At 35.2% G+C, this 105,141-nt stretch overlaps 4 protein-coding genes across 10 annotated transcripts; 2 read left to right on the top strand and 2 right to left on the bottom strand.

Moving 5' to 3' along the window:
• Window positions 1-35,956: 35,956 nt before the first annotated feature.
• LOC144452574 (V-type proton ATPase subunit E 1-like) lies at window positions 35,957-43,220 on the bottom strand. Its single transcript, XM_078143684.1, has 7 exons — window positions 43,086-43,220; window positions 42,584-42,649; window positions 41,298-41,407; window positions 40,069-40,294; window positions 39,592-39,683; window positions 38,938-39,025; window positions 35,957-37,728 (listed from the first exon to the last, which is right to left on the bottom strand). The coding sequence occupies exons 1-7, from the start codon at window positions 43,116-43,118 to the stop codon at window positions 37,666-37,668; spliced, it is 678 nt and encodes a 225-aa protein (XP_077999810.1). The 5' UTR covers window positions 43,119-43,220; the 3' UTR covers window positions 35,957-37,665.
• Window positions 43,221-43,539: 319 nt separating this feature from the next.
• On the top strand, window positions 43,540-48,954 carry LOC144452944 (nucleoporin Nup37-like). The gene is made up of 7 exons (XM_078144175.1): window positions 43,540-43,773; window positions 44,527-44,651; window positions 45,074-45,146; window positions 45,996-46,181; window positions 46,813-46,994; window positions 47,819-47,948; window positions 48,669-48,954. Exons 1-7 carry the CDS (start codon window positions 43,621-43,623, stop codon window positions 48,783-48,785), a joined length of 966 nt encoding a protein of 321 aa, XP_078000301.1. The 5' UTR covers window positions 43,540-43,620; the 3' UTR covers window positions 48,786-48,954.
• A 1,112-nt stretch (window positions 48,955-50,066) lies between these two features.
• LOC144453012 (large ribosomal subunit protein uL23m-like) lies at window positions 50,067-68,363 on the bottom strand. Of its 2 annotated transcripts, none has more exons than XM_078144274.1 (4): window positions 68,229-68,363; window positions 65,151-65,273; window positions 63,601-63,757; window positions 50,067-50,297 (listed from the first exon to the last, which is right to left on the bottom strand). In XM_078144274.1, exons 1-4 carry the CDS (start codon window positions 68,351-68,353, stop codon window positions 50,148-50,150), a joined length of 555 nt encoding a protein of 184 aa, XP_078000400.1. In that variant the 5' UTR covers window positions 68,354-68,363; the 3' UTR covers window positions 50,067-50,147. The 2 variants fall into 2 exon arrangements, with proteins under 2 accessions (XP_078000400.1, XP_078000401.1); XM_078144275.1 differs by lacking the exon at window positions 68,229-68,363 and adding an exon at window positions 67,410-67,492.
• On the top strand, window positions 67,702-100,523 carry LOC144453011 (uncharacterized). 6 transcript variants are annotated; one of them, XM_078144273.1, is made up of 10 exons: window positions 67,702-67,890; window positions 68,649-68,719; window positions 87,014-87,795; window positions 88,917-89,444; window positions 90,223-90,366; window positions 90,799-90,867; window positions 92,068-92,256; window positions 92,803-92,921; window positions 93,861-94,109; window positions 94,610-100,523. In XM_078144273.1, the coding sequence occupies exons 3-10, from the start codon at window positions 87,054-87,056 to the stop codon at window positions 94,670-94,672; spliced, it is 2,103 nt and encodes a 700-aa protein (XP_078000399.1). In that variant the 5' UTR covers window positions 67,702-67,890; window positions 68,649-68,719; window positions 87,014-87,053; the 3' UTR covers window positions 94,673-100,523. The 6 variants fall into 6 exon arrangements, with proteins under 6 accessions (XP_078000399.1, XP_078000393.1, XP_078000395.1 ...); XM_078144267.1 differs by lacking the exon at window positions 67,702-67,890 and adding an exon at window positions 68,368-68,481; XM_078144269.1 differs by lacking the exon at window positions 67,702-67,890 and adding an exon at window positions 68,368-68,481 and having other exon boundaries at window positions 90,286-90,366.
• The last annotated feature ends 4,618 nt before the right edge of the window (window positions 100,524-105,141 follow it).

The following is a 105,141-nucleotide window of genomic DNA, read 5'->3' on the forward strand; positions in this document are numbered from 1 at the left end:
AAGGTGAAAAGCAATTTTTTTTCAAAAAGAAAGTGTTGTCTAAGTTGTCACCACGTTCCAACATACATTGTATTTCATGCAACAGATGCATCGACTGTCCAGACCCTTGCTTATTCTTGACAGAGAGAGTGCTATTCTGCAAAACATTAAGGGTGGGTGAAAATAAAAATTTCTTTAATTTCATTTTGATGTCGGAGCTGAAAATTTTGGTCGGTCGGGGATTTTTTATGAGAAACAGAAAAAAATAGGGTTACCGTAACCTAAAATTAGTCTGTAAGATATGACAATGTGTTCCATGCTATCAGCTACCACTCACATCTGTACTTCTCTTTGGGTCTGTGCCTGCTAGACTTAGGGGCCCACCTTGAGCTTGTGATCAGAAGTTCAACCATGGGTTTAGAAGCCTGATAGGACTGGACACCATACATGCAAGACGTATCTTACAGTCCAACCTGAAATCCGTATTTTAATGATATAATTTTCACTTTCGCTAGGTGACAACATGAGTGTATTTTGGCCAGCACTAAAGTGTCTTAGAGTACTACTTGAAAAACTAGACTTTCGTATGTGGCAGTACTTATCTAAGGATCCTAATGAAGTACTACAGATGATAACCACTCATCCAGTATATATACTGGAACTGCAGCATATGTCTGGCTGTCAAAAAACTACATCGTAAGTTTGAAATGATTTGTTTTGAATTCTTTGTACTATCATGTGTTAATTCTCCCGGAACAAAATAATAAGGGGACCCAGTACCCTCTTAATTTCCTCATGAGAAAATTAGAATTATCCAAAAACTCCTCACTTTTTTCACTAGTAATACAATATCAAAACTGCCATCAGACTTATAACTTCAGACATCAGACCATGGACAAACTGAACCTGTTACAAACAGGGAAAGTAAACAAATGAATTGGATTAGTAACACTTGTCACAGCAGGTTGGAACAGCAGACACTTTTATTACGCACCATGATTTCATAAGAACAGTTTTATGACCTCTTTATGCATACATGAAATGACTTGGGAACAGGAAATTTGTTTGTGAACGTGAACTGTTGTGTAAAGTGGCCATAAAACTGTTCTTATCAAATGATGGAATGTAATACAAGTCCCTGTACTTCCAACATGCTGTACCAAGCGTTATTAATCCACTTCAGTTGTTTACATTCCCTGTTTGTAACAGGTTTTATTTGTCCATGGTCTGATGTCACCAGTTGTAATCAGTCTCAAACTGACACCTACAGGTCTTACTACTCTCTTAGGGCACCAAAAAAAATTGTTTCTGGTCAGCACGTGCATCGCTTATCTCCTGAAAATGGTATTTTCTTGTACAAAGTTCTTTTACCAAGAAACTGTGGGCGCTAACTTCACCAAATGTATTTCTCTACTTTGCCTCAAGAGGGCATTTCTTGAGTAAAGGTCTATTGCAAGAAATCAAATCTTAGTGAGAGTGAATAATACCATGAATCATAAGTGGAAAAAAATGATTAGAGAAAACTCATTGAGATGAGCAACTAGTCGAAGATTCAACCCTTGTTTTGGTCTCATTCACTGCATTTATAAACTGAAACATCAAAGACATACACGAAAAGTCCAATTTACCCACCTTTACCCAACCTTTACCCTACCTGTGACCCACCTAACCACCATCTCTGTCCAGGGGTAGTACAAGACGCAGTACCACTTTTGACTGTCTACAGTCCCAGGGGAGAGATCACCATGGGTAAATTAAGTCAAAGGTGGAACTTTGTCTCATACTCACCATATTTACACATCCTCTGTTCAAGATTTACCCTGTGGAAAGACATAACCAAATATGACTTTTCGCAGTGTACGTTTATTCATATTCACTTCCACTTATTTCCAGAATTGTACCTGACCAAGTACCAAGTACATCAGTACAAAGGGGTGTAAGAACTTCTCCTAGGTTGAACAAGAATTCATCAACTATTGGAAAGAGTTATCAGTCGCCTTCACCACGATTAGGAATTGGGAACTTTGTGAACACACCAAAATCCCTTAAGAAGTCCAATAACCAGGAATATGGTCTTGAGGGAGATGCTTTGTCATCTTGGAATGGCTGTTATGATTTGTCTGAAGATGGTTTTCCAGGTCAGAAGGAGTCCAGAGCATTATCTTTGTTCATTCCATTTGTTAACTCCCTTCTTGAGTTTGAATATCTTGCATCTAAAGTTGTCTCTAATTTGATTAAGTTTCTAGTGGAACAAATAGAATATGTATTTGATGAATCAAAAGTACAAGATGAATCTGTTTCAACATCAAATAGTACAACCGAATCTAAGATCATTGAAGAAGCTGGAGAGCATGAATCCACAGATGGAGACACAGCTGGACAGGATGTCCCCAAACAAAGAAGTCATCAGTGCACTCTTAGTGAACAGTGCATGACTCTATTGCTGAATCTTTTGGAGTTGCTGTTTCAGAAAAAGCAATACTCGTTTGTCACTTCCACAACTAGTTTGTGGGGAAAGTGTATTCTGGACTATATCAGCCTTACAATGAAAGGCAGAAATCGGTCTAACAAAGGACTTCCGTCAGGTTTCAAAATTGTTTCCAAAACCCAAACTCAAAAAAGAGGTGAAGAGCTGCTACTCAGTCTGTTAAAAGCTGGTGTTAGAAAGAAATGTGACGTGCACTGTCAAAATTTGTTGTCAACCATCAATAAGAATAGACGCAGTCAAAGACGTACTGTGGAATCAAGCGCCAAAGTGTGGGGTTTGTCTTTTGACAAACGTTGCCAGCTAATCAACAGTATTACTCATACCCTTACTGTATTTACTGCCGACCCATCAGAGGAAGATATACTTAATTGTCAGAGAAAGAGACAGGCAGAGATCTTTCCACCACCACCATCATCATCGTATGTTGATGAGGCAGCTGATGGTGAGGAAGATGACAATGACAATGATGATGTCATATTTGTCTCGAAAACTTGTGCGGAAACAAATGATGTTTTCCCGTCCAGAAATAATGAGCAAATGGTACCAGGAAAGAGTGATGGAAAAAGTGATGAGGAAGATTGGCCAGGACATTCCAATGACGCAGCAATATTTAGTCCTCACCCAGTTATGAGATCGCATGTTGTGTTCCTTGACAATTTCAGGAAGAAGCAAAATTATGATAATGATGCAGGTGAACCAATGGACATTGATGAAGATGGGGCTCATGACAGTGAGGATGATACTTCAAAAAAATTCCTGCAGCAGTATGATTTCCTCACATGTTCTGATGAAAATGATAATGATCACACTGAAGTAATGGACTTTACATCTAGCAGAGGTGAAGGTTTGGAATTCCGATTTTCTGATGTATCAGAAGAACAGGAGTTTGATGGCGAACAAAGAGAGGGTTTGCTTGAGGAAGAATGTAAAAGTAGTAGATATGGACACAGAGAAAACTTGGGAATAAGTAAGATTTTTGAAAGTGATGCTAATGATAATATGTTGATGGATGGGGGAGATTTTGTACATCCCATTGACATTGGTGCAATTAAGGTAAAGAAGGAGGATTCTGGTCAAAACAGTATTACAGAAGAGGATCTTCAATTTCAGATTAAGGTCGTCCAGGTAAAAGTGAAACCAGAGCCTGTGTTTGAGTTTGAGGATGTTAACACTATCTTGAAGGAGGTGTGTAGCATTGCTGAGGCAAAGGAAGACGTGTCATCAAAATCAACAGATATTGCCCAAAATACAAATGCTTCAATTTCAAGTCAGGGACAACTGGTAGGAACCCAGAAGACTATAAAAGTTGAACCAGCCTTTGGTGTGCTTGACAACCAAATGTTCGACACAGATGATGAAGTTATTCTAATATCTGATGATAACATGAAAACAAATGAAGCTAAAGTTCCTTCTAAGGTTGACAGATATTCTGCTGTGGACTCCCTGAAAGTGAATGTTCCAATAACAGCTGCTTCATCACTTGGCACAGCTAAAGTGACCAGTGCAAAGGTCAACAGAATTGGTCCAGCATGTACAGCTACACTGTCCGGACAGGAGCCATCTACCTCCAAACAATTGAGTGACCAAGATCTGCTTCGCAAGCATGGTCTTGTAGACAAGAAACTTGTTGTAGTGATTCCTAGACTAAGTGAAGCAGACAGTAAGTATTCCATATTCTTAATTTCAGTCTGAAAAAGGAATATTTGTATTTAAAGAAAAAGTTATAAAATGTAATTGATATACCGGTAGTTCCTTTTTATAAGAGGTCTGTAATTATTATTTACATTCATGAACTATGGAAAAATAATGAACACCACATGACCAGTAATATGAAATATCATTTACTTGCTCATTTTTAAGTCCTAACAGACAAGGTTCAGAGGTCTTTAGCAATGGGTTCCATCTGTATGTGTATGTTTGCATGCATTTGTATGTGTTCAACAGTTTCTCTAATAGTAATATATTTCATTCACACCTTGCAGAAAAGTGTTTTATGATAGCAGATTTGTGCATACATCCCATATTTTTCCGATGCAACCAAATTTTACTGAATGAAAAAATCCACTATTTATTCAAGTATCTACATGTACCTTTATATTATTAGATGTAATCCATCTGCTGGTATCAGTATTTGACCTTGAACTTAAACTTCAAGGTCATACGTCAAATTAGCACTAACACACCCTCTTTCTGGTATTAAGGTCTGGCTAATTTCTTTCAAAATAAATACATTGTACCAGGTTCAGTAATGTGAAAAAAGTTATTTTGTGGGAACTAGGTAAACACCGTAAATCTGCAAAACCTTTCACTGAATTCTACAAATATCTAGTTTTACAATATATTATAAAATCCAATACATCTTAACAAGGCACAAGCTTTAACTTTAAGTTTATGTTTGTTCGTCGAATGGTTAGAGTGGATGGCTTAGTTTGAGCCATTGAGCCATGTCACGGCCATTTGTTTCTGAATGGCTAAAGTCATTGGGTATGCTTCTGCCCCAGTCAACCCAGCTGTATAATTGGAGACCTGGTAGCCTAGGTTTCAATGTGAATGCTTTAATTCTATGCACTTGTACTTACAGAAACTACAATGGATTGTATGCCCCCACCAGGGAGTTGAGGAAATATAATGGGTCATTGTGCTGCTATAAATCTGAGCCAGGGGTAATAATTGTAAACCACTCTGGGCATAGTGAAGGAAAGTGCCATATCAAAAACTAATATTATCATTATAGATGATTTCAGACTCACAGCTGGCATGTTATATGTTTTGTTTATCATTTTTTTAGTAATGGAAAGCAGTTGGTCAAGGAAGTTGGCAAAATTTATGAAAACTAATGAAGGAAAGAAAGACAGTATACACCTTGGTGGCTTGCAAGTGACATCTCAATCTATGACTAGCCTTCTGAAATCATGCAACCACTACTCAAGTGAGGATGATGATGATGATGATGATGATGATGATGATGATGATGATGATGATGACGACAACGATGATGATGATGATGATGATGATGATGATGACACCTGTTTAAGTGATGAGGATGTTCCTTTGGCTAACCTTCTGAACCCAAGTGACAGCTGTTCAAGTGATGACGATAATTCTGTTTTTGCTCAACTGAATCTGGGAACACCCCAGAGAGATGATAGCGATGAGACATATGTGTCCAGCGGGGATGATGATGATGATGATGATGATGAGGAGGAGGAAGAGGAGGAGGAGGAGGATAAGAAAGTTGGAATCTCCAGCAAAAGTGATCTCAATATTGTACCCAAAAGGAAGAAGAAATATATTTTAGAGGATTGTACATGTACGTCAGAAGAGAGTGAGCGTGAATGTACTTCCTGTGGGAGGGTCAATGATGCAAAGTCTGTCTGTCACTGCAAGAAAAATAGACAGAGAAAAACAGATCCATTTTATCTTAGTAGTACAGATAGTTTATCCGAATTATCTGATTCTAGAGATCAACACAGAAAATCAGCATTTCAGAAAAGGAATCTACTTGTTGAGGTTGCCAAACCTAAGACTGAAGATAAGATAAGACAGTCACTGATACCTAATGAATTCTCTTGGGACAACAATGATGGGACCAACATATCTAGTGAATCTGAAAGTTGTGATAGTAATTGCTCTGTAAATTTTGAATCTGGGGAGGGTTTGAGAGAACGTGTCTTACAGAGAAATGCTCTAAAAACTGTTACAAGTAAACGTTTGTCGTATGGAAAAGCTACCACAACTGCCATTTGCTCCAGAAAAGATAGGAAAACAACAAAATCTGGTGTGTATGATCTTCAGAGTACTAGCAGTTCAGAGGACATCAGTGACTCAGCGAAACAGACTTTCCATATAAGGGAAAGGCTTACCTTGGCAAGAAAAACCAATCATAGAGGATATGTAACTGGACTATCAACAGCTAAAGGAGGACAGACTTGTAAAAGGAACAGTGATAGCAGTGATGCAGAAAGTATTTCAAAACTTGCAGGTGATCTAGAACCAGAGTCTGTTGAAAGGATTGAGTGTCCATCTCAGAAGGGGAAACCAGAGAATGTTATCTATGTGATAAGTTCTGATGATGATGATGATGATGATGATGATGACAATGTACAAGATACGAAGGGATCAATCATTAATGCTAAAGCTGAAGAAAGTTCGAGTAAAAAAAGAAAAGCTAAAGAAAGCAGCTCAAGTCATAATAGTGATTCAACAATAGCAAGGACTAAAACCATTGCAACACATATGCAAATATCAGGGGTTGGAGAGGAGGAAATTCTGGTAAGACGTAAGAAAAACAAAGAAAGCTGGAATGATTTTGATGTGGAAGACAATCGTGACGTGAAGCATCATAGGGACAGTAATGACCACCCCACTAGAGGGAGCTCTAATCTTATTGAAGACTACGCAGATAATGATTCAAAAACCCTGAAGAGCATTAAACAGAAAATTAGAACAGAAACCCATCCTAATAGGGTCAGTTCGGAGACATATAACAGCAAATCCTTGGAAGGAAAGAAACACTTAGGAACGACCAATGTGGTGAAAGAAGAAAGAACCATCAGACATCGTGCTGGTGTTGCCAATTTTGATGATATACAAGTTAAACCTATGTCAGTGGATAGACGTTATTCTAAGCTTAGCTCAGAAAAGAGCATCGATGAGTACGACAAATGTGATGTCAGTTCTGGAGTTGATGATGATGAGGAGGAGGAGGACTTCAAGGACACCTGTGATCACATCATTGATGATATTCTAAAGGAGGGCGAAACAAGAAAATCACAATATGAGAAAATCAGACCTGAGAACTCAGAAGAAAGTGACCTTGATGATTTTGTGACATTACATCCAAATAAGAGAACAGCAAAGAAAAGACGTACTGTGAAATTCTCAGAAGGCAGCCCAAGGAAAAGCACATTATTAATAGAACCTTCTTCCTTTTATAAGAAGAAACCAGCAAAACAGATTTACTCACATTCAAAGTCTACTTCCATACAAAGTTTGAAGAAGAAAAATTTAAAAGTATCTCCTCTTACCAAAGATAAAATTGCGAAGAACATGCCTCAATTAAAAGAGAAATTGAAGGCCAGGAAGATAGCTGTGGACGGGCAGAAGCAGCAGAATCAACAAGATGAGAAATCATCAATGATTTTCAGTAAGAGGAAACCATCCTGCCTTGATGTCAGTGAAGTGGATCTTGAAGCAGGGCCTTCTCTACAACAGCCAGTATCACCGGAGAACAATGTGCATGAGGAATATGATAAACCAGTATCACCAACCAAAATGTCAAAGACTTTCAGGTTTGCCTCAAGAACTGCCAACTTAGCGAAAACCATGTCTGAAGATCTTCCTCAAGCTACAAAGGGAAAACAACAACCCAGTAGCGATAGGCCCACCACACAGAATGCAAAAGAATTAAGTGAAGCGAGAAGAACAACAGATATTGATAGTGGTAAAAATTCAGATGACAACTTGGAGGATGTGATAGATGCTAATTTTCAGCAGAATCCCATTTCATTTGAAGATGCACTTTTAAGTGTACAGAATGTACACTTAAAGAAACCTTATCCTTTCAAAGAAATCGCAAATATCACATCAGAAGATAAAGAGAAAATGCCACCAGCTGTCAAACCGAGTAAGACTACAACACAGTTAACAACTAAGATGCCACCCCCACGTCCATTACCACCACCAAATATGGATGAAGTCAGGAAAGTGACTCTGGATGATTTCTATCAGAATGTATTACAATGGGATCCCGAATGGCTAAATGATGAAGGTAACTACCTAAGAATTTTATAAAAATTATAGATTTTAGTAGTTGCAACTCAATATGTTAAAATCAGACACATTTGGCGATAAATACTGTTGACCATGACTTGCTGAATATCATATTCATAATAAATATTTGTATCATTCCTTCTATTATTAGGATTTGCACTACCCCTACCAGGCAAACCAGCATTCATTCCTAACTCATTCAGGAGTCCTCGACATTTCTATGAAATATTTGAACCACTTCATCGCATGGAAACCTGGGCGATGGTAAGACATGAAAGTATGATTGTCAGCAGTTTTTTAAAATTATAAAACAGGGTTTAAAAAACTACTGATATTTTCAGTATTGTTAGTTCCGCTGTCGGCGACAGCTGAGCAGGATGTACGGGTTAGGTTGATTCTTTGATATCCCTCCTCAACTTGTTGTATCTTCTTCTCTGAAACTAGCTGTCAGTTTGCTTTGATATATGGTGTGCATGTACCTTGGGTTAGGCTATTTAGATTTGTTCATGCCAAGTTTACATGAGCCATTTTCTATTTTTAGTTAATTTTTTTTGATATTTTAGTCAGAAATTATATTTTCCACTTCTGCTCTGAAATGGGTCGTATGATTGTTTTGTGATTTGGTGTGGGTATGACTTTGGGGAATGTATTCAAATTTGTTTGTGCCAAGTTGATATGAGTCATTTTCTATTTTTAGCAAATATTTTTGGTATTTTTGATGTTTGTAGATTTGTAAAGAATGGAATGGAGCCAACACTCAAAGACTGCAAGTGGATGGAAAACTGTTTTTAGAGCATCATCCACTTCCAAGATCTATGGTGCTATTAGAGTGTGAAGGTAATATAATTCTATCATACCCATATCTCTATAATAGTCTCACCCATCCAGCAAACAACAATGAGAATGGATGCAACCATAAAGCAGTTGGGTGTAAACAGACCAATCAATCATGACATAGTATAACTATCATACCCATAATTGTAAAATAGTACCACCCATCCAAAAGAGAACAATAAGAATGGACACAACCATTAGGATGTTGGGTGTGACCAAGTCATGAGTCAAGATGTATTTTACATTTTGCAAGGAGTGTCGACATTTACGTTTCATATTTTTTCTTTTTTGTATTTAATTCTGTTTTAACTCTAGAATTGACAGTCATCAAACATTAATGTACTGGCTTGCAGAAAAATACAGTATTTTTGTTGAAAATGAGAATATCAGTCGTAATTGTGACTACCCTCATAAGGTAGTCTCGGAAATAACTTGTATTTTATCTGTGACTGCTGCGCTCATGAGATTGCTTTGAAAATTACTTTGTTTTGTGCTATTGATTGCCCACTCAGATTGCTACAAATGTTGCGATGTTTTCATTAAACTGCTTTGAAAATGTTTCATCTTTTATGCAGTTGAACAGAGCATAAGGAGATTTACTCAATGGCAAGGCATAAATGAAGGTGATCTTCTGTTAGTTAGTGTACCCCTCGTTGTCAGGACAACCATCCCCTTTGAGCCTCTTCAAGATGGTGAACCACCTGATGTGCAATGGTATCGCATGTTTGGTATTGCTGATAAAATCATCAAAGGCAATGGCAACCAAGAGAGTAACATCAGAGAAAGTAACCAAAGCAGTATGAAGTATAAAGTCTACATAAGAATATTCTGGAGGAATTATGAATTTGCAACTCAACAAGTGAGACTTCAGGTATAGCCATGTTTTCCAGTTGCAAGTGTTGTTGTTGTAGTTGTAGTAGTAGTTGTTGTTGTAGTTGGGTGATGGTGATGTTTTTGTTATATATGAGGCAAAGTCCAGATCTGAACGTTGTTCCTCTTTATCATTTTTTTAAAACATAATTCCATGTTTCTCACCGTAACACCTTTAAAAAATGATGAGTATGTCAATGTATTAAAAAATATTTGTAAAAAGTTTTTTAAAAATTTGAATTGTGTTTTCTTAAATTTCTCAAATTTCACCAATGAATTATCATAATTTGTACTCAGATACACACTCGGGTTGTCATGTGACAATCATGTGATGTGAGGTTTTTCCAATCCTGCCATAGAGGATGGCAATTTTTGTTTTAATTTCACTAGAATGAAGAAATGTAGGGGTGGTCAAGTCATGAGAAACATTTCACACTTTTAAATGTTCCTTTTAGGAGGAGAGGGGAGGGGGTTTCGACCTAGTCTAGTTCCTATATGGTATCATTACGATTTACACCTCCACTCACAGCATAGTCAAAGTCGTTACTCTAGAAGTCATGAGATGTAATTTAAAATTCATCCACAGCCACCCACACAGTCATGAACATCATGTCTTTGTTTAATATAATCAATCACAAAATTCTAACCAATAACACAGTCCCTCATAGAGTTAGTGTTTATTGGGGCAGTTATGTAATGTCCAAATATGGTGTATTTGTCAGCTCAGGATGCTACTTAGACACAGTTTACATCACTATAACAGTTGGGGTTCACTGATTGGATGAACAACTTTTTGTGCTGAATGAGGGACTTTTACCAGATGTGGTTTAGTTAGAGACCATGTTGGCATCCAGACTTGTTTGGCCTAAACAAACGAAGTTCATTTATTGAGCTTGTGTGACATTGTGCGATCGTAGGCTGCCTTAATGAATTCTTCTAATACTGACCAACTATAACACAGTAGGCTGCCCTAATGAATTCTTCTAATACTGACCAACTATCATCTAAATGTATGTGTGTACTAGGTTGTCACATCATTAGTGTCGTCAATGAGACAATTTGGCTGCTTTAAGAACCTAGCCGCAGGGAAGAGCCGTCTCTCACGGGATATCCTTCGACCAACTGGAAAAGACGTTTTCACATTCAAGCCTCAGAACCCAAAGACAGTCATTGAAGAATTGAAAGGGCAGAAAAAGGTTAGATACAAACGTACTGTCATAGGTACTAATAAAAAAAATTGTGTAGTTCCAATTACATTCAATTTTAGAATATGTGGGGTAGGTAGATTTTCTATTTTATTTTATTATATATTTTTTTCTGTGTGAGTGTCTAGTTCAGGTTTTCCATCGTTTTCCAAATGGTTTCTGCGTTGTTTATTTCTTCCTGTCAGATGTACAGCCATTACAGATTGGAAGAATAGTTTTATATTGTCTTTTTAAGTTGATGTCAGTTTGCACATCCACCATTTCTTGTGAGACTTTACAATTCTTTTCTATTTTATTACTTTTTTCTCGATTACATAAAAAAAAGTTTAGGGTCGACAGTGAATAGCTAGGTGGGGTCAGGTAACCGGAACCAAATAATTATTTTTTTAAGGCCAAGTCTAATATAAGTGTGTTTTCTACGTATTGATAGGTAAGTTGATGGAAATTTGCTTCAACCCATATATTAGGAACCCACAGTCTTGCATTACTGGAGCCACAGGATTGAAAATTATTTGTCACACTTTTTAATTTCAATTATACATTTCCCTTTAAAAATATTGTTGTGATCAGTATTGTTAAATTATTTATTATTGTTTTATTCCTGTGTAAAGTCTGCATACAACAGATCTCAGCTGACGGCCATACATGGTGCCACAGAAGCTTCCCTCCAAGCTTATCCCTTGCCAAGAATATGCATGATCCAGGGCCCACCAGGAACAGGGAAATCTCATACCATTGTGGGTATAGTGGAGAAGATTCTAACAGTAAGTATTTCAGTTGAATTATTTCTAACAAACTTCTCTTTACTATATATCCACACAATAATCTCTGTGCTGTGATTACATTGTGTACATTAACAACATTTGTGGTCCATTAATTAGCCCCATCAAACCCCGATAGCAGGGCATAACATTGGTTGTTCCCTAGTGGTTCATTAATTAGCCCCATCAAACCCAGATAGCAGGGCATAACATTGGTTGTTCCCTAGTGGTTCATTAATTAGCCCCATCAAACCCAGATAGTAGGGCATAACATTGGTTGTTCCCTAGTGGTCCATTAATTAGCCCCATCAAACCCAGATAGCAGGGCATAACATTGGTTGTTCCCAATTAAGTGTACTAATTATGTCATGTGTTGTTCATATTTGCAAATAAAAATGAAGTTATGATCATTTTCCAGCAGCAGTGCCTCCTCTAACAAAAGATAACAAATTTTCACAGCGATCAAACTGATAATAGGATGATTTTTTTTTGTGAGTCACGACATAGCAAGACAAATGAAAACACCAATGTTGATGAGTTAATACTGTGTAAACGTAAAAGACTTGTTAAATTGGGTAAAAAGACACTGACCAGCAGCGTTCTGAAAACATGCTATGTGGGTCTGCAGCGGATGGCATTCTCTCCAAGAAGTTAAGGAAATATAACGGAATGCTGTGCTGTATAGGTCTTTGCAAGGGATAATTACTGTAATACTTTGACCAAAGGGAAAGCACAATATGAAAGCTTTACAATATTATTTATTTTATTCATAGAAAGCAAAAAATGAATCAGTTGCAGCTGTGAGTATACAAGAAAAACCTAGGATACTGCTGTGTGCGCCTTCTAATGCAGCTATTGATCAACTGGTCAGGAAATTGATAGGTCATTTGAACAGAATTAGTAAAGGTCCTAATAGATTGAAATGTAAGTATTAACTGGTCTCTGTAAGCTCATTTGAATGAATGGGATTAGTAAGGGTACTGAGAGATTGAAATGTAAGTATTAACTGGTCTATGTAAGTTCATTTCAATGGAATTAGTAAGGGTACTGAGATATTGAAATGTAAGACATTAGTATTAACTGGTCTATGTAAGCTCATTTCAATGTGATTAATAAGGGTACTGAGAGATTTAAATGTCAGAGTTTAGTATTAACTGGTCTATGTAAGCTCATTTCAATGGAATTAGTAATTGACCAAAGTATATATTCCACATTTTTTATTCAACTAAGCTTGAGCATGGTATAATACATTATGACATTTACTCGTATGTTTCTGTATTTCTTAAGGTAACAGTGGGAACTTCAATATTGTGAGAGTGGGTCGCCAGGGTAACATCCACCCTGAGGTCCTTAGGTTTTCCTTAGATGAAATTGTGAAATCCAAAATTGCCAAAGGTAAAGTATTTGAAATCATATATCCTGTAGAGTCGACTTTTTAAAACTCATGATTTGGGAAATAAGTATTGAAGGCAAAGTTTTGTATGAACAATAAATATAATACCTGAAAAAAAATATTTATAACTACCCAGTGTCCATCAGAAATGTTCCCAGACATCAACCAAACTATATTCTCAAAGAGGGCTCACCATTGTGTGGGCATTGCTCAAGAGGTGTAAAAGTTCCTAATTTGTTTATTTCCCACAATGCCTCACTTCAGTGTACGGCAGGCCTCTTCTAAGTCAGATTTGCTTTAAACTGTTAAGAGAGGTTGCATAATAAAGAATTTTTGGAAATGACTTTTCTGTCCCCTAGGCATAAAGCCTCACCTTTGATCCCCATGAAGCTGTGTAGTTATCACCGAGTAGTTGATTCTACAAAAGTAGTTTAGGGCAGAGAAATTGACTAATAATAATTTTCTTTATTCATCCAAAATATTACAATTTGGAAATTTGGATGGATGGTTGCCAACTGTGCAGCACCCTCATGCCCTAGTGTTGAAAAGCAGAAAATGGAGTACCCAGACTCAGAGAAAACCTCAAACTGTGCATCTAACTTCTTACATACAGACCTGGTATCAAACCCAGCTGGCACTGGGCAGGTTTGAACCCAGAATACAGATGTAACTTAAGAAATGTACGAGCTACATGTAACTGCATGCTTGGCCACAGACAACACAAACTAGTCTCCATAGAACTTAGTGTAATGTTTGGGATTGTGAAAAAGTTTTTGATTTTATTGCTTGAGTAAAGTGATCTAGGTTCATTCTGCCATTTCTTCATGAATCAATATATATTTCTTATTATCTTGTCTTGCACAGCTAAAGTTAATCTTCCTCAGGCTGTATATGGGATAAGGAGACAACTGGAAGAGTTAGATGTTCAAATAAGTAATTGTGAACGGGAATGTAGTTCATTAAAACTCTCTGGAAACACATCAGAGGTAAGTTACAGGGAACATTACGTGAGTTGCAAAAAGAGAAAGACTGATAAGTACTGTGGGAGATAAATATGATCATTACAAAGTCATTTTAACTGTCCTTCCGTGACTTGAATCTAAAAACAATTTAACCCATTTGAGAACTTATTGTCAAGATGGTGAAAAAGATGCATTATTAGACACTTATCTGATGCAAATACTATGTAAATAAAGGTGCGATCACTCATTGTACGTGAAAACTCACGAATACACAGTATAATTTTTACAGAAATTCACTGTTTCAGGCAAATGTAATAGTATTTAGTATTAGTAATAATAGACCCCCAACCTGCTCGAGTTCCAGTGTGGGTACTCAGGGATATTTGCACTCGTGCATACAGTGTTTTCTGCTGCACTTTTACTCGCTACTACACACATGAAAGTATGGCCGCAGAGAACATCGCAAGCATTCATGCCCCAAGCATGCCACATTTGCACTTGTGTGTTACGTGGCTCTATCATATTACAATGTATTTCTATATATCCATGTAGCTGAAAGTCAAAGAAGATGTGAGAGACATACTACAAAATCAACGAAATGACTTGGAGAAAGAAAACAGAAATCAACAGAAGAAAACAAAAAACAGCTACAAAGAAGAAGCTAGGATCAGACTACAAGTTTTGTTGGAAGCAGATGTTGTTTGTTGTACCTTGAACGGAAGTGGAAGTAATACCTTAGATTTATCATTAAAGATGAACAATGGACAGAATAGGAAATGTCATTTCATGTGTGTCATCATTGATGAGGTAAATAACATGTAGTTACATAACTTCAATGATTCAAGGTCATTATATTCTCCATTGATATAGCTAAAATGATGTTGCCTTGGTGTTTCACCCATGTGACATGACATTTAATACAGCTAAAATGATGTAGGCTTATGGTGATGCACTCATGTAATGTTCACCACTTTTGTTTCACCATGTCAATTGGAACCTGAGAGGCATGGTTTGGGGTATTAATTTGTACCAGTTAAAAGTTGATCTTTTCTAAAAATGTCAAGTCATTTACCTCAAAATGTAATGTGAATCAACTAATTTTCGTAATGCGAAAAAGGAACATCTACTGGGTATTCACAATGTGAAATTTTGCACATTAAATCCACCCAGAATCAGTGCTTGAAAGGGTGCATCTTATAAGGTATCTTCTATTTGTGTTTATCTTCCAGGCAGGACAGTGCACTGAGTTAGACAGTTTAATTCCTCTACAGTATGGTTCATCTAAGCTTATCTTAGTTGGTGATCCTCAACAACTGCCGGCTACTGTACTCTCTCAGGTAATTATGTTTAAATTGTTTGATTTTTATGTCCAAAATCAAATCTGATTTTCTTAGGTATTTGTACAAATACCACCCAGCGTAGTACTCTGACTAGAGAAGCAAATTAATGGCAGTATGATAAATATATAGCACATGCACATTATGACACATGCTGATTTCAACCAAACCTGGCACAAAGGTCAGATACCATAGTTCAATGTGACTCATGGTAGTTTAACTGAATGGCTGTCATATTTATTTGTCATAATTTTCAGATTATGAATTATATGTAAAGTTCGAAATGTTGGGGGGATATGTCTTCGATGAAGACTTGTATTAATGGATTATAGATGCTAAGTTTAAAATTAATATTTGTTTATAATAATAAAAACAATGGAAGAGTTCTTGCTATGTTCCTTCTAGATGTCAAACCAATAGTTACAATAATTTGCATCTTTTAGTCCAAGAAGTGGAGGAAACTTCCAGCAAGTATACGTAGAACAAAAACATTTTAAAAGTATTTTTCTGAAAGTCTTTTTGTCAATGCAAGTATTGATTATCTCCGACGGTCTAACAAAACAAAATTTGTGGTTCGGTTATCTGATCCCACCTAGTTTTTCACTGCCAACCCTAAACTTTTTTTTACATATTTGAGGAAAAAATAATAAAATAGAAAAAATGTGAAGCCTCGCCAGAAATAATGGATGCTGAAACATCAACTTAAAAAGACAATATAAAACTGTTCTTCCAATCTGTAATTGCTGTACATCTGATGGGAAGAAACCAATAACACAGAGACCATATGGAAAACAATGGAAAATATAACTACCTGAACTAGACACTCACACATGAAAAGAAGATATAATGAAATAAAATAAAAAATCTACCTATCCTGCCTGTTCTAGAATTTAGTGTAATCGGAACCACATAATTTTTTGTATTAATCCTAATCACAAATTGTACTTTGTGTTTACAGAAGGCTCAGAAGTTAGGTTTTGGTCAGTCCTTATTTGAGAGATTGTTTAATTTCTACAAGGCGAGACCAGATAACCCAGTCATGATGTTAGATACTCAGTACAGAATGCACCAAGAAATCTGTACCTTTCCTGGTTTGTACTTCTATAAGAACAAACTAAGAACAAGTAGGTAAGCAATAATTCTCAAGATCTGTAAAAAAAAATAGTTTATGCTTGGATATTGTCACATATCCATATTGTGTAACAACAATACAAGCAGCTGATATAGCTTATATCTGGATATCATTCAAGTCATATTTACAACACCATTGCAATTACAACCCATAACACCAAAGTAAAGAGTTTTCTTGATGGACCACAATCGTTTATAGCATCCATACAACCCATAACACCAAAGCAAAGCGTTTTCTGTATGTACCACAATCATTTATAGCATCCTTACAACCCATAACACCAAAGTAAAGAGTTTTCTGTATGTACCACAATCATTTATAGCATCCTTACAACCCATAACACCAAAGTAAAGAGTTTTCTGTATGTACCACAATCGTTTATAGCATCCAGACGTGAACATGTAATATAGCTTATATCTGTAGTTTCTCATTGTGTCCATTTAGAAACAACAACAACAAAAATACAAGTAAAATAGCTTATACCTGGATATTCTCACATATCCAAATAGAAACAACAACGCCATAAAAAAAACTCGGCATATATATCGTAAATATTGTCAATATGTATTTATAATATTTTACAGTTGTGTAACACGGAGGACAGGTTCATCAAACTTTCCACTACACCCATATAAAGTCATAGACATTATTAATGGTAGAGAGGCGCATTCAAGACCAGGGTAAGTATGTCACTAGTCTAGTTCCTATACAGTATTGTTACCTTTTACACCTCCACTCACAGTCTAGTTCCTATACAGTATTGTTACCATTCACACCTCCACTCACAGTCTAGTTCCTATACAGTATCGTTACCATTTACACCACTACGCACAGTCTAGTTCCTATACAGTACCGTTACCATTTACACCTCCACTCACAGTCTAGTTCCTATACGGTATCATTACCATTTACACCTCCACTCACAGTATAGTCAAAGCCATCACTCTAGAAGTCCTGAGATGTATGAGATATCATTTAAAATTCATCCACAGCCACCCACACAGTCATTAACATCATGTCTTTGTTAAAATCAATCACAAAATTCTAACCAATAACACAGTCCCTCATAAAGTTAGTGTTTACTGGGACAGTTATGTAATGTCCAAATATAGTATATTTGTCAGCTCAGGATGCTACTTATACACTGTTTATGTCACTATAACAGTTGGGGTTCACTGATTGGATGAACAACTTTTTGTGCTGATTGAAGGACTTTGACCACACATGGTTTAGTTAGAAACCATGTTGGCATCCAGACTAGTATGTCACACAGGTCTCATTTATTTATGTTTAAAGTAACCATATGGATGAGGATTGGGGTATTTATTTTTGGATTTTTAATTTATAAAACAATTTTATCATAGCAATCCTCATCCATATGGCCACTTGAAAGGTGTTGTTATCATATGCCTTCTGCTAATACTTTGTAATTGCAACTTTCAAACAAATGTAATAAAAAAAGCTTACACTATTGACAGACAGTGCATGGTAATACTAATAGGCAATCCATTGAATGAACCTTTAAGCGCCACTCAGCTGTAACTGACAGCAGAGCTGAAAATCTGACACTGCTCACTTCAGACATTACCAATATGTACCATGATTACAATGTCATGTACTCGATGTTTCTTTCAAAGTATGAATTTTTTTTTGTAATATTTATTCCTCTATCCTTTCTTGATTATGATGATGATGATGACAATGGCAATGACATTGATGATGATGATGATGATGATGATGTTGACAATGGCGACAACGACGGCGATGATGATGACAACGACGACGACGACGACGACGACGACGACGACGACGACGACGACGATGATGATGATGATGATGACGATAACAGTGATGATTTAAAAACAAAGAGCAAAAACTAATAAGTTAGCTAGCTATGTTTACCTCTTTTTAAGGCTGCCATTCTTGCAAGGGACTTTTGAGTCTTAGCTCTTCCCCTTGCAGGTAAATGGACATACTTTGATCTTAAACCAGTGTCGAATAGTTGTTGGTATTTACTAATTTGTTGATTTATTTTCATCTTCAAAGTGTTATACAGAATACAGAGGAAGCTAACTTTGTGATTGAACTGTGCAAGCGTATACAACATCTGAATACCACCATAACAGTGGGGATAATAACTCCATACAAAGCACAAAAGGCCTACCTCAGAGCTAGGCTTAAACATATCAAGTAAGAACCTTGTCATCTTGTTTTTCTTCTTCTTTTTTATAGGTTTTTTTTTTTTTTAATTAAATAATTTTTTTTTTTATTGGATTTCTTCTTCCTGTTAAAGGATTAACTTCATGAATAAAAATGAAAATGTGATGTATGAAAATCATTCACAAACTATACTTTAGTGTCGCGGTGACATTTTCAAAGCATCAGGTATTTTGCGTACAAAGTTTCAGGGCGACATTCCAAGTTTTGCATACGCATGGTTAGAAAGAATACTAATGATCCTATTTAATTTTAGAAGCTTATGTATGATATGCTAGTGAATTTTCAGTTAGCATGGGATGTTTCACGACGTTTTGGTTGAAATGGTATATGGCATTCTGTTCTTTCTGAATTTATTAACTACATAAATGTAAAATTGATTCTTTAGGAATCTTGCTACTGTGGAAGTGAATACAGTAGATGGCTTCCAAGGTAGAGAGAAGGATGTGATTATCCTATCGTGTGTGAGAGCATCAAGAGATGGTAGCAGTGGTATCGGGTAGGTAATAATAATAATAATAATAACTTTATTGTAACCTTATCTATATTACCAGATATCAGTAAAATACAATAAAGTATTAAGAAGAATACTTGCATTGAAGAAGGTATTAGAGAGGTTTAGATGCACATATTTATGTGTGTTCTATATATATGTGACGTCATAGTTACGTGATGTGAGGTAACCCATGCATTCAGTATCAGACGATATATGTATTAAGTTTTCTCATTTTTCTTCTATCAAATGTCTTATTTTTAATATCAAAGTTCGTAAGCATAACTGTAAATTTAGAGTTTCGTTTGGGTTGTTGCAGAAAAATGGCAAAAATCCTAACCTGTTTTGGTCCTTTAACTTCTAACTTTTTAATATATTATGTGATAATCTTTTAGTTTTATTTATATATTCACGTATTATCAGATTTGTTCAAAGCACTGTACAATGTTTACTCCTAGCATGGACCTAGAATTGTACAATTCTTGACACTTTCATTGATTCCTTTGGTAGATACCGTCCATGCCATGCTAACTGTCCATCTGTCATAACGCTCAATGTATTTTTACTTAAACAGGTTTGTTGCTAATCAGCAGAGATTGAATGTTGCTTTGACAAGAGCTCGTCATTCGTTGTTCATAGTTGGGCATTTGGACTCTTTACAGGTAATGTCAAATATTTATTTGTTTACACCTTCACAATAGGGAACTTGCAATCCAGACTGAGCATGCTCAGACGCAATGAACTATGGCATTATCTGTGGTTATCGTACTACCTAATCTGGAGCTACCAATAAAATAAACCTCCCACAATGGTCAGGGTGACTATGAATTGATCATTTGTGGTTACAAACAATGGAACATTAATGTTTACAATGCTAATTGATTATTTATTTTCACATTTCCCATGATGCAACATTCAACATGTCGGGTTTGCAAGTTCCCTATTCTGTTTCATTCAAAGTGTTTCATACTTTTGAAGCAATATAGGGAGATGGAATGACATGATGGGTAATGTAGAACACATGATTAGTTGTAAGGGTCTTATGGCAACATGGATGACAGAAGAGGCATTGTACAGAGGGCAGTATTATGAGTGACCTACAATGTATAGGGCATTGTACAGCGGGTAATATTATGAGTGACCTAAGGGGCATTGTACAGAGGGCATTATTATGAGTGACCTAAGGGGTATTGTACAGAGGCAATATGAGTGACCTAAGGGTATCATATGAAGACAATATTATGAGTACCTAAGGGGCATTGTACAGAGGGCATTATTATGAGTGACCTAAGGGGTATTGTACTGCGTGACCTAAGGGTATCATACAGAGGGCAATATTATGAGTGACCTGACCTTTAACAAAGGCAGCTTGTGATGGGCCTATCAAGTCTGGCAAAACCTTATCTATACGTTTGGCAAGACACTTAGAAGCTATCTTCATATCAACATTCATAAGGGATATCGGTCTCCAGTTTTTCAGAAGTAGCCGATCTCTGTCAGGTTTTTCTATCAATGTAATAATCCCTTGTTTTTGTGATGTGGAGAACTCGCCTTGCTCATATCCAAAATTTAAAGACTCAACAACTACATTGCCAATAATAGGCCAGAATGCCTTGTAAAACTCTACTGTGAGACCATCATTTCCTGGACTCTTGTTCTCCTTCATAGAGCATAAAACATTGAAAGCTTCACCCACTCCAATTTTCCCTTCACACAAACTTTGCAAATCATGTGGTAAAACTGGATTATTCAGATTTTCCAGGAATTCTCCAACATTTCCTACATCAATAATGTTTTGCGAGTACAAATTTGAATAAAATTTCCTTATTTCTGCTGAAATTTCCCCTGGATCACTTAAAATTTCAGTGTCCCTTCTCTTCAATTTCTTTATACTTGATTTCCTTTTGTTTGATTTTTCAAGCCCAAGAAAATACTTATTGCTTTTTTCCCCTTTTTCATACCATAATGCTCGAGAACGAACAATTGATCCCTCTGTGAGATAGTCATGATAATCTTCTAGATCCTGCTTAAATTTTTCAAGGGTCAGAAAGGCTGTATCGGAAGGGTTGGTAGAACAAACCTGTTCTGCTGTTTTGACTTGATTTTCAAGGTCAATTACCTTTTGTTTTCTCACTTTAGCTTTATTTTTACTAAAGCGAATTGTAAATTCTCTAATCTTATACTTAATGTAATCCCATCTGAAACATTTGTTTTGACTCTCGGTCAAGCTATTCAGCCAGAGAACTATATTTTCACGGAGTGTTTCACAATAATTTCCATCATTTACCAGGCTTGAGTTAAATTTCCAATATGCTGGTCCATGTTTTTGTTCTGAATACTTTAAATGTAGAATTACAGCAGAATGGTCTGAACTAACACCAGGAATAATTTCTATATTTTCTACAAAATTCTGAATCTCATGTGAAATTATGAAATAATCTAGGCGACTCTGTTGAATGTTTGGTTGACGTCTACGCCAAGTAAACTGCTTCAGATTTGGATTCCTTTGACGCCAGATATCTATAAGCCCAAATTCATCTAAAATTTCCCAAAAAAACTCTATTGACATCCTCCATGGTTTCGGGTTCCCCCCATCCCTGTCCAAAACAATATCCATTGTAAAATTTAAATCTCCACCCCAAATAATTACACTATCCGGATCTGGAAAATGGTCGACCAGTAATTGTTTGATTTCCCTCAGAAAGACCATATGTTCCACCTCTCTATTTGGTGCATAGGTGTTTAGAATGATACAAGGAGAGTCCTCCATTTCTATTACAATCAATATAAACCTACCAAAATCATCCTTAATTACATCAGTGATTTTCAGAGATGCATTATTGATAACAACCATCACACCTCTACTAAAAGTAGTTCCATGTGCAAAAAAACATTGACCTTTAAACTGTGATGACCAATATTTGTCATCATTTTCTATACTGTGTGTTTCTTGGAGCATCACTACATCTATCTGTTTTGACTTCAACCAATTTGAAACTTTCTTCCTTTTCTTAAAATCTCTGAGCCCTCTGACATTAAATGTTAAAAAGGAAAATTCCATGTTCCATTCAGAATAACAACACTGCTTATACTGCTCTGTGAAACCCAAATACAAATAACACAAAGACAAAACACAAAAAAACAAAAACGGGCACTCCAAAAAATGCACAACAAATACACAGACAGAGACACCCCTTTCGCTATCGTTAGAAAAAGCATACTACATGCATACAAATAGCAGTCTATAATGTTCATCTCTACTAGGGGTGTGGGGGGAGAGCTGCCTGACCTGCCTAGCCTCACCCAGAAACAATTTTTTCAGCAAATAAAACATTTAACCATTGAGTTCAAACACATTACCTTTTAAATTTTATAAGCTATCCTGTACTCAGTGGTACGTCTCCGACTGTACCAGCAAGTAAACAAAAAGTCAAAGAGTTTGTAAATAATTCGTGAAAGTTCAATATAGTTTGTTCAGCAGAAGTATGAGTCAAAACATACGTTGCGGCTGGAAATACTGACGTCCGTTGATGAAAAGTTTCCCATTTCTGAAACGGGGTTTATCGCCTGCTTTGAACGCGTCGTCCATCACTTTTTTGAAGGACTGCTTCACTTTATAATCTTCAGGACAGAGGTCCTCAACCACAAAAATATCGCTGTCAGCTAAAACCGCTTTGGCTCTACGCAGAATGTCATTACGTTGAGGTCGGAGTAAGAATTTCACGAGCACATGACGGGGAGCTCGAGCTTGACCTTTCCTACCCACCCGGTGTGCGTTTTCAATCTGCACCTGCTGCATTCCAAATTTCTCGTCAAGAATGTCCGTGATTTTCTGGCAACAGTTCTCTTGTTCCACCTCTGCAATACCACCGAATCTCAAATTGTATTGTCTACTGTATCTCTGCAGACTAATGTTTTCGGTTTTCACCCCCTCTACTTCTTTGATTAGAACGGCGACGGTAGTTTCAAGATGTTTCACTTTTTCTTTCAATGTCGTCTCTGCTGTATGGAGATCCCGGATGTCTGTCGTGTTGAGTTCCACGCACTTTACGATATTTTCCTGTTCTTTTTCGACTGCCTCCACTCTTCCTATTATTACCTGTTGACCGGCGGAAACATCATCCAGTTTCTTTTCCAGATTATCAATCTTTGTCACCAAAGCACTCATATGAGTGCCAATAAATTGCTTCAGGTCACTATCTTCAATCTTTTCCTTGTCCGCTTCGGCTGCACACGTGTAATCACTTTCCATTGGTGTTGCGCAATCACTCTCGGCACCAGGGCGGACATCTTGAATGTACCTCGCCATCGGACTAATATCTTTCCCTTTCTCACCTTTCTTTTTCGCTCCCTTCTGTGGCGCCATAGTTAAAATAAATCTCTGAGTTGTCCAACCACTAATACCAGCACTTGTGTCCTTCAAAATCATTAATTTCTGCTGTTTCTGGGTGAATACTTGGAGGAGACTGTAGAGCTGTACTAACCACCCTGCATACTCGTTGCAGTAGAAACAGCGCCCCCCAGCGTACCACATCATACAGAGGGGCAATTTTATGAGTGACCTAAGGGGTATTGTACAGAATTCAATATTATGAGTGACATAAGGAGCCTTGTGTGACGTACATGAACATATGATGGAAAGTTTATAGAACAACCTTCTCTTTGTAAAAAAAAATTAAGTTTGTTGTTTTAATTGTGTGTGTTCACAATATATATTAGATTTGATATTTTTTGTGAATTAGTGACTACCTTTTGATATATTTATTCTTATTCAGACTGACCCTACCTGGTGTAAACTGATAGAAAATGGGTATGAACGTGGTCACATCATGACAGCATTGGGTTCCAATTATCCAGAGATTGCATGGAGGTGCCAGGTTGATAACAGCATACCTCCTGTCCATACTGCTACATCAACAAATCGACCAGTTACCAAAGCAGCAGATAAAATCCATAAGCAAAAGGAACAACCATCTGGACAGGATCGGGAGAGATTCAATACTGCTGCTGTTCCAATGGGTGACCAAAGGAAAGTTGTGTTTTATAATCGGGAGAGGAGAGATGAATCATCAGGGAAATCTTCAACCCGAGAGGAATCACACGGAAGAATAAACAGTGGTGAAAACACATCCACATCAACCCGTCCGGAAAAGACAGTCAATGAGCATTGCTCAAAAGAAAGAGTTAATGTCAAGAACTCTGACAGCAAGAGTCGGAGAGATTCAGAACAGAGTGCAAGGCAAAGAGGGAGGAAGACAGTTAGGGATGATCCAAGAAGTCTCAATGATGTCGTTGGTCGTATCAGCAACAAATATTATGGTGGATCAAAGGCTTTAATACTGCCATCAGAGCGAGAAAAATGTGAACTTCGAAAGTCTTCATCTACTGAGCCTAGACACTCATCCATTGTTGGAGATGCATTGTCACACAGATCACACACATCAGGAAGTGCTGAGGCATCATCACACAGATCACACACATCAGAAAGTGCTGAGGCATCATCACACAGATCACACACATCAGGAAGTACTGATGCATCATCACACAGATCACACACATCTGGTGTTTCCGGTGCATTTCCACAGAGATCACACACATCAGGAAAGGCTGATGCATTATCATGCACATCAGGAAGTGCTGATGCATCATCACACAGATCACACACATCTGGTGTTTTGAGTGCATTTCCACATAGATCACACTCATCCAATGTTTCTGATGCGTATTCACACAGATCACGCTCACTGCATGGTGACGATAAACATTACAACAAAAAGCAAATACCAAAGTCTCAGAAATCACATCACAATACAGAAAAAGACAGTACTACAGAAACAAGGAGACCTGAGAAATCGAAACACAGATACAAGGAAACTGAATACAGTGACAGACATGCCAAGAGAAGAAGAACTGTTAATGAAAGCGATGAGTCAAGGTCGCATCCTACAAAGCCAAGACATACAGATGATAATATTGCTCGTCAGTTGAGGGAAATGAGAAGAATTACTAGCGAGAGGATGCATTCTGTTGATTCAACTAATCCTCCGCTAAGACAAAGTACCATGGAAGTGAGTAGAAGGAGGTATCATAGTGTACCAGAATACAATTCCAAGACTTTCAAGTCAATTCTTGTTCCGCCGAGTGGCTCAATGTATCACAAGCCAACTAAGAGAGTACGGTTTTGTGAAGATGTGAAAGACAATTCCTCGGAAAGCAGGAGAAAAACACTTACATACCAGAAATCAGTATTTAAGCATAAGCCATAGCTTTCAAAATTACTAACTTTTTAACGCAAATCACAAAAAGAAGTTACCATATGTTGAAGAAGATTTCCTGAATGGAATTAAAAATCAAGAATTAATAATTTCAAAGTTGAAAAAAGCAGATATGCATGATAAAGTTCCTTAATGTTGAACAAGCATTGATCAAAATGATGGTGGAAACATGTAATGATTTGTTGCACATTTATGGCATAAGAGATTTAGCCATTGATGAGTACTTTGTTGTTTAAAAATCTGTCATGTCTTCGGTTTATCAAGAGAAATCTCAGGTTATAAAAAATCATGATATAACAAAATTTAATTTAGGGAATTCATTGTTTAAAGGACCTTTTTATAAAAAAAACTATGAGTCAATTGTATGCCGTTAATGGATCTTTGTTCATTGTATATGTTTGTGTCACACACCTACAGTGTCAACTTGTAGATAATCTTGACCAAAAAAAATGTGGCTGTGCCTTGCTTATAAACCTTGATATACCAAACACCAGTAAATTAAATATTTTTATAGTGAAAGTCTTCACTTTATCATGAGATATATAAAGTTATAAGCAGACATGACAGAAAACTGAATTCAGGTAATTACATTGATATAAAGGACCTTGAGCTTTAGTTCATTTTGTATTTCTACGTCATGTGTGCTTCACACTTACACTGTCAACTTTTAAAGAATCTTGACCCCCTACCACCCACCCCACCCCACCCACCCAATAAAATGTGGCATTGCCTCATCTATAAACCTTGATATACCTAGAAAAATCAAATTTGAACAGTTTGATTTTTTTTTTGAACAACTCAACTGCACATATTTTCAACTGTACATATTGTGTACACATTTTAAATTTATAAAATATACTGCCTACAGTATATAATACCGTATAGCATTGATTTGGTGGTCACTACCAATTCAACTAGGCAACTTTTTCCTTTGTAGGGCTAACACAGCCTTCAAATGTTTACGTTTTTATCCTAATCGCCTCCTCTCAGGATAAAAATGTAAACATGTACCACAAAGGTCAATTCATGCAAAATAACGATGGTAAAATAGCAATGAACGATTAGCTGACATCTACATCGGATGTTAATCAGATTGGGTAGATGTTAAAATGAGTGGACAACAGTTTAAATTTGTAATCATGTATATTTATATGAGGTTTAAGTGATTAGTGACAACTCTAAGCCAGGGAGTACCTTAGGCAAAAAAAAAAAAAAAATTGTTTCTGGTCAGGACAGTTTGTCTAAAATGGTGCAATGACGCAATTTTTTTTATTTATGTTTTTTTAATTCTCAACAAACCTGTCACTCAGTCTACTATCTATGACAGTTACTGTTCATTTATTTAGTACCTTAGAGCAAGTGTGTATGTGGGACAGATGTCATTCGCTTGTTCATGATTTGCTCTGCAGTTGTCTTCACTGAAGTAGGGAGGATTATTTTTGTTTTTCCCATAGATCTGCAGACTGCATGGGCTGGACAAACACATACACAAAGACCAACATAGTGGTATTTACGTGATGCGCGTGATGACCAGAAACAATTCTCTCTGTTTTTTTGGCCTTATTAATGTATTTTACTTTAGCGCCATTGATACTGACCATTCTTTCAACTAAAATGTTAGAAAAACAATTATTTTAGATTTTTGGTGGTCTATAACGTTAAACAAAAGTTGTCCTAGGATAGGGACTAAGCAGATGGAGACATTTCACTATAAATGCTCTTCGGTCATTGTTACCGGCGACAGGTAGATGATCATAAGGCAACCTATTCTGGTGACCTTTGACCTCAGTATCTTATGAATATGTATGACAAAATGGTAAATAGACATTGTAGTATTAGTAAACATGACAGATCAAACAAATAATGGATGTATTTTAAAGTACAAGAAGGATAATACAATGATTGCAAAATATAAACACGTTTGAAAAAAAAGTGCAGCTGTATTTTTAGAGTCATTAAAATATACGACTGTTAGGGTATATACATAAAAATGAACAAAGATGTTCGTTATTTCATTATGGGTTTACACTACGGCGGTCCATTTCACCAAAAGGATCATCAGGTATATGGATGAGTGGTGGACTTGCTGACTGTTAGAGTATATGTATATATCTCTTCTCTTAATAGCATACTCAACCTTTGCCAAGGTTGATAATGTTATCGCCTTGAGCATTTTTTGTTCCTGCTACAATTTCAGACTTTTTCCTACTATGCATACTATGCAAGTGATTACACCTTGGAGGTAGGAAGGTAATTTTATCAAGAATATGAAAGATGTATTCCTGACTTCTATAAAAGGAGATATTTCCTGTAATTATAGGCAGCTAGAGTTGACCTGCCTCCTTGAATGTTTTTTTCAATACTAACTTTAATTTTGTAGTTTAATATCAGTGTAGAACTCATTGTATACTTTTATACTTCAGTTGTATATAGTTGTATACCAGTTCATATTATCATTGTGTACTTCAATATCAGTTTGTTCTTTTACAGTCAGTATTAGTTTGTACATCAATCAAAGATTTCATTTAGTATTTTTACAGTCAGTGTTAGTTCAACATCAGTCATTTTGTACTTTTACCATCAGTGTAAGTTCATACATCTATCAAAAACTAAGTAAATAGAGGTTGTGTGTTTTTAAAGATGATTTCAGAAGTATGCATTACATATCCTTAAATCATAACTCTCACCAATTCAAAGATGCACTGTACACATTTGTACACTATACCATAATTTGTGTTGCTAAGACACCATTTAAGGTGATGTATCATTAGAGGAATTTTCAACCAATACCATGGTTTAAAATGTACTTATTAGACAGCTTACTGTATAGCCCTTACAAGCTCAAAGACATACTGTGTGAGTACCTTTCCATATAGTGCCAAGAATTGTATTCAAAGAGTTTTACCATGAACACACCCTGGACTTTTGTTACAAATTTCTATTTAGTTTATATCGTGGACTCTTCTCTATTTCAATAATACATGTATCACACGACTTAGAGCCTCGGCAAAAGATGATTTTGCATTTAAACATAAACATATGAAATGGGTGATCTCGTATATATTTCATTTACAAATTATTAGTTTTGAAAATACAAAAATCAAGATGGATTTAAAGAGTACCCAAATATGAGTCACCCATTAAGGATTTGAATTCTTCTAGTCTAGAAACCAGTCATGTGGGGAGGGGGCTTGTGCTTAATTTTCCCCTATTACGTCTGGCATTTTGCTATAACGATCGTATATTCAAAGCTAATGATTTCCCGCAGCGACGTTGTATATGGTAATCATGTTTACATTGTACAGCTCAACCCGTCCAAAAGTTGGTTATAATCAAACAGTGATGTTATTGACGTTATCTCACTGAGAAGAATTAAACCCAATAAGAATTTGTGCCTATTTTCGGGGCATAGCCTCATTAAAGCAATAGGTCGTTAGCAAAATGCCAAGCATGGTAGGGAGCCAAATCTCCACATGACTGGATTCTGAGGTTAAAATTAAATTTACCACTTTTCTGTCTTCATACCAACTGATGTGTTATATCATCATATAACTTTATGTATAAGGGGGTAATTATCATGTAACAAAGAATTCGTTTGATTTATATGAAAGATTTTGTTTATGCAATTGACATATACAAAAGTTCATTTCATTGCTATTGTTAACTGCCAAGTTTCATTTGAAAGTACAGCACAGTACAAAGAAAAATTTGTCTCTCTTTATATATTCGACTTGCTGTATATAAGCGTTTTTGTCAAAGAATAAATATAATTTGGTGTTAGATTTAAACATGTTGTCCTGTTATAGATAATAATTGAATGATGGTTGAAGAAGGGATTTTGAAGATACATCTAAAATAGATAAATGGAATGTTGGAAATTAGCATATTAATCATTATTCCATGCAAAAACCCAAGTTGAACAAAAAATATGGAATATATACCCTAGTCGCTCTACGTCACAGCAACACACGTCTACATCACTTGTTCTGCTGTGTTCAAAATATGAGTCAAAACGTTCAAAATTGCCATTACTTTCCCGGATTTTTCTTTGATATTACTGGCTGGTATAATTATGTTATTTTCCAATATTTGTCTTCATTCAGCGCCGGAAAACGCCCATGACCTAAGGATTGTCACTACTCGTCAAGCGACTCGTAGTGACAAAGGCCCCTTAGGTCACTCATGTTTTCCTTGGCTGAACGAAGAAAAATATTGGGGAATAAGATCTCAGTAACACAAGTTCAACTTTTAGCAAGTTCATGCACTGAAGAGTTAAATTCAGTACAAAGAGTATTTGTCTCTATGGAAGTCGACAACATGATGGTAACATTGTGTGCTTATATGCGAATCTAGGGACGAAAAAACAAGTCATTTTACTCAGAGCTTCTTGAACAGGCATGTACCAGTTCTGAATGCACTGTGGGGTACACTTACTTAGCCTTGAAGATTGGCATTAGAAAAAAATCTGTCATTATCAGATAACCTTTCGGTATAATAAGAAAATGTCAGCATTTTCCGGTCGATACTACTTTTTTGCAAAATTCATACAATTTACCACAAAATTGTTTGAACATTTAGCCGGACGTATATAGTGTGACCACAGGCATCCCAATTTTCCATCTACCATTCCTAAATAATGCATGTAAGGTACAATTTCCATATAAGTATCACAACAGTACTTGATTGAACGTGATTCCTTAGGCAAACTAATCTTCATGATGAGGTATATAATTATGTCAATTGCTGCTGGCATAATGTTGATTAAGAGTCAGAAAGTGTTTCTCTGTACTCCCTGTCTCTATTGTGTGTGTGTGTGTGTGTGTGTGTCTATTGTGTGTATATATGTGTGTATATATGTCTCTATTGTGTGTATATATATATATATATATATATATATATATATATATACATTGTATATATATATATATATATATATATATATATATATATATATATATATATATATATATATATATATATATATATATATATATATATATATATATATATATTGTGACAGTTTCTAGAAACACCTGCAATTAAACAAGATAGATCCGAGTTTCCATTGCAGTAATCAAACATAAAGGACAGTGTGATACGAATATGTACACAATATATTCATACTAGGTTAGGCGAAATACCAAAGAAAATGTCAAGAAAACAAACCTATATATACTAACCCCTAGAAACATTACATTTTTGTTTTAGCTTAAAGCCCCACGGTCCTCTTTACTATCTTCTTTCACCGCACGGTAGATGTATTCCTTTCTTTTTTAATATCTTTTAAATGTTTCTGAAAAGCCAATTAGCTAATCGCTGTTTCCTATATATGGAAATAAGTTTTATGTCATGCAAAAATACTATACCAGAGGTTAGTTCTCGAGCTCGTTTCGAAGTTTGACTTCATATTGCTTTTAGGAAAATCCTTACTATAATGACTTCGCTGTGAAAATTGTGCTTCGGGAAAATGTGAAAACGTCATCTAAAGTGAAAAAACAATTCAACTAAGCATTATATCACGCGTACTATATTACCCTATTTTCCATATTCTTTGTGTTTAGGTTGACCACAGTTATTCCGTGTATGTCTCTGCATCTTTTACATGTATGATGAAGATTAGAATACCAGAACTATAGATTATGTATCCATCCAGCGATCTGATGTACTAAATGTTCCACATTTTGCACATGTGTCTAATTTCCATCCGATCTTAAAATCTAGCTGCAATGTTTACGAAATTGAGATATCGGAGATATAAAACGCTGTATATCATATTTGTTAAGAATTCTTGAAATGGAAAATACCAGGTATCCTAAATTATGCTACAAGATGTTACTGGAATTAGATAATAACGCCAAAATGACTTGGGTGACTAGAGTTAAATTTTTACTCTTGCGTTATGGTTTTTGGAGAAGTCTGGCTAAATCAAGATGTTTAGTGCACCAGAAGCTTTTATTTCCATTTTCACAGAAAGGGTCAAAGATTGTTTCTTCCAAGAATGGCATGACGGTATAAATTCAGCTTTCCAAGGTAAGGAGAATTTGTAATTTTAAGACACTTTTAGAATCTGAGCTTTATTTTGATTGACGATTGTATTAATATTCATAAATTTAAGGTTGCCTTAATAGCAAGGTTTAGATGTTCATCTGTCTCATCTGTCGCTAGATATTTTTTATCATTTTAATGGCAAGTAAAAATCCTCATTACCTAAGACAACTTGCAATGTATATTTATAAGGCATTTAGATTGACAGAACACTTTTTTATTTCATAAGTTATATTTATTCTTGACACGTTTTCAGTTGTATACTTTCATTCCATGTACGTATGCGATCATTATACTTTTTGTCTTGCTTTATTTGTTTGTTTAATGCATTTTGGGACGATGGCCTCTAAATGCGAAATAAATATTCAATTATAAAGATATCTTTAGTGAAAGTCCTCACTGAAGATTTTTCCAAGTAACACGAAATTGGTGATGCTTCGAGTGAATGACTACCTTAAGCTTACAGTATAGGGTTTTTAAAAGGCACAAACATTAATTTTCAACACTGTTGGATAGGATCTCTCAGGGACTGGTGTTATCAATTTACCTTTCTGAAATCCCACCCAACCACTATCATTACTATACTAACCTTCGAGAAAGATTACTGAAGATTCTATGACGCATTTCAGTTTGTCACGTGATGCTTTAAGATGAATATATAAATAGTGTCAAATTTGGTTAACATTGAATTCAGCTATGACTAGACGAGATACTGGGCAGACTGACAGTCAGCAAATAGATGTCACTATTGTCTATACATCTTGAATGTGCTAGTGTACGTAGTTGAGGTTCCATCGTCTCTAGGATCACCGAACCATATATATCTTTTGGACTCACATTATCCTACAGTGTTAATGTGTTTCGACCAATAATGAGCTGTACATTATCTTTCTGCTGCCAACAAGAAACTCTGACAGAAACTCTCATTCACGTAACAGCCTCTGCCATCACGATTTAAGGAACTTGGTCTAGAGGTGAGAGCTATTGGTTAATTCACCATGAATATCACATATAACTACAGTGACTTTTATTCATCTATCCTAAACACTACATACGGAAATGATGAAATCTTGTATGCCATGAACGGGTCTGGTGCAATGGGACAAAATATCACCTCAGCTGACGACATGGTGTTGTTTTTCAAATTGAGTGAAACTGAGAAGATATGTGCTATCATAGCCATCATTTTGATTGTACCTGTCATCATCATCGGCATCTTTGGTAACTTAACTGTCTGCTGGGTTGTTGCTACAGTGAAGAGGTTACAAACTCCTGCCAACATTCAACTTGTGGTGTTAGCTGTAGCTGATTTTGCGACCTGTGCTATTTCAGCTCCGACACAGCTATTCAGAGCAATTTATATATTGGTGCATGCAAATGCTTTAAGTGTTGACGATAGTATATATGGTGTTCGATTAACACCCATGTGTCATATATTTAGATTTGTACAATATTTCTCCGTTATGATATCGGTTTGCATGCTTACAAGTTTGAGTATAACACGTGCGATGGGTATGAGTGGGAAGTTTAGCCGAACATTTATAAAAAGATGTGTTATAGCATCAATGATTGTCAGCATACTACTGGGCAGCGGGGTTGCATTCGTGGAAATATTCGCCAACATAACTTGCGAGACATTTATAGCCAGTATGTCTCTTCGTAAAATATTACTTAAAAATACTGAACGGTTTTTTATTGCTTCTATGTTGATAGCTCAGATCACAGCGGCTGTTGTATATGCAGGAATCAATATTATACGAAAGCGTCACCGGGACGCAACGAAAGCATTTTTGGAACACTCCAGTAAGTCTTTGAATAAGCGTGATATGGCGACAATTCGCATATGTTTTATTTTGATAACGACCATTTTTGTTTCATATCTGCCAATAATAGCAATATTTATGATGATTCAGTTAGAAGTATATAGTAAGAAGTTACCACGTCTCTGTACTTTAATTCACATTACGATTCTATTTGCAAACAGTGCTGTTAATCCTATTGTATATGCACTCTTCTCCGAAAATTTCCGCTCTAACCTGTGTTTTGCAAAACGTCGCAAGCTGCAGAAGGAAACGGCTCGAATGCCGAATGCAAAGATTCAAACTCGACAAGGAGTGCAAAACGTTACTTCGGAGAACCCATCGTCCAAGAAAACTGCCACAACAAATTTCAGTGATATGTGTCATGCCACCGTAGAAGTACATGACATCACTTTACAGAACATTTCATACGAGAAAACTACCACAAACAATGAATGTGAACTTACTCAACTAGAAATGAATACCATTGCTGTGGAAAAGACTCTGTCAAGCGAAATTAAAACAACAGATTTCGGTAATATTGTCATAACTGTTGATGAATGCAGTGGAACTGATAATACAGCATTTGAATTAAATGAACCAACATCTATTGATTAGCAATAGCCTTAGACGTCAAATAGTTTCGATATTATAGTAAGAATATTAATTATTCATGGCATTACTCCCGCTTTATTAAGATATAACCATAGACCCTCCAAGGAGGCCTATGATATACCACATCGTTTTAATATAGCCTTCAGTGATTGGCCTAGACCGTATCACGTGGTACAGACTATTGACCCGTAGTGACCTCAATTTGCATATAGGAGGACTAGCTTTGTTCTATTTTCCGTAGGGCAATATTCATGTGGCACATTGGGGATTTGCTTTGACTATGGAAAAAATATGTGCCTGAGAAAGAGATGTGTAACAGTTATAAAAACTCGTTTTTTTGCCTGTATGGCCTTATTTGGGCAATAGTGAACGTCATAAACACACAGTGAAACTATAGCCACTAAGTTGCAATCAGTTGATACTATTTATGGTATAAGGTACTTGTTTATTTTACCAGGACAGGAAGTTAATGGTTACAAAGGAAGTGACATTTAATTGATATCACATACTTGTTGATAGTAGCATGCATGTGTCTGGCACAACCTTACAGAGGTAGAAAAATAATGTGTTTTCCTTTGACGAGATGTGCGATGTGATTTTTTTTTCTTGACGAGATGCAATTTTTTTTCTTTGACGAGATGTAATTTATATTTCTTTGACGAGATGTAATTTATTTTTCTTTGACGAGATGAATTTTTTTTTGACTCGATGTAGATCAGTTTCTGATCCACGCTAGGTATAAGCTTAGGTGTTCATTTGCTGAATCATTATCCAGTTGCCTATCCAACCCTGTTTCTATCTTTGCAATATACAAGATCATTTGGCTGTTGCTATGGGCGTGGTTATGTTGCTAGATATATTTGCATACATTTATTAAATGTTCGCTTGTCTATTAATCCCTGTTGTTATCTTTGCAATATATGTGATCACTAGGTTGTTGCCATATAGGCGTGGTCTTGTTGCTAGGTATATTTGCATACACTTTTTGAATGTTTGTTCACTTGTTTAAGAATCCCTGTTGTTACCTTCATGAAATACACCACCATTTGGATTCTGCTATGGGCATTTGCATATGTTGAATGTTTACTCACTTGCCTACCAGATGATGTCCTATTTAACCAAAATATACTGCCATTTGGTTATTGCAAAGGGAGTGGTCATGGCTGCTAGGGCCAATTGTGTCAAAATGTTTTGAAGAAAATCTGCAGAAAACATCTCTCCAACTTTCAATGTCATTGACCAAGCACTTTTTGAGATGTAAGTTTTTGACAAAAATTCACATTCTTAATTTGCATATCACTGATAAAATCATTATATGCTTAATATTTCTTCATCTATACACTCCCAGGTGCATCTCCATTAAATTTCAGCCCAATCTGCTCAGTAGTTTTGGAATTAAATACTTTTGACCAGAAGACACATTTTTAGCCTTAACTTGCATATCACTGATGGAATCATCATGTCTTGAACAATTCTTAATCTAAAAACCTCTAAGAACATTATAATCAAATTTCAGACCAATCTGTTCAGTAGTTTTTGCGTTAAATTTGCGTTAAATTACCAGTGGTAAGATCATTTTGATTTGAACAATTTCCCAACTAGACACCCAAGGTAATACACCCACCAAATATCATGGCAATCGGTATAGCAGTTTTTTACTATAACTTTTTACACACACACACACAGACAGACAGACACTTTGTCATGCCTATAGCACTACTGAATTTTATCAGTTCAGTTGTGCTAATTATACAACTTGGAGACGAGATGACATCTTCAATTATTGCCTTTTTATTTCATCATTTACAAGAACAGTATATATTCTACAGAGCAATACAGGTTAATTTAGAGATGATCACAAGGGCTTATCTTTATTTCACTATTTACACGAATGATAGTTTATTGGTTTTGAATTATTGTATGGCATAAGCAGAGTTTATATGCTTTCTGTAGTTAACCTTTGCTGTGTGTTAACGTTCCCGTAGTATTCTACTTACTGAAGTATACTCATAACCATGATTAAGTATTGCCAGAAATGAAGCCCAGTGTCCAGAAAAGAGGCATAGTGAAGTGTTTGATCACATAATTTAGTAGATCTATGTAAGGTGAAATTTTGAGGAAACACCGTTCTGATAAGCCAGAGTATATTTTCTAACTGATACAAAGAAACTTCACGGTGTCACTGTACCTCAGATGGTGCCGTACAGACTTGTTGTTTTTGTATAACACTGGGAACCTCCTACAATGCTGTACTAACAGTGCCAGGAGACAAGTTTTAATGCCATTGCTGGTACATCTACAAGATACGTTGTGTTGCACTGCCCCATTTGTCTACTCTGAAATGGGTTGACCAATATGCGAGGGTGCCTCGGCACAGCATACTTTGCAGACTATGGCACATATTGACACAAACATTTTACTACAATCATTAAGTTTGAGGTTGTTCATCAAAGTAAACAATATAATAATCTCAGCTTATGCCAATTTTAATGTTGTTACACATCAAATCATGTATAGTTTTTACACATGTACATACATTTCCAGTACGCTCATTCAAATGATATCGTACACCAAACATATACAATGCTAAATATATCTCACAATAAACACAAAAATAAGCACCAACTCTGCAATTCTTGTACAGCTAAGAACGATAGTATATATTCTTGTCATATATCACACTGAACAAAAAATTGAAGAAAAAATCTTAGAAAGTCGTCCCTAAATTGCACTTTTGTTTCAATATTTTCTATCTACAAGTCTAAGAAAGCTGCAAAGATTGACATAAAGCATTACTATTACAGAAAAAGTTTGATAGAAGTCCTGTTTTTTCTCCCAACTGCTCTGCACAAATCATCTTTATACATTAGTTCTACGCCCCATTTTATACTCAACTTAAATTCTGCAAGTAAATTATAGGACTGGCCTTTCTGACATGACATGAAACTTCGGCTTTGACCACTGAGGGCGCTGTGATCATCCATGTACAAACTATAGGTTTCACTGCTACTCATGGAAATTACCAAGATCTTAGCATTTATTTTTTAGCAACTTTTTAATTTCTTTAACTTGTCTTTCAAATAAAATACTCATCAAAATGCTATTGGTTTTGTAACTTTTTTTTTTTCAACAGAAATACAAAATTACTACCCCTAGATGCCATGTGTGCACACACAGAGAATAACTTACACATTTTACACAGAAAAGTTCACAGAATTCTTGACACAAGATTTAAAACTTGACATAATATTCAAGCTATCCACCCCTTTTTCTTTACAAAATTGAAATATTCCTTATTGAATATCACAGGACTAAACCAAATCTTGCACAGAAATAGGGGTTTTGACTTCATACTTTATTTTGATAAATAGCATGTTTTCTTTCTTTTCCAAACAATAGTGTGTTAACTTAATAGTAATATACACATGATCACACTTTTGGTGACAGATATAGATGCCACATTTGTCAATTTTTTTCATTTCAAGTGTTTAATCCAGGAACTTCCTGTTGGGGTTCTCACCGAACAGAGCTTCTCGGATCTCTGGCAACATCTGAAGATGAAGGAAAAGTAAAAAATTTAAAATATGAACATTGTCATTCTTTAATGTCATATGGCAAAGTAGAAAGTTGCTGAAGTGCTATGTGAATAATCCCTGTCATGCTATGCACATCATTTATAGAAGAAAGTGCATGAAAAATCATGGACTTGTGGAAGCAAACAAAGGTATACCAATATGACTATATTCGAAAACACAAGAGAAAGAGATTGTGTGTGTGTGTGTGTGTGAGAGAGAGAGAGAGAGAGAGAGAGAGAGAGAGAGAGAGAGTGTGTGTGTGTGTGTGTGTGTGAGTGTATTGGCAATGATGTGTGAAGACAGAGTAGGAAGTGAGTGTTGATACAAATATGTCGAGAGACATGAGTTGAGAGTGTGAGATATAGAGCAAGCAAGTACGCACAAATGCGAGTCACAGATGAAGAGATAGTGTTTGTAAGACACTGCTAGTGAGGACAAGAGTTCTAAAAGCATGTAACAGACACATTAATATTGAAATCTATATTATTGTAAAACAAGTGCAGAAATGCGTGAAAGTTGATACTTCTAATGTTTATCAACCATAGCTACAACATTGACATATTGACAATGTCCTAATAAATAGGTTGATAAGTTACTTCTATCCCACCACTACTTCTGAAGTACACAATATCAGTACAACAGCTTTCGAAATGGGATTAGACTTTAGGTGTGTGTTTTTATGTTAGTGTAGTATGAAACATGGAAATAAAATTTTTACACTATTGGTGTCAAGGAAACACAAATCTATTCTCTTTCAAAATTAGTAAATATAATCAGGGGTCACCATGCAAATTTTAAATTGAGGTCACAATTATATCAAATTTTCACCATTTTAGAATCCAATATGGCCGCCATTTTCGAATCCAATATGGCCGTCGACTACTGTGTTCACACTATGGGAAAATAAAAAATTCTTGATTCCCTTGAAAACGAGGCAAGGAAACCCGTCTTATTTTCACACGTAACAGGGAATAAACTTTCATACGGCAACATTTTGGGAAATTTTACAAATTTTGATTTCAGGGAAACTGTTCCCCAAGGCACATTCTACTTTAAGTCACGAATGAAATTAAAAGTTACAGAAAGATGGGTAAAAGATCGTGTATGACAGAGCAGTTTGTGATGATGTCTGGTGACAAAAGGAGCAGAAATTTCTGTAAATTCAGTTTATTATGAATTGTTTACCTGTTGACTTATGAGATCTAGTCTGCTTTCTAATGTATTAACTACTTTGATTTTGCCTGCATGTGCTGAAACCTCTACACCACCAGACCTGCAAACAAAAGAACATGGTCAAAGGTCAAAGGTCAAATTCAATAATAGTGCGTAAAAGGTAAACAGAGCCAACACTAACGTATGGTTGTATAGTCGAATATTTCTGTGTACTCCTTTTACATTGAAGGCCATTGCATTATGGGAGTCAGCAGAAGTAATATATTCATAGTTGAACAATGAATATTCATGACTCCTAAGTGCTTATTTTGTGAAAATTCAAAAAAATCAAAACATCTGTTAGGATAGCGGAAATATTGTAGTAGTGTTCGTTCTTCAAGTCTACAGGTGGGCTACAGTTAGGATAGCTGAAATAGTGTAGTAGTGTTAGTCCTTCAAGTCTACAGGTAGGCTACAGTTAGGATAGCTGAAATAGTGTAGTAGTGTTAGTCCTTCAAGTTCAAGTCTACAGGTATAGGTTAGCTTAGATGAGAAAGTACCAGTAGAGGTATATGCACTCACAGTGTAGCTGTCAAAGGCACACAAGTTAACTGCTTGGCCAACGACAACCGCCAAGTAGCTAGGCTAGACAAGATACGTACTATCAGTAACAATAAATATACTTACACATCAGGACCAAGGTAGTTCTTATCCATAGTTACATTAGTATCCTTCTTCGTAGCTTGTTTGTAAGATGCTATGCATTTGGGTAAAATTCTCTGCAAGGGAGGAAAAAAAATATACAAACACTAAAATCAAAATATGTCTCATAATTTAGTAAAAAAGCAACTGGCATAGAATGTGTCACATGTTCTACACAACATGTACAGTATCATGTATGATGATTGGAAGTTTCCTTGCCCATAGCAAGTATCGGAATGAACCACCATGAATCACACCTTCATGTTTAACGTTTGGCATAGAAACAAGAACATGTGACTAATAACGGGCATGTCCAGAAAACAGCTAAATATCAAATGATATAGGATACACAAAAGAGCAATCTCACGTTGCCTGGCAACAGTCTATCATGTACTGAAACTGCCATAGATGGCGCTATAATTAGGCAGAACAAAAATATCAAATGATTGAGGGCGCACTCACCTGCACGAGGTCTACATCTTCCCTCCTACATTTGATGGTTACATTTTTTTCTAATAACTGGAAGAGTCCTTGCATTATCAGACCTTCAAGTAGTTTACTATATTTGTTTGTATCCTTGGTTACCATTCCTAGTCGTTGTGTGGCTTCGTCCAACAGTGCGTGAACGTGATCTTCGCGTTCTTTCAACACTCGTAGTCTGGCTTGGTTCATCAAATTGGAATTCTGGCTGTTGGGGACAAAATCAAATAAAACGGAGGCATGAAATCAGATTTTGCTCATCACCCATGAAAAATTAAAGTGTCTATATGGCAGAAAATCTTTAATTAAAGTGGCCATATGGATTCTTGGCTAACACAAAAAGTTGCGTTAATTGGTTCTTACAAGTTGGAACATAGTTAAGCGTATTACTGGTGTAATTTTGAAAATCAAACTACATCAAATTTATTTAAATTATTTTATGTTTGAACATAAAATTAAAACTGGCATAGATGTGAGCATGTCCCATCATATCCATGTTATCTCAACTCATGGGTAAAATAATGACTTATTAAGTTTATTCTTTGTATATGTTTACTGAATACTGATGTATTAATAAGCATAGGTTATGTAGAAGCTATTTTCATCAACACTCCTTGTTTGTCAATCTGCTAAAAGTCAATTTACATTATATTTTAGTTATTTGCATGACCCTTGACCTCCATGTCAAACTCATCAACACTGTTTACTTCAGGTCAAAGTTGAGGGATTCTTTACATAAGAACTATTACTGTAGATAATTCATCGGCTGTCTGTTGTCTGTTGCCCTGTATACTAGTATATATTTATATGTAAAACCATTGAAGTTAAAGAAGTTATTGAAAGAATATGTGAATTTACTTGTTTATATACATCATTACATGTATACATACAAGGCCAAAATTACTATATATGTGTGTGCATGCGTACGTGTGTGTCTGTCTGTGTGTATGTATGTATGTACTATGTGTGTGTGTGCGTGTATGCGTATGTATGTATGTATGTATGTATGTATGTATGTATGTATGTATGTATGTATGTATGTATGTATATATGTATGTATGTTTGTGTGTTAGTTAACCCCTCCCCACGTTTCCCATGTTGTCATTCCTACATACAACAGTTAAGTCACGAATGTTGGTATGGCAATGGCAATGGGTGGGATTAGGTGGCAGTGGAGAGTGGTTACCAGGGCAACTGAGTAATACTCTTACATCTTTTTCTGCAGTTCTAAATTCTTTTCTTTCTTCTCATAATATTCCATAATCTTAACACGTTGCTGCTGCACCAGACGACCTTTCTCTATATTGAACTCTTCCTCAGCCTACAACGACAACACAGGTATGTCAATTAGTAGACAGATATGATGATTTATAAATATTATAAACACTGATAATAATTAACACAGACAGGCTCTACCATCACTGTCAAATTGACAATTTATTAGTCAATTGCTAATTCTTAAGATCCAACCAGGTGGAATCTAGAGGTAAAATTTTCCAATTTTCCATGAATTTTTTTTGAGAAGTTGATGGAAAATTCTTCTAAATGCCAAAAGACCTTAACAATACTCATTACTACAATACCAAGTATGACTCCAAAACTAAAATGTATTTTTATCTAATTTTTACTCAAATTTAACAAAACTCAATATTTTGAAAGATGATAATATCAATCCAGTTTTACATAAATTGATAATATACAACCTTTTTTAAAAATAATTTTAGTAATACTGTATATTTCATATCAGCTTTATTACTTTATTTTCTGATGTTACTCAAATTGAACAACACAAACTAATAACCATTTCCATCACACTGAATCCACCAAAAATGAGAGATGACAAATTTTACTTTAACTGGACAACAACCTGAGAGTAGTAAACCAATATATGAGTTTACAATGATTAAGAACTATTTATAATATATACAAAATGTTATCTATCTATTTTTAGAGTACAGCTGATATGTTGCGATAATAATCACTGAATAATTCCTATATGAAGGTGACTCAAGGCAAGGGCAAAGTATCCCCCCCCCCCCTCCCCCATGTATGAGCTTGCAAACAAAATCATATCTCAAAAGGATTATAATTGCACCCTTTTGGATGTTAGACAAAGATGAGTGATGGAACCTCAGTTCTTGTGTTTTTACCTGTGATAACATTTTGTAGGCATAATTATCGTTTTCTCATATTTCTGTGTGTTTTCAAAGAACTGAGAATGAGACCGCAATTTGACTTGAGACCCATACTACTCTGCTAGCAGCATAGCATATACATACATTTGGACGCAATCCGGAATTTTATGTTGCCTGTGAGAACACATGACAATTCCATAACAAGTTTTGAAAATAGTGTAATCTTCCACAGTATGAATTTTTACTGAGAATTTATAAATTACAATCTGACATTTGCATTAATGAAACCTAATATATAATTAGTTTATTGAATACATTGAATTCGTCAATTTGGCATAAAATTTGCATATAAAATTACACACCTTTGCATCGATCTCTTCTGCTTTCTCATTGGCCTCCTGGTCGATGAAGGCCATCATATGTTTGATCTGAAACGGAGAAAAATTTATACTACATTTATTTATTTTTACTACATCGGAAGTTATTTGAATGAAAAGTGAATGGTAGAGTATTCTGTCAGATGAGGGCAGCAAGGGAAGTACCATACCCGCATAAAACCAAAATGGACCAAAAAAGACTTTCTAGAATACCGGCCGGCAAATACGATTTCTGGTTTAAATTATCAATAAAACAGAAATATAGCTACAGATATTTAACCTGGACACATGATCAAACCCTCCGCGTTTTGTTTTCTGTGTATAATCTAATTATAAAGCGATATATCGTATATAAGATATATGAAACAGGGTTTCAATTCAATGAAGGCATTTTTCATGTTCGGTGACCTGTCCGGGTCGATCGAGAAAAAATGACTATTTTAACATTACATCTCAATGAATTGGTGAAAATTAATTACGGACTCACCTGCTTTTGTACATCTGCATCGCTAAGCGCCATTTTGATTACTTTTTTTTAGATTACTTAACCCGAAAAATTGGAAGAAAACAGAATCGATCCAAGCTACAAGCACAGACGAAACCCTATACAGAAATAAGATGGCCGATGTGGTGATTGTCACATGATCATGAGCCTTCGCTTGGAATGGTTCATTTTTGTGTGGGGTGGTTGTATGGTATTGCGAATAAATTGTATTCGCTACAGATTTCAGAATTGCCTTCACGCCTGTCGCTTTCTACAATCAAATAATAACAACTTTAGAATTAGAATTCATCAAAAAGTAAATAAAAAGAGTGTTATCTATTCACACAAGCATTCACATTCGTAGTCCCTCAAATAATATATCTTTCACCCCTAATAAATAATCACGTAAACTAGCAGAGAAGTCACCTGACTTATTGTAACCTTTGAACGACATGCTTACCGGCGGTTCATTTGACAAAACGACACGAAGGTCTTCCTTCATTTATAAAACGTCATATATCACATAGTACAGACAACGATGATCGATAAAACAAAAGGCGGGGGAATAACATATACTTTCGACACACCAGAGACGGTCACTTCAGTCCAATTTTGTCAAGTTGAACAGTTTTCTCAGCTCATTGCGTATGGTGACAGTAAGAGAGTTTCCGTTGGATTGTGTCGATTTCAGGTAAGTTTTTTTCAGTCTTTCCCAAATAATTATGCATGTAGAAGGAAAAGATATGAAATGATGTAAATTATGAATGTTCACAGTCATTGTATATTAGGTGTTTTAAATGAGGATGATAGCTGATAGTAGCAATTATGGGAATTGTTGCTATGGTGAAGGACTTTGGGAGATGATGATGATGATGATGATGAAGAGGATGATGGTGGTGATGATGATGATGATGATGATGATGACGGATGATGATGAAGGGGGGGGGGGAGATGTTGTATAATGTCTTGGACACATGTAGAAACATATGTCCAATCATTGTAGAAGATACAAATCATGGTTATGCTAGGGAGTGCAACCCTATTCTATACCGAACCTAACTCTATTCCTAACTCCCCAGCTTGTGCATAAATGTAAATGTGCATCTAAGTCTCTATTGTATAGTTAATCCATGGTTTTACATACTTGGTTGAATAGTTAGAGTGAGTGGTTTGATCCTCACAACTGCCGTTTGTTTCTGAGTGGCTAAAGTCATTTGGCAACTGAGATTAAACTATGTATGATTGGTGACCAGATAGGATGGAGCTTGCTCTGTAATTATGGAGACTGCAATGAATTGTATAGAATACTACCTAGTGAGTTGAAAAAGTGTAAAGGACAGTTGTGCCACTACAGGTCTTTGCCAGGGGTAATATTTGTCAATCTGTTTCAGCACATTAACAAATTGTAATGATTTACTGTCATTGTTGTTGTTTATCATATTAGGAAGAAGACCGTGATGTAGAAGAATTTGAGTTTGAACATTTAAGAGATTTCTATCACAGTACAAGGGTTGCAGTCATTGCATGGAGTCCAGAGACATCACTAGAAACACTACCAAGAAAAGTCATGTATGTCAAATTAGTGTTGTCATAATACTATTAATAGCATAGTTGAGTACAACTCAAGAAATAACATCGATGCATTTGCTTGCTAGTGGCATTGGGAGTCAGCAAAGACATACAATTGTAATCGTTGTTGGTAACTTGTCAAAGTGTATACTACAAAATCCAAAACTTTGCCATGTAAAAGCTTGTTCCTGGTCATTTAGAAATAATAAAGAAATTTTAGAGTTTAACGTCTTGTTTTCAAGGAAATCGACAATACTTTAATGCAGTAGTTGGTGGCCATATTGGATTCTAAAATGACTAAATTGTGATAGCATTTTCACCTCTATTTCAAAACTGTATGGTGACCCCAGATTTGTTTATTGATTTTAAAGACATTACAAATATATAAAGTATTCGCTTACATTGTGTCGTTTTTTCTTCAGATTTTGTACAGCAGGAGCAGACTTTAAATTAAGATTATTTTCATCAGATCTCAAAGACAATGACAATGTCAAGGTAAAAACTTTTATTGTAAATTTTGTGATGTCATATTCTGGTTACCAGACAGACAAAAGATTTCATGATTTGGCCACTAGGGGCGCTGTTCACAATCTGTTTTTGAGCCAGAATTGAGGGCTAGAATATTTGAGTATTGTAGTGTAGAGACAGCAGACATGAAGTTGCCACTCGTTTCCATGTTGTTCTTGCTGTCATGTTTTACTACTAGCAACTATCAGTAATGAAATCATGCCTAACCACTACTTTAATGCTGAAATCACACGATTCTTGTTACACACATTTTGTTCATAATTTACAAAGGTTATAACACAAGCAGTTCAAAATTTTTTTGCATTGAGCTTTTGAGCTGTCTTAGTCAACGATTGTCATCAAAATTACAAATTCCCATACTTACAGCTGACCAATAGGTGGCAGTATCCTTATCAGAAAGACAAATTTCATAGTTACAGCTGACCACTAGGTGGCGGTATGATCAGCCAATTGTAGATGTTCATGTTTTAACACAGTTTATTTAATATTATTCTTATCCTGAGTGTTCCTATACAAATATATGAAACAAGGCAATTTCCCTGGGCACTAAAGTTTCCTCCTGCAATAACACTGAACCCATGAGGGATGGCCCTCACTGGACTTCTTGGGAGATAAGTGTTTACATACATTTATGTACTGAAAGAACTATCCAGTAGTGGTTAGGCATAAACAATTATTGTATGCTGAGAATTGAGAACCCCCTACTAAGACTAATAGACTATAATAGGGAGTAGGATTGATAAAAAATGCAAGCATTAGTTCAGACAAAATAAATATGTCCTGCCTCTCACAACTTGTGTTATATTTTGGATTTAGGTTCTAGAAGGTCACAGAAGCTTTGTTAATGATGTCATCTTTGAACCCACACAAGGTCAACAAATTGCCAGCGTCAGTGATGATAGCACATGTAGAATTTGGGACATGGATGGCCTCCAGAGGGCGTGCTTTCCTCTCTACTCACCTGGTATGTCTATATGCTGGCATCCTGATGAACCAGCCAAGGTCAGTTGTTGGAACAGCAGACATTTTTGTCTATAATTTTTTATAATTTTTTTATCAAGAATGTCATCACAGGTACATAACAATAACATAGTCTGTAAGTTTTAAGTATTTTTCATCATTTTTGTTTCCAAATAAAAGGTTACTTATATTTTACCCTTCACTGTCAATTGTTTATAACTAGTACTAGTCACTAGCAAAACTCCTACCATGTTAAGGTTACATAGAGTTGTCGGTAGTGGAGTGGTTAAACCACTTGCCTCTTACCACTGCTTGCTGGGTTCGAACCCCATTCAGGGTTTGATTAAATTTACCACGCTGTAAGTAAGAAGAGTGTCGTTCAGTTTGACTCTACCGAACAACACAGGTTTTTCCTGGGTACTTCAGTTTCCTCCTGCATTAACACTGAACCCATGAGGAATGGCCCTCACTGGACTTCTTGGGAGACAAGTGTTTATATACTTAAAGAATGATCCAGTATAAATAAAGATTATTATTATTATAACTGCTGTGATACTGTACTCTAATATATAAGACTAAAATGGCGTCATTTTATTCATGTAATATGAGAATACATTATCTAAATATCAAAGTAAATATCATTACATGTTTTGTACATCTTTACTTTCAACAGCTCATGGTTGCACTGAAGAAGGGCACAATAAGAATCTATGACCTCACATCACAGCAGCCAATCATATCACTGGATACAAATCATGTGCCATTGATGTCAGCTGATATCAGTTTTCTTGACCCTCAACGTATTGGTGGTATTGGTAATGGTCATTGGATGATTTGGGACGCGACAATGTCAAGGTCAGGATATAATAATTTCTACTAAGGCCTAACAAAATAAATTGTGTGGTTCTGATACGCTCAAGTTTAGAATAGGTGGGGTAGGTAGATTTTTTATTTTATTTTATTTTTGCATATGTGAGTGTATAGTTCAGGTAGTTATGTTTTCTATATGGTCTCTATGTTATTGGTTTCTTCTCATCAGATGTACAGCCATTACAGATTGGAAGAACAGTACTTGTGTTTTATTGGTAGTATAAATTCTGGATTGCAAATTTCACTTACTTAGTAGCATTAGTGGAATCCTACCCCCACTCCTACCCCTACCCACCTTGTGATAACTTTCTGTACACCTGCAATAAAGACCAGATACAACAGTGTTATGCAGAACTCTACTAGCAAAATGTACCAACATCACTACTATAGAGATTTCTACTCACAGAGTCAAAACATTTCTTGAAAACAAATCATTTTCATGACATCTCGTTAGCATCACCAGGGGTGAACCCCAAGACCATGTACATTTATTCTAACATACCAATATCACTTGTTCACTTTAAATGTTTAATAACAGAACCCTATTACCCCATTTCTACTTTCCTAATAAGTGCACTACCGTACTGGTATAACTTATGGATTGCAAATTTCACTTATTTAGCCTTTGAGGAATCCTACCATATACATTATTCTTACATATCAATATCATTTGTTCCCTTTTCTTTTTTTTTTATTATTCAATACAACTGCAAGACAATACTGTACATAGGAAATCAATACGCTACACTTGTTCACTTCAGTGTTAACGGAACCCTAACCCCATATCTACTTTCCTGGTTTATTTTCAGTTTACCACAGGACAGTAGACAAGCACATAATGAAGGAGGTAGACACTTCAAATGGTCTCGTGTTAGTGAAAATTTATTTGCCACCACTGGTCACGACCAGGTCAAAGTCTTTCACTTGGGTCATTCACAGGTAAGAAATTTGACTTTTTCCGATGCAACAATCATTTAGTTTTGTAAATCAGAAATTTGTTTTGTAAATCAGAGTATTTGTTTTTGATGGCATACGTTGTATCATGTCAATATGTGATGCCAAGAAGCCTGTGGCTGTACTATGTTGATTGGAATCAATACACAAGTTGTTAGTTTGTAGCTGTGAAAAATTTCAAATTATCTTGTAGTAGTTCGGACTTAGAGCTAGTCTGTAAGGTATGCCATGATGGGGCGCCCTCACACATCAGTCATCCCCTCCCAGGTGAGGCTGGTTAGAGTAGAACGAAACAGCCTATCTCACAGTCTAACTCTAAATACCCACAATGCAGCATATTTTGGCTAAATAACTCAGTATATACAGTAACAGCTGTAGACGACCAAGTGATTTAACCAAAGTATATATAAATTATTTTACGTTTGACTTCAGAATTATGACAAGTTATGATTCCAGGACAAGAAAACAATGTTTTGGTTGAATTTCAGATTATGTTAAAAGTCGGTTCTGAAATGAGAGGGATGTGTTATGCCATCTGACATGTACTGATTGCAACCATACTTTCATGAAATTAATCTCGCATCTGATTAGTCTTACAACTTTTTCAAACTTACAAAACAATTAGAAACTATTCATTTTATATCAGTTGTTTGTTTTTATCTAAACTGGTACCTAGATTTAACACTTTTTTTTTTTCATTTCCAGGTCCCTGTATCTACAACACTGCCAGTCTTTGCAGGGGGTCTGAGTTGGCATGCCAACCTACCAGTCTGTGCAGTGGGAGGGGATAGGAAAGTACATCTTTGGGTCACTGAAATTTAAGGCAATTGATGTCAAACTTGTTCAACTGCAAAAGGTTCATCCTAACAGAATAACTCAGTGAATAATCAAGGGATTTTTTAATTATTTCCTTATCATTCACCTTGGAGAAACATTCAGACCTCTATATATATCTCAGCATCCCCACCCCCATCCCGACCCCCTCCCAGATGTTGGAATCTTTATATATCGCATTTTTTCTTTCTTGCTAAAATATTGTTTTGTATCCATTTTCAATTTTTCATATTGAATAAAGTGGTATAAGTTTTGAAATATTCAGGACTTTGTTTCATTTCATTTTCATGTTATTAGCTGCAGGAGTTATTACCGTACCCCTGTTTAAAATATTAAAACAGTTATCTGAAAACAGTGAATGGTTAAAGTTTTTGAAGTTACTATTATTTCATGTGTTGTAACTGTGGTTTCTCTGAACAGTTTCTTAAATAAGGGACTTATACTGTAGGTATGTGGAATGTTAATCTGTGTCAACAAGACATGTGAAATCATGTCAAAACAGTAAGGGTATGAGGTGTTTGTTGATATGGGGTGGGAGTGGGGAAAGGGGGTCTGTCTATTGTTAGAATAGTGATGATGGGAGGGACATCACAGGTGTTTGCTTACAGTGGGGGCTCAGTTGTCAAAATAGTGCCGGGGTGAGTGATATGAAAGGTGTTTGTTGACAGTGGGGGCTCAGTTGTCAAAATAGTGATGGGGTGAGTGATATGAAAGGTGTTTGTTGACAGTGGGGGCTCAGTTGTCAAAATAGTTCCGGGGTGAGTGATATGAAAGGTGTTTGTTGACAGTGGGGGCTCAGTTGTCAAAATAGTAATGGGGTGAGTGATATGAGAAATGTTTGTTTACAGAAGGTTCTAAGTTGTCCAAACAGTGTAGTAGTGAGGGATGTTTTGTTGAAAGTGGGGCCGAGTTGTCCAAAAGGTGTAGGCGTGAGTGATATGAGAAGTTTTTGTTGACAGTGGGGGCTCAGTTGTCGGAATAGTGATGGGGTGAGTGATATAAGAAGTGTTTGTTGACAGAAGGGTCTCAACACAAAAGATACCATCATGCAGAATATAAATTTTGCCCTTAAAAATTTCATCATCTGAAATTTTTTGATGTAACTCAAAAAAAAAAGAAGTAAGCCCAGAACTAGTCTTGTTGTTAGTAAGGAGTACCTTTATTTTCAACGACTAGTACTAGACAAGAGATGATGACGAACTGTGAACAAAGTATGTCAAACCAGATTTTGAAATTTCAAAACAACTTTTATTTACATCATGAGGTACACAAATGCAAACTACTAACAAAAGAAAAAAGGTAGTAAAATGAGAAATAAATCTGAAACTACAGTTGTCAACTTCATAGTCATCAAAGACTAAACCAGCCTGGGACACCACCTTGATGTGCTCTTTTACTGTCTTCTGTCTTCTGTTTAGTTTTTAATTCTTCCACAACTTCTTTCTCTTTTTCCATTGCATCTGGGAATAACTCTGGGAATTCAAATGTCATGCCTTCACCCTGGAAATAAATAAAAACAGAAGTTTACTTTATTTAAATAAGGAGACTTTGCAGTTAGACATACAACTAGAGAATGCTATCCAAAAAGTGAATTGATACTAGAGGGCGCTATTTAACTTAACGGAATGGATGTGGAATGGCGCTATTTAGGTGAATGGATGAGAGAGGGCGCTATTTCTGTGAATATCTGGATGTAGAGCTACGTATGGTGTTTGTGCATAAGTTTTTACTTTAGTTGTCTGTGTATGTATATTGTTTTTCTTTTTTAATGAGCTGCATGACAATTATTTGTCTTCCAGCAATACATAATGATAACATGGATTGGTGTATTAAAGAAGGTGAGGGGATGCTTACAGGGTGCTATTCATGTGAGGGGATGTTAGAGGGCGCTATTCATGTGAGGGGATGTTAGAGGGCGCTATTCATGTACACGGGTATATCTAATTGTACATGAAAATTATACTCAACATACTTCTTTCTTAACAGTTACTATAGATGGTGTTACTACTGGTTTAACTGAGCTTCCTTATAATAATTCTGGTAAACTTATACCACATTTGGAACTTGTACAGGGTAGCTGTTTTGAAAAGATACAGTACTCATATGCACGTTCTCTTCTTCCACTTTTGATTGGACCATAGACTGCATAGACCCCTATGATTGGACAAGTGATCTGTTTGAAATATGTCTGTTTCTCAATAAAAAATTTGAAACATGTCTGTTTCTCAATCAAAAGTGGAAGAGGAGAACTTGTGTATGAATCTATGATGAGCATACCAGTACATACAATATATGATGTAGTATTATAAAATATAGTATTTATCAAACAGACTTTCAAAATGATAATACATGTACAGACAAAGTTATATTCCAAACCTGGGACAACTATGACAGGAAAAGTATTGAGGAAATCACTGCTCTGTATATATTAGAGTAAAAGGGTAACTTTATTTCCTCCATCTAATCTTGCATGTAGTACTTAGTAATATGATAATCAAGTCGTGTTAACAATGTATAAAGTACATTCACCTGTATTGCTCGTACTCACAATGTATCTACGCTATTACCATGTCAAAGCTTTCACAATGTGGGCTAGCACCATTTCTTTCCCTTAACAAAATTCCTGGAATTGTACCTTGTTTATGCACTACCATACAATAGACAGGTGTAATAAATTCCTTGAACTGCTCTGTACATGTAAGTGCCAACACAAATGACTTTTACTTTTATAGCGGAATTACTTCATGATCACGACAATGTGAAATGTTCACATGATAGTCACACTCACACAAGTACTGTAAATAATCCTTTGCCATGGCAACAACCAGAGGTGTTGTTCTGTTCTATTGTTGATGTCATACATCTGCTCTGGTAGTGTTTGTTGTCTAGAGTCTCAAAATCAGATTGGGCCCATTTGAATGACTTTTAAACTGAATTTGATTAAATATTTGTAGATTTATACATTTCAACATCTTGACAATAATTTGACTAGTAGAAATCTGACAATAAAAGAGAGAGAGAGAGAGAGAGAGAGAGAGAGAGAGAGAGAGAGAGAGAGAGAGAGAGAGAGAGAGAGAGAGAGAGAGAGAGAGAGAGAGAGAGAGAGAGAGAGAGAGAGAGAGAGAGAGAGAGAGAGAGAGAGAGACACACACACACACACACACACACAGAAAGAGAGCTAGAGAAAGCATGAAAAGCCAGACATATGGTGACCTCAGACAACCTCTGCATTGTTCAGTTGCTGCACCACCTGTCCTACCACTGTTAAGAGATAATAATGATTTACTCTTTTCATGTTTGCTTATAGTATTCCAAAACTAATACCACACACATTCTCTCTCAATCATTTCATATTAAATTCAGCATTCCTCAAGCTTGTCCATCCATGTCACAAAATACACAACAGTGTTGGCCATCCAGTACAGTAAACTACAAATGTACACTACAGTACTGTACAATAGCCGACTTTGTCACAGTTCAGACCCAATTGTTCACACTTCAATGCACATGACGAGTAGTTTAAACAGAAACCTACTGTTCCCATGAATCTCAGGTCATAGGTATGACAATTGCGATATTTACTATTTATTATCAGCTGTCGTATATTTCAATGAATCGTCACAGGAAGTCATGTCAATTTCGTAGAAACCAACAACTTGTCAATTAATATCAAACTGATTACAGCTATAGCGTACCTATGTACATGTAGTTACCACGACAACAGTGCGATGTACATATTTTATCAATACAACTTTTGAATTATTCACATCATGTCCATTTCGTAGAAACTGACAACAGATAAATACCGAACCATATACATGTAAAACTAATTAGCCACGTGGCCTTACATACATACATGTAATGACATTTCATCATGTTTTATACACACCTCACTTAAAAATTGAAATTACACCAATTTCTACGAAACAGCTGGCCATGATCAAACTGTTTACAACAACATTGACGTGTGCAACATGACAGTACAGTAATCAGTACATGGTATTGACATTTTTTATACGTCATTCAATTCACACCCATCTCTCAGAAACTGACAACGGTTGACTACAAACAGTATACAACTACAAAATGTAGTAGCTATGTAACGGTACATGTGACATTTCATCACATATTTCACACACCTTTTTTTTCTAAATTTCAATCATGTCAATTTCTTAAAAACCAATGAGACAAATACCGAATGGTTCACTACTCATTAACTGTTTTATGTGATGTGACATGTGACATATCATATTATTACCTACTCATGCATAGTCATTTTCAAACTGATCACAGCTATACTGATGTTAGCAACATCACAACACACCAATTTCGTAGAAACTGACAAGATAAAAAGTTTAGGATCGGCAGTGAAAAACCGGGAAGGGTCGGGTAACCAAAACCAAACAATTTTTTTTAGGCCTTAGCAACATTACAAGTAACACTAATTTCTTATAAAATGATGACAGATGAATCCCAAATGGTGAACAACTGGCTAATTAATTTTGTGGTGATGTATGTTTCAATTACTATATTAATTAATTACTCACTACTTTTATAATATTGAAATGACACTAAATTCCACGAAACAGACAACTGGTTACTGTCAGCCGCCAGCCGTCTATCAAATTGTTCACAGCTATCTTGATGTCGGTAACAGTGTAGTACGCACAAACACGAGTTTAACCTTTACGCACTATTTAATAAATTTAAACCCATACATTTCTTAGATCCGTAAGTGACAGCCTTAAAGTACCAAAGAGTTCAGCAGAGATACATGGACATACATGTATGTAGGGCTCGAAATTAAATATTTTCTTTGGTAGTCCTAGCGGGGTACTAATTTCAGTAAGTGGTAGCCCAAAGGATGGTGACCAATAGTTCTATATTCCTGAACTGAAAACAAAGTTCTTCTATTGGAAATATGCGAGATATTAAAATACTTTTTACGTCTGTAAATCTTCCATCCTTTATATCATCACATAATCAGTGGTAGCCTGAGTGGGCTACCAGCTGCAAATTATGGTAGCCCATAACAAGAATTGGTAGTCTGTGGACATGGGACTACTGTTAATTTTGAGCCCTGTTATGTACATGACATAATTACAATGAGACCTTATATATTTATAAGCTCAGTACATAAAATCACCCTTTGTCTTAAGCCTTACAGTTTGGTATTTTTTATGATATAAATACACAATACATATATGGGTCCCTTTCCACTTTACCACACTTCAATAAACAATGCAACCATAACGTGTCATAAACACCAACACAGAAAGATAAGACAACATTTTACAGTCTGCAGAAAAGACAGAAAGAACGGTATGAGTTCAGTAGCATAATAGCAAACTTCCCCTACAATGTATATATGTATACCTGAGGGCAAAATTCACCCGAGTGTGAATTTAAATTCATCAAAGTTCAACCCGGATATCGTTAATCATTTCAAACTCTTTCTTTTTACAGAAAGACAGTACAGTTCATCTGCCAACCTGCTTATATTTCTCAGTAACAATACATATTTTCAAAAGAATCTCTTCTTTCCCTTTCACTTTTTAGGTAGATTTTATGCCCCAACAACCATAAATCACTGAGGTTGGGTAGAAATTTGTGTCTTCACAACTTTTAACACGGTACAATTGAGATTTTCAAAAAGAATTTTATTTTCCCTTTCACTTTTTAGGTAGATTTTATGCCCCAACAACCATAAATCACTAAGGTTGGGTAGAAATTTGTGTCTTCACAACTTTCAATATGGAACAATTGAGATTTTCAAAAAGAATTTTATTTTCCCTTTCACTTCTTAGGTAGATTTTACGCCCCAACCAATCATAAATCACTGAGGTTGGGTAGAAATTTGTGTTGTCACAACTTTCAATACGGAACAATTGAGATTTAAAAAAAAAAAATATTGATCTTTTCACTTTTTAGGTAGATTTTCTGCCCCCAGTCAACAGTTTGGAACAATTGAGATTTTTAAAAATACCGCCAATGGCATTGTAGCACAACTGTAGTTTTTAAAAATGTTTATCCATATGCTAGTCTATGCTAACAATAGGTGTTTATTTGCTGAATAACTATCCAACCATGTTGCTATCTTTACGATAAATGCTATCATTTGGCTGTTGCTATGGGCGTGGTCATGTTGTTAGATATATTTGCATACATTTGTGTATGTTTTTGTTCACTTGTGTATGAATTCCTGATATTGTCTTTGCAATATACGTGATCATTTGGCTGTTGCTATGGGCGTGGTCTTGTTGCTAGGAAAATTTAAATACATTTTTTGAATGTTTATTCAATTGTCTATTAAACCCTGTTGTTATCTTTGTGAAATACACCACCGTTTGGCTGTTGCTATGGGCGTGGTCATGGTTACTAGGGTATTTGCATACATTTTTGGAATGTTTATTCATCTGTCTTTCTATTCCTGTTGTTATCTTTGCAATATACGTGATTATTTGGCTGTTGTTATGGGCGTGGTCTTGTTGCTATGCAAATTTACATACATTTTTTGGATGTTTATTCAATTATCTATTAAACCCTATTGTTATCTTTGTGAAATACACCACCGTTTGGCTGTTGCTATGGGCGTGGTCATGGTTGCTAGGGTATTTGCATACATTTTTTGAATGTTTACTCACTTGCTTACCAGATGATGTTGTTATTTGACCAAAATATACTGTCATTTGGTTGTTGCTAAAGGGTGTGGTCATGGTTGCTAGGGCCAATTTTGTCAAAATGTTTTTAAGAAAATCTGCAGAATAACAGTTTCAGAAACATCTTGCCAAGTTTCAGACTAATTGACCAAGTACTTTTTGAGATATAAGTTTTTGACCAAAAATGAACATTTTTACACCTAATTTGCATATCACTCATGGAATCATGGTATGCTTAATATTTCTTCGTCCATACATCCCTAGATACATTCCCATTAAATTTCAGCCCAATCTGCTCAGTAGTTTTAGAATTATAGATTTTTAACCAAAAAGACACATTTTTAGCCCTAATTTGCATATCACTGATGGAATCATCCCGTCATGAACAAATCTTACTTTACACCACCTTAAGAATGTTCCCAACAAATTTCGCACCAATCTGCCCAGTAGTTTCTGAGTTTAAGTTTTTTGACCAAAAATCACATTTTTTGACCCAAATCACACACCTGTGATGCGATCATTTTGATTTGAACAATTTCCCAACTAGACACCCAAAGTAATGGACCCACCAAATATCGTGGCAATCGGTTCAGCGGTTTTTGACTTTAAGTTGTTTACACACACACACACACACACACATCCACACACACAGACAGACAGACGCCGGGCGATCCCTATAGCACTACTGAACAAGTTCAGTTGTGCTAAAAAGCATTGTATTTTTTTGCTTTTTAGGTAGATTTTCTGCACCAAAAAACACAGGTGGGATATTTATTGTCCATAAATTTTCGATATGTCCAAATTAACTGCACAACAACTACTGACAATATACTTCCTGTTCTATACTATACTCATGTATAACATGTAGCTACTCTTTCTCATCTTGCGCTTGCTTTTGAGAGAAGGTAAATATTTTCATTTGGATAAATATCGCCATAGATATGTTTTTTGTGTTTTTCTTCTATGTTTACATATTGTATGTAAGTTTGTAGATTTCTGAATACTCCAGATTAGCTTTCACCTTATTAACAGACCACCATCGGGTCAACAAATGTGGACCATTCTCTTAACCCTTTCAGGACTAGAAACTTTCCCACCAAAATTTTTGAACAAAAATTCTTGTTTCTCTGTAATTTTTGGAAAAAGATCAACTTTATTTTAGACCAGAATTCAAGAAATATTACTTCCCAATGAAGTAATATTCTTAAATTTTAGAAAATGTTCTTACAATCAAGTTTCTATTTATTCCAATGTCGTCTCTAGGAATGAAAGGGTTAAATTATTTCTTTCAGAATACAACATATTAAACATCATTCTTTGATGGCCAGGAAATGAATTCATTCACAGCTTGACAACTTTGTGCTTCAACTCAACAAACTTTTTTCACATTTTTAAAAAAATTAATAACATTTTTTATTGGGCTCATTACAAAGATACAATTCTTTTCATGGATGGAATTCTTTCTCATTTTGTATTTGGAAACTCTACTTCCGTTATCAATTTCAAAAACTTTTCCCATTTCTTAATATTATTCATTTAATTTACTTTTTTATAACCGCAATATGAAACTTTACACTCTGAATATTTTGCAAGTATTTTATGTATGCCATTTGATACTAAAGCATACCAACATAGATGAATTTTCATTTGAAAACAATGTACTTTTGGTATGACAAATAGTCGTGTGTTACAAGTACAGTAGTTTTTTATGTATGTTTTTTCCCGTACTACATAATTTTGCAGGAAACCTTACTCATGGACATGGTACTTGTTTTGGAAACACTTGTAAGTAAATGTTACCTATGGAATGATCCTCAATAAAATTATATTTGATGTGTTTACACGATCTACTATGGTCACTGTTATTTTGGACTTTTGACTGCCTTAATGAACCACAGTCAGTATTATTCACTATTTCTAAAAAATTCAGGGAAATTTATCATAGTTCACAAATCCTTAACATTCAGTATTTATACAATATATATTCAGAAAGATTTTAGCTTTTATTCCGACCCCCTCCCCTCACAGACCATTGTCAAAACTCTGTCTGTTTTCATCTACCCATCTATATTTTATTTCAGTACTATATGATACATGTAGCTGTGAAGTATTATAGTACCACCCTCCTTAACAAACCAATGCCATGACTATGTATCTATTAGGTGTAAAAATTAGTACCATCCTCCTTAACAAACTAATGCCAGGACTATGTATCTCTTAGGTGTAAAAATAGTATCACCCTCCTTAACAAACCAATGCCTATTCTATGTATCTATTAGGTGCAAAAATTAGTATCACCCTCCTTAACAAACCAATGTCAGGACTATGTATCTATTAGGTGTAAAAATTAGTATCACCCTCCTTAACAAACCAATGTCTATTCTATGTATCTATTAGGTGTAAAAATTAGTATCACCCTCCTTAACAAACCAATGCCTATTCTATGTATCTATTAGGTGTAAAAATTAGTATCACCCTCCTTAACAAACCAATGCCAGGACAATGTATCTATTAGGTGTAAAAATTAGTATCACCCTCCTTAACAAACCAATGCCAGGACAATGTATCTATTAGGTGTAAACCTTAGTATCACCCTCCTTAACAAACCACTATCAGTGCTATTCATGTACATGTGCATTATAGAGCCAAATTGTACTTCAGTAATGATCCTCTCTCCTTAAAACATAATCAATAATAATAGTTACCTACTATTGTCTACTCATGTGGATTTTATGATGTTAGAACTGACTCTCCTTAACAAACTATAACAGGAAGGATGGGGTTCTATATATCCATTTATAATATAATTAGATACATTCTACTGTGGTACATTACTGACTCTCCTTAACAAACTATTGTCATTTCATTGTCGTCCATGGTTACCCTATCAGTAACACTGTATAATAAGTCTACATCCCAGAAGGGATTCTCTGAATTCATGAATAAATAACGCGCCATTACAACTCAGCAGAATGAACACAAAGTTCATTTCAGGACACGTTGAGTCTGCTGTCACGAAAAAACTAAAGTTGAATGACATGAGAACAAATACTGCTATTGAGTCACAATAGTGACTGTATTGACCGATTTAAGTACATCTAAATAGTACAGAACGCCAGGAATATTTATCTCTGGCTTAAAAAAATTGTCATTAAATACAGCCTACCGTACAAAATTATGTAATTAAGGACAGTAGGAAAGTATAGTTTACTCAGCTTCCTGGAGTATTTAGCTAAATCTCAATTTCCTCTATGTTCTAATCCTGGCTATTAAAGGTTAATTACAGCTAAAACAGGAAGAATTCGCCAGAAATCGGACCATACATTGTAACTAGTCTTACGCTATCCGTGGCATCAAATCTCAAGATCTCCTAAAGAAGATGAGATTTCAAATTCAATAAAATCCACCCACACAGCCATTAATATCAAGTCTTTGTCAATTACAGAATTCTGTCCAATCATACGTCAGTGTTACATATTGACTAAATAGTGTACATTTGTCAGCTCAGAATGCTACTTATACACTGTTTACATCATTCTAACATTTTGGGTTTGCTCATTTGCATAAACAACTTTTGGTTCACGATTTCTGATTGAGTTAGACGGGGTTAGAGATGATTTGATGCCACAGCTAGATCTAGACTAGAACGTAACATATATTACAATGATTAAGGCTATGACTTGGCACACTGGGGTTGTTGTTTTACTTGCAAGATAAGATTTTTACTGTTGATCACAGAACGATTGTGACTGAAGGGAGAGTTCTGTTTGTAACACACTCACAGAGCTCATAGAGTACCTATGAAACTGTAGATGACTTTGACCACTATAACACACTCACAGAGCTCATAAAGCACCTATGAAACTGTAGATGACTTTGACCACTATAACACACTCACAGAGCTCATAAAGCACCTATGAAACTGTAGATGACTTTGACCACTATAACACACTCACAGAGCTCATAAAGCACCTATGAAACTGTCATTTTAGAGAGTATTACAGATTTTTTATCTCCTAATGTTGGACTACAGTATTATGAATATACAGGAAAGAAATCTGTCACTGTATTTTTTAAAATAGTTGCATTTAGGCAACTGTAATCGTGAAAATGTTGGCTTGATAAATGTTGAGAGTGTCGAGACACTGACCCCGGTAACCTGTCATTGAAAATTAGCCCTTTAACTCTTCTTGGCTTCCAAACGTAAAATCAAATATACCAGTAGTATATAATTAAGTAATTTATACCTGTCCAGTAGCTGGTAAAACTTTGCCAACTTCCTGTCATACTGAACAATAACTTCCTGGTTTACAGATATCATCATTATCTTCAATTTTGTACAAAATAGCATAAATTTTAACAGACTTTAATTTATAGATTCTGATTACTGGGATTCTGTGAAAAAACACTGCTAGTCATTTCATTGAGGTGGTGGTCTTGATAATTTTCTGACTTGTATAAATTAATGTAAAATTTACCAGAATTATTTGTTTATATTTATATTCATGTATACACACACACAATCTTTATTACACACCCTCAGACAATTAAATGTGCACAATGGGATGTAGAAGTACTGTAGACATGTTTAAATGTTGATTATCAATTAGTTTTCATTAGAAGCCTGTTTTTACTGCACTATGAAAGAATAGCAATGCTTATCAGTGTTCAATGTGATTGCGCAAAGGATCGTGCTGTGTTTATTGTGTCTCTCTTATTGTTAGTCTAGAGTTGAAATATGTTTAGCTCTGTGTAAAAAAATGTAATGTCCATGAGTGAAACACCAAGCCTACATCATTTTAGCTGTAAACCCATGAAACACACAAAGTACTTAAAAGAGTGGTCACATGCCCCTACAGTAGTCACTTAAGTGTCTGAAACTAAACAGGACGAGATGCATGTCTATAAGAACATTTACAAACAATGTACACAGTTTATCAACTTGTTCTTAACAGCTGTGATTAATTGCTATCAAAGCTTATCAGCACATAAAACCTACAGTACATTGTTCAAAGGCAAAAATAGCAATGACAGTTTCATACATTCTTAATCAATATCAAAACACAAACACCACATAACTGTAGAGTATATGTAATGTCTGTATATACAAGGTTAATCTATGTCTGGGACCACATATCATGTCAGGGCATGGAGAGGTTCGCTGCCAACAATATACAACCTTTGAAAAAACCCTGGTGCATTTGCTTGTTTGTGGTAAGCAGGAATGAGACAAGGTTCATGCAAAGGCATACAATGTAATAAGAGTCAGTAACTTATCAAAAGTATTAAAACTATATGAGGCCCATATCCTATAACTTTGCTTACTGATAGAACACTACATCTTATAATATGGAGTACGGCTGTTACTGTTACATTATAACTTCAAGTTCCACAGATATATAAAACAAGCTGATAAAAATATTGTGTGAACCTAAATCAAAGGCACCCACTGTTGTTTCTGTATCAGTTGTATTATAGTTTTTACCTAATTTTGTCATTGCATGAAGTCTTTCCTTAGCGCACGTCATTCAAACAAAAGCACTGGGTTTTTTTCATGGGTTGTAACCCAACTTAATTTATAATGCAAGTGATAGGCTACTGACTATTCAGGACATGATGTCTTGGCATAATCACTTCCTCCTGTCATACATATACACACTGTACTTTCACTATAGACATCCTTATTTCCTATAACAATGACAATTCTTAGTTGTCCCCTATGTACACACATTGGATTGTCTGGGTGAGATGCAGACTTCATTTCCTGCTGTGACATCATCTATAATCTGATTAAACAGATAATGTTGGAGGAATGTAGGTCACATTCACCTCAGCTTTTTTTAGGAATTCCTCATTTCTAGCACCATCATACACCCTCCCATCCACCCATTAAAATAATCTTCTCACCCCCACCATCACAAACATACAAATACACACATACTCCCACACACATGCATACATACATACATACATACATACATACATATACATGCATACATACATACATACATACATACATACATACATACATACATACATATATACATACATACATACATACATACATACATACATACATACACACATAAACTATGACACATGGTGCTGGGTGCTGGCTGATAGCATGGCACGAATGTTGTATCTTACAGACTAAGACACACAAAGACAGACAGACAGACACAGACACACACTTAGTACATAGAAATTGAACTTACAAAGTCAACTTGTACTTAAGTTATAACTCAAATCAAACTTCTTGAAAATCCACTGTGGTGTGAAACTAATCAAAGATTCAAACTATTTTTGTACCTATTTACTAACAAATTAAAAAGAACCCTATCACATCAGAAACCATGGTTACAAACTGTTTCATAGCTACTAAACTACTATTAAATTTGCCCTATAAAACAAAATGGTAGTCCCTATAATAGTAATAGAGCCAGTTTCTAAGCTAATAATACAATCATGGAGAGTGGCAACACATAAGTACACACGTCCTTTCATTTTTAGAGTGTCCTTTTCCCATCTCCCTTTTCCTGTCACCCTCCTAAAACTTAATGTCTCCGATAATAGTATTATTAAACACTTTTCCTTTTTTTAGTACTGAGCAATAAGTTAAGTAGGTCATATGAACTACCTTCCATGTACTCCTGAGTTTTATTAAAGGAATTCTCCTCTCATTTCCAACCACTTTTATCTCCCTTATTACACAAGTACTGTACAACCTTTAGTCCACACTTCACAACAATACAAAGTTCTATATCTGATGTCTGTGTTTGTATAGTGTCAATATAGTAATCTCAACGAGAATTCTTGGTATTCAACAGTGAATCGCACTGCAGGACATAAGGCCCTAGTGGAATTGCTATGTGTGGGTGGGGTGGGGGTGTAGCAGTAGCCCCCCCCCCCCCCCCCCCCCCATTCCCCTTCAGTCCACACTTCAGAACAATACAAAGTTCTATATCTGATGTCTATGTTTGTATAGTGTCAATATAATAATCTCAACGAGAATTCTTGGTATTCAATAGTGAATCTCACTGCAGGACATAATGCCTTAGTGGAATTGCTATGTGTGGGTGGGGTGGGGGTGTAGCAGTAGCCACCCCACCCCCACCCTCCTCCAGTGTGTCAGTTGGAGAGAAATCGTAGAAAATAATGCCCACATACATGTACAGCGAGTACATTAATTAAGTCCATACTAAAAACTTTAGCCAAAGTTTGGTACTGATATTCCTATGGGCTTCATGCATATACAGTGAGATTCCAAGTGTACAGCATTTTAACTCATGCTCATGGGTCAAACAGAATACGAAGTTGAAGAAGGTATTTTAATGCACCTATGGTAATATATTGTTACAGTACTACATGTACACGGAATGGAAGTCATGGTCTTGACAATATGACAGATGAGTTTTATGTTAGCACTAAACATTTTGATAAAAATGGTATCTCAAGTTGACTCATTTCATGTTTGCTTTCCCAAACGCACTAGAAATCCTAAGACTGCTGTAAGACCATATAATTTATGTTAATTTATGCATATATGTGAATATATAATGAAGTATGTAACCAATCACAGATGACATGCCATTCACTATGCTTTAAACTAACATGAGCTCATATTGAAATACTTTTTAACCACAATAAATATTTTAAGACTATGCCTCCAAGTACATCTGTTGAAGATATCAATTTAGTAGACCATGAAATATGTATCATGTCAAATTTGTAAATGAACAGGAAATAACACAACTGATAAACAATGTACAGATGGAATACATTTTATAATTTTCTTGGCTTGCTGGCACAGGGCTTGAAATTAATAGTAGTCCTATGTCCACAGACTACCAATTCTTGTCATGGGGCTACCAGAATTTGTAGCTGGTAGCCCACTCAGGCTACCACTGATTATGTGATGAAGATGGAAGATTTATGGACATGAAAGTATTTTAATAACACACATATTTCCAATAGAGGAAATCTGTTTTCAGTTTAGGAATATGGGACTACAGGTCACAATACTTGGGCTACCAATTTCTGAAACTGGTAGTCCACTAGGACTACAAAGAAAAAAGTTAATTTTGAGTCCTGTGGCACCAGTAAACCACAAACAGTTGTAGTGATAAATATAGCAAACAACTCACCAAAGTCACATGGGCTATTTTATAATCAGGTTCGGGTTTAATTCTTCTATTCTTGTGGTCTCTCCAAATTTTTGCAAAATGTATATGAGTATTCACTTTGGCTACTGGTACATTATAAATATTCTGGAGATAATTTTTGATGTCAAACTTTGTCATCCTGTTGGAGAAAAAAAAAATTATAAACATGTTTGTCAGTTTATCATTAAAATTCTTTTTTGACTTTGTGACAAAAAAAATGTGGAAAAGTTCAAATTATCTTTTTTTTTAAAGAATGACTTTTTTGCATATTACTACCCTGGTAATTGAGCCTTCGGCTTTCTAAGACACAAACTAAAACTATTGTTGCAACATGTTGATACAACAGTGACAAGCTTTTGAATGGATGTTGGTTTAATTATAGTCTCAGTAGGAAGGCGTCTCTGAAAACTAGTTTATTTAGAGGTCCATGAACTTGTAGTGCTGTGTTGGGACTTCCAATGTTTACACCATGTTGATTACAGGGTGATTAGAATCACACAACAACAGAGGAACCGCTATCACCCACTTGTGTAATCTACCACATTGAAGAATAATAGATTTAGTTTGTATCTCTTAGTAAACTGAAGGCTGGATTACCAGTGTTGTTTTCTGCCAATACTGGAATTCAATAACGGGGAAGTTGGTTAGTGAAGTCTTGTTGTAGTCAATTTTCATTTTAGTCTCTAGTTATTTCTTGTTTTCCAACGAATTACGTGAAAGTAAGTCTATCGCTAAAATTTCTGGGTTAAAAGTACACATTATTGTTGGTATATTTACATAATGAAACACGCACGGCATCATGGAATCAATTCTCATGATAGACTGTAACTTAGCGGATGTCGAAGATGAGTATCACTTCTTTTAATATGTACAGGATATGATCAACTTTAATAACTAGAAACTAATTTCTACCATACAGCTAGTCTACATAATGATGATAACCAACTCAATTATCATTATCTTATATTATAGCATTACCAATTCCAGTGAATTTTGTGACATCATCGCTGTACATTATTACTGATAATGTACTCCGTTATTGGGCATCGCGGCCCCGGAACGAGCATAACAATACAAACTTATTTGTTCTGTTTCTTCATACGACTATGTATTTTTTCGAAATGTATGTTGTTACATATGATTGTCATTTTAACTGTTTAAAAATACAACGCATTCATGAAACAAATTTGTGTTCACAGCAGTTCATTGAACTGTATATGTGTGTGTACGTGTACGTACGTGTGCCGCTATGATTAGTATTCAGCTTCCGGGCCGAACATGGCAGATGATGTTCAGCGCTGTATATATTATACATTGTTTTGCGTTTCTCGGTCTACAAATTCACTGGAATTGGCAAAACTATAAAATAATAACAATAATGTACGCCCTCCCAGTCCATAATGGACTCAAGCAAACTTTGTACTCCATAATGGGCTCAGCTGTCGCCTTGCCCATTATGTCGTTCAAAGTTTGCTTTCGTCCATTATGGGCTGGGAGGGCACACATTATTGTTTAAATAAATTTGTACTTACTCAACTGGACATTTGAAGCACACTGTATTTGGTGTTACCTCACTCCTTGGTCTTATTAATGATACAAAGAAATCTGTAAAAAATACTCTATTCTGTGGATTACCAGGCTGCCAAAACCGATACCTGTAGAAATAAAATAAACATTATAAATTGGTGAATGATTACTAAAGATTAGCGCAAAGAGATCAGTGCAGGGCAAGTGGTGATGGTAGTAGTGATGAAGATGATAGTGGCGGCGGTGGTGATGAAGATGGTGGTGATGATGATGATGACGATGATGATGGTGATGATGATGATGATGATGATGAGGATGATGATTGTATTGAAGTAGTGATGGTGGTGATGATGATAATGCTGGTTGTGATGGTAGTGATGGTACATTTGCATAATAAACAAACTTTGTTTAGGACAAAATCAACCCAGGGTGGCACTGAAGGATCATTTTGTCCCAATTTCAACTCATCCCATTTCAACTCGCCCCAGTGTAAACTCACCAAAATTCATCTCACCCCAATTTCAGGGCATCAGATTTCAGGTCTGATTGTTTGTTGTATTTTTCAGTATCTGTTAACAATGAAGGTCAATGATTTTCCTACCGAAACAAGGGAGGGATAAACCTAACTGAATAGTCAGTATGTATGTAAGGTTTTTTTTACATCTCAGTATTGTAACGTCTTTTATAACTAAAATACTTGCACATGTAAATCATACTGCAAAGGTATGCAAATTACTTTCGAATGTGAGTTTGAAAGAGTAGGAAGAGTTGAAATTGGGGTGAGTTGAAAATGGGACTACATTTGTAGTTGAAATTGGGGCGAGATGAAATGGGAAAAGTTGAAACTGGGACGAAGTCAATCGCAATCACTACCGTGGGGTTGAGGATGGTAACAACAACTGGAAATTTCATCTGAGAGACACCATTGACATACATGTATAAGATAGATTGTATCTGTTGATTTATCAGTGCTCTAAGAATAAAGTTGTGTCTCACAACGCATTGAATAGGCTTAACCACAATACACATATTTGTAATCCATCCATGCATTCACTAATATACTGAATTGAATTATTTATTCACCAGATACAAAACAGAAGAAAAAAAATTATGTACATTTCAAAAAGGAGGTTGATGGGATAATATATCTGGTGAGGACCACAGAAATAGTTTGGTCTGAACTAGTCTAGTCTGTGACCGTGACAAATAAAGATATAAATAAATATCTGAGTTCATACAAAAACACATCATACAGCACACTATCTAATCAAGTCACATGTTTGTTCCCCAAATTTAGACAACAGCTGTTCTGATGACGTCATTATAATGAGGTGTTGCTATTTTTACAATAAACTGCACAGGTGTATCAAAACAAACTACCTAATTTATCAACTATTTGGTGACTCACAGCACACTGTTTGTTTTGAAGTTTGAAGTGCTTTATTTTTAGAAGGTTGAGGTTATTCTAGAATGTAGGACCACTTGTCATATGGGTGGGTTCAAATATTTTCCCCATTCACTTCATCTCTATCTTTGTAAGTTTGACAAATTTAAGTTGACCAATATTTGAATAATTTCAGCTACCTATCAGCTGGTAGTCGTTTGTGTATAACACCGAATGTAAACATTGCACATGGCATATACATGTATGCAAGTTTTGGTTTAAACTTTTACACATTATCAAAATAATGGCAAAAATGAAAAGAAAATGAAGAACAATGGGCCAAAATTATATTGTTTACCGAGCCTAGCTTATTCTTAACGCGAGCAAGCAGACTCATGGTGCTACTGCTAATGACTTGACGAGAACATTTCCTCCTGGACATATCATTAGCACTGCCAGTATACAGTAGTGTTATTCCTGGTTTTAGAGTGTTTTAATTACGCCGAAGGTTTGGCGCCGTTTAAGGCTATTAGTTCTGTGCAACAGCATTTTTTTAAAACGAATGAAAACAGAAACACGAAAAGGAACGGTCATATTCTGCGAAAATACAAAAATGAAACTACATGTAGCTATCGCATGCACGAACAGTGCACGGAACCGGAAATGTACAGTGCACTGCAGTGCAGGTACATGTGTCTGCAGAACCACGCACATGATGAAATTTGTTACGATAATCGGATTACGGGGTGCAAAGTAGTAAGACAGCAGTTTAGCACTAATTGTATAATTTTTTCACACAATAAATGCGTGAATCAACTATTTTCACCTGGGGAAATTACACAAAACAACTTTAAAATAATAACATTTCGTATTTTCTTACCTCATGAGTCGCGACATTTTGAATATTTAAATATTTGTTTGTTCGGAAGTCTCGAATCTATTTCTCCAGTTCCTTTTAATTTTCCGTTTTAAAATACAGGGAAAGGCATATTGATATCAATGTGAAAAATTTACTTCCTTTATTCATCACTTAAGAAAATTACATCGCAATGGTCATTATTTGCTATGTGTATTAAAAATAACGCTATGAATAATCTCGCGAGGCACGAGATTATGACAATAGTGACGTCATTGATGAGATCCGTTTCAACTTCTTCCGGGTTCAAGTCAACTTGCCCGCCCGGTAATCGTTGTAAAGCTGGCGTTGTAACTTGTAATATTTCATGAGTTTGAATCTCATTGAGATACACAGCACGAAGAGAGTATTAGTCATAGATATGACATCATCGCTTTGATGTGAACTTCTGGGGGAATAATCGGTTTACAAGGTTTCGAGAAAGGAGTAAAAGTAACGCGACCAGGTAGGTAACATTTATTCGTCTAGACAAACGAAGATCGTTTTTAGAAAGTCGCTAGAAATGTGCATGGCACGAGTCACCAATCGCCTGCTCGCTTGACACGCGTAGCCAAAACACAACGTCTTACATCGATCGTCTCCCAGAAATCCGGCCAATTTTTCTGGGTATAAAGAGGCGTGATCTCATTTTCAAGGGCAATCTTGTGACGTTGCGAAGTTACTATTTGTCAATCAATGTACCGCCTGTGTGATGCCGCCTGTGTCACTTGTTTGTGCCAGCGCCAACATCTTGATAGCGTAGCTGAGCTGATATTGGTTGGAAGTTCAACAAAAGGGACTCACGTGAATAAGGTATCGTACCCACGCAAGTTAATGATTTCACCGGTGAAACGGGAAGTTCCCAATACCGGACAGACGTAATTCTCCGAATCAGTCCAACTTAAAAAACACGTTGCACCACGGCTCATTCATACCTAGGTTGTCGGTACGATAACACACATCTCACACGAGAGACGCAAGAAAAACAATTATAGTGTTAGTCATCGCTTGTTATCCACCAAAGTTTAAAGGAATGCCAGATACAGTTGATGTAGAGGTAGCGCTCGATAACCGATCGATCTCTTTTTTTAAAATTATCTCATTACTTTAAATACCATTCGATTATTCTGACATGCTGGAAGGAATTGTTACTACTGTTAGTGATGACACAGATTTTGCCTTTGGTTCGCAACGTTTCTTATATCTTGTTTTCATTCTCAATAGATTGAGGAACCGTCGGGAAAGAGAAGTGGATCCCAAGATAACAGATATTGTGACAGTGAGCAATTTAACAGGTAAGATCTTTTCAATTTTTTTCTACAATTAAATTTCCATTTTTGAAGGTTCCTCTTTATTCAATAAAGGTGGAAGCACTCTGTTATTATTGTCTGCTTTAAAGATTTATACCCAAAGTTTCAGTGAATGTAAATGTATTGATTGGAAAATGTTCCATGGAAAACAATTTCAAGTGGACTGGGACTGTTACAACTTTATCATTTGTTATCAGATCCCCAACCCTATGCAGTATCTTATTCTATAAGAAAGGCTTCTTTCTCTTTCTCCCCCCCCCCTTTTTTTTTTGGAGGGGGGGGGGGGGGTCTTTACGTCCTGACAGTTATTGATTAAACAATGGAGCATCCATTTTTGTCATTTTTTTCACAAAGTCTAAAGTTGAATATTCATGTTTAACATTTTCGCTGGGTTTGGGGGGGGGGGGGGGGGGGGCAGATGTGAGGATTTTTTATAATATTTTGAGTTTATCAATCCATATTTTTTTATTCCTAAACTGAAACTGTACATGTTTAGCATTGACAGATAATTTAATTAATTAGTAGTTTGTATAATTTACAGTTTGTTTGCACAATTGATAATGATCTATGTGTTGTTACATGTAGTTAGTTGATATGCTTACAACAGTTAAATAATTAGTTTGTATGTAAGGATACTTAGTATTACTTCCTTGAGAAGAGTTGTAATGACTTTTTGAAGTGCCTGTATACACCCACTCAAAAACTTTCTGTGATTCACTGGCAAGTAATGAGATTAAACTGTCAGTTATCCATTAGCTGTTAACATGACTTTCAGTGGTGGTTTATTTACGGCAAGTAGTGATATATGTCATGATACATATTTTATGTAGTGTGTATATGTGTAGATTAGAACTATACATGTGGGTTTGTTTTCTACAATCTTTCACTACATCTTGACATATCAACAAAAGCTCCTGAAAATCTAGATAAATCTCCTGCTGGGGTAAGGCTGAATAGTGTTTGTCAGTTGTAATCCCTTGCACAGTGACAGGTGGTTGTAATTGATTACTTAGTCTTGGTTCAGTTTACTACAAACTCAACCTCTAGTCTTATTTTTAAAAGTAAGTCATGTGAAAATGTAATACTGTCATTACATGATTACATCAATCTTGAATAGCACTACAGCTGTAGGTGGTAAGAACAGGATATCATGCAAGAGAAATCCATTTGACTATACAGGAGAGAGAGAGATCATAGAAAACAACCACATGTATAGTTACTAGACTAAGCTAAGTGGTAACAGTTAGTAGAATTAGGTTGTATGTACAGTTATAACAATTCGTTGAGAAGAGTAGTAATGACTTCTAGTGAAAAGTTACCTGTACACCCACTCATATTCATCAAACTCTCAGTGATTCACCCATAATCAATATGGTGATATTGTAATTTCTCATTCTTCATCTCAACTATAGAAGTAAAATAGCCTGAAAACAAACACTTAATGAGAACTTGAAAACTAAAACATAATTGACTCTCAAGAAAAGTAAAACATAATTGGCTCTCAAGAAAAGTAAAACATAATTGACTCTCAATTTACAAGTGTTATTGGCTTATTATTCCTCACAAATAAATTATATTTCTATTTGTACAAAAGAGCATTTACCATCAACGTACAAGCTGGCAACCATGGCTGTAGTTTATAGATACCATTCTTCTTTAAGTAGGCTAGTCACTACTTCAGTGTATTCATGAAACAATTATGCTTGTACTCTGCTCAGGGATATATTAATCTATGTTTTGTGAAATATGTTGAAATGTTTGATTGTTTTGAATACTGTATGGTTTTATAAATTCTCACTGAATGACATTTAGCAAGGGTGCCACTGCCAAGTTCCTGTGTAATTTATGAGCAAGTCTAAAGATTCATCATTAGTTTTCAAATCATTTCCTATGGAGAGTCACTAGATTTGAAAACCAACGATGAGTCTCCAGACTATTTCATACATATATACAACTTCATTTTGTAGCAAGGAATACTAGTAGCTTAACAAACTTTTTACCAGGTATCCATCATGGTTTGTCAGTGTTTTGTGAAGTCACACACAATGCATGACTTCAGACAATTGTCCCAACTTCTACTTCTCAAATTAAGTTGAATTTATCAAGTGGACTGAACGTTTGCACAGATGAGATTTCATCATTCTAAGTCCCATGGTTATTTATGAGCCCTCTCTGATAAAATAATGCAATGAAAATTAAATTCTAAACCATTTAATTTTATCCACACTATGGTACCAAACTCATCACTTTACCCACAATTCACCTGTGCTGATCTCAAATCCAGTCCAGAAAATGTTACTTATAAATCTCCAAGCCCTCTGTGGAAAAAATTCTTAGATGGACTTTGTACTGATATTTGATCTACATGTATTTGATTTATGTCATTTGACTGTCTGAATGAGATCCCATGGAAAGTTTCCCTTAAAAAAATTGTTTTGGCTTTGTTAAGTATTATGGCTAATCTGTGTCATGCAACCTTAGCAACTATCTTGTATTTTAGAAGTGTTAAGAAAAAGGAAGTTCCAGAAAAGTATATTGTCGTCAGAGAGACAGGTAATTGCAGTTTCTTAGTCAGGATTTACTTTATAGAGGAAATTGGTGTTACACTGGTTCAAACATTACAGTACTTTAGCTAAATAAACTATAAATTCCAAACAAAGGCATTGTTGTCAAGGAAAACAAAGAGGTGACTATTGTCTTTCAAGAGGTTGTCTGTCGTTATTGATTAGGAGTAAATAGTATTTTTTTTACGTGTGTAGGGTTTACCTGGTTTCAAGGTTGAATACTTGGGATAAGAACTTGCACTAAAAAAAAGATTATAAGATGAAAATTGTTTCAACTGGACTTAGATTAAGTCCATTTTAATGACAATGACTGAGTGAGTGGTTAGGGTGGGCAGGAAGTGTTTGCTGTTCATAAATATTGAGTGATTAGCCGCCATGTAATCAATTCATATAAAAAATGTTGGTGAAAGTTGAAAATTACCCAAACTTCCGTGATTGATGTGAGATGATAATACAGATATTTGATCAGGAAGTAACACTTGGCAAAAGGTGAAGTATATACATGTAGTGGCATAGTGCATTGTGTCAGTGAGTCATCTTGTCATATTTTGAGCATCTTCCTTTTGAAATGAGAATCATACTCCAAATGCCGACTTGTCTAGACAAGTGAAGTTACAGAAAAATATATTACGTCACAGACAGTTGCAAACACAGTTTTGTTGGCTGCGGCAGGCGTAATTCATTGGTGCATGTGACAATTCTAGCTGTCGAAGCTGTTACGCTCACTGTTAGCTGGTACAAAGTTTGAACTCCACTAATTATTCAAATGTCATGTGACCAACTTTCACTTTTTTAACATTTTGAAAAAATAATACTTAGAGGAGATTCCTAGCTTTTAAAATATGTATGGTTTATTGGGTATTAAATGTCGACTCAAATACTCAAATAAAATACTATATTTATTATTATTCTGTAAGTGTAATTTAGGGTGGTCTAATGTAATTATCAGAATAAAACCCTATGGTTACTAACTGACAGCTACATCATGTTCATTTTGCACACTACATGTAGGTAGGTGTCACTGTCACCAACCTATGCCCTTTTGCACAGTACATGTAGGTGTCACTGTCACCAACCTACACTCTTTCATAATAACATTGTAGGAAGACAACGATAATTGTAGAATGTAGGATGAACACACAGCAGTGCACTGCTGTCAGACCTGAAGTGTTAACTTATAGTTAAAATGTTGTCGGTTTGGTGTTTCACTCATGCAACATGATATTTATTACACACCCTCAGACAACTTCTAATGCAAAAGAAACAATTCATACATGTAGGTGTCCTGCACAGTGGGGATGGAGAAGTAGTCAAGTTGATATGTTGATTATCACAGTTAGAAAATGAACAATTGAAGCCATTAAAATCATCAACTCCATGTGTTGCGTTTTCATTAAAACTTAGAAGCTTGTTTTTACTGCATTGTGAAAGAAGCTTGTTTTTACTGCACTGTGAAAGAGTAGCAATGCTTATCAGTGTTCAATGTGATTAGGCAAAGGATCCTGCTGTGTTTGTTGTGTCTGTGTCTTGTGTCTATGTCGAAAATGTAATGTGCCATGAGTGAAACACCAAACCTACATCATTTTAGCCGTACATGTACAATGTACATGTATATGTACGTTTCTAGTTTGTGGTTTAGGATTTTACGAGATGGCTTGTTGTAATTTAATAAGTGGATAACCATGGTGTAAAATAAACACAGACCCAGCTTTGACAGAAAAACATAAAATAAGATAATGTACTATAAAATAAACATGCAGGATACTTAATGATAATTTCAAATAGATTTATGAGAGCACAAATATTAGATGTACATTTCAATGGTGATGTTTATTTCAGTTTTAATGTATATTTCAATGGTGATGTATATTTCACCTGTTACTGTCCATTTCACTGTTGATGTACATTTCAGACATTATTAAAGTTGTCAAGGAATATGAAAGGTTACATTTAATTATAACTCTATATGGTCTATGTGGAATTTGGCACGTACATACGGAGGAATTCCCTTTGTGTGTCAGAAAGTATAATGTCTGTCTAGAATTATTTAATTGCGTGGATACATAGACCACAAAAAGGTCAAGTAAGGTCAAAGTGAAAGGCTGTCTGTTATCAACTCTGCTATGTGATATCATGATAGAATGTTGTATGGCCATACATATTTCTGACTTTGTTTCTCCAAACTAGTCAGATTTTTTTCTTTTCACCCAGTGATAGGCTCAGAAATATATCCTCCAAATTATATAGCATACATGTACATTTGTATGCCATGTGTGAAATACAAGTCATGTATACACATGCAAAATATAACATGTACATATTAGGTCATAACACAGACATGTATTTAAAACAATGTGTTTTCTAGCTACATGTAGGCTGTGAAGTAAAACTGAAGAGTAATGACCACACATAATTGTTCAATTTTGAATATTTTTTTTTCTGTATGTGGTTAGTAGTAGACACTTGTAAGTACATCTAAATAAAATATGCCCAGTGTAGGAATTCATAAATGCTTTTATCAATCAGGGTTTTCTCCTACATAACAAAGTTTATTAACTGGTAAAAATGAAGACACTTCCCCCTTTTGTTTTATCAAATTGTTTTAAACTTCACAAGAACAAAATTGTGTTTGAAATCTTCTTGTTTGTTTGTTTTGTTTGTTTCATGTGATTGTAGAGATATAGTACTTGGTTATGGATGAGAAACATATAAAGAGATTTATGTGGCCAATCATTGATGGCATGTTCACCTTTAACCTATTTTGTGGGAAAATTGGATCTAATCCTATGTCAGATGTAGTTTATTTTACTTTAATAAGTTGTGACTAGTTATCAATGAACTAAAAATCTTAGATTGAGATCAAAAATCAAGTTATATTTAACAAAAAATTTTTTTTTTTTAAATTTGTGAACAGCTGTATCAGTTTTGATTTATGTCGAACACTTGATTAAAACTCTTGCATGTAATATCTGAAATTTATTTCATACATTAATCTTATTTTTCTGTCATCAAATTAACTCAAATAGTGAAAAATTTAGAACATATCAACATATCTTCAATATACATGATTGTATAAAAGGTCAAAGGGTCAAATACCATGATTGTGAGGTAGAAGAGGCAGACTTCTGTAATTTGTGATTTCCCCAAGGGTAAAGAAAACAGAAAGTGTCCAGGTATCGATTTACAGAAATAAATAGCAATACAATGCTTAGTTTTACAAACTTTTCATGAACGTTTGTGATATTTTATTTTCTTCATTGTTAAATCAATAAATGAGTGTAATTTTTTTTCAAAAGTTATATGTAATTTGTGGTAATTCTCGGTACCTGCAATAGCTTTTTACCTTCTGCTAGAGGGTCAAAATAGAACAAGAATGTCATGTACAAATGCATGTGACGCACGTGGAGCGGAAGTTGTGGTGTCAACCAAGAAATCCAATGTCCGTTATTTTTCTGATGTGCCTAGGCAGTAATATTCTCTTTCAGGTACCGAGAATTGAAACAATTATTATGCAATGCCTAAAGCAATCTGCTGATAAATATGATAGGATAATATGTAATCTGATTAAAAATGAAAATGCAACGATAACATTTTAGCCAAAGGAATGGCAGTTTATAATTTCCAGATTATATGCAAATTAGCTACTATTTTATGTACCGAAATTTCCTTCCCTATGCAAATTAGGTACTATTGTATGCAAATCAGTCTCTTGTGACATAGGACTTGTACATACATGTACACGTACATGAGTAATTCGGTGGGGTAAAACCAGTGAACGTGGTGATGATGATGATGAATAAGACCTCTTTTTAGAATGTAAGTTGCACAATATACACGAACAAGATGAAACATGAAACCACAAAATATTCTTCATGAGTGTTAAGTAGAAATTCATTGTTTTCACCGGTTGGGTTTTTCCATGTTCTATATCACCTGTTGTTTTTCATTGACAACAAACATGTTACATAAGACGTATTTATGATTAAGTGCTCACTGACTCGTGAATGTCTACTACGTCATTTAAGTTATTGAGACATAGGTTCTGGTTAAACGCAGCAGTGTTTTTATCATTTCCCAGAACAGCAGACGTATTCAAATATTTAATATACATCATACATGTACAGAAGGTCAGAGGTCAAAGGCCAGACATCAGAGGAATTGTGTGAAATGTTTAAACGCCTGGATGACTATCTTACTTTGGCTGTTGCATTGATAAAGAATATACATGTAAGATTGTCATGGCAACTACTAATGTATGTACATGAATGTAGGAATGCTGTTGTTCATTAAATAGAAAACTTGAGGTAAAACGCACCTCGGAGACAAATTTCCCAGATAATTAACATTCCGCGATGCTCTCCAAACTTTACCAAATGGCATATTTTCAAAATCAAATTGAATAATGGCTTCAGGCTTAGCGCATTACAAGCAATAAAGAGCATTTTAAGCAAAATCACAGATCACGCAATATGTAGACAGGTTTGTAAAAAGTGAAATCAAATCACAGATTACGATGTAGACACGTGGTGTATTACTTAATACATATCTGTACAAATACAGTACTGCAACTGAAAGTGTAACACTCAGGTTGAAAAATGAAACCTATTATTTTCAAGAGCAAAGAAGTTTATTTATACCTCCTGATATCAAAGTAAGGGAAATTGATGATTCTTTTTTACTATAGTTTCTGATGTAGTTGTTTCTTTTTTCCAACATTTATACATAATTTTCACAAAATTGAATTTAAATAATCTTTCCAGATTCAACTACATAGTAATATTTTGATTCTTCATTATTTTCAATTATTTTTTTCACGGAAAATTATAATTTCATAATTAAGTTTAACTACATTTTAATTATTTTCAATTCATTACTCATTTCAAGTGGGTGGTGTTATCAAGGTCTGAAGACAAGACCTTGAAGTTAATGAAAACATCAATTTGTTTTAATCAATACACTACGGAACATTCCAATGTAATTGGTTTGAATTCAAAGATAGTGACCTTTTAGTGAACTTAGATTCACGGTAATGAAAAGAAAATATTGAACATTTTATTTTTTTGTCCCAAATGCATTTATATAAATTTGTGGTATGTTAAGTAGCCATTTGATAATGCAACATAAATATTGGATTACAGTATGTTTGGAGACATTCAACCTGCGCTATGGTAAAATTGTTTTGTAAATTAAAAATCCTATATAAATACCCAGTCCTCGTAAACATTGGACTACGTTTGGAGACATTAAGCCTACGCTATGATAAAATTGTTTTCTAAATTAAAAATCCTTAAAGTAATACCCAATCCTTGTAAATATTGGACTACGTTTGGAGACATTAAACTTTCACTATGATAAAATTCCAAACATTAAACTTACACTATGATAAAATTGTTTTATAAATTAAAAATCGTAAATAGATACCCAATCCTCATCCATATGGCCACTTTAATATCCCATGTTTGAAAACCCATTTGCAGACACATCCGGTGTTTAATTTCTCGTTATTACCACTAAAGTTAATACATGTCTCTCACAGGTTGTAAAATGAAACGTATCCTATCTGACTTAATCTAAGTTAGATTAAAGTGTGATTAATGTTTGTCACATGTCTGCTGTGATAATGTTGTATCAGATTTTTGATTGAATACTGCTCACTATGGTTCAAGGTATAGATGGGGAAGATAAATACACAAAAAATGTGTGGCCTTTGATGAATTTTTACTCTGTTTATTTTTGTTTTCTTTCCATAAGGTATTCCCAAGGTTGGTTCAGCACATATGTTGGCCTCAATTGACCTCTGCCAACATATGTGCAGTGTTTTATTTTAGCATATTGAGATTTTTATTCCCTAGGTTTGCTGTTCCAAATCTATAGCTATCATAAAATTGACATACATAATTTATTTAGATACTCAGCCAACATATGTGCAGTGTTTTATTTTAGCATATTGAGATTTTCATTTCCTAGGTTTGCTGTTCCAAATCTATAGCTATCATAAAATTGACATACATAATTTATTTAGATACTCAGCCAACATATGTGCAGTGTTTTATTTTAGCATATTGAGATTTTCATTTCCTAGGTTTGCTGTTCCAAATCTATAGCTATCATAAAATTGACATACATAATTTATTTAGATACTCTGCCAACATACATGTATGAGCAGTGTTTTATTTCACCATGTTGAGATTTTTGTTCCATACTTTTGCTGTTCCAAATCTACATACATGTTATAAAATTGATATACATAATAATATAAAAATACACAAAATGAAATACATTATTTAAGGAAGAGTGGTTAACACAGTAGTATTTATACATTTATAAAACAACCATTGCGAGAAATGAATAATGCCATGGCAACATTTTCCACTGAGCTGCATTTTGTCTACAGATATCTACATGTATTATTAAACAAGTCTGGTGAAATAACTGACACGAATATTATAAAATCATCATATTATTATTATTATTATTATTATATGTACAATGTACATTTTGTATGGTGTAGGTCGATGACCTGTTCATAGTTAATACATTATGAAGTACATTATGAAGAAGATTTGTTAACCTAGTATTATGAAAACAACCAGTCAAGAAATGTTCAGTGTTTGAATATTTTTCACTACATTTTGTCTTCTGGGTACCACGTACTATTAGCAAGTTGTGTGAAATGACTCACATGTATGAAATAGTGCCAGCAGATGACAGAACGTGTAACCTTGAATAACAAAGTGCTCTGTCTTAAAATAACATGTGCTATTGTAGACTGTCTTGCTGTTCTGGCAGACTACATTTGTAAACTCATTACAAGGTCAGCAAGTTATCTTTATTGCAGTTACTTTGACATGGAAAGTGCATCAGTTCAAGATATGCGATAAATGGTTTGATACATACATAGTGGGAAAACTCAGATAAGGAAGTAGACACGTACCCTATGTACATGTATGTTGCATAAAGAAATCATCAGATTCAAACCCAATGGATAACTTCTAGTTCTAGGCTACTTAAGTTATGTAGAAAAGAGATGAAATGGCCTGGTTCACAGATGAAACTATTACACTTATTACATTCTCGAATGCTAGAGCACATACATGTATTTCTGCTAAAGCAACGAAAGATACAGGTATGTTTTAATCGGTGACGTAAAGATGTCATACCCTTAAAGACGCCTGTGGTTTGCAACATGACTCATTACTATTTACAAGTTGACCCAATGTAGATAAACAGAGACGCATGTTTGCTTGACTTTTCTTCATTCAGAATCAGACACACTGACTGGACAGGTTTTAGCAGTGTCCAGCCAATGCTATCATGTACGTTCCTACAGTATGTTGTTCAAGACATGTTTATAAGTACAATCTATGTATTAAGTATTCATCTTGTACTCAGTTGCAAAACCTTTGTGTGACAAAAATGGACTAGTTAGTAGTTACCACAAAACTGACAATGTATTGTCAGTTTTATTTTGTACCAAATGTAGTTGAACCAAGAACTTATATAATCGTGATGTCTCAAACTGAATTATATTTTTGTTTGGATCGTAAGAATTGTGAATTCTCCAAAAGCTGATAGGATATTGCTTGTAAATTTGTACCTTTGTGGACAGCTTAATTTTTAACAAACCTGAATTGTGAATTCTCCAAAAGCTGATAGGATATTGCTTGTAAATTTGTACCTGTGTGGACAGCTTAATTTTGAACAAACCTGGATCAGTTCTAATAATAGTCACAGACAGTGTTAACATAGGCTGAAACGCAATGTACAATGTATATGTATACCCCATGTGTTTTCTTAACCTACATGTATATGCATATATGTAGCTGTTGATTCACTTTAAACTAATGTAATCACTCACAACCCCACTATGTGAAAGAGCACATTGTATTAAGCAAATGGAATACCTGGATCTTTCAGGCTAGTCGTGTGACATAACCCCTCCCCTCCCCTCCGCCTCCACTTCCACCCCTCACCCTCACTCAAATCCAGAACAAGGACGCACACGGATACAGAGAATCTGTTTGAAGCACTTTGTTATTGTTGTGGAAGTAGCTCCTAAAATTCACTTTCTGTGTTGATATTATAAAAAATAGTTGCTTTGTCTGGCTGCCAGTATATTTAATTCAATGATTGATTTAATTTATAGGACAGTGCCCTTTATTCCTGTTATTTTAACAACTCGTTTAATTACAAAGTTTGTCAACAGGAACCATTATCATTGTCCAATGTTATTGTTTGCAGGTCGTTGACCCAAGTTGTCAAAATGATCAATGTTTGCCCCTCGCCTGCTTATTGTGTTTGGCGGACACTAACCCCTTTCGCTTGTGCAGATTTCCTTCCGATTACATGCCAGAAATAACGATTCTGTATTTCTGCTGGTACACCAGGCTTTCTTGGTTTTTTATTGTGACATCTCTATATACGTTCCAATGACACATGCCTTAAGAATGACAATGCCACAAACAAATGAACATCTGGCTCATTTGCATAATTCGTAATGATGACACTACAAGGTTTTGCACTGTGGCAGAAATTTATTAGAATGACTCAAATAGTTTTATTTTTACTCCACCCTGTTTTTTTTTTTTTTTTTACCTGGTGACCTAATTCAAGCTGTGCACCCCATGTCTTTGAAATGGTGTTACCTTTTATTCAGATAATAAAAGAAGGAACCATTTGTAACTAAACAGAGGGGATAAAGAGATTACAAGTGATGGGTCAAGGTTGAACCATTCAAGTGTGTGCTTTCCGAAAAAGCTAGAAATTTCAAAAAAAAAATATTGGTATTCCTTTTTTTTAAAAATTGGAAATTTACCTATTTCCAAAGTTTAAGTTTGAATTTGAAAACTACTTATAGTAATAATAGTATATAAAACAGTTTGAAGTTTGTTTCTGTTTAATTTCTGTGTTGTTAACTCAAAAAGATGACAATGAAAAAATGACGATGAATGCAGGCAAAATTATGAAAATACAACCGTACCTCAATTTTTTTTCAGTGAAAATTAAAACCACTGAAATATCACATATACATGTACAATGTATCAGTGGTGTTGTTTTTCAGAAAGTTTAAGGATATTATGAGATTAGGAGGTAAATATTTGGGTGATAAAAAACGCTTGTGTAGCAGAGTTACTTTTGTACATGTATTTAAGAAGTTGGTTTTGAACAATGGATAAGCCTATCAAATCCCTTATACATGTATGGAGTTAATTCATGTGAGAATGTGGGAATCAAACATTGGTCTTAAAAATTTAAGAACTGTGGTATTGAAATGAATAGGAAGAAATCTATGGCAAGAAATACATTATACAATTTAGTTTGTATTGTCGTCAGTCAAATATGAATATTATTAGAGTGACTGTTGATTTTGCATACCCTCCTACTCGCACGTACCTGGATAAAAAAGATTAATTATTAACCAATATTTATTTTAGTAGCATTTTAAATGTAGTCATCACTATATTTGATTTATTACGTATACAATGTACATGTATGTTCTATCTCCCCGTGTGAAAGCATTGATGTGAAACAGTCAAACAGTTCAAATCATACATTGTACAAGGGAAAACTTGGATATATTTATACATTGTTGTACATATATTCATGTGAATGGATATTCACCATTGTAATACACACAGTAGGCTTTAGATACAAAATGTAGGTTGGTTTCACTTCAGAGGAAAAGGTCATTCAGTTAGGCCTAAAAAAATTGTTTGGTTTCGGTTACCCGACCCCCACCTAGTTTTTCACTGCCGACCCTAAACTTGTTTATGTATTCAAGGAAAATAAAACAAAATTGTAAATAGTATGAAGTCTCGCAAGAAATAATGGCTGCGGAAACTGACATCAACTGAAAAAGACAATATAAAACTATTCTTCCCATCTGTAATGGCTGTACATCTGATGAGAAGAAACCAATAACATAGACCATATGGAAAACAACGGAAAACATAACTACCTGAACTAGACACTCGCATATAAAAAAATAAATAAAAGAAAAATCTATTTACCCTAACTATTCTAAAATGTGCGTAATTGGAAATACACAATTTCTTTTTTTGACCTATTACGATTAGGCAAGCTACAAAAATGTATAATGTACACCATACAATGTACAAGTATGATTTAAATATATATATATATATATATATATATATATATATATATATATATATATATATATATATATATATATATATATATATATATATATATATATATATATATATATATATATATATATATATATATCTCCCTATTTACATGTAGTTATGTATATACATACAGAATTTGTTTGTAATAATTGTATACTTTCAGTGGAAAACTCATCATAGACACGCGCTTCAGTTTGAACAAAAAAAACCTATTTAATATTTTGATTCATATGTTATTTAAAAAGCGGGAATTCCATGAGATAGTTATATAGCATATTTTCCTGGAACAAATATATTTTAGTGAGATTTCATCATTTTCTACGTACCAGCAGATTGAGTGAAAACGTTGATTTTCGTAAAATTTGTCACTGATTGAGTATCATGACCAAATATGGCAGTGTATGTTAATCGTTTCATGACTGATACAATGTCATAAAATAAACAAACTATTTTTTGAAAAAAATGATCAATTTTACTATTTATTTGAAATTTCCGGAATAAAACATGATGTTGCAATTTCTAAATAATTATGGAATAGTCCACAACCAAATATGGAAACTGTCATACCTTGATTTGATAATGGTACAGTCCAATTACCATATATAGAAAGTAGAGTCATGCGTTATGTTTTGATTGATGGCAGGTTTCCAGTGAATTTCCTGGTTAACGAATAGGATACAATAGAGTGAACTAAGGTGAACTGATTCATGAATAATTAATGATCATCTCATTAATATTCGTGAATGAGACTAGGTGCATTGTTCATGTATGGGTTTAGAGAACACGTTCACACAGTCACCTTGCGTGAGAATCACACAATGAGAACATCGCACACCCTCGACTCATCTCCCAGGAATGTCGTATCACTCATCCAATCATCATCATAAAAACAAGATTTTTGAAACACACAATTCATTTAGTGACAGCAGTGCGTCGGAGAAACGTCGGTGATCAGTAGACTGAGTTGATCCAAGCAATTCGATTTATAATATGGGCTTGTTACAAAGAAGTCTGAGCAGACCAACTGAGATACATTTTACAAGGTTGGAAAATAATTTTTATTTTGTTTTTTAAAACATTTTTTTTCAACATTGTACACATTTAACAAAATCTTCGTAAGATTTCTTTGGTACAAAATTTCCACTAGTAAAATCGAATGAGAAATGAGAAAAATGAAATCAAAAGTTTATTTTTTCTAGAAAAATGGGACTTAGTTTATGAATACGTGTACATTTTTTTTTCAACATTGTACACATTTAACAAAATCTTCGTAAGATTTCTTTGGTACAAAATTTTCACTTAGTAAAGTGGAATGAGAAATGACAAATATGAAATCGAAAGTTTATTTTTTCTAGAAAAATGGGACTTAGTGTATGGATACTGCAAAATACATGTATGTGGTCAGTATTTCATAAATTTGTATATTTTTCTGTATCTACATGTATATGTTATCTTACTTTAAAGGTACATGGTTTAAGCGAGACCTAAAGCCAACAGCGCACAAAATGTAATTATGTATAAATACACATTGAAACTTTCAAACGAGCAAATTTGAGTTGATTTACACAGAAAAATTTACAGTTGCTTGCTTAACATTTTACTGACAGTCGAGGAACTCTAGTTCTGAAAATTCAAAATTTGTCAATTTGCTAAATTTACTTTTTCTGCTTATTTTGTGTACGCTACATGATTGAAATATTTCAGCCTACCTAAAAACAAGTAGGCAGTACTTGAACCTTTTTACTTGCCATTGTAATATGCAGTCTCTTAGGTGGCTAAATAGTGTATCTTACACATTGTCAATGTCAACATACCCATACAAAGAAATGTCTACACTGTACATACATTTGTACACACACTCCTGTTATGTCATTCAGCTGACGGCTAAAATCCTGACAAATAAGAACGGTCGTACAAACAAAACGGCCATAAGAATTAAGTTCGAATATAACATGCATACAGTGCATATATCCCATAATTTTTTTTGTCAAACAGACTGTTAGTAAAAATTTTAGGATATACAAATATAAACAACATCATCCGACCCCTACTGCATGTACTGATATACCAGACACACACACACACATCGTCCTTGGAACAAACAAGCTATTGAAAGTTATTGTATTGCAGGCTCAGATTTTGACACATACAATTAGTGTATTGATTCAAAGGTACAAAGTGCGCATACAAATGTACAGTGCCTGTTTGTCGGCAGGAATGTGGTGTTGTTTATATGTGTATTGATTGGTCTGTGGGAAGCCTGTTCAGTGATCCCTCAACGTTTTACCTGTCATATTGTCACACCAGATTGCCAAATCTCTGAGTCTGAGATAAATTTTTCTAAAAATTGTTGTTTTCACATCAAGTGGTAACTGTGTATTCCTGATATGATATCTGTCTTGAAATGCTTGGCGGTAAAATCAGAATACAAATCTAACGTGAGTAATTAAGACTTGAAAGTATACTCTGAAGGAAACGGACTAAAAATCAACCCATTGGCCTTTAAACACAAATAAAACAATAAAAATCTGACGTTAGCTTTTATCATGTGAAGGTGTACTTCTTGACAGTAAACTCTAAAATTAAATAAAAATCTAACATCAGCTTTAACATATGAAAGTATACTCTGAAGGAAATGTAATAAAATCTAACATTGGCCTTTAAACGCTTGACAGTAACTACACTCTAAAATTGAATAAAAATCTAACATTGGCCTTTAAACGCTTGACAGTCAACTTTTAAAAGAAAACAATAAAAATCTGACTTCGGCATTTCTTCCTTGAAGGAAGCGCACTATAAACAGAGTCTGTACTTGCCCTCATTATCAAAACACTATTTCATCGCAAGGTCAATGTCCTCTAGTACATTAACCTTTATTTGACTATCTCAGTGATAATTATCGGATGTTAAAAAAATAAACTTTAATGAAGTCCAGATGTTACAATGTTGTCCTAACCGTTAGTGTTGACATCAGTAATATTCAGAAAAAAAAAATCCATACTTTGGCCTCGTACTCGGGATGGTTGGAGTACGTGTGTACATTTGTATCTACCTCAAGGTTACCTATTGTGCGTTTTCACTTTCTCTTTCATTAAGGCTGGTACGCTTGATTAAAAAATATCATCAAACGACCTTCTAAATTACCTTGTTGATCCATTTCAAGGCGATTTGTGAAATGTACACATATCATGTTACATTGCACGCATGAAATGATCAAAATATGACATATTAAAACAAGCTTGTCAGTCAGTCAGTCAACCAGTATGTTGACAGTGTGGTTATGTGATAGCCGTGCCCTGTTTATACCTTTAGGTGCATGTAGGTGTCTCACCCCAGACATTGTTGGCTCAGATCTCAGGTAGGACTGTTATAAGTGTAGTGTACGTGTATGTGTTTGCAAACATTTGGAATGTAATGTTGTGGAAACTGTGGAATCATGCACGCTTGACATATTACAGCTAAAATGATGTTGGTTTGGCGCTTCACTCATGGGACATTACATTTTTTTACTCAAATCTAGACAGGTATTTCAACTCTAGACTAACATTATATAACAATAATAGACACACTTAACACAGCAGGATCCTTTGCCCAATCACATTGAACACTGATAAGCATTGCTATTCTTTCACAGTGCAGTAAAACCAGGTTTCTAATGAAAACATTATACATGGAATTGATGATTTTAATGGCTTCAATTGTTTATTTTCTATATAAACTGATAATCAGTATATCAGCTTCACTACTTCAACATCCCACTGTGCCCAGCACCTACTTAATTGCTTTTTTTGTATTTGAAGTTGTCCAAGTGTGTTTAAAAAATGTCATGTCACATGAATGAAACACCTAACCAACATCATTTTAGCTGTATATAGAAGCAGTTGAGGTTTGCTTTGGAAGGATTTTAGGATAACTATCATGTCAGGATTAGTATGCATGCATTGAACAATTAAACACAACAGTATTATAGAAAATTTTCAATCTGCACTTACGGATGTGATCGCATTTTGTGCCTGACATTGAATAATGTGAATTTTGTATAACCTACATAAATTGTATGTATCACAGGTTGAGATGGTATTGTAGCGTTCATGTTAATTTTGGTTATCTAGCATTTTTCTTGAGGTTATTACCTTTGTACGAGGGGGAGGGACTCTTGTAAGCATTCATTCATTCTTTCATATAAATGTACCCTAAAAAATTATATAAACAGACTGGAAGGAAACCAGATTTTGAACTCGCAGTTATTTTTTTGACAATTTTCCAAAATGTACCTCTAATTTCTAAATATCCTTATTAAGTGAAAGAAGCATGATGATGTTCGGTACTGTTTATCAGATGCAAAGATGAGTGTCTTAAGGGGCAATTTCTCTAAACTATAAATGAACCACGACAGGAAATAAAAGTGACATGAGGGGGCTTTATTAGAATGTAAATTATAGACAAGATTGTAGAAACACTTTTAAGGCCCCTTGGAAAATACCAAAGATGATCATAAATATTCTACGAAGAAAAATATGACTTGCATATAAAGTTCTTAGAAATACGTAATTATGATCAAATAAAATAAAAAATATTTGTGCCAAACCCATTGAAAAAATGTAAACTCACACTGTCTTCTTAGAAGTGACTTGGCATATGTACAATGTAGTAACACATACAAGTATAGTGTATTAAATTACATGTATCTATAGCACATGTTTAGCTTCTAGGTGTGATACAACCATAGTACATACATGTTATACATGTATTTGATGATGTTTGAGAAATTTGTTGAATTTTAAAATTTTCTTGAAAAATTGGTGCGAAACTGTAGTCAACTATTCAAACCGTTTTATGTAACAGTATACAATGTATGTACATGTAGTTGAAGCTTCAAACTGCGTTTCTATTGAATTACTAACTACATGTTTAAGTACTAATATTTGATACATGTATGAAATTGACTACATTGCGTTTTCCCACTGTACATTATTTTTATGTATTTAAGTAAATGAGTTTCATTTTGTTCTCTTAAAAACTGTCGATATTTGAATGTTTTTAAAAAAAAATTCATTTATTGATTTATTGCAATGTATTTTAAATGACAAACTTTCATTAGATTTTTAAAAAAAATTGCTTTTTTTAAATTTATTTTTTATTTACATGTACTCTATATATATTTACATGTAAGTGGCGTGATTTTATTAGATTTAAAAAAATTATTTTGTTTTATTTCCATAATAAGTATACACAGTTCATATTTTATTTAAGATTTAATTACTAGTATTATTCCTTCCTGCAGGTAATTTATCTTTTCAAGACGTGAATCTCATTAAATTATTTTATTTTCAAAATGTTTAATCACAATGAGTGACCCAAATAAAAGTTTGATGAACTCGGATCCTTCACCTATTTAGAAGTACCGGTAATATTGCATTGCCCTCAACAAAATTCCGATTGCCGTATTCTTTTCTTTTCAAATTGATGTGAAATGTACCATGTGAAATTTGCATTCCGTTTTCATCTCCCAATTGGAATGAGTCACTGCCATTAAGTAATTCAATTCTTGTTCCTTACAGGCAGGACCCATCAGAGGTCGTTGACCCCAAAGGAGTCGTCATGGCAACTACTCCCATCCTTTCCAGTGATGTAGTAGAGGAGTTTCATCCATGTGATAAACCATGGGAACTGAAACGAGAATGCACAGTGCCAGAAGTTAGGAAAGATGCTGAGAAAGTCTTGGATATTTTTATCAAGCGGAGTCTGAGCATGAACGATGCGTCTCCAAAGAGACGATATATGATCAAAGTCAGACGTCAACAGGGGAGAGGAAGAACTATTTCAAAATATTCAGATATAGCAGAAGAAACTGCCAAATTTTCACCCACAGGACGCGCAAGTTTTAGAAACGCAGTCCAGAATTCATGTATTGATAGCATTGAAGCTGATGGCTTTAGCGCCAGTGATGAGGAAGGTGACCCAAAATCAAATTCAGCACCCGCTAGTCTACGTTATAGAGTACAGTTGAAACCAACAGAGGAAACATTGAAAAAAATTGAACGAATTCAGGCACGACAAGACAGAAGTGAGCCCTCACAGTCCAAAACAAGCAAGAAAAAGAAACATTCATTTTCATCGTTAGCAAGGTCAATACAAACTTTTTTGAAGTCGCCATCTATTCACAAGAAAAAACATGACTTTACAGAGGAGGAAAAAAAGGAGAAAGAAAGGGAAAAAGAGCACAAGAAATCTAGTTTGAGGACCAGTTTTAGAAAAAAGTTTACTAAGAAACGCAAATCATCAAAAAAACTTGATGACGGGTCACAAGAAAGTATCCTAACTCCAAGTTCTGCCACTTCAGGTATGTATGTTTATTTGTTAATTATTTCCTCTTAACTCCTCTAAGTGGGTTTCGTCTAAACGCAATTTGTTTATCGAGCTTGTGTAACATTATGCGATCGTCCCTAAGGCAAGGATATCTTTGAAAACTTGTTTACAAATTTACGCACATAATGGTGATTTTGGATTGAATCCACTCTCTTAGAAAAAAATAGGCTGCTGTATAAATATGGATTACTTTATGTACAGTTGTGTGATTGGACCTCGGATTAACTTGATTTTCAAAAACAATGACTCAACTGTGTACATGTACATGTAGAAAACCTAAATTGCAGTGCTATCTGATAGTACCATTTACAAATATACATGTACATGTCGTTCAGCTTAGTTGTGATGTAGATAGAGGAATCAAATTAAAGCTATGAGTCATTCTTAATTGATTGGAGAGACCATTCTGTATAATTGCAATACACAAGACAAATGCAATATAGAATGTAGGTCAAATTGTGCATTCTGTAGAAGAGTCAAATAAAGTTCATTCCACATTTCTCTGTTAACCGCACCATCTAGGGACAGTGAAACTTGATGCAGTATGCCAGAATATGGCACCCCTTAGAGACAGACAAACAGGATTCAATATGCGAAAGAAGAGCGCCCTCCAGACATATTCAAACATAGCGTTCCCAAAGGAGAGTCAGATATGTCGTACACCGTAAAATCTGGAGTTAAAGTGATCAGGAATAGAATATTTAAATGCAAAAGTTACTTTATATTCTTCAGATACAGCTATCACCACTTCAGATGTTTGATTCTTCCTGTATACATGTAGAAAGTCTGTAATTTTATCCCAAGAATCAGAGTACGATACATTCAGATACAGTATAGCCTAAAGGACTCGGAGCAACCTATTCTCTGATCACACAAATTGGATATAGCTTGTTAAAAATAGTAAAAAATTTTTACCTTTTTGAGCGTAAAAAAATGTTAACGAAGGACAGCCTTCTGTGTATAAAGTAAAACCAAACTGACAACAGTGTATGACAGGATGTATGCAATGTAAGCATGTCGCTATATTGCAAAATATGCATTTCTCAAAATCTAATATATATTTCTAACTTTCATTCTTTCTCTTTAACTCAACAGGTGGTATTACTCCATCATCTCTCTCATCAAATGATATTCTAGAAACAGACAACCACTCAAGGCGGTCGAAAAATTACAAGAAATACCAAGGTTATGGCGATGCTGAAACGCCAGACAGTATTTCAGGCATTCCGATTACGATACCGAATGGGGAGGTCATATACGGAGGTCCGACTCCCGATAACAGCCATGCAGACCTATGTGTTGATTTGCATACGTCTGAAGACAGGGGTGCTAGAGTTGTCATCATTCCAACTCGCGACTTGAGTCGGAATCACCGCCATGAGGCATATCGCACGCAGAAAGACAATAAACGTGAATCTAAGGAAAGCGAAAAGATGAAAGATGAACCAGATTACGGAGAAGAGTTTCCAATGATTTATAATGGAAGAGGAAGTGGTAGTGATGAACCTGACGGACTCGCTGGAAGTAAATTTAGTGACTCTGGTGCCACAGTACATGGACCCACACGACCAAGGTCGTTGAACCTTCAAAATGCAATTACTGTGGATCCAGTAGGATTGAACGGTAAGTAGACACTGAAGTGATTTACATGTAGTTGTAAACATCAACATCAACACACTTTAAGAATAATACATTTGTATAGTATACAGCACTTCACTTCAGTAATGTACAAAATCACCACTTCTCTCGTACAGAAGTTACAAATTCTCAATCACTACAAGTGCAAAATTTTTAGGATCATTTTTTTCTAACTTGTGCAACCTCTTTTGGTGTAGGCACCACTTCTCATACAAAGATATACATAATACTTCAGCTGTTAACTTCAGCATTGGTGCATTGGTCTAAACTTGCATTACTGCCCTAACCACAAATGTTATGCTCTAATGCAGGCGTTGCCACTCTGCGCTATTTCTTAGCAAAGACATTACTGCGCTTAACATAGCCATTTGTAATCTTAGTATTGGTGGTAATAGTCTTAACACATGCGCTGCTATACATGACTTCTCAGCGATGTTACTTCTTTTACCACATGCATTGCTATTCTTAACACGGCTGTGAGTCTCACAAAGGCGTTTATGCTCTTAACACAGGCGTTGTTGCTCTACATGACTTCTCAGCGAATATTACTTCTGTTAACACATGCATTGCTGTTCTTAACATGGGCATTGCTATTCTGATGAATGCATTACTGCGCTTAGCACCGGCGTCTCGTAAATACATGCAAGCGTTACTGCTCTTAATGCAAGCGTTACTGCATGTTCATAACAGACGTTACATCTGTGAGCTCTTAACATATGCACTGCTTCTCTAAACACATTGCATCACTTCTATCAACACACAGGCATCACTGAAGCGCTAGAGTTGGGGTTTAACAGAGATCTTCGTATACGCCATGTATCAACAGGTGATGGTCAGGCAGTCGTAACTCGTATCCCAGCAGGTGCATTACCGAGTGATGTTGTTATCGATGGGGGCAGCGAAGGAGGTGAGTAACTTAATCTTTCCAGAGATGTTACACATGTCTTTCAACAGGTTAGGGATTTATTTTAGAATATCACACAGGAAGAAATATGTCATGGTGTCTTGTTGAACTAAGTACTTGCAGTACATGTAACAATTCAGGAGACATCATTTAGCGGTGAAAATGTATGCTAAAACTTACATTTTTCTCATGCGACAAATGACTGAAATTGACCAAGCTGATAACACACACTCTCTTTTCCTCTTTCAAAGACAAAATGAAAATACACTCTTCAGACATAAAACCAACAAACATGCAAGATGGGCATGAAGAAAGAAAAGTTCATTCATATACAGCGCCCTCTAACATGGACGACTTGTATACTTTTGTCTTTACTAACAATGCGTGTCCTCTCTTCTCTTCTTTCTGTGCTTCTAATTACGTGGATTTAATCAGTTGATTCTAATCGGTATTATTACATAATTGAAGGTTTAAAACCTGGGCTTATACTGATCCCAGCCGAAGGTGAGAAATTGTCACCAAAAAAAAAAGATTTTTAATATGTTTCATAATTTTTTGAAAAATCATTGATGTTGTACTCTGTTATTTTTTTGGCATGTATTTCGATATTTTGCAACTTGTGTAGTTCACAGTGATGTAATAATGTTTGATGTGGTCAAATACTTGTGTTAAATATTTTGTGTTATTAGTGTTGAGAATCTGTCTACTGTTTTCTGTTTTCTTTCTTATAATTACCTTGGATCCCTGTTTGTTTAATTAATTCACAACATCAGTTGCATACCTGTTCCAAATAGTTTTTTTGTATTTTGTGTACATGTTGGTGTTTTTGTAAAGGGTTGTATTAAAGTGGCCATATGGATGAGGATTGGGTATTTATTTTGGATTTTTAATTTATTAAACAATTCTATCATGGCTTCCTCCTTGAAAAATCAATGTGAAACAACATTGACAAAGTCTGTGTTTGTAAATCAATACATTTCAAAAAAGCTAAAAAAAAGTGTGTAAAAAGTTTGTTATTGTATGTACAATAACAAATATTTTACATGTTTATTTTCTGCAATTTATGAAGTTACAAACAATGACTTTGTATATGTTATTTCACATTGATTTTTCAAGTAGGAAGCCATGATAAAATTGTTTTATAAATTAAAAATCCAAAATAAATACCCAATCCCCATCCATATGGCCACTTTAAAGAAGGCAAAAGCTGTCTTGAGTTCCCCATGTATTTTACCATGAGATCCCAATGAAAATATCAATTTACATACTGGCCTTAAGAAAAATACTGTCGGTGATTTTTGCTAAGCTTTGTTTGAGAACCCAATGTAATTCTATTTTTACCATGCCACTGGGTATAAGTTTGTACACAAAAAGTTACAATTTGAGAAAAACAGGATCAGGAGGTATAACATGTAAGAGATGTGGTAAAATTACATCGATAGCACTCATGTACCAGTGCTTTTGTTAATACCAGTATGTAGGTAAAACAATATTACCCACCCCCCACCCCCCCATCTAGAAAAAATCACAAAAAAATTTGTCATCATTTTCACTTTAACCACACCTCCTGTAATCAGGGTCCACGACCCAAGCAGAAACACTGCATGCATAAGTGGAAATAGTTTTTTTACTCACGTTAATGTTCTAGCTTTATTCGTTTTGATGAAACAATCTCTGAACAATATATAATGTATTTATTAACAGACATCAGCAGTGAAGAAGAATATAAACCATTCACAGAGAGAACTGCAGCGGAAAAAGATCAACTTTATGAAAAGATTGCGAAAACATTGGCACGGATCGGTGACACAATCGCTGTTGATCATGAACTTGGTGAATCAACAGATTTGATTGGTGCTGTTGGTGGTGGAGGGATGTCACCAGACAAGAAAGGTAAGAATTTTAAATCCATTTATACCTATAAAAACAATGGTTTCTGCTAAGCTGAATAGATGGGTTGTACTATTATTGATTTACGGGGACACTCAACAAGCATAACTGTTCTCAAAATATCAATGTGAAAATGGTAGGACCTGAGATAATCACATATATGTTAGGGGGTCTAATGCAAAACTTAAACCTAAGCGTAACTCCCTAGCTTTGTATAAATGTGTATCTGCTGTACACTCAGTCCACTCTTCTACATTCTTATCTGTCTTAGGGAGTCATACACTTCCATCTCAAACCACTTTAACTCCCTAGCTTTGTATAAATGTATCTATTTTACACTCAGTCCACTGTTCTACATTCTTATCTGTCTTAGAGAGTCACACTCTTCCATCTCAAACCATTCTAACTCCCTAGCTTTGTATAAATGTGTATCTATTTTACAATCAGTCCACTGTTCTGCACTCAGTATCAACATTATGTAACCCACATTTTGATATAACTGTGATATTTTGTTATAACATGTTTCTCTCTTTTCTCTTTTTTTAAAAGAAATTGAAAAAGAAGAAGAGGAAATAAGAAAAGTTGAGGAAAATTTCACAGAGACGGATGCCCGCAACCTTGGAATTAGACTACGAGAACATGGCGACAGACGGTCAAGTTCAGAAATTGTAAGTTTTAAATTTTACTTAATATAAATAAGTATTACAAGATTCCTCAATTCCAGTTTTTAAAAAAATTTCCAGTTAAAAATAAATAAATAAAGAGTTTCTTTCTCCAGTGAACATTGCTTTGTATTACAGTATATCCTAATCTACTGAAAAGTAAGCAATATTGGGTGTCCTGATACATGGGTCTAAAATCAGTTTTTTGAGAACAGAAATGGCAAAATATTACTCTGTAGATCTAAGTAGACTGAAATCCTTACTTTACAACAAGCGAAGATTATTTGTTTTTCACAAATGTAACTTTTCTGGGAGAGCTCCCAGTATGCTGTATTCTAGTTACTGAGGTTTTACATGTAAGGATCGGATCGTAAGAGGGCACCCCCAGATTGGCAAAGTGAGGGCTAGAATTTCGTCATGGCTGCTGAACGTATAGCAATACATAAATCCGAACAAAATGTGCATTAAAGAAATCTGTGTGTTCTGAAAAGAGTATTATGGTAGTGGTTAGGTGTGTTTTGATTACTGGCAGTCACTAATATAATAGTGAGAACAACATAGACAATTGTACATGTCTGCTGTCTGTAACCTACAATACTCAACTACATTTGTATTGTGGCTTACATGTCTGGCCTCAAAATAACTTATGAACAGCACTCCTAGTGGCCAAAGTATGAAATCTTTTATGTCTCGATCATCACAATATGGCATATTCCAGAGTCTTTTACGAACAGCACTCCTAGTGGCCAAAGTAGGAAATCTTTTATGTCTCTGATCATCACAATATGGCATATGCCAGAGTCTTTTACGAACAGCACTCCTAGTGGCCAATGTATGAAATCTTTTATATCACTAATCACAATATGACGTATTCCAGTCTCTTAAAGATTGTGAAATACAACATTTTCATATATTTTAATATCTTCTTCTACTTGTCACTTTCAGCTTCAAATTCCACTCAACGTGCTGATTTCACTTGCAAAGAATACGACATATGATTCATTCAAGGGCGTCGCCCAAACCATGATTGGTGAGGACACCAGTGTGAGGGAGTTGGCATTGGTGTTTAAACTGACGAAAGATGTGCTCAAAGTGGCGGGTAAAACGCCGGCTGTCGTCAGAAAAGTTAGAGACAATGCCTTGACGTTTCTCAATGATAGGTTTGCAGAATGGATTAGCCAACAAGGTGGCTGGGTAAGTGTGATGCAGCGACTTTCGTTTAAAAACCCAGACACTAGCAGTAATGTGTGTGTGTCTGTGTCTGTATGTACATGTGTGTATATGCATGTGAGTGCGCGTGTGTGTGTGTGTGTGTGTGTGTGTGTGTGTGTGTGTGTGTGTCTGTATCTACATGTGTGTATATGCATGTGAGTGCATGTATGTACGTGTGTGTGTGTGTGTGTGTGTGTTGTGTACATGTATGTTACATATGTTGTACATGTATGTTACATATGTATGTATGCATGTGTGTATGGGTATGTATGTATGTATGTATGTATGTATGTATGTATGTATGTATGTATGTATGTATGTATGTATGTCTATGTATGTATGTCTGTCTGTCTGTCTCTGTCTGTCTGTCTGCATGCATGCATGCATGTATGTATGGATGTATGTATGTATGTATGTATGTATGTATGTATTTATTTATTTCATGTAAAACTTACTACTGTTTCTGTATGTTTCACTTTCAGGGCTCTGTTGTAGATGTAGATGTGTTGAAGAGCAGCTCAGAAGAAGAATCCGAAGTGGACTGAACCTGACCTTTGACTCTCAAGTCAATCTTTCTGAGTGCGAGAATCAAAGGAAACTTAGTCTTTCATTTTCACAAGAGACCATCCATGAGATGACATCATTCTCACATCCACGGCTGAAGTAATGAACAATTCCAACGTGTGTTTGTTTTTGTGAAAAATGAGTCCAGTTTCAATATTTTTGCATCTGTTTTTTCAATTGGCCCTAGTTAATTGGAACATTACAAAGATGATTACCCAGTAATTAAGAATTACTTAAATATGTTTATATGCAGAAAGTGTCAACAAGTCCATCAGATGGGATTCCTTTTTGATATGCCAAGCCCTTAACTTAGGATTACATTTTTGAACCATGAGATGCTATTTGTGAGTGTATACATCTTCATCGCGGTGACACAAGCGACATTGTCTTTTTATGCATCTAATGTGTCAGATATGATGAAGCGTGTGGGTTTTTTTTGTATTTTATCACTAAGTGATTAAAAGTATCAGAGAGTGACACAGTTACAATGTACACTTCATGCAAGCCAAGCATAGTTCATGAAATATCAAGAAAATCATAGAAACTTTGAAATTTATAGTGTGGCACAACCAATGCATAATAATTAACCCTTGAAAGCCTGTTATCATATATCTAGGGTGTAATTACATAGAGTTACAGAAACCAAGTCATTAAAGCCTGACACCCTATATATAGGGTGTAATTACATAGAGTTACAGAAACCAAGTCATTAAAGCCTGATACCTTATATATAGGGTGTAATTACATAGAGTTACAGAAACCAAGTCATTAAAGCCTGATACCTTATATATAGGGTGTAATTACATAGAGTTACAGAAACCAAGTCATTAAAGCCTGACACCCTATATATCTAGGGTGTAATTACATAGAGTTACAGAAACCAAGTCATTAAAGCCTGACACCCTATATATCTAGGGTGTAATTACATAGAGTTATAGAAACCAAGTCATTAAAGCCTGATACCCTGTATTTACGGTGTAATTACATAGAGTTACAGAAACCAAGTCATTAAAGCCTGACACCCTATATTTAGGGTGTAATTACATAGAGTTACAAAAACCAAGTCATTAAAGCCTGACACCCTATATTTAGGGTGTAATTACATAGAGTTACAGAAACCAAGTCATTAAAGCCTGATACCCTATATATAGGGTGTAATTACATAGAGTTACAGAAACCAAGTCATTAAAGCCTGATACCCTATATTTAGGGTGTAATTACATAGAGTTACAGAAACCAAGTCATTAAAGCCTGACACCCTATATATAGGGTGGAATTACATAGAGTTACAGAAACCAAGTCATTAAAGCCTGATACCCTATATATAGGGTGTAATTACATAGAGTTACAGAAACCAAGTCATTAAAGCCTGATACCCTATATAGGGTGTAATTACATAGAGTTAGAGAAACCAAGTCATTAAAGCCTGACACCCTATATATAGGGTGTAATTACATAGAGTTAGAGAAACCAAGTCATTAAAGCCTGATACCCTATATATAGGGTGTAATTACATAGAGTTACAGAAACCAAGTCATTAAAGCCTGATACCCTATATATAGGGTGTAATTACATAGAGTTACAGAAACCAAGTCATATCTGGGAGATTTAGATGAGTAGCTAAAAACAACTCCTGTGTTTTTGGTTGTAATAGTATAACTTGGCTTGTGTCTAGTATATTTATTACCTTTCCAGTAAACAGCGCCCCCTCTCACAGGGGAAAATAAACATAAAGTCCCAAGAAAGCTGATTCACTGAATACATTGGCGAATCAAAGTAGAAAAACTTATCAAAAAACATCAAGTCATATGATTTCAGTCAAACGGCAGATAGCGAATACTGCCTCTAGAAGTCAGAATATTCAAATTTCACCTTCAAATAATCTTTTTTTGTCACTAGAGGGCGTTGTACACAGGAAAGGTGTACTTCTTCATTTCTTTAAACACACTAGAGGTGCTATTTATAACATATTTTTCTTAAAATATATTATTTTTGCAAGTGGACATTTATTAACAGGTTACAAACTTAAACTTAATATTGACCTTGCAGTAAAAAAACGCTTGACTTTTCTACATCTTTTGACGAAGTCATCAGTGAACTGATGTAAATTTCTCAAAATGTTTATTTATCAGGTGCAATATACAAATGTGTTGGGTTTCTAATATTTGCTTTAATTTATTTATTGATGGATTGAATTTTTTTGCTGTAATTTTCATTTCAGTGTGTTTCAGATTTAATAAATACTTTTTCAGTTTACATATTGGTTAAGATTTCACGGTGAGTTTGTTGAAAATATATTCAATTTTGATTCTATCACAATTTAATGTAAAATAGTTAGTCTTGTCCAAAATGATTATTAGGAGATGAAGTAAGCAATTCTTGGTACCCGTAATATCATTTTCCCTCATGCTAGAGGGTCAAAATAGAACAAGAAGGGTGACTTATTGTCATTACCTGTAATAGCATTTTACCTCATGCTAGAGGGTCAAAATAGAACAAGAAGGTTGACTTATTCTCAGTACCTGTAATAGCATTTTACCTCATGCTAGAGGGTCAAAATAGAACAAGAAGGGTGACTTATTGTCAGTACCTGTAATAGCATTTTACCTCATGCTATAGGGTCAAATTAGAACAAGAACGTTGACTTATTCTCAGTACCTGTAATAGCATTTTATCTCATGCTAGAGGGTCAAAATAGAACAAGACGCTTGACTTATTCTCAGTACCTGTAATAACATTAAGTATGATTCGTCAAATAGTACAGTCGATTCCCAAACTTGCATTAGAGAGCCATTTTAGTGAACAGACATGTTCACAGCAATATATGCTGCTAGAGGGCGCTTTTCAATATTGCCTGGTGGTCAAATAAAAACCCTCAACATGCAAGAGGTTAACCCAGATGATGTGAACTGCAACCTATTTAATCCAAGGAAATTTCTTCATCAAATTGTACATACAAGCATCCTGTAGACAGTAAAAGTACTTTGTAAATTGGTTTTAATGTCTTCAATTTACTAGTATTTTAACCTCTTTCTTAAAGAAACAGTGTTCTTGTGCCTTTTCCACAAATGTAGACTATACCTTTATGATAGACCTTTTCAATGTAGTGCGCCCTCATGTGACAAAGTGGAGAATACAATATGAGTTATGCTAGCGCCCTACAGAGGAGAAATTGAGAAATGTGTAAAATTGTTAAGTCTTACCTTGATTGAAAGATCCATCGCTGTTTACACTGTTGGCGCTTTGGTTACATAAGCAAAAACCAGCTACAGATCTATCAGTCCATAGTCATGCAGGAATATTAAGTGATAACTCTTGGGGGCGCACATTACATTTGATAGGTCTATTGAATTGTAAACTTTTAAGATTCTGTGCATCATGTAAACATGTAAAGAATTGGCTTTTCTACCTGCTGATATTTGGCAGGTCAAAGGTCGTGAAAATACTTATTGTAAAATTCATATTTGGATGGATGTTACTATTAAATGTGTATTACAACTATATTGTCAGTGTAGATCACAGTTTTAGAGTACTCAAGAATTTTAACACCCAAAAAATATTGTAGGTTAAAGCATGTATCTGCATTAAATGCAGCCAGTTTTATATAGAAGTTAAGTCAACAATATAACCATGGTAACAGGGACAGTTACAGATCACAATAGATTGGACAATTAGTTGTTATGGCAACAGGGTTAAACTACTTTGTGAGTTATTTTGTTAATACTTGTCAAAGTGGTACAAAAATGTTAAAGGTCTCAAAAGAGATGTCGGAAATTTGGAATTCACTTTCAAGAAAGTTTCGACTCTGTGAGTAGAAATTTTTACTAAGTCTCAAAAAGTAGATTTGCCTTACACAAAAGTGTGCTGAGTACTAGTGCCTTGCAGTTATAGTACATACACTGAAATACTACCAAACTAAAGAGAGTATAGCATTTCAAGCAAGTGGTACGATGTCGTTGACATCTTGCGCAATGTTTTTGTCGCAGATAACACAAACAAAATACAGGCAGTAATAGCACACACGCACATGAAATGTTACATTTTATATCACTGTGACCACAAAATAAAGTTTTTTGGTTTGAATCTTCAATGTCTCATCTGACAGTGTTGATTTGTGCTCACATCACAGGGAGATAAAATGTATCATCTTGTATGTGTGTGTGCACTGTGATAGAAATTTTCAAACACCAGCCACTTGTAAACTGTTATCAGATAGAAGCAAATGATAGATGTACCCAGAAATGGTTGTACTTTTTCAGTGGATGTGTATTTCACTGTATAAAAGAGATATCATCATATACCCATTCAGTGGGTGACAGCGCCCTCACATTGATGCAATAATTGCTATATCATGCCCATGCACACTTTGTCCAAATAAGGTCAGTTGCATAAATTACCGAACCATTATTTCTCCAAAATTAGGCTGTGATATTTTTTAATGTATTTTATCAGAGGGTATAGGATAAAACCTTTACAAACCGAATATGGGGTTTTGCGGACTTTAGTAATGCAACTTGCAGGCCCTCTTAAGGTCGGGCCCTAACGCTGTAGAATCTCGACCTGCAAAACCCATATCTGGTCGGTAAGATATTGCCAACCTTTCATTCTAGTCATAGAAAGATTTCATTTAGAAGTATCTCCACTAAACAGAGACCAGTCAACGAGTCAATAAAATTATTATTGAGAGTTTTTGCATTTTCACAAGCCAGAATATATTTTTCTGTGATGCAACGTAAACTAATAGTGTAGGAGGCTGTCATATAAATAACTGTGGTTTACAAAAATGAGTTTTAAAATTTGTGTCCTCGACATTTGATGCCAAACAATACTAGAGATGATAAGATTTTCATTTGTAGTCGTAATATGTTTTATGAATTCATAATTGATCTTACTGTACAGTACTATGGATTTTGGATTAATTGATAAATTCACTGAGTGATTAATGATTGATCAGACAATCGATCAATCAATTGATCAACAATCGATAACCTAGTTTTGATTGGTTGATCAATTAAATGATGAGTAATTGATTAGTCTATTTGATGACAATTAATCAATTGCATGATTGAATGATAATTTGCATTATTATTGAGTGATTGATTATCTGATCAATTTAATGATTGATTGATTTGTCATTCAAATGATATTGATCAATGGAATGAATTCTCATATGATGCATTAATTGATCTACCAAGTGAATGATCGATTGAATAACTGATTGATTGATTGATTGATTGATTGATTGATTGATTGATTGATTGATTGATTGATTTGGAAATTGATGACTGATTGATCAATATATCCTGACCTTTTATAGTTTCATTCGTTACTTGACTTGTCATGTTCATTGATGTCTTTTTCCCAAGTTAGACCTAAAAAAAAATTGTTTGGTTCCGATTACCCGACCCCACCTAGATTTTCGCTGCCAACCCTAAACTATTTTTTACGTATTCGAGAAAAAAATAATAAAATCGCAAAAATTGTGAAGTCGCATGAGAAATATTGGATGTTGATATTGAGATCAACTTAAAAAGACAATATAAAACTGTTCTTCCAATCTGTAATGGCTGTACATCTGATAGGAAGAAATAAACAACACAGAGACCATTTGGAAAACAATGGAAAACCTGAACTAGACACTCACACAGAAAAATAAAATAAAATAAAAAATCTACCTACCCCACCTATTCTAAAATTGAGCATAATCGGAACCACACAATTTTTTTGTATTAGGCCTTGTCAAAATGTACAGAAAATACTTTTTAGTAAGGCTTTCCCTCTCTATCTTCCTGAGTCCATGAAACCAATCCAAGTACAATAACCCACCATGCAAAAGAATAAATGAATAAAAGAATAAATAAATAAAAAATTAACGCACTGTTTTAATATTTTTTAACACATTCCAGAAGATTGGTAAAGGAAAAGAATACATCTGTTTGGCCTATGTTTTATCAATCAAGAGCACAGCAAACTTAGTGAAAGTTTATTGAAAAAAAAATCCCACCCTGCATATTGTTTGTGTGTGGTAGTCTGAACGTGCCCAAATTATATATATTTATCAGTGCTTCCATAGTCTGGATTCCAACTGTGGTCTACTAACCACAGTCTGGTCAAACTCCCTCCATTAGCACAGAAAGTGAACCCCAGCTGCTATAGTGATGTAAACAGTGTATAAGTAGCATCCTTAGCTGACAAATATACCATATTTGGACATTACATAACTGCCCCAATAAACACTAACTTTATGCATGGATGTATCGCCCTAATACATCCATGCTTTATGAGAGGCTGTGTTATTGGTTAGAATTTTGTTTTTAACAAAGACATGATGTTAATGACTGCATCTCAGGACTCTGACCAGACTGTGGTATGTAGACAACAATTGGAATCCAGATTAATGTTTCTACATGTAGGTTCTATTATGTAGCCTTTATGAATGATTCACTTTGTTCAGAAACAGTGGAAAATTGTATAATGTAGTCTAGTTGTAGCCCACAACAAGCACATTCTCTCTCCACCCCCACCCCCATCCCGGGCTATGGCCTAGGAATGACCTGAGTCCATCCTTCTGTGTCTCTGTATATCAGTCCATTGGCAATCCTATTTTGGGGCAGCCACTAAGGTACCCTCCAAGCCAACTTGATGCACCACTGACACACAGCAATTTATTGTGACCCACCAAACATTTTGGTGTTCACCTGTCCCTTACCGTCCTGTGCAGTGACTCACAAGAAAAGACAGCTTTCTTAATATTTGGACCCGTGACAATTAAGCAATAAACCATCCCCTGGTATACCAAGAGGTTTTGATTAGTGAACGAATATTGAAAAAATCGGAAACATGTTAAGAACTGACAATTTATGGTTTCGTTTGCATCGAATAAACCTGCATCAGGACGCTTGAAATCGACCATGTGATCCCCAAATTTTCTCTCGAAGCTCGTTACCTCCTACTGCCCTCTTGTGGTGAGATATGTGTTCAGCATGTTGCAGTACATTGTGGAGTTTTAATACGGGACGTTAAAACAGATTGTCGAAATAACTGAACACTTATTGTTATCTTTATTGCCATAAGTATAAAAATATACAATGGAAGTCGCTTTGGTTTATATATGTAGCTAGCTCAGTTAAAACACAAAGAGTGTGGATATAAGTAACATTATTTGAAATGGCACATTATTTGAAATGAATTCTGAAATATTACATCTTTTGCAAGGGAAATGAACAAAAACAAAATGGATAACATCTTGCTTAAATCCTCAAAATATACATGTGAATGAAGAATTAAACGTAGTAGCCTTATTGACTGGCTTTACAAATACTCGTAAGTTTGCTTGTAACATATATTGCGCCCTCGAACGAGGGCGATGTGGTATCACGCAAGGAGAAAAAGAAGACCAGAGTGTCCTACCCCTTCTTTTTTCTTTTTTTAGCAAATGAGCAAATTTATGTTGAGCACGCGCGCGCGCACAACTAATTTTACTCATTATATGTTCCAATGTTCCAATATTAGCCAAACCAAGATTCGAATCCTAAGTCCGCGCGGTCGCGAAGGAAGGCCGTGAAAAACGGCAGCAGTCAAGCATATGACCGTGTACGCTAATCAATCTGCTTTCAACCACAGACAAGATTCAAGAATCTTGTCTGTGTTTCAACGTGCGTGATACGCTAACAGACAATTGGACACTGTGCGAGTCAAGCTGGCAAGCCAAATCGTAGTATTATTCTAACGCGTATCATATTTCTTTGTCCATTGAAATTATATATATTTAGTATTGTGTTATAAAACACTAAACAAATTGTAGTTCTCCATATGTCGTTGATCTAAAAGTCATGATATCGAAGTCTCCTTATACCTGTCTTGGTACCTGGAGTCATTCTACAGATATTTTATCATGTATTACGGTACCATGGCAGAATTTATGATATCTTTAGGAATTACTTGTATTGTCTTCATGTTGTTTTTTGTCTTTATTAAAACTTTATTTAAATGTTATTTCACTGTTGGTATACACAAGCCCTTGATCTGATGCGCGTATCAGCTCTGATGAACGTCGAACATGCCGCGACTCGTGATCGTGGGGAGATAGACATGACAGCCGATTGATTACATCATAATACATGTATATACGGGAGTTACGCCTTTACCAGAGGTTCAGGTTTGGGGATTTCCCACTCGGATTGATGACGGATACCCTAGGACAGGATCCCAGACAAATTTCTTATTTGAATAATTGTAAGTCGGTCAGTGTAGACTCAACTTACACTTGCTTCTGTTTATGACATAATTACACTACGTACCTATTTCCGCTTCATCGGCTGCCTATTTCCGCTTCAGCGGCTGCTGAGTCAACCGTGCATGCCTTGACCTTAGTAGGCGAAGATTTGTACAAATACGCGAGGTAACTCGGCTGCTATCGAAATTGCCTTCATAATTTCCCGTAAACTATTCTGTCTCACTGAGAAAATCTTCCTCTGACAATCCGCAGAGTTTACTATCACTACAGACTGAGCAGACTGCAACGTTCGGAGCAGACGACAAACTTTGACTTTGAACGCAAAGGCAGTGTGTAAACACCAAAACTTGGACGTGTGCCAACTGCTCATTATCATTCATTTTAGACATGCTAGCTTGATGTGTAGACCAATCAGATCTCTTGATTTTCGCCATCAATATACAGGTATAATAAACAGGTGATCGATGTACAGATTATCCCTAGAACCAAGTAGCAGATGAAATAAATCCAGTCTAACTGCAGGACACACATCTTCCAAGCATGGTGGACATTCAGAATCAGAGGTGATATAATATGAGCGTCAGATCGACTGTCTTTAAAGTATTATTGTTATGCAAATTATTCATGGGTGGGGTCAAACAAAACCATAAATTGTTAGTTCTTATCTTGTCTCAGTTTTTTTCAATATACTGATAAATTATAATAGCGATAAACCACCCCCTGGGGATGGTATACCAGACGGTTTTGACCATATATTTCGATGACTAATCCAAACCTCTTGGTATACCATCACCAGGGTTGGTTTATTGCTTAAGTATTTCATAGGGCACACTTCGCTCCTCGATTTCAACCAAACCAGGCACAAATGTCATAATGTAGGGTACATTATGCACGTCACTTAATCTTGTGACATTTACCATTTTACACATTAACATCACTTCATGTTGCAAGTAGCCATTCCTATTAACTATCATATGGTGATTAGATCGTTGGACCGTACAACCTATTCAATACATGACATAATACGTCCTTGGTCATACAGTATTGGTGAAACTGTGTTGTATTATTGGAAGGGGGGGGGGGGGTAAACGTTGCTAGGTGCGACCAGTTGCCTCCGTTCGCATTCATTAATCTCTTAACTCACAATGCATCGTATCCTGCTTTAAATCAGGGTATTTCAATTCACACCTCCTACACTGTAACAAATTAAAGTTCTGATTCTCACCAAATATTTATTTTCTTAGCTCGCTGTACAAGGAACTAAATTTACGTTTTAAAACTTGATACTATAAATACTAATAAATATAATCTTAAAATGTAATCTTAGCTGATTTTTCCCGCTCTTATAGTTATTAATGCTAAAGTGGCCAACAGTTTGGCTTCTAGGAATTACACATCTCAGTATATGATTACGGAAAAGAAAGTTTGTTATCGGAGATTTAAGTAATGAATATAAACAAAGTGTCACACAGAGTCATTGAATAATTTGACTTTTAGCCCAAACTACGCATTGGTATATCAGTATCGTCCACGGGGGGGGGGGGGGGGGGGCATAATTTGCCCTTTGGACGGAGATACAAGCAATTTAACATAAAAACAAACACGAGTTATAACCTATACCCTCGGATCGGGGGGGGGGGGGTACTCCCATAGAAAAGTATACGGGTATCTGCCTTTCAAATGGATAACTTTTTCACGAAAACAAAATGTTAACGTGTGTCTGCTTTTCGTCTGAAAATCCCCTTTACTGTCCCGAAAGAAACTTGGCTTGCGGGCATTTGTGTCGTTATCATAGAAACACTTCCGTGTATCATAATGAGATGACGTGTCTAATTCACCATATTCCAACAGAGTACTTTTCGTTGATTCAATAAAGTAGGTGACTACGAAAAACTAAATTTTTCTATCTTGGATTTTGGATGAAATGATTAAAGATCACTGCCATTGGAATTTATCTCATAGTTAGAATAGACTAGTATAAACATCTTATGTTTTGACCGAAGGTTAACACGTTGAAAAATCTCCATATTAGGGCACACGATTACTTCGAATAAGATTGTATGTCGTCAACCCATGGGTCTATATTTTTACGATTTCATCTTTAATTCTAAGAATGGATCTTCAGATAACTTTTGATGACCAGGTTTATTTTTCACTAACCAGGAAGTTTTTAAAACATTAATAATTATGATTTATTAATCAGATGTGTAGTTG

The sequence above is a fragment of the Glandiceps talaboti genome, chromosome 23 (assembly GCF_964340395.1).
Source record: "Glandiceps talaboti chromosome 23, keGlaTala1.1, whole genome shotgun sequence".
NCBI classification, from domain to species: domain Eukaryota; kingdom Metazoa; phylum Hemichordata; class Enteropneusta; family Spengelidae; genus Glandiceps; species Glandiceps talaboti.

Bases quoted from the DNA above. Each gene is read 5' to 3' on its own strand.
- LOC144452944 (XM_078144175.1), top strand. From the start codon at position 43,621: ATGATCGATAAAACAAAAGGCGGGGGAATAACATATACTTTCGACACA. The intron at 46,995-47,818 runs GTCAGGATATAA...GTTTATTTTCAG, and splicing joins TGGGACGCGACAATGTCAAG to TTTACCACAGGACAGTAGAC. The intron at 47,949-48,668 runs GTAAGAAATTTG...TTTCATTTCCAG, and splicing joins TTCACTTGGGTCATTCACAG to GTCCCTGTATCTACAACACT.
- LOC144452574 (XM_078143684.1), bottom strand. From the start codon at position 43,118: ATGGCGCTTAGCGATGCAGATGTACAAAAGCAG. The intron at 41,408-42,583 runs GTGTGTAATTTT...TTGTCGTTGTAG, and splicing joins CAGAAGAGATCGATGCAAAG to GCTGAGGAAGAGTTCAATAT. The intron at 40,295-41,297 runs GTAAGAGTATTA...TGTCCCCAACAG, and splicing joins TTAGAACTGCAGAAAAAGAT to CCAGAATTCCAATTTGATGA.
- LOC144453012 (XM_078144274.1), bottom strand. From the start codon at position 68,353: ATGAGCCGTGGTGCAACGTGTTTTTTAAGTTGGACTGATTCGGAGAAT. The intron at 65,274-68,228 runs GTGAGTCCCTTT...TTATTTCTACAG, and splicing joins GGGTACGATACCTTATTCAC to GTATCGGTTTTGGCAGCCTG. The intron at 50,298-63,600 runs GTGAGTTGTTTG...ATTTATTTCCAG, and splicing joins AAATAGCCCATGTGACTTTG to GGTGAAGGCATGACATTTGA.
- LOC144453011 (XM_078144267.1), top strand. From the start codon at position 68,458: ATGCCAGATACAGTTGATGTAGAG. The intron at 68,720-87,013 runs GTAAGATCTTTT...TGTTCCTTACAG, and splicing joins GACAGTGAGCAATTTAACAG to GCAGGACCCATCAGAGGTCG. The intron at 94,110-94,609 runs GTAAGTGTGATG...TTTCACTTTCAG, and splicing joins TTAGCCAACAAGGTGGCTGG to GGCTCTGTTGTAGATGTAGA.